This window comes from Oryx dammah, unplaced genomic scaffold (genome assembly GCF_014754425.2).
Source record: "Oryx dammah isolate SB20612 unplaced genomic scaffold, SCBI_Odam_1.1 HiC_scaffold_26, whole genome shotgun sequence".
In the NCBI taxonomy this organism is placed as follows: Eukaryota; Metazoa; Chordata; class Mammalia; order Artiodactyla; family Bovidae; genus Oryx; species Oryx dammah.
The window spans coordinates 71,707,377-71,851,555 of record NW_024070210.1 but is presented as its reverse complement, the minus strand read 5'-3'; positions in this window follow the sequence as shown (position 1 = coordinate 71,851,555).

Below are 144,179 nucleotides of genomic sequence, written 5' to 3'. Positions count from 1 at the left end.
TGCCCTGAAGATTAGACTTTTCCTGTCTCCTTTCCTCTCAAAAATCTAAACTCAACTTATTTAAAATCAGTGCCAATAAACAGGGATTTTTCATAATTGTTAATCTGGGGCTAGTGCCATACTGATAAACCAAGGGCTTTAGCAATTGCGTTGCTGGCCTAGTTAGAACCTGGCTAAAATTGTTAATATAAATAAAACAAAAGAACTGAAGAAAACTTTTCATAATATCATTTTTAGTGAATTTTGGTTTGTCCTTTTTCTTTTCTTGGTAAGAGCTTTGAATTTTAAGGATTCTCAGGCAAAGATTTGCATTGAGATCTAAGTATAGGGAAATAATGCTAACTTTATGGTTAATTACATCTTAATTGCCTTTCTTCTTTAGGTTATTCATTAAAATTATTATTCTGATTTTTTAACAATGTGTTTGTCTGCCATATAAGACACATATAAAGAATAAAGCCGGAATCATATAATCCCACCTTTGTATAAGGTTAACATTTGGTGAATTTCCTTTCAGCTTTTTGTGTGCATACCTACATTGCCATGTAACTCATCCTAGAGTTCATAGCATGGAGGGTCTATGTTTTACATGTTTTACACTCACAGCAAGTTTTGGTTTTTTGCTTTCCTCCTAATGTAAAACACACTGGCCTGTATTCAGGAAGACCAACAATTGGCATGACTCTCCATTAGAGGAGGTGGAAGGTGGACAGGTTGCCTAGAAGTTGGCTGATAGAAGACAACATGAGTGTTCTGGGGAGCCACCCCTTATTGTGTTCCACACACTGCCAGCTCCTCTAAAGAGCCCAGAACATGCTTCCTCAGAAACATGTGTTCCCTCATCCTGTCTGCTGGTTACAAATCCTTTTGGTTTGTCAAAATTCTGCTATTTCTCTTTGCTGCAATATAGGCCCAAACACTTAACAATCATTGTCTTTACTGGAACATACAGATGAAAATATCTTCAAGTTCTAAAGTAACCTTAACCAGCAAGTGAAGAACAATTTTATTTCTGCCCTCTGTAAAGGATGGCTGGAGATATGTCTGTCTATATATCCACCTGTCTATCAATGTACTTTTTTGAAGCACAAAATATTCTCCTAAATAGCTTTATTTTTTAAAATAAGGCATGGTTTAAAAAACAGCATAATGAAATATTTTAAATCCTCTTTACAGTAGTATTTGTGTAATATTTCATAGATGTGTACCCAAATTAAAAAAACAACAAAAAATCCCAACACACTTAAAGGGAAACACCAAAATATATAAAGGTTAGATGAATGTAATGGCGTATAGTCTTATGTGTGTGCATCTTTTTACCATTCTCTGCCCTTCTATATCTTTTTCCCCTTTTCTTCCCCACTCTTTTCCTCTCTTTCCTAGAATAATCATGTTGATTTGCCATATCCCAGAAGCACCAACTAATGGTTCTACTGAAAGTGGACTTGAAAGACTTTACAACGTTTGCCATCACAGTGTCTCTTGGCATTGCTTTGGTCTGCACACTAGTGGTATATTGAACCTCTAAATTGGCTAGGTTCCTTTGTTTAAAATGAATGTACACCATTGCTTTATCATCCAACATGTCACCAAGAAGTTAATCAGACTGTTCTGCTGCTGCTACTGCTGCTGCTAAGTCGCTTCAGTCGTGTCCGACTCTGTGTGACCTCATAGACTGCAGTCCACCAGGCTCCCCTGTCCCTGGGATTCTCCAGGCAAGAACACTGGAGTGGGTTGCCATTTCCTTCTCCAATGCATGAAAGTGAATAGTGAAAGTGAAGTCGCTCAGTCATATCCAACTCTTAGTGACCCCATGGACTGCAGCCTACCAGGCTCCTCCATCCATAGGATTTTCCAGGCAGAGTACTGGAGTGGGGTGCCATTGCCTTCTCCGACTGTTCTGCTGATCTAGCTTAATGTTAGTCTGTTCATAGATGTCTTGGGAGCTGTTGCTACTAACTCTAGAAAAATTAGGGTGGGGATGATGCTTTTGATTACTTTTTTCCTGAAGGAAACACTGCTTCATAGATATTATATTTTATATATAATGTTTTTGAATAAATTAAGCTTTAAAATTACATGGAGTTGAGTAGGGATGGTTATCAACTCAAGCAACTATTTAAATGGCAAGAATTTGGTCTAGGTACTTCCCTGGCAGTACAGTGATTAAGATTCTGCACTCCAATACAGGAGGCATGGGTTCCATACCTGGACAAGTAACTAAGATCCTGCATGCCGCAGGATGTGTCCAAAAAAAAAAAAAAAGAATTTGATCTAAATGTTTGACACATATTAATCTATTTCTTCCTCTAATAATTATATGAATGTGTACAGCAAAATCCTTGTTTAATAGATGAGGAAACTGAGGAGCAGGAATGTTTGGATAAGTCATGGATCTCTTATGGAGCTGAGCTGGCATTTCACACCCGGCCATATTAATCCCAGTGCCATATTATCCCATATTATCAGCAAATATTTGATCATATTTTTAAAATTTTATAGACTATTATACTATGCACAGGAATGTGGAAAAAGGTATTCGTTGTTGCTGTCCTTTGAGGTTTTCAATCTAGTTAGACAGGGCAAACAATATAAAACTATAAACAATACCAGGCAATAGAAGCTGTGATAAAGGAGTCATTCAGATGAGTTCTCTAGGAATTTGAAGATGGCCAGATCACCAAAGGCAGGAGAAATTTGTAAAGACTTCATATATCTGGACTTTTGAGAGGTTTGGACCAAAGACTGAGATACATTTTATGCTCTATAAAGAAAGTTATTCAAAATATGAATAGCTTAAAAATGCATCTAAAACTCACTAAGACAGATGGTTTGAAATAATTTGAATTATCTGTGAGTAGAGTAAATACTTGATTAAACCCCAGTAGGTGAGTGAGAATTACTATCATAAATAAAGGAATTTAAAACACTGTTATTGCACCATTAATATAGAATTAGAGTGATTAGATAATTCAGAAGATGCTTGTCTTGATGCTTTTAAAAGTGGGAACATGCAATGCCTTGGGCTGCAAACAATTAGTGCTGCATGTCACAGAAGCTTGGGAGTGACAAGACTGTTTGACAGCCCTGAACAAAGAACCAGTGCCCAGGAGAACAGCAATCTGGAATACTGACTTGATTTTATACTTCTTTTTGTTTAAAGCAACCAACATTTCAGTGATCTACAGTACTCTAGGGTTACATTTATCTACTGTTACTGTGATGCAATTGTTTCAGAAGAAATAATAGGTTTAAGTTAAATAACAAGACCAATGGCACTTCAGGATAAAGAAAAATACAGGAACATTTAAATTGTTAGAACTCTTCTATGTCTATTCCTGCCATCTCTTTTAAATTAATAGTAAGATTATTTTTCTTCCTTTTACCTCACACGCTATAAGACTGTACTATAGTTTGCCACCCCATTTTAGCTAATTATAAATTATTCTATATATTTCATATTTCAGTATATTTCATATTTCAGTATCAGTTTCTTAACATTAATGTCTTTTGTAGAACTCAATTTACATGTAGGTTAAATATATCTCATTTTATCCTAATAATATGGTATTATTATTTTCTCTCCAGTATTTCTACCGTCCATCCAGTTATTCAAAATTAGAAACTGGAAGTCATTCTTGATTCTTTCTTTTCCCTTCCCATGTCATTTCTAATCAACATGTAATCTTGATTATTTCTCTTAAATATCTTATAGTGTATACAATCATAAAAGCTAAGTATTTCTTTGAACCGAGAGGCCTATGTGATCCTGCTGAGTCTAGAACCTGGATTTTCCAATTTCTGGTTCAGTCCTCTCTCTAATCTGCTATGATGCTTTTAGAGAGGGACTTTGTTTTAATTCTAATCTGTCTCAATTTGTAACTATGTAATAAAATATTGTAAACACTAGCTCCTTACAACACTAGGAAAAAAGGCACAGAAATACCACCTAGTATTAGTGTATATAAAAGACAATTAATATTACCTATGATACCAAGCTCTGAAGTTATCACTCTTATGCTTTACTGAAGAAATTCTTACTGAATGTTCACCATGCTTCCGCTCTTTTCCTCCTCCCAGAAGAAACCTTGGCCTTCCTTCTGCTCAAGTTAATCTCTCTACCTGTGTACTGTGAATCTTAACTGCTTTGCCTCCTCAGAAGACTTGTTTTAGAAATAATACCTCATCTCTCCTGTATGTAACATCTCACCCAACCCACTTGCTTTTCCTTTTCAGCCTATAAATATCCTTAGGTGTCTTCCAACTTAAGAAATGGAGCAAAACAAACAAAACCAATAAAAACCCTCAATTAAGGAAATGGCCTTGCTGCCCTCCTCCTTTCTAATCATTAAGTCACTCATCTTTAGTTGAGCTGCTTCCAGAGCAGACCTTAGCATGGGCTCTCTCTACTGTCTGGGTACCACACACTCCTTAACCCACAGTAGCTTCTGTATTACCATTGTCATGATTCCCATCTCCTTTGTTTTGACAAAGCAAATGAATATTTTCCATGACTTTTATAGAATTTGACACAGTGGACTGTTTGTTTATTTAACAGTAATTCAATTCTTTCCATAGACCAGGCAATGTTCTAGGTGCAAAGGAGACACAATTTGGGGGGACAGTTTCCTGGTTTTCCTTCTTCATTGGTGGTCTTTTTTTAAAAAAAAACACCATTTCCTCTGTGGGCTTCTCTTTTGTTTACCCTTTTAGTGTTGCTGTAACACATAATAACTATTGGCTAAACATTACCCACTCCTCCATGTGAGTCACATTGGCCTCACATGACTAAATGTTTACATGTGCCCTGAACAGAAGGATACTTTACTCCAGTCTAGTTTCAGGAAGGACTGAAGACTCAGCTGTGCTGGGTGCAGTCAGCACACAGCTTCCAAATGACAGTTCTACAAAGTCAGCCTGAGCTGAACGACCTCACCCAAGGTCGTGCTTTTTTTGTAGGACTGGAGCCAATGGCTGAGCAAGGGGAAACGCGAAGATCTGGCTGCTGCGGCGTAAGAGGATATTTGCAGGAGATGAACCTGGAAATCTTGACACACAAGAAAGCAGGGAAACTATTTAAGACTCTGAAGTCAAGCTAAACAGACTTTCCCTTGCCAAAAATGGGATCATCTGAGTATCAATAAGAAAAAAAATGGCAACAGTTAAAACACATCAGTACCTTAAAACTTAATGAATTCATAGAAATACTGAAGGAGATCCACAAAACCTCATTCGTTATCTTTGGGGAATATTGGAAACAAACTCATTATTCTAAAAATTAGTAAATGGAGCATTTAACTAGCCTTTTCAGTATAAGCTAGACCTGGATATAACCAAGTGTGTGATGAAGGAAAATTTCTCCTTAGAGATGTAGCCCCTCTAAAAATGAATAGAATTAATGATTAATAAATGATGTAATTATAATATTGCTTGCTTATCCTGTAGGATCTAGGTAAATTTTATACAAAACAAAATCTACATAAATAAGCTCACTTATAAATACTACTGCAAAAATACAAAATATTAGCAAATAGAATCCAACAATTAATTACAGAATCATTTTTGTCTTTAGAGGATTTGTCAGACATGCAAGAATGGTTCTATATTAGGAAGTAGGTTAATATTATTCATCATATTATAACTCCAATGAGAAAATCATGATAATCTCCATAAGACACTCAAAAGGCATTTGACAAAATTAAACTGATATTTTTTTAAAAGCACCCAATACAAAAGGAATCAAGATACTTTATTAACTTAATAAAATGCACACATCTCAGCCCAAAGCCAGCATCTAACCTAATAAAAAAATGCTGGAGATATTTCCTAAAGTCAGATCAAGACAAGGTTATTTGCCAACATACTACCATTCAGTAATGACCTGGGATATTAGACAACATAATTGTATATGAGAAAGTGATTATGTAACATTATAATAATATTATTAATATGTTAAATTATTGACTTGTATAAGAGAAAGATATAACATTATATAGGAGACAGGTGTAAAAATTGTAAATGAGGATGCAGAGCTATACTATTTGCAGATGGTATGACTATATACCTGGAATACCCAAGAAACCTGGCTAAAAAAAGTATATACAATAAGATAGTTCAAGAAGATGCTTTATATTAATATACTTTAGAAAAGGCTTCATGACACAAATATCCATTGAGAGGATAAAGTTGGAAAAAAACATTACAATGGTATAAAAAAGTAAAATATTTAGAAATAAACACTACAAAAAATGTGAGCGACATATGAAGAAACAGTCCTTATTAATACAAAGTACACTTGAAACAAATGTGAAGACAAGTCATGTACTGAGGGAATCGCAACAACACATACAGGGTAGTTTGCAAATTTAACAACATCCTCATCCTCTAAAAAACACCACCAGGTTTTGTTGTTCTTCCCTCTCCACACTGGAGAAGGAAATGGCAACCCACTCCAGTGTTCTTGCCTGGAGAATCCCAGGGCCGGGGGAGCCTGGTGGGCTGCTATATGGGGTCCCACAGAGTCAGACATGACTGAAGCTTCTTAGCAGCAGCAGCAGCAGCCTCTCTGCCCAAACTTAACAAGCTAATTTGAGTCATTTGGGAATTTATGGCAAGTGTAGCCAGAGGAAAATCACTGATGGGGAGATTATATCTATGAGATACTGAAGCAAACTACAAACTTTGAGAATTGTGTCATTCTGGGAATTTGGTTACCTATGGGGATTTAGTATATGATCAAAGTGGCTTCCCAAATCAGTGGGGGAGAAATGGAAGACAATAAGTGATAGTGAGGTTATATAGCAGCAGTATAGAGAAATATAAAGTTGTATACTTTACCCTGTTCATCAGAATGAAAGACCAAATGGATCAAATATTTAAATGTAAAATAAAATCAAACATCCTAGGAAAAAAACAAGTAAATTCCTTCATAGATTTGAAATCTAAGGGGCCTTCTAAATACTACATTAATGATGTCAGAAGCTAATCTTAATATTTCCATAGCATGTACTATGTGCAAGAGTTTTACACTGTCCCAAGAGTTTTAGATATATTTACCTGTTTAGAAAGTGAAAATTGCTCAGTTGTGTCCCACTTTTTGTGACCCCATGGACTATACAGTCCATGGGATTCTCCAGGCCAGAATGCTGGAGTGGGGAGCCTTTCCCTTCTCCAGGGGATCTTCCCAACCCAGGGATCAGACCCAGGTCTCCCACATTGCAGGTGGATTCTTTACCAGCTGAGCCACAAGGGAAGCCCAAGAATACTGGAGTGGGTAGCCTATTCTTTCTCCAGGGGATCTTCCCAACCCAGGAATTGAACAGGAGTCTCCTGCATTTCAGGTGGATTCTTTACCAACTGAGCTATCAGAGAAGAGCTTTACCTATTTAATCCTTATAACAACCATTTGAAATAGGTACTCTTATCACTTCCACATGAACGTAAACATAGGACAAGGCAGAATACATTATATGTTCCTTGAGAGAGATACAACATATTTTAGAGATTCAAAAAAGGAAAAGCTATCAGGTTAGGGAAATAAACAGGATTTCATGGAAACAGCAGAATTTAAGTTCAGAAAGATTATGTAAGGTGATCAGTTAAACAGTGAAAATAGTGTACAAATCCTAATTGAATCAACATAGGGTATTCCAGTAATAACTGCCAGTTCAAGATGCAGGCATAGGAAGATCCCAAACTCACCTCCTCCAATGGACACAGTGAGTCTACAATTACATACATTAACAATTCCTCTTTAAAAAAAAAAACCTAAAGCCTGGCTGAGTGATGACTACACGTTGAGCCAATGAGAAGAAAAGCACACCAGTGTGTGGAAGATAGGCTGGGACACAAACTTGCTATAAACTCTACACCTAGTGTGGTGCCCCACAACTGGGAGGGAACTTGAAACTCAGAGCTTCTCCTTGAGGAGCACAGCATTCAAACCCCTCATCAGGCATCTTAACTTCTAGGACATACACTTGAAGAGCCCCCAAAATATCTAACTAACTCTGAGAGTCAGCAGGGCTTGTCTCCCAAGACTCATAAGACTGTAGTGATCTGAGAAATGCCTCTTAAAGCGCTCACATACTCGGGCTCATCCACCCATGGCTCAGCTCATAGGCAGCCAGCAGCATCCAGATTTATACTAGAGACTCTCCTGCTGATATTAAAGAATTAGCCTGAGGAGCAGCCATCTCCGGAGAAGGCAATGGCCCCCCACTCCAGTACTCTTGCCTGGAAAATCCCATGGACGGAGGAGCCGTGTAGGCTGCAGTCCATGGGGTCACTAAGAGTCGGACACAACTGAGCGACTTCACTTTCACTTTTCACTTTCATTCATTGGAGAAGAAAATGGCAACCCACTCCAGTGTTCTTGCCTGGAGAATCCCAGGGACGGCCGAGCCTGGTGGGCTGCCGTCTATGGGGTCACATAGAGTCGGACATGACTGAAGTGCTTCAGCAGCAGCAGCAGCAGCAGCAGCAGCAGCAGCAGCAGCAGCAGCAGCAGCAGCAGGCATCTCATTTAACACACACATCTCTGAGCCTGAGGGAACACCCTGGGAACAGAGACTGCTGGTGCCATTTTAGTGTACTCTCCCTTTGCCTTTCTCCAGAGTACCAGTATCTCCTGGAAGAGAAATTTTACACATAGCTGATGCCCCAATTTTTGTGGCTGCCACCTAGGGCACACTTCTTGATTACTTGACTGTGGAGGCCAGGGAATTGGTTGTATTGGTCCCATGGCACAGTGATAATCAGAGTCACCCAGAAAGGAATTCATATCCCTATTGATACCCTAATTTTATGACTGCTGCCAGGGAACCCATCTATGTCACCTGGGTCTGGTGGCCAGTGGGGCTTTTCATTGTGGGACCAATGGGACTGTAACCAAAGGAGAACATGTTCTTAAAAGGCTAATGCCTCCAGGGCACAGCAAGAGCCAACACACCTAAAAGCCTAGTCTTTCTGTGAAGGAGGCCTATTAACTAATCGTGACTGTGGCCTGAGGGGCAGGCTTCTCATTAAACTTGCATCTTGAGGCACACAGCAATCCTTTTCAGAGACCTCAGAGGACAGTTCCGTCTTAATGTTCATCCTCTGCCATGCCCTTGAGCACCAGTGTCTCTTGGAGGGGAGTTTTTCATTTGTCTGGTGCCTTGGCCTTTATGTCTGGGGCCCCAGTTTTTATAGCTACTGCCCAACGGACACCCTTTGATTGCCTGGCTTTGGTGACTGAAGAGGCTTTCCTTCCAGGGTTGCTTTGGACTATGGAAGTTTGACAGAAAATTTTTGGCTGGCTATCACCACCAGGGCCCTACATAGACAGCAGACTGAGGTATAGTCCTCAGTCTTTCTGTGAAGGCCCCTTTGCTTATCTTGGAGATTCATCCTGAGGGGGAGGCTTCAGATTTAGCACCTATGTAGTGACCTAAAGACCTGCTCGCAGGAATGAGGCTTGTGGACATCATCTTGTTGCTCCCAAGAGCAGTACCATCTTTGGTACTGCTCTCCCAGTACCAGGCTCTCCCTCTTTGTTTCTCCAGCTCACTGGTGTCATCCAGAAAAGGGCTTCTACATTTGTTTGAAGACCTGATTAATGTGACTGCTGACCAATGGACACCTCCAGATTGCTTGTCTCTGGTGACCAGTGGGACTTACAAAACTTGCAATCCTACAGATCTGTATATATTAGCAAACCATTAAAATGTGATGTCAGAGGGTCTGGCTTTGGTCAGCCTGAATATAGGTGCTGAGGTCCTCCTCTTTGGGGCACTGACAGGTACTGGCATCCTCAGTTACTGGGAGTTGCTGAACATGTAGTAGGCTGCTTGGACAAATACAAAGGTTTGAGAAACAATCAAGACAAGGCAGGGCTGAATGTCAAGCTTCATCTGCTATACAAGGTCATTCCTTCAAGACTGGGAGAGCTGGTTATTTCATTTACTATAGAGATATCAAAACAAAGAGTCAAGCAAAATTAAGGAGCAGAGGAATATGTTCCAAACAAAAGAACCACCAAAGAAAAAACTTTAATGAAGTGGAGATAATTAATTTACCTGATGAAAAATTCAAAGAAAAGGTCGTAAAGATGCTCACTGAACTGGGGAGAAGAATGGAAGGACACAGGGAGAACTTCAAAGAGATGAAAAAATCAGATTGGCCAAAAAGTTTATTTGGTTTTAAGTGAAGATAAAAAGCATTTATTCATTTTCACCAAGAACTTTATTGAACAACGTATTCACTAACTGGACAAACTTTTGGCCAACTCAGTATAAGAAAGTATCAAGTAGAAGTCACAGAGCTGAAGAATACAAACTAAAAAAATGCACTACATGGGTTCAACAGCAGATGAGATGAAGCAGAGGAACAATCAGTCAACTCAAAGACAAGCAATAGAACTCACCCAGTCAGAGCAGCAAAAAGAAAAAAGAAAGAAAAAAAAATGAAGATAGCTTGAGGGATTTATGGGACAACATCAAATGCTTTCAAATTCACATCATAGGGCTCCCAGGAGAAGACAGACAGAAAAGGGCAGAAATTTTATCCTGATTTGATAGAAGAAAGTAAGTAATGGCTGAAAACTCCCTGAGAAAGGAAACTGATATACAGATCCAGAAGTACAGAGGGTGCAAATAAGAGGAACCAAAAGAGACCCCTGCCAAGGTACATTATAATTAGAATGTCAAATTTTAAAGATTAGGTGACAATCTTAAAAGCAGCAAGAGACAAACAACTTGTTACATACAAGAGAACCCCTACATAAGTATATTAGCAGATTATTTTTCAATGGACACTTGCAGGCCAGAATGGAGTAGCATGATATATTCAAATTGCTTAAAGGATAACCTGGCAAAGTTATTATGAGAAATGAAGGAGAGAAAGTTTTCTAAACAGGCAAAAGTTACCTGTTTATACCCGCTAAACTAGCATTACAAGAAACGTTAAAGGGACTTCTTTAAGCTGAAAAGAAAGCACTAATTAGTAACAAGAACACAATAATAAACTTCACTGGAAAGGTAAGCATATAGTAAAGGTAGTGTATTAATCACTTATAAATGTATTATAAATGTTGAGACAAAAGTAGTAAAAATAGCTATGATTACAACAATTAGTTAAGGGACACAGAAGATAAAAAGATGTAAAATGTGACATTAAAAACATAGGAATAATGTTGAGCTTTACAATGGTGTCAAACTTCAGTTGTCATCAATTTAAAATAGACTCATATATAAACGTTGTTATATGTAAGCCTCATGGTAACCACTAAGCAAAGACTCATAGCAGATACACAAAAAATAGAGAGAAAGGAATATAGGTATACCACCAGAGAAAGTCAAACCAGAAAGAGCAAGCAAAAAAGAAATAGAGATGAACTATAAAAAACAGTCAGAAAACAGTAATATGGCAATAAGCAGTACCTATCAATGATTACTTTAAATGCAAATGGGATAAATTCTCCAATCAAAAGACAGAGTGCGTGAATGAATAAGACAAAAGACCCATCTATATGCTGCCTACAGCATATACAGATTCACTTTAGAAGTAAGGACACACACAGACAGAAAGTGAAGGGATGGAAAAAGATATTTCATGCAAAGAGAAACCAAAAAAGCTGATACTTATATCAAACAAAGTGGATTTTAAAACAAGGAATGTAATAAAAGACAAATAAGGGATTACATAATGATCATGGGCTTCCCTGGTGGCTCAGAGGGTAAAGAGTTCACCTGCAATTCAAGAGACCCTTGTTTGATCCATGCATCTGGAAGATTCCCTGGAGGAGGGACTGGCTACCCACTCCAGTATTCTTGCCTGGAGAATTTCATGGACAGAGGAGCCGGTGGGCCACAGACCATGGGATCACAGTTAGACATGACTGAGTGACTAACACTAACACTAAAGGGGTCAATCAAGTTTTATTTGTAAATATTTATGTACCCAACAGAGGTGCACCTAAATATAGAGAGCAAATTTTAACAGCCCTAAAGGGATAAATAGCAATACAGTAATAGTAGGGCACTTTAATAACCCACTTACATCAATGAATAGATCATCCAGTGACAGAAAGTTAATAAGGGAACATGGGCCTTAAGCTACACATTAGTCCAGATGGACTTAACAGATGTTTACTAAACATTCCATTCAAAAGCAACAGAATAGGCTTTCTTCTGAAGTGCATATGAAACATTTTCCAAAGTAGATCATATGTTAGGCCACAAAACAAATCTTAATAAATTTAAGAGCACTGAAATCATATTAAGCACCTTTTATGACCACAATATTATGAAAGACTCATAGCAGATAAAATTAAATTAAAGGCAAAAAAAACTCCTGGAAAATTTACATATATGTAGAGAGTAAATATCATACCTCTGAATACCAATGTGTCAAAGATAAAATCAAAAGAGAAATTTAAAAAACTTGAGACAAAAGTAGAAATGCAACATACCAAAATATATGGGATACAGCAAAAGTAATTCTTAAGAGGGAAGTTCTTAAGTGATGTATGCCTACCTCAAGAAACAAGAGACACCTCAAATAAACAGCCTAATTTTATACCTCAAGGCACTAGAAAAGAAGAAAATCAAAGCCCAAAGTTAGAAGTAAGTGAAATAAAGATTAGAGAAGAAATAAGTGAAATAGAGACTAAAAAGATAATATAAAAGATAAATGAATTAAGAGCCAGTTCTTTGAAAGAATAAACAAATTTACAACTTGTAGCTAGAATTCCAAGAGAGAGGACTCAAATAAATGAAATCAGAAATGAAAGAAGAGATGCTATATTACTGAAATATAAAAGGGACTACTATGAATACCTTAGAAAAATGCAATTCAAGACTGAATTGTGATGCAATAGAAAATCTGAACAAACAAATTATTAACAAGAAAATTGAATTAGGGAAAAAAAAACCTCTCATAAACAAGTCTAGAACCAGATGGCTTCACTGGTAAATTTTACCAAACGTTCAAACTTACTTTATAAAGCCAGAATCTCCCTGATTACCAAAAGCAGCCAAGGATGCCACACAGAAAAAAGTTACAAGCCAATACCCCTGATGAACACAGATACAAAAAACCTCAACAAAATATTAAGGAAACTGAAGTCAATAATAAGCATTAAAAAAGTACCATAAACCAAGATCAAGTGGGATTTACTCCAGAGATGCAAGGATGGTTCATCATACACAAATCAGTCAATGTGACAGACCACACTGACAAAATGAAAGATAAAAAACATACAGTCACCTCAATAGATGTATAAAAACCTTTTGACAAAATTCAATACCCATTTGTAATAAAAACACCAACATAGAAAAGTATAGAGGGAATGTATTTCAATCTAATAAAGGCCATCTATAACAAAGTCACAAGCTAACATCATACTTAATGGTGAAAAGGTAAAAGCTTTTCCTCTAAGATCAGAAACAAGAGAGAGGTGCATAGTCTCACCATTCTTTTCAACATAGCACTGGAAATCCTATCTAGAGCACCCAGGCAAGAAAAAGAAATAAAAGGCATCCAAATTGGGAAGAGGAAAAAAAAAACCTGTCAATCCTTGCTTATGACATATTATATATGTCCCTAAAGACCATCAAAAACTGTTAGAATAAATAAATTCAGTAAAGTTGCAGGATACAAAATATCAATACACGAAAATCTGTTGTGTTTGTATACACCAATAATGAACTATGAGAAAAACAAATTCAGGAAAAATCCCATTTACAATTGTACCAAAAAGAATAGGGATAAATTTAACCAAGAAGGTAAGATACCTGTACATTGAAAACTACATGAATAATGAAAGTTATTGAAGAACACACAAATAAATGAAAAGATATCCCTTGCTCATGGATTGGATTTATTCATATTGTTAAAATGGCCATTCCACCAAAATCAATCTAGATTCAATGCAATCCCTTTCAAATTTCCAATGGCATTTTTCAGATGAGCAAAATCCTAAAATTTGTATGGAACCATAAAATACCCCAAATACCCAAAGCAATATTGTTATAGAAGAATAAAGGAAAAGGCATCATATACCCTGATTTCAAACTGTATTTCAAAGCTATAGTAATTAAAACAGTATGGTATCAGCATAAAAACAGACACATAGCTCAATGGAACACAATAGAGATTACAGAAGTAAATCCACCAAAAAAAAAAAATGATCAATTTATCACAAAGGAGGCAAGAATATACAAGGGAAAGGACAGTCTCTTCAATTAATAATGCTGGGAAAATTGGACAGCCACATCCAGTGTGCACTTCATCCAACCCAGTATTTTGCATGATGTACTCTGCATATAAGTGAAATAAGCAAGGTGATAATATACAGCCTTGACATACTCCTTTCCCAATTTGGAACCAGTTCGTTGTTCCATGTCCAGTTCTAACTGTTGCTTCTTGATCTGCATACAGGTTTCTCAGGAGGCAGTTCAGGTGGTCTGGTATTCCCATCTCTTTCAGAATTTTCCAGTTTGTTGTGATCTGCACAGTGAAAGGCTTTGACATTGTCAATAAAGCAGAAGTAGATGTTTTTCTGGAACTCTGTTACTTTTTTGATGATCCAGTGGATGTTGGCAATTTGATCGCTGGTTCCTCTGCCTTTTCTAAATCCAGCTTGAACATCTGGAAGTTCATGGTTCACATACTGTTAAAGACTGGCTTGGAAAATTTTGAGCATTGCTTTGCTAGCATGTGAGATGAGTGCAATTGTGTGGGAGTCTGAACATTCTTTAGCATTGCCTTTCTTTGGGATTGGAATGAAAACTGACCTTTTCCAGTCAGCAACAAACAAGCCAATTAAAAGCATGGAGAATATCTGAATAGACATTTTTCCAAGGAAGACATACAGATGTCCAAGAAGCACATGAAAATATGCTGTATATCATTTATCATCAGGGAAATGCTAATCAAAACCACAATGAGATAGCATCTCACACTGACTAGAATGGTTATTATAAAAAAGACTAGCCATAAACAAGTGCTGGTAATGATATGGAGAAAGAGAACACTTGTGCATTGTTGGTGGAAATGTAAATTGACATAGGTTTTATCAAAAATAGAATGAAGATACCTCAAAATATAAAAAAATACAACCATTATATGATCTAGAATTTCCATGTCTGGGTATTTATTGGAAGAGAACAAGAGGATTAATTTGAAAAGATATGCACCCCCGTGTTCACTGCAGCATAATTTACAATAGCTAATATACTGAAAGAACCTAAGTTTGCATTGAGCTTCCCTGTTAGCTCAGATGGTAAAGAATCTGCCTGCAATGTGGGAAACCTGGGTTTGATCCCTGGGTTAGGAATATCCCCTGGAAAAGGGCATGGCAACCCACTGTAATATTCTTGCCTGGAGAATCCCCATGGACAGAGGAGCCTGCAGTCTACAGTCCGTGGAGTCACAAAGAGTCAGACATGAATGAGTGACTAAAGCACAACATTCCAATGATGGATGAGTGAATAAAGAAATTGTGATATAGATATATAGATATATATATATATATGTATATACTTATGTGTCAATGGAATATTACTCAACCATAAAAAGAATGAAATCTTGCCATTTGTGACAAATTGTATGGACCTCCATGGCATTATTCTAAGTGAAATAAGCCATTCAGAAAAAGACAGTGTTGTACTAGATCTCCCTTAGGTGTGGAATCTAAAAGATATATTTATATATATCAAGGTCATAGATACAGAGAACAGATTGGTGGTTGCTAGAGGCAGGGGATGGAGCATGAGAGAAATGGGTGAATTGTTTTTGTTTTAGTTTAATTGAATTAAAAAATCAATTTGGGTCACATGTTAGCTTTTTAAGAACTTGAGGTGTAATTCAGGCTTGTTACCTTTTACTTGAATTACTAGTTATTGACTATTTTGGAATAGTCAAATATGATCCAAAGATTTCAGCTTTATAGGCATCTTCAGCTGACACATTTGAGCAGATGAAGTTTATAATAATTGAAAGCCTTAAACATCAAGGAATGTACACAAGAACAAACCTTGCTTTAGTATCCTGCAGTAGACCACAGCTAGGGTCAACTGTTCACAGGCTATCATTGCACTAGAGTTATGCTGAATTATTGCTGGAGTTAGGGTCTTTTCAGTGCCACTACAGCATGGTGAGTACAGAGATATTTTTATTACTTATCTCCATCCATGTTAACTACACATGTGGTCCAGATGCTCGTTCTGCATCGCGGCCCACATAGCTCTTTAATGCAGAATATTCTCAATGGCTTTCTCTGAGAAGAATGAGGATCCAGTTCACTGGAAGTCTTATGACTTTCTAAACTTATATGCTGAACCATTTTACAAAAGGGACCAACAGATTGGAAACTGGAAAGAGTTTTGCAAATAAAGACAATGTGGATGTTATTTTCAATTGTGCTGCATGTCCACCTTTTAAAATCAGATTCCTCTGTCTGAGGTGTCAGAGAGAGAAAATGACAGATCTAGAGCTGTACCTGGAGGATAAAATCAGGAACATATTTCTTATCATATGGTACAATTCAATAACCAACAACAAAAGGGGGTTTGAGAATAGCAATAGAGAGGTTCTTTAGCTATTTGAACTAGTGGTACACAATGAAACTTTATATGAACCCATTTAAGAATCTCATTTGGTTTCCAAAGAGTATCTGCCAATGGAGAAGTACAGATCAACTTCACAGCTGTTATTCATAACAAGCAGTTACAAATATAAGAAAACTATTTGCCCATGGATCATGGGGATTTTGAACAGATATATGTCTGGAAGGCAGAGCTTGTGTTGTAAATTTTATATAAGGCCCTTAGAAATCCTCTTGCAGTAAACATCAGCCAGATTTAGCTGTTTCTCCTACCTACATACGCAGATTTGTGGTGAAGAACATGTGTTAGGACTTTTACCTGGAAAATCATTGTATTCACTAAAATAATAGAGATAATAAAGAGTCAGATGCTCCTGGAGAGAACTGTGGATATATTGAAAAATGATGATGATGATGATTGTTTTCTATTAAGAATCAGAAACAAAAAAAAGAGGTGTATTTCTAGCTCCCAGATGATTTTTGTTTAAATCTTTGAAAACATTCAGAGTATGGAGTCAGTTATTGTATCTTTAAGTTGTAGTTTCCAATTGTGCTCTCTCTCTCCTGCTCTGCCAACCACCCCCCCCAAATAAGAGAAATAAATAAAAGCAAACATCAGAATATGATGAGAAAGGAAGTAAAAAATGAAAGTAACAAGTTTGAGGTACTGAACTTTAACCCATAGAGATGAATTTTATATTCAGAGCAGCCAAACTTTGTAGTAGTTCATGTAACTTATTTTAGCTTCTTGATCTATGCTATTATTTTAGCTTAAAGTAATATTTACAAAACTATGGTCTATAGTAATGTTTAAAAATTTTAATGTGCATTCAAAACACCTAGGAGTTATAAGAAGATGATTCTGATTCAGAGGATTCTGATCTGGTGCGTAGCCTGAGAGTATTTTTTAACAAGTTCCCAGGTATACCTGGTGCTGCTGCCCCATGGGTTACATTTTGAGTAGAAGATACTTAGATCTGAGAATATTCATTCTTGAAATGTTTCAAGAAAGAGTTCTATAGCTAGAAGACAGGAATCACTGAACAATATATCATTCTCTTGAGTCATAGTTGACATTAGTTCCAAATGATATTGATATTAAAAGTTCTGAAAAACCCAAGGGTCTGTAATTAAGAAGAAAACAGGCGTAGCTTTACTCCTGTGAGCATTTACTTAAATGGTAAATACCATAGCATCTCCCCTGTTTCTGTTTTATAAATAAGTTCATTTGTATCATTTTTTAAAGATCCACTAAATTTAAATATGTTTCATTGCACTTTTGAGAGGAAGGGGTAAGAAATGACAGGCTTATTATATTTGGTGGGAAAAGTACCTCTTTTTTCTATTATGTATATTATCTTTTCTGAGATTTAGCTAGGGCAGGGCAGACAAAAAATGTAACAATACTTAGTATGTTTCTTTCACAACTATAAAAGATATCATGATATAGGGGTTGCAAGCTATAGCCTTCATGGCCATTTTTTGTATGAAGCTAAGAATGATTTGTAAATTTAAATATATTTTATATTAAAATTTTAATATTTCAATTGGTTCCAAAAAACCAAAAGAATATTTCAGTTCAGTTCAGTTCAGTCGCTCAGTCGTGTCTGACTCATTGCGACTCCATGAATCGCAGCACACCAGGCCTCCCTGTCCATCACCAACTCTCAGAGTTCACTCAAACTCATGTCCATTGAGTTGGTGATGCCATTCAGCCATCTCATCCTCTGTTGTCCCCTTCTCCTCCTGCCCCAAATCCCTCCCAGCATCAGAGTCTTTTCCAATGAGTCAACTCTTCCCATGAGGTGGCCAAAGTATTGGAGTTTCAGCTTCAGCATCAGTCCTTCCAATGAACACCCAGGACTGATCTCCTTTAGGATCGACTGGTTGGATCTCCTTGCAGTCCAAGGGACTCTCAAGACTCTTCTCCAACACCACAGTTCAAAAGCATCAATTCCTTGGTGCTCAACTTTCTTCACAGTCCAACTCTCACATCCATACATGACCATTGGAAAAACCATAACCCTGACTAGATGGACCTTTGTTGGCAAAGTAATGTCTCTGCTTTTTAATATGCTACCTAGGTTGGTCATAACTTTCCTTCCAAGGAGTAAGTGTCTTTTAATTTCATAGCTGCAATCACAATCTGCAGTCATTTTGGAGCCCCCAAAATAAAGTCTGACACTGTTTCCACTGTTTCCCATCTATTTCCCTTGAAGTGATGAGACCAGATGCCATGATCTATATTTTCTGAATGTTGAGCTTTAAGCCAAATTTTTCACCTCCTCTTTCACTTTCATTAAGAGGCTTTTTAGTTCCTCTTCACTTTCTGCCATAAGGGTAGTGTCATCTGCATATCTGAGGTTATTGATATTTCTCCCAGCAATCTTGATTCCAGCTTGTGCTTCATCCAGCCCAGCATTTCTCATGATGTACTCTGCATATAAGTTAAATAAGAAGGGTGACAATATACAGCTTTGACATACTCCTTTTCCTACTTGGAACCAGTCTGTTGTTCCATGTCCAGTTTGAACTGTTGCTTCCTGACCTGCATATAGGTTTCTCAAGAGGCAGGTCAAGTGGTCTGGTATTCCCATCTCTTTCAGAATTTTCCACAGTTTATTGTGATCCACACAGTCAAAGGCTTTGGCATAGTCAATAAAGCAGAAATAGATGTTTTTCTGGAACTCTCTTGCTTTTTCCATGATCCAGTGGATGTTGGCAATTTGATCTCTGGTTCCTCTGCCTTTTCTAAAACCAGCTTGAACATCTGGAATATTTAATGACATACAAAAATTATATGGCATTAAAATCTCAGTCCTCATAAGTAAAGTTTTATCAAAACACAGCTCTGTCCATTTGTTAATGTGTTTTCTAAGTTGTTGCAACCGTGATTATGGCCTGAAAGTAAAAAGATATTTACTATTTGTTCCTTTACAGAAAAAAGTGCCAATTACTGTCATAGTGGGCCTAAAGAACATATGTTTAAAAAGAGGAAAGAGTAGAGGGTATATGGGTTTTTGATATATCATTTTTCCCTTTCCTCTCAGTTGTTAAATTTAGAAAGGATTTATTATTTGAGAATCCATACAATTAGGCCCTGTCTTTTGTTTAGTGATGTTATTGAACTAAAAAAACAAATGTATAACTGGTATCTGTATGTAACTATTTCTCTTGGTTAACACTGAAAGGAATTTATTTCAGGAGTCCACATTGCTTATATAATTATAGCATCTTTCTTAAGAAAGATAGAGTTTGTGAAATGGAAAACCGCTAGTCCTGCAGAGTATCACAGTGGGTTTAGAATGTAAGTTTAACCCAGAAATTATGGAGAGTGAAAGAGCTCTCTGAAAGAAAGGAAAAAAAATTTGGACAGTCTTGGAGGAAAGGAAGGAGGAGGGAAGGTAGGAGGGAAAGAGAGAGAGAAATAAGTATGAATGAATGGAAGATTATAAATAACATGAACCCTTCAGAAAGGTCCTCAAAACCTTCCAAAAGTCAGCAAATGTCATGAATGCTTGGCAGGGGATTTTATTGTGAAAAGCTGGAAAGGATGGAGCTTCTTATCTGGGGTGATATAGTAGTTGGCAAACTATAGCCCTCATGGTGTTTTTTTTTTTTTTGTATGAAGCTAAGAATGACTTTATATTTAAGCTTTATATTTAAATGTAAATTGAAATAAATTTTATATTAAAATTTTAATATTTCAGGTATAGCTGGAACCCAAGAGATGGCAGGAATGTTTGGGAAGACACTGGGATTCGAAAGCTGCATAACTGAATTGTTCAAGACACTCTCACCTAGATCTCCAGAGGAAGGAAAGCACAGCTACTGTCTGACTTGTACAGTTAATCAGTATCTGTTGAATGATGGTCTTGCACAGGTTACTTATCTTTGTTGAGTCTCTTTCTTCTATTGGTAAATGGGGGCAAGAATACTCACTTGTGAGGCTTAAATGAGACCACTCATCTGAGGCTTATAGCCCTGTATCTGGCACTTAGTAGGGTCTCAACTAATGGTTAATATTGTTTCCATTACTCTTATGTCATCATTCTTATCATACTGTCATGCACATTATAGGTGTCCAAACAGTATTTGTTGCACATAAAATAAAAAACTTTTTCTCTCCATGACAAATGGTAACCCACTGTGAAACAACGTATACCTTTTAAAAAGTGCTGCGCTTTTACATTTTGATTATGACCGAAAGAAACACCAGTAAGACAAATTGCCTGAACTGTTATGAAATTAGGATTATTATAATGGTAAGTTCCTTTTACTTACACTAGCCTTAACATTGTCAAACCTATGAGGCCCCAGAGACAAATTGGCCCTCCACTGTTGTAAGATATCATGCAGAAATGTCACAGACCATTGATGACTATAATCAGACACACACAAATTTGATTGAGACAAAGAGGCAAAGAAGATATTGGGGAAAAAATCTATTCATTTAAGCAAAATGTGAATAAAGGACCCACATGAGGAAAATGTTCCTTTCTCCTCAGAGTATTTTAGAAAACTGAATATTCTACAACTGGCTATTTTTTCCTTTACATTTGAAGGTATAAAAAGATCAAAAAGGAAAATAGACTTTTAGCTCTGGCCTGTCTGTGACCTTCAGCAGAGGTTAATTGAGATGGAAAAGAAAAAGTCGCAGCTCTTCTCCTGCACGATTATAGCACATGTTCCCAACCCTTTTTGGGTCATTATAAAGTATTAGAGCTAACCATAAAAATGGACTGGATTTATGAAACTCCTCATAACTCAAATAAGAGCCAAAGAACTATAAAAGTTTGAATCCAGATTTTCCTTTACCTTGTGTGTGTGCAGTGTGGTTTCTGAAGTGTGTTCACTTACAGTATCTCATTTGATTCTTATAACAATTCTATGGGCCAAGCGGGCGTAACTGCCCCCCATTTGATAGAGAAGCAAATTGAAACTGAGAGATTAAGGGTGTCATCTATACTTACATAGTTAGAAAGTGCTGAGATGGGTTGGGGTCTTTCAACTCTTGGTCCACTGCCCTTTCTACTGCATTTCCTGGACTTGGTTCATGAAACCCCAGGGTAAAGGGCAAAGGGAGACTACACATCTCCAGGCGTGCATCGTGTTAGCCAAGGGCTTGGCCGTCCTTATGTGAGTCACATGCCAAGATGACATTTATCATGTTGGAATGTGCATGTAAAAGTGACACTCTGCTTGAGGGAGACTGGGTCACATTTATGAAAAAGGTAACCAGAGATGAAGTTCAGTCTTGTTTGAATCATGTGTTCTTCCATGAGAATGGCACTATTTTATGAGATGCTACTATTATTACTTTGAATCATATATTTGTTTCACTGACAATAAATTAGACCTGTGCCAATTTTTAAATGTTTATATTTCCTGGGCATAGTTTGAAATATTTTACATAAAATTTATCTTGAAAGCTATTAGATTACAGAATCATCTATCTTTGCTAAAGATACGGAGCAAATTTGGTGTTTGACCAAGGTTCCTTCCGCAGATGCTTAAATGGCTTTACCTTTTTTTACCTTTATTGAGATTCACAGTTGAGAAGTTAAGAGAATCTTGAATACTTAATAATTCTTGTATTCCCTCTTAGAGAATCCCAGCCCAGATTTAAAGAAAACATTATGTTTTTTTCCTTATATTAAATATGAGATACATGGACTATATCAAGTTTCTTTTCTTTTTTTTAACAATGAAAAAACACAAGTTGATTTGGGAATCATAAACTAGATTTCCTTTTTAAAACATCTGCAATGTTAACATTTAAATCCTCTTGTCTGAGGTAGTATGATATGTGAGAAAAGAGTTGCACCTTCTTTTTAAAGTTTAGACTGTCTTACTAAACTTTCTGCCTATGTGTGGGGAGGTCTATGGGGGAAGGGCCACATGAGGAAAGGGGCACTTTTATTTGAGGGAGATTAAAAGGTGGTATCACGGACGTGATGGACATGAGTTTGAGTAGGCTCTGGGAGTTGGTGATGGACAGGGAAGCCTGGTTGCTGCAATCCATGGGGTCACAAAGAGTCAACAGGGCTGAGCAACTGAATTCAACTGATGAAGACTAGGGAATGCAAATTTATTCAGGCTATTTGGGAAAGGCTGTTTACACCTTTGTTTTGACTTGGAGACGTGGATTATCTGCCTTCATCTGATTATTCTATTTTCCCTTTACTCTAAAAATCCTGTTACTAGTTGAAGTCTGATGCGCAGGAAAGCCCTATTGGGTCATGAAAAAGAGAAATACAGTTTGTAGGTGCTCTGTGTTGAAAATAAATGTTAACCTAAACATTTATGAGGGAGATGCCTATCTATCACAAAATTAGAACTTTCTTAGCCTCCAGCTTAGAAATCATATCCAGGTACATTCCATGGGAGAAAAGCCTTCTTTTAACCATATTTTGGAGATTTAGAAACATTGTCTTCTGTAGTACTTGACAACACAGTTATAATTTTGAGTTTGTCAACTGTGCAATAATTCTGGTTAATCAAGATCCAATCTAGTTCAGAAAAGCAGTTTCTATAGCATTAGATAGCACCAAAGCTGAGAAGGGCGAGTACAGATTGTTAGACCTTAAAAAATATCTGGGGAGGTTTCTGATTATATTCTTTTACATTCTATAAACTTTTCGGTTAGTTGTTGTTTTAACTTTTCTGCTTCAGCATATCTTTCAAATTAATGGAGAAAATAAAGGTGATTTCACACACACAAAAAATGTACCCAAGACATCATTACACCCCCGTTACAAATTCAAGATGTCACACCATAACTAACTTATTGACTGGTTGCATCTTTAAGATCATATGATACGGGTATCCCTACCTTGGGGTCAGGAATTTTGATGTTGTTTTCCGAGTTTTATATATATGTATACAAGTTTGCTGTGCATATGTGTGTGAACTATGGCATTTATTATATTCTCAAAGGAAGTTAGGAACCGCCAAGAATAAATAAGCAGACAACTGTACCCGAGAGTTGTTAACACAGAAGTTCTTAGACTGTTTAAATACTCCTTTCTCTTCTTTCCTGGCTCCTCTTTCAGTGCTCTCCACTATGCCCAGCGTTGAGGTTCACCCTTGGTCTCATGCAAGCAAAATCAAGTTAATAATGAGAGACATACAGAATGGCTGCTTCTATTGGATGCCCACTTTTAAATTCTGAATAAGGTATCCACCTGAATTGTAACTGTCATTCTTGCTTTTGATAAATTAGTTGGACAACTATGAAAGGAACTGAAGGTTTCTTCTTCACTTTCCTTTGTAAGATAAGAGGCTGAAGCAAGCAGTTTTCTGAGTTTTAGGCCTGGACATGAAGCTATAGCAATGCAAGTCAAAGGTACTTACTAACAGGAGCCAAAAATCTATCCAATAAGAAGTCTTTTTCAAGTATTCTAGATTTATAATCACTTTGCTTTTCCTATTTAAAAAACTTCACGTTAAGTCTTAGGATCCCTGGGTGCTAAGTTGCTTCAGTCATGTCTGACTTTTCGCGACCCTATGGACTATAGCCTGCCAGGCTCCTCTGTCCATGGAATTCTCCAGGCAAGAATACTGGAATAGGTTGCTATACCCTTCTCCAGGAGATCTTCCAGATCCAGGGATTGAAGCTGGGTCTCTTATGGCATACAGGTAATTTACCACTAGCACCATGTTCTAACCAGTCAGAAAGGGAAGGGAATATCTACCTTCCCTGAGCTCTAATTATGACAACTTCCTGTCTTTTGTATTTCTACAGTGTCCAATTCTTTATGTGTGACCACTTTGCATCCTGGCTCCTGTCTAGAGGGAATTGAAAAGAAGGAAATTAAAAAAAAAAAAAAAAAAGGTGAGACCTAAAGTCTATATTTCAAATGAATGAAGATCTCTGCTTTTATATCTTGGTTAGGCTATATAGCCATCTCTTCAAGTTGCCTGATCAGTTTGGAATGCTACCTTCATCATGGTGCTCAATAAAACTAAATTCACATATAGCTTTCATGGTATTATGGAGTTTCATGCATTCACTTAGTATACTCTGAATAATTTTTAAATAAACCTCCTTGTATGAATAGCATATTTTCCTGGACACTCTTATAACAAGTTGTTTTGAAACTCAAAAGTACCAATGTTAATAACATCCATAATTGTTTCTCTACAGCTTATGCTGTTATGTAAGAAAAACTGGTAAAAAAAAATTTTAATAGAGTCCTCAACTTGAATTAAATAAGTGAGAGATGATAGGAAAAATTATAGTACTTATGTTGGGAAGGCTGTTTTTCAGCTTTTGAGTTTTTTAGTTATGGCACGACTAAGAAAAAAGCTGAATGCCTACATATCAGAATACACAGTGAGTTTTGGTTAGGGAAATTAGTTTTAGCAAAAGGCAACTAGAAATAGCTTTAAAAATCCATTCTCTCTTCTATCTTACCCACCTAGCGAAATCTTAATTCTCTTAAAACCCAAATTTCCACCTACTCCTGCTTGCACCAAATAGTAAATGTGGTTAGGAAAAAACACAGGTGACCTTACATTAAATAGAGAAATTCTCTTCTCACCCTAGATTACATTTACTGGTTTTAAATGGGCCTTCAATAATTCTACTACATTTACCTAGTCAGCTTATTCTTCTACTTTCTAAGCTAACAGTTTCACACCCACACTCTATCCTTTTCCCTCCAATTTCTAACACTTGTCTCTCCTCCTCACTCTTAGCTAGTAATCTTACCACTTATTTCAATTCAAAATTGAGAAAATAAGAGAATTACTTCATCTTCCCACTATCAAATCTGACTCCAGGTAACCTGACTTTTCTTCCTTTACACTGGGGACCATGTATCTATGTAAGGCTGACCCCTCCATTTGTATAAGGATCACATTCCCTCTGGACCATTCTAGGACTTGACTCCTACAATTAACCTGCCTTTTTCTTGTATCTTAAGTTTCTGCTTTTCTACTCCATTATTTCCAATCAGCATAAATTCAGGCTATAGTAGTTCTCCTTTAAAAAAAAACTTCTCTCTAAACCTCATATCACCTCTAACTATTGTCCTATTTCTTTGCTTTCCCTTGAGTAAAACCTTCAGAAGTCTTCCGTGTCTACACTCTGCATATCCATCTCTTCATTTGCTTTTTTTCCTCAACCCATTTCATTCTGCTTGCTTTTTTTTTGTTTTTCTCCACAGACTCACAGAAACCATTCTTATCAGGATCCCCAGAATTCTAGCAAAATTCAATGGTCATTTCTTAGTTCTCAGCTTACTGGATTTACTAACGGAATTCGACACAGTTGAGCTGTCTCTCTTGAAGCTCATTCTTTCTTTGATTTCTAGATACCGTACATTGCTAGCATTCCTGATATCTCAGAGAGATTTGCCCTTCTCAGTTTCCTTTGCTGAATCCTACAACTCTTTCACCTCCAAAAGGAGCCCCAGTTCTTAGCATTTTCTCTTTGCTTTCAACTCCCTAGATGTTTCATCCCTTTTGTGGTTTAAAATCTAAATGCTTCCATGTCCTGGCTCTTATAAACAGTGCTGCGATGAACATTGGGGTACATGTGACTCTTTCAATTCTGGTTTCCTTGGTGTGTATGCCCAGCAGTGGGATTGCTGGGTTCGATGCATGATACTGGCTGCTTGGGGCTGGTGCACTGAGATGACCCAGAGCGGGTGGTACAGGGAAGGGGGAGGAGGGAGGGGGGTTCAGGATGGGGAACACGTGTATACCTGTGGCGGAAACCAATATTGTAAAGTAATTAACCTCCAATTAAAATAAATAAATTTATATTAAAAAAATAAACTGCTTTGTTTTAGTTATAGAAGCAAGTTTAATAATTCAAAATATATTTAGAACTTGTTGACTATTAACAGATACATTGGATTCTTGAAAGATGTTAAAATACTCAGTATCTTATTTTAAAATCTTTGCTAAATAAATATACTTCTGTTGTTATAAAAAAATAAAATAATGTACTCAGTATCTGAAAAAAAAAATCTAAATGCTGATGCCTTCTTTATTTATATTTCCAGCCTCATAGTCTCCTTGAGATTCATACTGATGTACTGCCTGGTCATTTCTGCTTAAATGGTTGATATATTTGCAGTAGAGAAAAGCACAAAAATGACCAAAACTGTATCTTCCCGTTAAGGACCAGATTTTCATGTCCTCCCCCCCCCAAATTAATATGTCAAACCCCTAAGCCCCAAGGTAATGCTATTTGCAGATAAGCTCTTTGGAGGAAAATAGGGTTAAATGAGGTCATAAGGCTGGGATCACAACTCTGATGGGATTAGTGCCCTTATTAAGAATAGATAGGAGAGAGCCTGGACTTTCTCTACTATGTAAGAGCACAATGAGAAGGCGGCCATCTACCAACAGGAAGAGAATTATTTCCAGACATCAGAGTGGCAGGCACCTTGATCTCAAACTTCACAGCCTCTAGAACCATGAGAGGTGATTTTCTGTTGTTTAAGCTCAATAGTATATAGTATCTTGTTATGGTAGTCTGTGCTGATTAATACAATTCCCTTTGCCTTCCAACCTGCTTCTCTCCAGTCTACCCCATTTTGATAAGAAGCACCAGTAGGAATCCACTTGTTTAGGCCAGACAGCCAGGAGGCATCCTTGCCTCTTTACCAGTGCCCCTCCTCCCTCCAACCACCACCACCACACACACACACCATTCCTCATCCAAATTCACCCACAAATCCTATCAGGTTTTCCTTCAAAATATTTCCTGAATCTTGACCATTTTTTACCACACCACCTCAACTGCTACTAACCTAACTCAAGATACTTACATCTTTAGCATAAGCTATTGCAGAGTCTCCTAATGGGTCCTCTGCTTCCACTCTTTCATATCTCCACCCCCTAAACCAACCTAATATTCTCCACACAGCAGGCAGAGATATTGTTTAGAAAGGTTAAATCAGAAAATGTTACTTCTGCCTGAAAACTACTATGGTATCTTAGGATGTTCAGAATGAAATCCAACCTACCTGTTGGATTTAAAAATCATTCCTGTGTGGACCTTGAAGGTCCTCTGTGATCTTACCATTGTTTGTATCCCTATCCTTACTTCCTTCTAATTTTTTGTTTTCTTAACTCTTACTACATTTGCTTCTTCTAAATCCGCCAATCTAGTTTTTGCTCTGGGATCCTTGTGGGAGCTCTTTATTCCCTCTGACATGCTATTCTTCCAGGGTTTTGCAACACTTCCATCCTCACTTTTTTTAGGTCTCTGTTCAAATGGCACAGTTTACAAAGGTTTCACTTGAGCACCGAATCTAAAATAGCTACTACCCTGTCTTCCCTTCTCCCTTGATCTGCTCTACTTACCTCCATTGCACTTATAATAATTTATTTATCACCTTTCTCTTCCACCAGAATATAAGCTCGATGAGAGCAAGATCTTTTAGTTGTTCTGAGATCAGTTTAGCCCAGTGCTAAACTGTGAATCCCCAGTGCTCAGAAGAGATCCCACTAAAGAATAAACATTCAATAGATGTGCTGAATGAAGTTTCCAAATGTGTTTCCAAAGATACTGACATTGCTAATTACAAATATTAAAGTTTGAAATCTATTTTCATAAATCTGTTCTTTGAATGAAAAGAAAAAGATCCAAATGGCACAATAGCCAGGACTAGTTTTTTGAAAGACAAGAAGATTCAGAGTGGCAAGTTAGAGTATAAGCAAAGCTCAACAACCATACTCATAAAAATAATGTGAGAAACTAGGTGTTTAAAACAAAATTACATGTTTTTTTGGATTCTTGAGTGACAGCAGAGTGAGAGACTGGTTTTACTGCTCACCCACAATCTTCACAGCCCCACATCTTTTGAACTAGAGTGAACACACCTCATTGGAGCTTTGCTGAAGATGGTACTGAGGTTGCTGATGACTCCAGTAGAGAAGACCAGTGTGCTTTCTTCCCTCCTTTCAGCTCCCCAAGGAGCTCCAGCTCTCCTGACATTTATTTTCCTCCATCCTAAATTCCAAAACTGACATCAGCTCCCAAGAAGATCATGCACCATCTCCAAAATGTAATAAATTTCTCACCAGGCTTTTATATTCTAAAATGAATGCATTATCATCCATGAAATATAAGAGTATGTTTAAAATATTAACTTGAAACAACCAGGACTTTTCACTCAGGTGTGAAAATGTGCTAATGCAAATAGAGTAAACTAAAGCACAAATGACACAAATGACTTAATACGCAGTGGACCTAATGTAATGCTAAGTTATTTATCTATAATCAGTGGATCTAAATGTTATGCAAAGTAGTTTATCCAATCACAGTCTTCAACACATCTCTGGGCACTGGCTGGATATAATTGAGAATAAGAATAAAGAGCAAGGACCAAAATATTAAATCTAAATTAGTCAGCTGTTCAAATGAACACACTCTCTGTGGACTGTATTGACCATGAAACTGCACATCACTACCTTCCAATGACATCCAAGGACAAGTGCTCAGAGCAACTAATTCTTTCCATGGTTGCTAGGTTGGCCTTGAGCAGCAAAAGGCAACTGGATTTATTTTATCCTGGCAGCAGCTCAGTGGGAACATAAACTAGCAATGCTAGGGAACAGCAGGTCTATACAGAAAAGGAAGCTCCACTCATACATAAACTCTTAAATGCCAACTAGGCTTAAACCAGAAGCAATGGAAGTGGTAAACACTAACATTTTCAAAGAACTGTCTAATATTCATGGCAGAATCTATAAAAGGTGACTTTGAATAATCCCTTCCCAGCAAACCTGTAAAAGTTTTATAAAATATGCTGCAAAAATGACTCACAGTAGATGTAATTACTGTGCAACCTTGGAAACTGATGTAAAAAATTCAGCTGCCAGCATGTTAACAGCCACCTAATATATGGGTTGTTTGATTGGACTCTTTGGGCAAAACTGCAAAATTCCTAACCCATTGCTGCTATATATTTTATCAGGGCCAAATTTAGCTACTTTCATTTTTTAAAATGCCACTTTAGACATCACAGTGAATCAAGTCCGTGTTGCTTAATTGCTTGCATACATTACACTCTAATCCATTTCCCCAAACACTAATTTAACTAGTTATTATTTATTTTTATTTTTTGGAACAGCAGCAGAGTTCTGATGCCTGAACTATGAAACTTGCCAAGATCATTGCTTTCTTAATAAAAAACTAAGAATCAGCTGTGAAATTTCCTCCTCGATGCAGTCAGCAATGGTTTCCCAGTTTTAAAATATTAAATGCAATCATCTTAACAATCTAGTATTAAAAAGAGGTTCATTGCCTATACTCTGTTTTCAGTCATAATGTAGTGGGGGTTTTTTGTGTGGGTAGGTGGGGAGAAAAGTCAGGTTTTAGAAGGGTCATATTCAATATTCTCACTCCATGCCTTATAGCTATCCTCTGGCTTTGGCTGAGGCAATAAGGTATATTGTCAGTTTAAGAGTTAAAAATACCAACCATATATGTTAACTTTTGAAAGGTATCCTCTTAATACAAAATGTTCACCCTATAACCATCACCACCCTAGGCTTTGGTCTTATGGGCTATCACCTGTGGAAAATTGAATTAAGTGGAATTTTTGCAAAATTGGTTCTATACTATTATTACTATAAGTATTTGCTACTTAAATAATCTTACAATAAATTTTCTAGAAAAGAGCTTGACCCTCCCCCACTTAATAATGGAATAAATTTACCTATTCTCTCCCTCCAAACTTACCAGTTTGCTAAGTTTATATACATAACATTTTCTCCTAAGTGAGGCCCATCCCAGTTGTGAGGGTCGATGAAGCCAGTCTGAGGATTATAATCCAGGAGACAATCTTTAGAGAGCTCTGAGAACTTTTCTGAAGAGGTAAGTGGGGAAGGCAATGTATATGAGATTCTGGTGAAAGAGTACGTGCAACTAAGCACACATCTTGGTAGAAGTGTACTGCTATTTATGAAGGATGGTATTTTAGTTAACGGTTAGTGCTTTCCTGTGTATAGGAAGATACAAGAAACTGGGTTCATAAAATTTTCTCCTGAAAATATCTAACTACCTAAGGGCCAGTTTTGCCATTTCCCCAGAAGACAGATGCCTCATACTGATCTTCACACTGAATTTCTTTGAGGGTGTACTGTAAGTCAGCAACTGCTGTGGCCAATGATAAGTCTTGTGGAACTGGATGGTGAGTAACACTATGTTACAATTCCCTCCTCTTTTGGACTTAATTTTGGCCAAGATTTGCAAGGCATTTCATGATAACCAACTGGTCCCATAGTATTAGGAATGCTCACTCCCAATTCAGGGGACAGTTTCATTGACAAGCTACTCAATGAGCTATTACAGGGCTAGGTTCTGTTAACAGTAGTCCAAAGCTTCTGGACCACCTGTCTCACTAGTCTATTATGGTCCAGGAAATAGTTCTCTCCTGTTGCTTCTTCCCGTATCTAGAGTTACACTCCTATCATCATTGATCTTATAGAACTATATATTTGGGCAGTCATTTGAAGTTGCTAGTCTCCATTTTTATTTGAGTCACACATTTGGTAATGCAAGAAACAATAAAATGGGCAAAATACAATACAGCTCGTAATATTAATAAGGTCATAAGTAAGTGTTTAAGCTAAGAACCTCCATTAGCTGCAGCTCAGTATTTCTCCAGGCTGTCTGACCCAGTCTCTTCCACAACAATTAGTATCTTTACAGGAAATGACATATTGGCATTGTACATAAATTTCTGCACATACAAAAGTGAGTGGTAGGTCATCTTGACCCTTTGCAAGATTGACAAAGGAATGCTACCTTCTGTAAAGTTATATTGCTACTGTTGCTGCTGCTAAGTCACTTCAGTTGTGTCCAACTCTGTGCAACCCCATAGACGGCAGCCCACCAGGCTCCCCCATCCCTGGGATTCTCCAGACAAGAACACTGGAGTGAGTTGCCATTTCCTTCTCCAATGCATGAAAGTGAAAAGTGAAAGTGAAGTCGCTCAGTCATGTCCGATGCCAGAAAAAAAAAAAAAAAAATCTTTACAGCTGAGCAGGTATTTCTGCCATTGTGAGGCCTGGTTAATGCATAATCAGATGAACAACTGTTGGTCTGTCCACTGCAGGTCTGGGAGCCTTGCAGTTGCCCAGACTCAAATCCAAATAAGAGCCCAGAGACAGTGATGGAAACATTGACAGTTTATTTTAAGATTTCCTATCCATGTCAGAGGCAAAAATCCTAGAGAGACATCTAGGAGGCTTCCATTTATAGGGGAAATTGACCTCAGGTAGTCTCATGAGTTACCAGGCAAGCAGTGGCTGGGGCAGAGGGCAAGCACATAGGCAGTTACTAATTAAGCCCTATGATTAATAGGTTTGGATAGTCATGTGAGTGACTCAGGGCCTGGTCAAGCAGGGGATGCACAGAGAGCAAGAGAATAGCCAGCTGGAATGGCCTGACCACACTCTACCCCTACTTGCCCTCCCTGACTCTTACAATCTTGGTCCACCCTCTTCCACCATAGTCGGGTATGTGGAGGTGCACAGAAACCAAATACCACAAACGCACTGCAGATACCAACAGCTAAGGAGTATCAAGTCACTTATTCACAGAAGTCCAGAGCAGGATGACAACGGCATCTCGCTGTCAGCCTAGCAATCAGATGCATTCTTCAGTGAAGCCACTGTTGTCGCCCAGGCCATGGACAGATTCCCTTTGCTCAGGCTATGGACTACAGGCAGGATGTTTAAGCGGGACAGTACGGGAAGACCATGACTGTTAAGCAAAATACAAGTAGTAACAGCACTCCGAGATAATACCAGCCCTGCGTGGGGCTTTTGCCCTGGCCTGCAGCACCATCCTGCCTGTCCACCCTCCTTCCCCACAGCCAGGGCCAAATACAGGGCCGAGGCAGTGTAACGACAGACCGCAAGATTAATATAATGGTGCCTTTCTCCAGTGGCGGGGGGGGCTCAATTAATCGCCTTAGTAGTCTTAGGTAGGGCTGGGTAAAAGACAGCTGAGGTCCCTTAACAATCCTAACCTCATGGGGAGGCAAACCGGAACCACTGGGGACTTACCTGCCAGTCACAGGGCTATGTTATAGTGAGCTCCTCTGCGTGTCAGGGCAAAAGTGAGTTTCTGTCCTGTCCGAGAGTTGGCAACAGTCTTTTGGTGGTCAGCAGCTGAACTTGGATGGTGTTGCCTCTGGGTGAACGTGGTGTAGGCCCTGGGATGTTCAGTTATGGCTCACAGGACCTGAGTTAGCCTCCTGGTCTGCAGCTGAGAGGGCAGGTTTCCATCTCAATTGTTGTTAAGTAGTCCATTTATCCTTTCCATTAGCCTGGCAGCAGTGGAGTGGTAAGGCAGGAGGAAATGCCAGCATTTGTCATTTTTATCGGCCCATTCCAAACTTCCTAGCCAGTAAATTCAGTTCCATGGTTGCTACTCATATCCACGGGGTTCCCATATGTTGCAGACTTTTTTTGCCTTGCTTCATGACTCAGGTGGGCCTTCTATAAGGTCCTCCATCTGTCGTAACTCATCATGTGTATAGCTGTTGTTCCATCACAATGTATTGTTGCTCTGCCTGCTTCCCTAATTGGGACCAGAAGCCCAAGGGTACTCTTATTATTTTGATGTTGTCACAGGACCCAGCCAATCCCTTCTGGGTTGCAGGTCACATCCAATTCATAAGCCTGTGCCTGAGTTAAAATCCCTAAAGCCTGTGTCTATAATTGCTTACAGACACAGATTAACTCCCAAAACTTTGTTTCCCATCCTTATTTCCTGACAACTTGGCACTCACAGAGTTCCCTTGGCCTCATAGCTGGCTTGCCAGTTGTTGGGCTGCCCCCCACAGGGCTGCAAGCCCTGGAGTTGTTCAGACTCAAGACTGTTGAGGGGCCTTAAAACGTCAGAGGCTGAGGGCCTGGAACAATATCCCATGGCATTCAGCTGGTAACAAACAGGGCATGGCAGCATCTTCACTCCCCTGGGAGAGGGAAGCTACCTTTTATAGGGGAGTGGGCCTCAGCTTGGCTTATTAGTCACCACGGAAACCAGCAACCGGAAGCGGGGAACAGCACATAGGCAGTTACTAATTAAGCCCCATAATTAAGAGGGTTGGATAGTCCTGTGAGTGAAGCAGGGCCCGGTCAAGCAAGGAATGTACAGAGAGCAAGAGAACAGCCAACTTGAGTGTCTGACCATACAGCAGTGCACACTAGAGAAGAAGGAGACCCAAATGGGTAAAGAAAAACAATTTATGTTAAAATATTTCTTGTCTGGTCTTAAAATATGAATTTTATTTCATGATGAGTGAAAGGGTGTGTGATAAAGAAATGCTTTATAAGATGTCTTCCAGATTAGCATGTAGGACTACCATGATTGCCCCCATACAGTCATCACACAAACTGAGCCCCCAGTCTAACACCTTCACTACATATCCCTGCTTTATTCTAAGACTTAAATTGCAAATAGGCAGGGGTTATTAATCTCTGTACCCTCACTAAAATACTTTGAGTTCTGAGTTTTGTGCAGTTGAAACAATACCTCACCTTATATAGTTCACCCTGGCAGAAAACACACTTTGATTTACTTATAGGAAATGAAAATTAATTTTGAAGAGAAGAATTTTTTTAGAAACCATGTAAAATTTGTCAAGGAGGGTAGCATCGGTGGGGAACCCTTCAGGTATATCATTAACAATAAATGCTCTCTGTTTCTTACAGCTTCAGGTTTCATAACTACAGATACTGAAACTCAAATTATTTTACAAATTTCAGTTCTTTATAAATATACTTGTAGATTCTGAATTAAATTGAATTTGCCAGCATCAATTTAACCTCTTCTGAGGATTATTTTACCATGTTCTTGGTAAGGTAAAATAAAACAAATGCTGAGCTCAGAAGTTATTTTAACTGCAAACATAGCTTAAACTTTTAATTAGCTTACACATGTTTAGTTAAGTCATTGTAATTATTAATTTGAAGATCTAAGTCTTCCTAGCCAGCTAATCTTAGTCTAAAATTTTGAACAACCTAAATTGCAACTTTACTTCCAGAACTGTGTAGAGTGTACAAGATTTAGAAAGTTCTAAATTGTTCAAAAACTCCCAGAGTTCAGTAAAATTCTGTAAGTCAATAAAGTCTAGCTATTATATAACTCATTTCAAATAACTGTGGGTCTTATAGTAACAAAAATAGTCCAATTACTGTCAAAGCATCATTAAAAGGACTTCCATACTGGATTCTGAACATACACATCAAAACTGATGCCAATATAAAACATTATTTTACTTTGAAACCAATAATTAAGAATAATTTTTCCAGCCCCAAATCATTCATCACAGAAGTACAACATCTCACTTAGGCCTCTATAGCATTTTATAGGGAGAAGGCAATGGCACCCCACTCCAGTACTCTTGCCTGGAGAATCCCATGGACGGAGGAGCCTGGTGGGCTGCAGTCCACGGGGTCACTAAGAGTGGCACACAACTGAGCGACTTCACTTTCACTTTTCACTTTCATTCATTGGAGAAGGAAATGGCAACCCACTCCAGTGTTTTGCCTGGAGAATCCCAGGGACGGGGGAGCCTGGTAGGCTGCCATCTATGGGGTCACACAAGCTTAGACACAACTGAAGCAACTTAGCAGCAGCAGCAGCAGCAGAAGGACTATGGAGTTAAAAGAATTAGGAGTGTGAATGAACGTGAATTCCCTTTGAGGACTTCTATTTCAGTATATGTCTGGACTAGGAAATTTTATTTATAAAGATCAACAATAAAACTAAATGTATCTTTAAACTATGCTTTCAAATATAGGGGCAAACAGAAGCCTATGTATTAAAGAATGTGCTACAGGGTCAAACTCCAGTTGTATCCTTTTTAAAGCCACTAGGAATCTCAGAAGGATAGCAGCAAACACAACAGCAACAGTTTGCACTGGTACAATACTTAACAGTGAACAAGAACGCTTTTACATACGTTGCCTCAGTTGATCACTGTCAGCACCCTGTGTGTGGACAAGCTTAGTTGGCATTTCCATTTTATGGAAAAGGACACTGAGGCATTGAAGAAATTCCCAGTTGCTTTCAAAAAGATACTTGTCACTCTGATTAAAAAATGTTTGACCAAATAAAAAAAGAACCACATTCATGCAGATGGAAAAATCTGTCAATGGTAGTACACTAAAAGTTACATTTTACATTCTAGGGTACTTCTTTTGTTTCATAATAGGGCTTTATGTCTGTTGTTTTTGTTTTTATAACGCTTAGGGAGTTTAACAGACTGGACCATTTATAGCAGAGAATAATCTCTCATGGTCTTGCTCAAAATTCAAAACCCTCTGCACTACCAACAAGGTTTCCACAAAGGAATGCAGTCATCTCCTCTGGTCTGCTCTTTCCATGATAACTTTCTAAACTCCATCAACTGCCGACATGGTGACAGAACCATGGGTAAGGGAAGGTGGTTGGGATGGACAAGCATAGCAGTCCTCTGCTTTGATCATGCATGAGTTCTCAGTTGCTCAGTCGTGTCTGACTCTTTGAGACCCCATGGACTCTAGCTGGCCAGGCTCCTCTGTCCATGAGGTTTTCCAGGCAAGAATACTGGAGCGGGCTGCCATTTCCTCCTCCAGGGGATCTTCCCAACCTAGGGATCAAACCCAGGTCTCCTGCATTGGTGGGCGTGTCCTTTACCATTGAGCCCCCTTGGGTAGCCCTTCTGGATTGATCACAAGGTACTAACTTTCCCTGTTTTTAGATGACACACTCAGTTCATCACCAGATGAGCAGATGAGTGGAATTTGACGCTTTGAATCTAGTGCTGGAGATTAGCCAGAGGAGTAAAGCCTCTATTATGTTTGCTGACTGATGATGGAATATTTAAAATTCCTCTGAGATAGAAAGGACTTAACAAGGTTTAGTTCCAAACACTTCTTACTTTTTCAAATACCTGCAAGGAACTAAAGTTTTGATACTGATAATCCTTAAACTTTTCTTTCTAATTAAGAGTCTTTTTATGACATACTTTGGACTTACAGTGTTTGACATTGGAGCATAGGAACTGGCCTGTAGTTTATTTTCTCCTGGGCTAAATGACACTGTCTTATAAAGGAGAAGAGAACACCTTAACCTCAGACTTTATAAAGATGAGTGCCTGACCGGTGCTGTATGAACTTTCAGTATACTTTCAGGGTCCTGGAACAAGCGTGTAGTACTAATTCAAGTCCTCTCTACTGATAATTTAATGCTGCCTCTAAATTTAATGCCTATTGCCTTTTCACCAGAAAGCAGTTTTTACTGATGATAATGATGATGGTCATTAGGGCCTTGGAGACTTTTAAAAGGATCTAAGGAAGAATGAATAAATAAAAACCGTGATGACTCATTCTACACCCTGTGCCATTAGTATAACGCATAGCTCAGCACAGTTCCTCTCCCCCACAGAACTGTACTCTTTAAATATATGTTAAATTTCTTGTTCAAACAAAATGAGTATAATTTATTTAAAAAAATATCATGATGTTGTGGATTGTCCAATCAAGTAGGCATGCTGCAGAAAGGAAATACATTTAACCAGGTGATTTTTTTTTTTTCCTCTAAAACTAATCCTTATAGAATGAGCCATCATATTCTGTTTGGCTCTATGTTTGATCTTTCCTTCCTGATGAGAGGAGCTTGTTCTTTGCTGTGTTTTCATTGCTTTCTTTGTCTTATGTTTTAAATATATTAAAGAATGTCAAGTTGAATTTCCTTTTAATATCTCTTCAGTTTACATAGGGGAAAATAGGATACTGGGACTTTAGAGTACCATCTTTTACATTATTAAATTAATCCAGATTAATGTTTCATATCATATTCATAAAATGTGCATGTATAGACCCTGCCCTTAAATGCTAACATACAGGTACAAAGAGATATGCCCAGAAGTATTTTTATGAAGGCATATGTAGTAAGTATTTCTCCAAAACTAGAGTTGTCCCAAGGTGGCTTGTGATGGCCATTATGGTGCATTTTATTTCACAAAGGATTAAACTATGGAAATCTCAAGGCTGCAAAAAAGATTTAGTTATGCTCATTAGGCACTGAATTTATTAGTATAGTCTCTGTTTTTCCCTTTATGAGCCAATTTCAAAGCTATTGTAGGCTTTCTAATGACATGTGGAAGCAGCCACTTCTTTAATTTTCCATACACCTATTTCCCCTTCTTGTAGCATACCCTGGAGTAGTGAAAAGGAAATGGACTCAGAATGCAGATAACGAGGATTCCATAGCTTACCATCCTCTAAGGAACCAAATGACCACTCTTGGCATGGTGATCAGAACCACCTGTGACTTGCTCTCTTCCCCATATTATAGAGAAATATTTACCACAAGATTGTTGAGATGTAATTTCTTTTACTCTGTTTAGTCTGCAAAAAAAAAAAAAAATCAACAACAAACTGAAGAAAAGATGTTAGTTAGAAATTAGAAACTTTCTTGATTTAGACAGATTCTATACATTAAAATCTGTGCTTAAACAAAAGATAAATGAGCAGGGAATTAGTCACCTACTTAAGAAATATCTGATATAAGAAATAATGTATTTTAAAAGCTAACTTCCATAATATGTTCAAAACACAATTTTATTTGCAAATAATGAATTCAAATTCACCTACCCCAAGGCCTGAGGTCCAACTGCATTTGAAAACCCACTGAGGTGCTTTGCAAACAATTTAAGCTAATACAATAAAGGAATAGTATATCAAATTTGGATTGACCACTCTGAATCAAATTCAGTCAGTCTTATTTGAGGCTGGTCCAAAGAAAACCAAAACTTCCATGAGTCTGGAAGAGGGAGCACTTCCACGGACCTAGGAAGAGTGAGAACTTCCCATTGCAATCCAAATTGGAAGTTAACCAGTTAGTCAGATACTAGTTCTGACTTTTGACCATGACTCAATGAGAATAAAGTGCCCGTTGGTTCAGACCTCCTCTTTGAGGCAGCCAGCCACATGGTGAAATATGCCAAGTGCACATTGGTAGTTTCTGTCTGTTGGATAAATCAAAGCCATATTAGTAAAATACCTTTGGAACACAAATAGTGGGGCTCCCTTTGGAGTAGACTTGGTTTTGGGAATGAGACTTTGGCTTGCATGTTGTGTGTATCACAGAGTCAAATTCATATTCAGTTCAGTTCAGTTCAATCGCTCAGTCGTGTCCGACTCTTTGCGACCCCATGAATCATAGCATGCCAGGCCTCCCTGTCCATCATCAACTCCCGGAGTTCACTCAAACTCACGTCCATCGAGTGAGTGATGCCATCCAGCCATCTCATCCTCTGTCGTCCCCTTCTCCTCGTGCCCCCAATCCCTCCCAGCATCAGGGTCTTTTCCCTGAGTCAGCTCTTCCCATGAGGTGGCCAAAGTATTGGAGTTTCTGCTTTAGCATCAGTCCTTCCAATGAACACCCAGGACTGATCTCCTTTAGGATGGACTGGTTGGATCTCCTTGCAGTCCAAGGGACTCTCAAGAGTCTTCTCCAACACCACAGTTCAAAAGCATCAATTCTTTGGCACTCAGCTTTCTTCACAGTCCAACTCAACATCCATATAAGACCACTGGAAAAACCATAGCCTTGACTAGATGGACCTTTGTTGGCAAAGTAATATCTCTGCTTTTCAATATACTATCTAGGTTGGTCATAATTTTCCTTCCAAGGAGTAAGCATCTTTTAATTTTATGGCTGCAATCACCATCTGCAGTGATTTTGGAGCCCCCCAAAATAAAGTCTGACACTGTTTCCACTGTTTCTCCATCTCTTTCCCATGAAGTGATGGGACCAGATGCCATGATCTTAGTTTTCTGAATGTTGAGCTTTAAGCCAACTTTTTCACTCTTCTCTTTCACTTTCATCAAGAGGCTTTTTAGTTCCTCTTCACTTTCTGCCATAAGGGTGGTGTCATCTGCATATCTGAGGTTATTGATATTTCTCCCAGCAATCTTGATTCCAGCTTGTGCTTCATCCAGCCCAATGTTTCTCATGATGTACTCTGCATATGAGTTAAATAAGCAGGGTGACAATATACAGCCTTGACATACTCCTTTTCCTATTTGGAACCAGTCTGTTGTTCCATGTCTAGTTTGAACTGTTGCTTCCTGACCTGCGTATAGGTTTCTCAAGAGGCAGGTCAGGTGGTCTGGTATTCCTATCCCTTTTAGAATTTTCCACAGTTTATTGTGATCCACACAGTCAAAGGCTTTGGCATAGTCAATAAAGCAGAAACAGATGTTTTTCTGGAACTCTCTTGCTTTTTCCATGATCCAGTGGATGTTAGCAATTTGATCTCTGGTTCCTCTGCCTTTTCTAAGACCAGCTTGAACATCTGTAAGTTCACGGTTCACGTATTGCTGAAGCCTGGCTTGGAGAATTTTGAGCATTACTTTACTAGCGTGTGAGATGAGTACAACTGTGTGGTAGTTTGAACATTCTTTCACATTGCCTTTCTTAGGGATTGGAATGAAAACTGACCTTTTCCGGTCCTGTGGCCATTGCTGAGTTTTCCAAATTTGCTGGCATATTGAATGCAGCACTTTCACAGCATCCTCTTTCAGGATTTGAAATAGCTCAACTGGAATTCCATCACCTCCACTAGCTTTGTTCATAGTGATGCTTTCTAAGGCCCACTTGACTTCACATTCCAGGATGTCTGGCTCTAGATGAGTGATCACACCATCGTGATTATCTGGGTCGTGAAGCTCTTTTTTGTACAGTTCTTCTGTGTATTCTTGCGACTTCTTCTTAATATCTTCTGCTTCTGTTTGGGTTAGTCTAAATCCCATGCATGCGTGTATGCTAAGTTGCTTCAGTTGCGTCCGATTCTGTGTGACCCAATGGACTGTAGCCCATCAGACTCCTCTGTCTGTGGGATTATCCAGGCAAGAATATTGGAGTGGGTTGCCATGCCTTCCTCAAGGGATCTTCCCAACTCAGGCATCAGACCTGTGTCTCTTACATCTCCTGCATCTGTCAAGTGCCACATGGGAAGCCCCTAAATCCCATAGGTCATCCCTAAAGCATAGTATTTATGGCATTGTGTACACAAACCTAGTCACTAATATGTACGTATAAATGTTTAAAGCATATCGTTTGGAATATAACAAAGAGGGTTATATAGAAGAAAAATATCTTTAAACATTACAACCATTTATAGGACAGTGAGAGGTTAACACAAAAGGCATAAGAGAGCTGAGATCAATAGAGGAAAGAGTGGATTCACGTTTCCAGTCTTACATTCACCGTCACTCACTAGACTGGCAGTCCAGTAGTCTCCCATGCTACTTATGCTCCTCATGTTACTTATCTCTCTTTCTCTCTCAAATTATCTTTCTGACAAGCATACATGATGTGATTCCAGAGTCTGTACTTTCATCTTTCTAACCGTTCTTTTACCTACCTGCAGTAAATGGGCATGGACACTGTCTCTTTTTGCCATTAATGCTGTCTTATTCTAAAACACAGTGGTGCAGGTTGGTCGTCTTCAGATCTTCAGAGAATCTTCTCCTTGCTTGTACAAACACAGCCATCAGATCTTCTAGAGTTCTGTTTAAATCAGGTGAGGAAATTGGGGGTGGCATCCACCTTAAAGCAATGAAGAAAGATGAACTAGAAGCAGAATTGGAAATCGTAGCTTTACTTTCAGTTTCAAGACCACCAGATATTTTCTTCAAAGCAAAATGCTTCCCTCTAGATGGCTCATCTGCCACCACAATGACGTGCCACTCGGCAGCAGCGTCCCTGGGAAGATGGGGAACTACCACTACCACCAGGGCACTACCTGTGTCCCTGGCATTGCCATGACACTCGTGTTCTTCCTAGAAATTTAAAAAAAAAAAAAAAGCAGGAGGTTGACATCAGAATAGATCTGCTATAATTTGGAAACCATATTAGGTTTACACACACACTTCAGCAAGAATTTAGTAAATTAAATAGTTATGTAATAAATGGAAACAGGTTGAAGTACAGGTGACATATAAATTACTTTTGTTTACTAGCTCTTAATTAATTAATTAATGATTTTTGCCCATGATTATAATACAAACTAGGAGACCTATTATATATGTTTGCATTTTGAATCTTTATTTTAATGTCTTTGGTGGAATCAAGAGAGAGAAAAGATTAAAAATCATATTATAGTCAAACACATATGTGGACCTATATACATTCAGCTCAACTTATAATGTTAGTCCCTGCACGTCATACAACTATAAACACAAAACTATTGAAGCATATTTACCTGTACAGATAACACTCAGCATTAACTCCTTCAGGGAACAGTGCACCATTTGCGGCGCCTTTGTTTATGGTGTCATGCTTTTCATTTATTTATTAGTCACCATTCAGGATAGTTACAATTAAGTCTTAGAAACAGTTTACTCTTTGCATTCCTTTGTGTTTGAAAAAGACATTTTTGAGGAAAAAGAATATTTTTACATTGAAAAATACAAATTGTGTTGTTGTGAGAAAAGTAGGCTCATGACTACTACGATAGGTCCTTAGGTTTGTTTTGCTCATTTGCAATGGATTTGTGCAAATCTAGATTGGGAGTATAGGAAAAAGAAAATCGGTACAGAAACCAAATTACAACAACTTGATGCTTTAAACATCTCAGCACATCCAAAAGTAAATGTGCCACCCTCTCGACCAAATACATTTTCCTCATCTTGGGAGATGGCATCTATCCATTCTGTGGCCCAGAGCTGGAGAGCAGAGTCCCGTCCTTGTTTTTTCTGTCTTCTGAGCTTCTCCCTGCTTCATTCGAAGCAGTCACAAGCCTTGTCATTTTTAACTCCTTAAATCACTGAAAATATGCCTATTTATTTCTGTGCCCTTACTTTGATTTTAATTTAGACCACTGTCATTTACACGTTGCTTAGATTTCTGAGACCTAACTGGTCTCACCAATTCCAATCTTCTTCAATCCATCTGTTATACTTCAGCCAGAGTAATCTTTTTCTAAGATACATCGGTTTTTTAAAAGCCCTTTTATGCTTAATATCATTCAGTGGCTTTTGACCTAACGTCAAACTCCGTAGCATGGTTTCTGAGGACTTTCAGGTCTGGCCCCTATGTACTTGAAACAACTGTCTGCCCTACCGGACTCGCAGCTTGAGCCACTTAGAATTAACAGCAGGTGGTCTTCTTTCTGCTAACTTCAGTTTTGGAATTCTCTGCTCTACTGATACATAAGGCTCTGTTCCAACATTCTCTAGTTTAATCATGTCAGTATTCCTGAATGTTAGACCTATGTTTCACTGGGAAAAGTCTTCCCTGACCTACTCACAGCCTCTTAAACACACTGTGCAAGCCCCAATCATGTCTATTCAGCATTCAACAAATATCAGTCAGGTGTCTGCTGTGGACCAGGTACTGGTTTAGGTGGTTGGTATATGTTGCTGAACAGAAGTGGATAAAAACCTTTGCCTCCATGGAGCTTGAGGTTATTGTATTATCATGCTTGTCACAATGTCCAACTAGTAAACATCTGTTAAAAGAAACAAATAGACTGAGGAAACACAAAGCAAAGAAATGCCAATATATTTATCTTAGGTTATTATAATTATTTTGAAGCAGGAAAAACTTTTTTAGAAGTAAAAGAATGCAAACCTTTGATATTTTGGGGAAAATCTGCTGAATAGGCATATGAATATGTCTTCAAAATTATATTGTAATCCTTTCTCCTCCTAAATTTGGTTTCAATCATTGAATCCTTCTATAACCTCTTTTAATTTCTGGACCAATCTGCTCATTTTCTGACCAATAGAGTCTGCAATGCAAAAATCGGTATTAAAGACAAAAACACTAGATGGTTTTCTGAAATGGAAAAGATAAGGTGTTTGAACAATAGTATTAAATATATACTTTCCATGGGCCTGAGATTACTTGGAGAAAAGATGTTTCCTTGCAAACCCAAAAGAGCCACACTATTCTTAAACTGTCAGAATTAGAAATAAAAATTTAGAAAACAAGGAAAGGGTTTTTGGTGTACTGAAGTCTCATTGATTTTTTTTCCTAGGTGAAAAGGAAAACCACAGCAATATTTTTCTTTTCTTTTTTTTTTAAATTTTTTATTTTACTTTACATTTCTGTATTGGTTTTGCCATACATTGACATGAATCCACCACGGGTGTACATGCATTCCCAAACATGAACCCCTCTCCCACCCACCTCCCCACAACATCTCTCTGGGTCATCCCCGTGTACCAGCCCCAAGCGTGCCGTATCATGCATCGGACATAGACTGGCAATTCAATTCTTACATGATATTATACATGTTTCAATGCCATTCTCCCAAATCATCTCACCCTCTCCCTCTCCCTCTGAGTCCAAAAGTCTACTATACACATTCGTGTCTTTTTTGCTGTCCTGCATACAGGGTCATCATTGCCACCTTTCTAAATTCCATATATATGTGTTAGTATACTGTATTGGTGTTTTTCTTTCTGGCTTACTTCACTCTGTATAATCAGCTCCAGTTTCATCCATCTCATCAGAACTGATTCAAATGTATTCTTTTTAACGGCTGAGTAATACTCCATTGTGTATATGTACCACAGGTTTCTTATCCATTCATCTGCTGATGGACATCTAGGTTGTTCCCATGTCCTGGCTATTATAAACAGTGCTGCGATGAACACTGGGGTACATGTGTCTCTTTCAATTCTGGTTTCCTCAGTGTGTATGCCCAGCAGTGGGATTTTCTTTTGATAAGAATATATCAGATATACTTCAAAAACTCAACAGCCTATTACTTTTGAGATGATCTAAGGGGATTCTAGTGGCTCAGTGGATAGGAATCTGTCTGCCAATTCAGGAAACATGGGTTCGATCCCCGATCTGGGAAGATCCCACATGCTGTGGAGCAACTAAGCCTGTGGACCACAGCTACTGAGCCCCTGAGCCCTATAGCTTGGGAGCTGCAACTACTGAGCCATTTGCCCTAGAACCTGTGCTTCTGCAGCAATAAAAGCCTCTGCAATGAGAATCCTGCGTACCACAACTAGAGAGGAGACCCTGGTTGCCACAACTAGAGAAAAGTCCTGCAGTCATGAAGATCCAGCACAGCCAAAAATAAATAAGTAAATGATTTTTTTTAAAGAAATTATTTTAGGCAGAAAAAAATTTAAGGTGACATATAGTTGAGGTGCTAACACTCAGTATTTAGATCCCATAATTCCTTTGAAAAACAACTAAGATTAATATGTGACTTTAAAAATGGTCACTACTTTCTAAACATATGCATCTTTATTTAAACAGGTTTATATTTTCTGTCTCCAAAGTGCGTTATACTTAAAATACTGTGCCGTTCTCTTTCAAAGCACAGTTGGTTGTTTCGTTTTTGTAGAGATCACAAGCCCACTTGATATTAGTGACTTATACTTTCCTTTGCTTTGTGAGTGTGGGTAATAGCCTTTTTGTATACCAATTTGCTTACACTGCAGTCTATGCTGGTAATATTGTACATTGCCTGACCTCTGAATGGAAAAATAATAACAAGTTAAAACAGTCATTTTACCTGAAGTCGATAAGGCCATAACACTCACCCTGCTTTCAATTCACATGCTCAATTTTCATCCACTCACTCTCGACTTTGAGAGGAAGGAATAATGACAGGTTACAGGCACTTTATTTCAAAATTCACTCACAAAGTTATTGACAAGCATTTTTCACAGAAACAGCTCTTCTCTCTGACCCTCATGAGCTGTTTACATGAAAAATGCTCTTCCTTGTAGATTAATGAAAGTGGAACCTAATTCCATACCAAACATGTAGCAATTGCTTTAGCATCGCTGTTTTTGATATGGGAACAAAAATAGGGATAATTTGCCTCAAATTGCAGTCACTTCAGTCATAATAAAATCTCAGAGAGTACTGTTTGCTTTCAACTTTCATTAGGTAAGCTGGGGCTATTATTAAGGTACCAACACATAAATGTTATATTAGCACTTAACAGAAGCATAGCATTCTCCTCTAGGAGATAAATTCTACCCTTGTCAATATAATTCCTCACTGAGTGCAGCAAAAGAGTTTGAAAAGATGAAATAGTGAAGCTTTGCACTAGAGGAAAAGAAATACCTTGTTCACTCAAGCTTAAAGGCCATTTTGCTGGCCCACGGTGCTAGGGTACTGTTTAGAAAATAAGTCTCAGAAAAACTCTCCTAGGTCAAGCCAAACATTGAGACAAACTTTCAGACGTGCTCTCTTTGTCCAAGGTTGTTAAATCAGTTCTTTAAATTTCTGAATGCCTTCAACTGGCATTTCAACTCTGTGAAGAAATATAAGAATTTAAGACCAAGATGGATTTGATTTCCAGAGAGCAAATGATAATCATTTTGTGTAAGCCAATGTACACACAAAACCCACATATTTCTTTTCCTTTTGAGTATAGTAAGTTCTTTTAAAATGTAAGGTATTGTGTATGTCATAGTGGTGGAGTGGTTGAAATTAAATCTGCCTTTATCCTTACTCTTCAGTTCAGTTCAGTCACTCAGTCATGTCCGACTCTTTGCGACTCCATGGACTGCAACATGCCAGGCCTCTCTGTCCAACACCAACTCCCGGACTTTACCCAAACTCATGTCCATTGAGTCAGTGATGCCATTCAGCCATCTTATCCTCTGTCGTCCCCTTCTCCTCCTGCCCTCAATCTTTCTCTGCATCAGGGTCTTTTCAAATAAGTCAGCTCTTTGCATGAGGTGGCCAAAGTATTGGAGTTTCAGCTTCAGTATCAGTCCTTTCAATGAACACCCAGGACTGATCTCCTTTAAGATGGACTGGTTGGATCTCCAAGGGACTCTCAAGAGTCTTCTCCAACACCACAGTTCAAAAGCATCAATTCTTTGGTGCTCTGCTTTCTTTACAGTCTAACTCTCACATCCATACATGACTACTGGAAAAACCATAGCCTTGACTAGACGGACCTTAGTCGGCAAAGTAATGTCTCTGCTCTTTAACATGCTGTCTAGGTTGGTCATAACTTTCCTTCAAGGAGCAAACATCTTTTAATTTCATGGCTGTAGTCACCATCTGCAGTGATTTTGGAGCCCCCAAAAATAAAGTCTGTTCTATTGTTTCCCCATCTATTTGCCATGAAGCGATGGGACCAGATGCCATGATCTTCATTTTCTGAATGTTGAGTTTTAGGCCAGCTTTTTCACCTCCTCTTTCACTTTCATCAAGAGGCTCTTTAGTTCTTCTTCGCTTTCTGCCATAAGGCTGGTGTCATCAGTGTATCTGAGGTTATTGATATTTCTTCTGGAAGACTTGATTTCAGCTTGTGCTTCATCCAGCCCAGCATTTCTCATGATGTATTCTGCATAGAAGTTAAATAAGAAAGGTGACAATATACAGCTTTGACATACTCCTTTTCCTACTTGGAACCAGTCTGTTGTTCCATGTCTAGTTCTAACTGTTGCTTCCTGACCTGCATACAGATTTCTCAAGAGGCAGGTCAGGTGGTCTGGTATTCCCATCTCTTTCAGAATTTTCCACAATTTATTGTGAGCCACACAGTCAAGTGAATTTTTAAATCCTCTTAAAATAACTATCTACAATTCAGGCCTAAGAAAAGTGCTGTCACATTTAGAAAAATAAGGACCATTTAGTCACCTAAAATGAGAAACAAAGGAAGGAGAAGGGCATCTAAAAGCTTGGCTGTTGGTAGGCCCACCTTTGCTATCCATCAATTACGCATTGTAAAATCTTTAAAGGATTCTATAGTCATTTAGATTGTTTAACAGCCTTATTTGCACAAAAAGTCTCTTTTAACTATCAAATTCAGACCGTAAATGTGAATACTGTCCCTTTGCATTTGTAAGAGATAATTACAGACAGTACATAACATATGATTCTGCCTAAACATGTTGGCGATAAGGACTGACTTAAAATTCTATTCATAGAGTTGAATATAATTGTACAATATTTGCCAGTTTATATTACCCTTCTACTAATCTGGGAAATCACTGTTATTCAGCCTTTCCCAGAGGTTAATGCATTTCTGTCCACCCCTTCTCATGTCCCTTGCATTCTGGTACTCTTGAAAATGGCCTGTAAATGTTTACTGCGTCTAGACACAAGGAGAAAACAAATGTGAAGTACATTTCAGCTGACTCTTCAAAGTCCATGAGTTTAATCAATGTCCATTCATTTGTAACCAAGTTTTAAAATGCTAGTTTTTATATATAATATATACATATGAACAAAACAATGATTTCCTCTTCAAGATCAAATGAAAAAATTTTTAATCCATAAATAAAAAGCAATACATTTTTAAAAATCATAATTTGGGGGCTAAAGCAAAAGCTATTTTATATTCCCATAGCTTTAGATGCTGGCAAACATTGTATATGAAAGTTTATTTGACCTTAAGACTAGGGTGGTGTGTATATATATATATATATATATATATATATATATATATATAATATACACACATAATTTTTTTTTTAAATTTAGGATCAAAGCCAGCAACTTCTCAACCATTTCATTGAGTGGAAATTCAAAAAACTTTTCAGAGACAGTAGCAGGAGCCACCATCTAATTAAAGCAAATACTCAGCTATAAACTCTTTAATAATAGGGAATACATTTTACATATTTTTGAATCCTCAGTAGGTAGCATGGTGCCTTTTATTTAATGTCTTCAATGAATGTTTCATGCTAACACTTTTCTGGAGGGCAATTTATAATCAATTTCCCAATGGTCATTCAATCTGACTCAAATTCCAAGTTTAAAGAGTTAATTTAATAAAACAGAGATGAGCACAAAGAAAAGAGGTATATGGGATGTTTATTGTAGTGTTATATGTAATAGCAAAAATTGTTAACAAGCAAAATATCCAACAGTGAAGTAGGGGTCAAAGACATTATAAGATATCAGATAATGAAGTCTTTTGATAGATGACCTATTGAAAACCATGCTTATAAAGAACATTTAATTGTAAAGGAAAATAAAATATATTGTGTGGGAGAAAAATCAAAGAATAGCAGGTACAGTTTCTTAAAATGCATAGATAATATGTGTGTGCATATATATCTGAGACAAGAAAATAGTTATCCATGATAAGTAACAACAACAACAACAAAAATCAATAAATGCATCTTGCAAACCCATGCTGGCATATAAAGATGCAGGCATGCTAAGTCGCTTCAGTTGTGTCTGACTCTGTGCAACCCCATGGACTGTAGCCTGCCAGGATCCTCTGTCCATGGGATTCTCCAGGCAAGAATACTGGAGTGGACTGCCATGCCCTCCTCCAGGAGATCTTCCCAACCAGGGATGGAACCCACGTCTCTTGCATCTGCATTGGCAGGAGGGTTCTTTACCACTAGTGCTACCTGGAGGGTGTTAAGATGAGTCCTTACTTACTGAGTGGAGAGATCTGTGAGAGGATGCACAGAGAACAGGGGCTGAAGCCCAGGACAGGCCGGGCTGTGTGTGGTGGGACTAAAGATGAGCAGTTGGCAGTTAATACATCTAGGGATATGGCAGAGAACCCGAATATCTAATGGAGATTCTCTATTGAGTTTTCCTGTGCAAGCTATACTGTTCTTCTCCTCTGCCTCCTCCTGAAAATTTCAGCAAAATGTTTATTTTATCTTGTACTTTGTAAAGGTAGATTCTTTGAGGGGTGACAATCGGGTGCTGAGTCCTGCTGAGAGGCAAACAGCAAGGCTGCCTAAGGGGACCACCCACATCAGGGTATCTTTATGAAGGAACATGCACCAGGTACAAAATAGTCATTAGCTCTGGGTACGGAAGGGAGAAGGGCATTTTCATTCCCTTCTTTGTACTTTAATGGATTTTTCAAATTTCTGTAATGAATATGCATTACTATTATAATCAGAAAAATATTTTCTTTAAATGTCAAATGGATGAATAAGCAAACAAGTCCATGAATGAATGACTTTAAAAAATGGTAGCTTTGAGAAAGACTTTGAAGTATATTCTCAAATGGAAATTGCTATATTTACAATCAATATAAGAAGTCCCCCCCAAAAAAAAAACAAACAAACAAAAAAAAAAGAAGTCCCAGTGACTCTTTTCAGTTAGGGTTGCCTTTTGAAATAAGATACTTGGTTTTATAATAGAATATACACACATACACACATTTTTGTCCAGTGAGTTCTATACAGCCTGATTAGTCAAGCAATAAATTTGCTTACTCTATTTTCTTGAAAAAAAGAAAAAGTTGGGTCTTATTTTAGTAAAAAGAAAATACATTAGTTGTGCCCACAATTAAGTAGGCATTAACAGTAATTTAAAAAATTCTATTTCTGTATATTTTTCATTAAAAAGGGGCACATAGAAAAATAAGCCTGTGCATTTAAGCAACTAATGAATGCAGTTGTGCTTATGTTACTGTCCTTCCAACTGTTACCACCAGTGACTAAGAACATTGATACTTGCCAGACAACTAAGGCCTGAATTCTGGCTCTGCTACTTACTGGTTGTGTGATCTTAGAATAGTCATTTAACTTTTCAGTGTCCTCACTTGTGAAATAGGGATAGCATCAATTCCCATCTCAGCATCATTATGGGAATAAAATAAGCATATTTAGACTTGTCTAGATTATCACCTTTTATTTGGATACTTCTACATATATTTATGACCTGTTGATTGCAGTGAACATTTAAAGTGCTAATGGTTAAAGTGGTCATTTGCCTCTAACATATACAAACATTGGAGAAAGAAATCCCTACCCACTCCAGTATTCTTGCATAGAAAATTCCATGGACAGAGGAGCCTGGCAGAGTTCATGGGGTCACAAAGAGTTGAACACACTGAGTGACTGAGTACATATATAAACATGGGCACTGAATGTTGCAGTCATTCACTATTATTGCTCTCGATCTTTTGTCAGTTATAAGAACAAGACTGCTTTGTAGTAAAAATTCACCCTTAAAAATATTTTAATAGAATAAAACTTCAGACTCCTGACATTTAATAAACGTAACATTGAGGTCATGATTTGACATCAGGAAATTATATTGCAGTACAGTAATGTACTACTGAGTCTTACATTAAGGAAGAGATTGTAGGTGGACTTAATGCATAAATGATGCCCTCATGACAGGTAGAGGCCAAGAAGGTTCTACAATGGTACACACAGAGAGGAACAGTGGGAGAGATGAGTCCTTATCTGGCACACTGTGGTATAGCTGTTTTTGGTGACTAGTCACCAAGTTGTATCTGACTCTTTGTGATCCCTAGACTGCAGTACACCAGGCATCCCTGTCCCTCACCACCTTCTGGAATTTACAGCAGTATAGCTATACCAGCCAGAAAAGAAGTCAAACATAGGAGTCAGCAACTGTTTGGTCAGGAGATATATTTTCAGTCTTATATTTTAAATATTAATGTGTAGTAGTTCATTAGCAGTGAGTAGAAATAAATATAGAATAGGATATCTTTGTTTCTGAAATTTCTTTATTAATCTGTGTGAGGATTATTAAAATAATTGTCTTTCTCAATAAAGATGTATATATTTGTGAAAGTTATATAATTTTAAAATTAATTGAAGTCTGTGTCAATAAAGTGATGCTTTAATCATAGTTGTACTGGTTTTGTAGGTTTATTTTTATTTACCCTGTAAGTTTGCTTTGATTGTATAGTTGATAAAAAGCTATAGGTAAAGGAGGAAAACAATAGAATGGGAAAGACTAGAGATCTCTTCAAGAAGATTAGAGATACCAAGGGAACATTTCATGCAAAGATGGGCTCGATAAAGGACAGAAATGGTAAGGACCTAACAGAAGCAGAAGATATTAAGAAGAGGTGGCAAGAATACACAGGAGAACTGTACAAAAAAGAGCTTCACAACCCAGATAATCATGATGGTGTGATCACTCATCTAGAGCCAGACATCCTGGAATGTGAAGTCAAGTGGGCCTTAGAAAGCATCACTATGAACAAAGCTAGTGGAGGTGACGGAATTCCAGTTGAGCTATTTCAAATCCTAAAAGATGATGCTGCAAAAGTGCTGCACTCAATATGCCAGCAAATTTGGAAAACTCAGCAGTGGCCACAGGACTCGAAAAGGTCAGTTTTCATTCCAATCCCTAAGAAAGGCAATGCCAAAGAATGCTCAAACAACCACACAATTGCACTCATCTCACACGCTAGTAAAGTAATGCTCAAAATTCTCCCAACCAGGCTTCAGCAATACGTGAACCGTGAACTTCCAGATGTTCAAGCTGGTCTTAGAAAAGGCAGAGGAACCAGAGATCAAATTGCCAACATCCACTGGATCATGGAAAAAGCAAGAGAGTTCCAGAAAAACATCTGTTTCTGCTTTATTGACTATGCCAAAGCCTTTGACTGTGTGGATCACAATAAACTGTGGAAAATTCTGAAAGAGATGGGAATACCAGACCACCTGACCTGCCTCTTGAGAAACCTATATGCAGGTCAGGAAGCAACAGTTCAAACTAGACATGGAACAACAGACTGGTTCCAAATAGGAAAAGGAGTACGTCAAGGCTATATATTGTCACCCTGCTTATTTAACTTATATGCAGAGTACATCATGAGAAACATTGGGCTGGAGGAAGCACAAGCTAGAATCAAGATTGCCGGGAGAAATATCAACAACTTCAGATATGCAGATGACACCACCCTTATGGCAGAAAGTGAAGAAGAACTAAAGAGCCTCTTGATGAAAGTGAAAGGGGAGAGTGAAAATGTTGGCTTAAAGTTCAACATTAAGAAAACTGAGATCATGGCATCTGGTCCCATCAGTTCATGGCAAATAGATGGGGAAACAGTGGAAACAGAGTCAGACTTTATTTTTGGGCTCCAAAATCACTGCAGATGGTGACTGCAGCCATGAAATTAAAAGATGCTTACTCCTTGGAAAGAAAGTTATGACCAACCTAGAGAGCATATTCAAAAGCAGAGACATTACTTTGCCAACAAAGGTCCGTCTAGTCAAGGCTATGGTTTTTCCAGTGGTCATGTATGGATGTGAGAGTTGGACTGTGAAGAAAGCTGAGTGCCAAAGAATTGATGATTTTGAACTGTGGTGTTGGAGAAGACTCTTGAGAGTCCCTTGGACTGCAAGGAGATCCAACCAGTCCATCCTAAAGGAGATCAGTCCTGGGTGTTCATTGGAAGGACTGATGCTGAAGCTGAAACTCCAATACTTTGGCCACCTCATGGGAAGAGCTGATTCATTGGAAAAGACCCTGCTGCTGGGAGGGATTGGGGGCAGGAGGAGAAGGGGACGACAGAGGATGAGATGCCTGGATGGCATCACCAATTCAATGTACATGAGTTTGGGTAAACTCCGGGAGTTGGTGATGGACAGAGAGGCCTGCCGTGCTGTGATTCATGCGGTTGCACAGAGTCAGACATGATTGAGCAACTGAACTGAACTGAGAGGAGCTCATAGCTAGTTTTATCATGTTACATGTACAAGTAACACTATAATAAAAAGAATGCAGTCAACAACTGGACATCTGCGTGAATTTTTTCTTCAGTTCAGTTCAGCTCATTCACTCAGTCATGTCAGACTCTTTGTGACCCCATGGACTGCAGCACACCAGGCCTCCCTGTCCATCACCAACTCCCAGAGCTTGCTCAAACTCATGTCCATTGAGTCGGTGATGCCATCCAACCATCTCATCTTCAGTTGTCCCCTTATTCTCCCATCTTCAATCTTTCCCAACATCAGGGCCTTTTCCAATAAGTCAGTTTTTTGCAACAGGTGGCCAAAGTATTGGACCTTCTGTGTCAGCATCAGTTCTTCCAATGAATATTCAGGACTGATTTCCCTTAGTATTGACTGGTTTGATCTCCTTGTAGTCCACGGAAGTCTCAAGTGTCTTCTCTAACACCATAGTTCAAAAGCATAAATTCTTCGGCACTCAGAATTCTTTATGGTCCAGCTCTCACATCCATTCATGAATACTGGGAAAACCATAATACTGGAAAAACAATTGAAACTGTGACAGACTATTTTCTTGGGCTCCAAAACCACTGCAGATGGTGAGTCTGGTTTGACTAGATGGATATTTGTCAGCAAAGTAATGTCTCTGCTTTTTAATATGCTGTCTAGGTTGGTCATAACTTTCCTTCCAAGGAGCAGGCATCTTTTAATTTCATGGCTGTAATCACCATCTGCAGTGATTTTGGAGCCCCGCAAAATAAAGTCTGACATTGCTTCCACTGTTTCCCCATCTATTTGCCATGAAGTGATGGGACCATTTGCCATGTTGTTAGTTTTCTGAATGTTGAGCTTTAAGCCAACTTTTTCACTCTCCTTTCACTTTCATCAAGAGGCTCTTCATTTCCTCTTCACTTTCTGCCATAAGGGTGGTGTCATCTGTGTATCTGAGGTTATTGATATTTCTCCTGGCAACTTGATTCCAGCTTGTGCTTCATCCAGCCTGGCACTTTCCGTGATGTACTCTGCATGTAAGTTAAATAAGCAGGGTGACAATATACAGCCTTGAGAAACTCCTTTCCCAATTTGGAACCAGTCTGTTGTTCCATGTCTGGTTCTAACTGTTGCTTCTTGACCCGCATACAGATTTCTCAAGAGGCAGGTCAGGTGGTCTGGTATCCCTAACTCTTGAAGAATTTTCCACAGTTTATTGTGATCCACACAGTCAAAGGCTTTGGAATAGACAATAAAGCATTTTTTCTTACCTTGTAGCATTTTAAAGAAAAAGTTTGAGAAATGCTGTAGTAGAGTAACTTGCTTTTCTTTGCAGAATGTTTCAAACCATGTCATCACCAAAAATAATGTGCAATTTTGGCTGAAAAGCTAATCCATTTGGCTTCTATTCAAGAAGCAGGATAGCTTTGTGGATGATTATTGACAAAGACAATGAGCATGGTGAGGCTGGTTCCACAGATCTAGATTACCATCCTGTTCCCCATTGACTGGAGGTGCACTGATTTATATGGACCCATTGCAAATTTTCACCCAGGTAAGATAAATAACGTGCTTTCAAGTTTCCAGTTCTACATCTATAAAATGAACAATACCCATAGGGTTGCCTTAGAAAGTTAAAGTGAGGAACAAAGGGATATGTAAAAGCTGTTTAAATAGCAAGTGTCTATGGCTATAAAAATGATATTATTATTATTATTTATTGAGAATAATCTCAGGGCCTGCCTATTTATTTTCTTGTTGCTTTTGCTTGGGTGATCAGGGATAGGTTATAATAGTTGGGCATAGGTATTCATTAGTTGTTGATTATAATAAAGTACTGTTGTTGAAACACAACTGTTTTCAGAGGCTACACATTACTAAAACTTTGGCTCTTTTTAGAGGATCAAGGTGGCTTTCAAATAAAAAAATACATTTCTTCGATAAATGTAAAGCATATTGGTGTAGATGCACAATGCAAAACAAAACCTGTGCTTCCTAAAGCTGTAGCCCACATTACAAAACTGAGAAGCAATTCCAGCCTCACCACCTGAGCTTCTGCCCTTGAATTGATATTAAGTAACCACATCACTCTTTATAGCCTCTAATCTCCCTCGTTGATACCTTTTAATTTTTAAACAGTCCTACTTTACAAATCATATCCTCTTTCATGTGTTCTCTCAGCTAAAGAATTAATTTTGCAAGCAAAATATCTAAACAGTAAGCATAATAAGAACGAAACAGGTTAAAGCTCATTAGCAGCAGGGAGCAGATGTAGGAAAACTCTGCCAGTTCCCCTACATTTCCTTCTCAGCAGGGACTGGGCACCAAGCTGTGAGTTAGTTCTATAGCACAATGCTTGGCTGCTGTTTCAGCAATTGTACCTTATTGCTTCAAGTATAATACTAAGAATTCACTTTGATTTTTGATTTTTCTTTGCAATAATAATGTCTAAAAGGACCCCGCAGAGCTAACATGTAAAGTTAAGCATCAAGTGCCAGCTAATCAGGAGATTATAAAATTGTAACTGATAAGAAAATAATGATAGATTATAAAGTCATTTTATCTTAAAAAAAAATTAACTTCTTGACAAACAGAGGCCCCAGAATCTGGATGAAATCAGTAATTGCTCACGTTAAATTTCCTTGAAATATCATGTGATAGCTAATATTCCGTGTATTACCAGTATATAACATTTAGTATATATACCAGTCTTACACAGTTGATAAAACATAACCATGTAAGAGCCAAAGCAATACACTGATTATGATATAAACTAAAAGCAAATGACTTTTGCTAGATAAAGCACAACCTCAAATTATTAAACTAGGATTTCTTCTTTCATGTGCAATGTTCAAATAGAATCATCTTTTAAGAAACAGCAATATCAACCAAACTGAGGTGCCTACAGAGGTGAATATTAGCAAGGTTTTATTTTAAAAATTTCCCTAGAGATTAGGATCCTTTCCTCGGGCTAAAAGTAATATTTAGATGTGCCAAAGCACTGTTGATGCTGATGAACCATCAGCATAAATTCACCTGTTAGATTCTAGATGTCCAGGATAGATGGGAAAGTTTGGGACACAATTTGTTTAGTAAAATAAACACAGGGTGTAGAATCCAACTCATGTAATTTCCAACAAATCAAACTGTGACAGATGTAAATATAACAATCATTAAATTATCTGCATATTCTTACAATTCTGTAAATTATTTTCAAAGCTGATGTTTATGTTTGTTTGCTGTGTTGTGTAGGTTTAGTTTCTGCAATGGATTCATTCTGCCATCTGATAGACAAGATGCTTTTAGAAGAATGACAATGGTGTTCTAGGAAAGCTACTCTATATCTTTCAAGGAAAGAAAAAGAAAACTAAGAAGTGCAATAACTGGGATAGTGGAACTCATATTCTGAGTCTTCTAGGCTACAAAAATAAATTAATAATCCTTCTTCTACAAAGTAATAGGATTGACATCAAAGCCTGAAGCAGATCTAAACCTCCAACAAGGTTAATTAAACTTGCTCCATTTCATGGAAACTCAAGTGGCAAGGTCATGAGGATCATTATAGTATGAAAAGTTGATTTAAAAATAGTTACCTATGCACGAAGGTTGATTGACTGCTCTGAATCGCTTGAGCCATTTCCCAATAGAAATGGAGGGAAACTGGGTTTCCAGACAATCTTCTTTAATGAAAATATTTTTGTGTATCTTTGGATGCAGCTGAGTCCCATGAGTTTCAATCAGTTAGATCATGCTTTTGGAAACCTGAATTATTCTTCAAACTCAATAGGTTGTAGGTAACATTTGAAGTCAAGGTAACAAATGCCCAGGAATTGTGTGTCCTTAAAGGATACTCAGACAGTAGGTCACTCTATGGTATTAGCATTCTGTGTGCAGTTTCAATAGCTCTAAACATAACTGAGCTCCTTCAGTGATTCCTAGCATAGATTGTGTGGGTAGTTTATAAAGTTTTCTATTGGAAGTATGGAACTGCAAATTTATAGGGATTTCTGTTTAATGTTTCATTTGGTTCAGTTCAGTTCAGTCGCTCAGTCATGTCCAACTCTTTATGACCCCATGGACTGCGGCAAGCCAAGCTTCCCTGTCCATCACCAACTCCCAGAGTTTACCCAAACCCATGTCCATTGAGTCAGTGATGCCATCCAACTGTCTCATCCTCTGTCGTCCCCTTCTCCTCCTGCCCTCAATCTTTCCCAGATTCAGGATCTTTTCAAATGAGTCAGCTCTTCGCATCAGATGGCCAAAGTATTGGAGTTTCAGCTTCAACATCAAACCTTCCTATGAATACCCAGGACTGATCTCCTTTAGGATGGACTGGTTGGATCTCCTTGCAGTCCAAGGGACTCTCAAGAGTTTCCTCCAACATCACAGTTCAAAAACATCAATTCTTCAGCACTCAGCTTTCTTCATAGTTCAACTATCACATCCATATATGACTACTGGAAAAACCATGGTCTTGACTAGATGGACCTTTGTTGACATGCTGTCTAGGTTGGTCATAACTTTCCTTCAAGGAGCAAGTGTCTTTTAATTTCATGGCTGCAGACACCATCTGCAGTGATTTTTGAGCCCCTCAAAATAAAGTCAGCCACTGTTTCCACTGTTTCCCTATCTATTTGTCATGAAGTGATGGGACCAGATGCCATGATCTTAGTTTTCTGAATGTTGAGCTTTATGCCAACTTTTTCACTCTCCTCTTTGACTTTGATCAAGAGGCTCTTTAGTTCTTCTTCACTTTCTGCCATAGGGTGGTGTCATCTGCATGTCTGAGGTTATTGATATTTGTCCCAGTAATCTGGATTCCAGCTTGTGCTTAATCCAGCCCAGCTTTTCTCATGATGCACTCTGTAAGGTTTTAGTATATCTTAACCAAGAGTAATAGAATTGAATTGAAAGAAGAAATACATATGTAGAAAAATTGACAGAAAATATAGCTCTACTGTGGCAGAAAACCCAAACCACAGAAAATCATAAAAAAAAAAAGAAAAACACCAACCTAGTGTCTAATATTCAACAGGGTTATAAACATGAACAACTGCTGAAAGAAACCTTTTGAAATAATTTCATCCCACCTGAAAATCAAATGACAAGAAAACAGTAATAACTACAAAGTTCTTAAAAGCAGCCTGATGACCAGGACTGAAGGGATGCTCATCAAAACATAGTTCTGCTGACTGGCCTTGTATGAGGAAGAGACAACTGCATGATACTCAACAAATTGGAGTATAGCACTCTCACGTGTGATATTTCCAAACAGAGAGGGCAGAGAAATGCTCTAAATTACTACTGAAGCAGAAACTAGAGCAATCAATCTGGATTCCACTGTAGGTGACTATGACATTAGGTGACAGAGCAACCTGGTATGTGTTAGTAATAGTAGTAGTCGTAGGGGTAGTAATAGCTACAGGGCATGGAGTTATTGACCTTCAGTAAAAACATTCAGTCTGATTACCAGGAAGGCAGAGTTGTAAGTAGTAATAAACCTTTCAGGTCGTAGCTACTACCAAGTACGTGACAATTTTTACATGAAGATTTCTGAGTACAGAAAGTATTAAAAAAAGAATAGAATTATTAAACTGTAGGACTAGACAAAGACATAGTGATCATCACTTTAATCTTCTCATTTTGTAAAAGGGAAACAGAACTGCAGAAGAATCTGCCTTGCTTACCAGTCAGAAGCCACATTTCTCTTTGCCTGGCCTAGCCATAAGCTCTACTCACAGTGCATTTTAGATGCACCAGTTTTAAAAACAGAGGTGGACACTCTTAAACTAGAAGAAAGCCAATATATTTCCTTTATATTGTCAAGGAAAAGCTGAGGAGGGGTCAGTGTGCAAGGTATGAAATCTGTATACTCAATTAAAATCTTCCAGGACTTACGGAATGTATGGCCCCGATGACAGCTTTGAAATCAGAATCCAGTTCTATCATTTTTAGTCTACTACAGAGGCTTATGTTGATCTTGAAGGACCCTCAGAGGTCATCTTTTTCAACCCTTTCATTTCAAGGAGTAGGCTCTCTCTTAACTCACCTCCACAAGAGTAATCCTTTCTCCTCTTTTTTTTTTAAAGACTTCACTGATACTCCATGGAAGGATGCATTTTTTTAGGCTGCAAGTTCTTCTCTAGATTTCTACCACTGTCCCTACCAGTTGAGCTGTGCATTTTCACATGATCAGCTGTTTTTATTCCAGACTTAAATATGTTAATTGTAACTGTTACTGAGTTTTTGCATTTTCTTGTGTGTTACATATTCCTATGGAATATGAGTGTGAAACAAAGTAGAGCTGTTTCTACAAAAATTAAGCTGAATATTTTGGATAGGCTTTACAAAAATGAGCTATTATTAATAACACTGTAAGTGCTGCTGAGGCTATGGAACTCATTTTCACTGTGGGTGGGAAAGTAAAATGCTGAAGCTGCTGTGGAGAACTATGTGAAGGTTCCACAAAAAGTTAAAAAGAGAAATACCATTGATCCAGAAATCCTACTTTTAAGTATTAATCTGAAAGAACTGAAATTAAAATTTCAAAGACAAATTGTATTTTCATTGTCATTGCACCATTTTCACAGAGGCCAAGAGGTAAGAAAAAGAAGGCCGAGTGCCAAACAATTGATGCCTTCAAATTGTGGTGCTGAAGGAGACTCTTGAGAGTCCCCTGGACAGCAAGGAGATCAAACCAGTCAACCTTAAAGGAAATCAACCCTGAATATTCACTGGAAGGACTGACGCTGAAGCTGAAGTTTCAATACTTTGGCCACCTGATGTGAAGAGCAAACTCATTAGAAAAGACCCTGATGCTGGGAAAGACTGAAGGCAAAAGGAAAGGAGAGCAGGAGAGGATGAGATAATTAGATAGCATCATCAACTCAATGGACATGAATCTGAACCAGTTTTGGGAGATAGTGAAGGACAGGGAAGCTTGGCATGCTGCAGTCCATGGGGTTGCAAAGAGTGGGACACGACTTAGCGATTGAACAACAATAAGCGGCAAGAACAATCTTAGTATCCATCAAGGGATTAATGGATAAAGAAAACATGGTACATACATACAATAGAATATTATTAAGTTACAGGAAAGAAAAGTCTGTCATATGCTACAATATGGAAGAATCTTGGGGACATCAGTTCAGTTCAGTTCAGTTCAGTCGCTCAGTCAAGTCTGACTCTTTACAACCCCATGAACCGCAGCACACCAGGCCTCCCTGTCCATCACCAACTCCGGAAGTCCACCCAAACCCATGTCCATTGAGTCGGTGATGCCATCCAACCAGCTTATCCTCTGTCATCCCCTTCTCCTCCTGCCCTCAATCTTTCCCAGCATCAGAGTCTTTTTAAATGAGTCAGCTCTTCGCATCAGGTGGCCAAAGTATTGGAGTTTCAGCTTCAGCATCAGTCCTTCCAATGAACACCCAGGACTGATTTCCTTTAGGGTGGACTGGTTTGATGTCCTTGCAGTCTAAGGGACTCTTAAGAGTCTATCATGAGAAGGAAATAAGCCATTCACAGGACAAAAACGGCATGATTTCACTTATATGAGGTATCTAAAGTAGTCAAACCAAAAAAAGCAGAGAGTAGAATGGTGGCTGCCAGAGGCTGGAGAAGTTGCCATTCAATGGGTATAAAGTTTTAGTCATGCAAACTGAAAAAGATGCTAGACATCTAATACAGTGTTGTATTACATATGACAAGCATCTTATAATGAGTTGTGGAAGGCACAAGAAATCTGAACTAAGATTTGGGTTCAAAGTCTCACTCTGTAATATTTGCCTCATTAAGTTGCCTAGAAGACTAAATAGTAGGATACCTGACTCATAGGAGGTGCTCAATAAATATCAGTTTCATCAAATATATCACTGCATTGATTTACCATGACAACTGACAATTAGGTACCAGTGTCCTTATTTTATAATTACACAGCTAATAATTTAGAAAGCCTGCATACGAACCCAGGTCGGTCTAAAAGCTTGAGCCTTTCCACTACAAGACACTGTTTAATCATGGTGTAATTTTTAGTGGGATTCCAGTCTGAATGATTTAGCCATGTTAAGATGTAAATGCACTGCCAATAGCTGAATGCATTGATATTAACTGCTGAAAATGAACTGGACAGAATTGCCTAGTGGTGTCTATTTATAAGTTTGGGAATAGCTGTCAGATGCAATGATTTAAATTTTATTAGTGTTAAGTGTTTGTGCTGCTGTTTTTGGGGGAGATAGTCAATAATTACTTATGTTCTATTGCTCCTTGGGTCTGCTTTATTATTATTATTGATTTGTTACATTTAATGATTTAAAAAGTAGTCATGCAAAGTAATTTAATTAGAAATTTAAAAGAAAGGAGTGTCAAGGGCACAATTCTACTTTTCATCAGTTAGAATTCATGATTTCTGTCCACTCTGATTTTAGAACATTGCTCTGGGATTTGAAAAAGCATTAAAAGCATCATGTCAATAACAAAGTACTATTGTTATTAGTGTTGTTATTGCTTTGCTTTTCCAACTTGAAGATCATCATGGCTGGAGATGATGGAAACAGAATAGAAAGTGAATGATGATAACCTTTGCTTTCAACTTTTAACTTTGTAGTATGTTTCCCAAGCAGTGAGATGATCACTTCTTTGTTTTTTCACTATAAAAGTTGCATTAAATGATGTGTCATGATTAAATTTTTAGCATTGTCATCAGCTTCAGGTCACTATATTTTAGCTTTTCTGTCTACTCTTATGTTTGCACCACAGAGGTAACTGTCTTGGTGTCCTTTTATTTTTCTCATATTCCTTTAGCTTTTCAGAGTCCATGCCAATGACTTAAGACTCAGAAAACCCAATCTAGAGTTATCTTCTAAACTTGGAATCTTCTTTCCTTGTTTTGACTTCTCCATCGCATTTATTTGGCATTGATTATAATTTACAGTATATTATGTTTGCAAATTTCTTGAAGGTAACTTTGCAATATTTTTTTCTCAAAAATAGCTTTTTCAACATTTTTGATGAGTTTCAAGATGGATTATCAATCACTTCTGAATGAAGCAAATGACAAGCAAAAACATAAGTTCAATAGAATAGGCCATACTTCACTGTGTGTCAAAGGCATTTTACATCAAGCTGATCCATACTGTGAGATATATCCCTTCATCATAAAACCAGCTAAGCCCTCCCTGGAGACAATCCTTTTCTTTTTCTGTGCTTCTCTAATGGCAAGCCTTGCTTTAAGTAGCATCCCCTGAAAGGAGAATAAATTACTATTTTACTTAACTAGTGATTCAAACAGCCACCAGTTTTGAAGGCCTCTGCTGAAGGGATTGTACTTATCATTTGGAAATTCTGTGAACATCTTCATTTCATGAATGATATAATTAAAGATTAGCATGGTTAACTAACTTGCTCAGGAAAGAGGCAGAACAAGGGTATAGATCAGAGTCCATTTCAAGTCAAAATCTGTACTTGTCCTCTATTTGAAGGCCTTCCTTAACACTCACTCTTCCCACTGCTAAGATGGATATAGCCTCTAATAATGCTGGTGGGAATAATTTGTATAATTGATTTGCACCCTGCCTAACTCAACAAAGGATATAAAATGGGAGTGAAACACAATCGTGTATTCTGCTATGGCGAAAAGAAAATGTTTTAGATTTTACAGACCTAGTTTAAACTCCAAGACTCCTACTTGGTAGCTTGGAGAAGGAGAAATCTATCAATATTTCCTAGTTAATAAATGGGAATAATACTACATAACTCATAGTGCTGTGAGAACTATAGGAAGTAACATGTAAAGCTCTTGGCTTACTGGCTGGTACAACGTAGACCATATGTATCAGTTTCCTCTTCACTCTACTGTCCTTTGACCATGACTAGCCTTTTCATGCATTGGAGAAGGAAATGACAACCCACTCCAGTGTTCTTGCCTGGAGAATCCCAGGGATGGGGGAGCCTGGTGGGCTGCCGTCTCTGGAGTCGCACAGAGTCAGACACGACTGAAGCGACTTAGCAGCAGCAGCAGCAGCCTTTCCCTAAGGGGGTGATCCCATTTGAAAGCAGTCTAGCTCTATTTTTCCCTACTGACAATTACTGTCAAGTTTAGCCATTATTTCCTGACACATATGAACAGTTGTAAGTTTTGCTTTAAGTTTTAGGAAAGGTCTTTAGTGACCACATCCCTCTTGCTATGTAGGATTGAGTCATATAACCTGCTTTGGATTACGCTTGAGTATTGGTCTTTATATGGTTCTTTGGCTGCTCAGTAGTGTCTGACTATTAGAGACCCCATGGACTGCAGCACGCCAGGCCTCCCTGTCCATCACCAACTCCCGGAGCTTGCTCAAACTCATGTCCATCAAATCGGTGATGCCATCCAACCATCTCATCCTCTGTCGTCCCCTTCTCCTCCTGCCTTCAATCTTTCCCAGCATCAGGGTCTTTTCCAATGAGTCAATTCTTTGCATCAGGTGATCAAAGTATTGGAGCCTCAGCTTCAGCATCAGTCCTTCCAATGAATACTCAGGATTGATTTCCTTTAGGATGGACTGGTGGGATCTCCCTGCAATCCAAGGGACTCTCAAGAGTCTTCTCCAACACCACAGTTCAAAAGCATCAATTCTTCGGCACTCAGTTTTCTTTATAGTCCAATTCTCTCATCCACATGTGACTACCAGAAAAACCATAGCTTTGACTAGATGTACCTTTGTGGGCAAAGTAATGTCTCTCCTTTTAATATGCTGTCTAAGTTGGCCATAACTTTTCTTCCAAGGAGCAAGTGTCTTTTAATTTTGTGACTGCAGTCACCATCTGCAGCGATTTTGGATCCCCTCAAAATAAAGTCAGCCACTGTTTCCACTGTTTCTCCATCTACTTGCCATGAAATGATGTATATTAGGATACAGATAACTAATTGAAAGTTTTGTAAAACTATTGAATTTAAACATTTATAGCAACTCTACACAATTTTATGCCTCTATAACATTAATATCATTCATTTATTTGATGACAGCATTTATCAAGCCCCTGCTATTTGCCAGGCACCATGACAAGAACCTATATGATGACAAGGAATGAAAATAAGGCAGGCAAGGCTTTGTTATCCGGAAACCACCAATCTTGAGGGGGAGGATGAAACAGAGATATAAGTTAATACTGTAGCTCAAAATGATATGTGCTATATTGAATTTATGAAAAATTCTAATAGATCAAAGGGAGTGTTTCACACATTTATTACACTGGATACTTATTTTCCACCTCTATGCCAAGTAACAAGGGCAAATATAATGTATGTATTAAGAAAGTCAATATTTATGATTAATTTCCAAATAGTTAAATATTTACATAAATTAGTATTATTAAAACAAAAACGGGGGGTTTTCAGACCTCTCCTCTTTCTTAGAACAATGCAAAGACAGAAAAGTTGGGATATTCACAAATCTGACTTGGCTAAATGATATCAACTTTACCAAAAAAAGACAGGAATTTTTCATTTAATGAAGAGAATCATATCAACAGACATGTAAACCTAAAGGTAAATCAACAATATTTGGATACTATTTAACTTCTGCAATTATGGTTTAATAATTTCTCATATATAAGTCTGGGTTCCCTGGTGGCTCAGATGGTAAAGAAACTGCCTGCAATGCAGGAGACAGGTTCGATCCCTGGGTCAGGAAGATCCCCTGGAGAAGAAAATGGCAACCCACTCCAGTATTCTTGGCTGGAGAATTCTACAGGCAGAGGAGCCTGATGGGCTATAGTTCATGGGGTCACAAAGAGAGGGACATGACTGAGAGACTTTACATTTTTTTTCTTTTATTTTTGGCTTTCATTTATTAATCAAGATGGCCATGGCAGCTATTCTTTGGCAATAACGAAGATTGCTGCATGGAAAGAACAGGAGGAAAGTGGTTTAAATAAGACTGCTTCAAAGAAGGACCATCATAATACACATTTTTTTCAGACTAAGAAATTTTAGAGTTAGAATAATGCAGAAAACTTTGGTTTACAAATCACTAGAGAATTAGCTGGGAGATTTTGAAATGCATTTGAGGAATTTTTCCACCTCATGGATGATGAAGAAAACATCAAGAAAAGTTAATTAGTCAATGCTAATAAATCAATGTGACTCCCACTTGTGAACAAGACTTCCAAGAAGGGAAGTCAGAAAACAAAAACCGCATTTTGTGAATATGATAAAACACCAAGAGGGAAGAAGAAGCAAACTGACATGATTCAGAGAAACTCTCAGAAAATGATGTGCCACAGTGTTTCCTTCCACCTCTTATTTTGATGTTTAGTCTTCATCAGGTCTCTAGAATATAATTGACTTTTGCTCAGAGCACCTAGTATGACATGGTTCAAATAAAGACGATGCCAATCTAGGAGGATGACAAGAAAACCCTGTTAAAAAGACTCATTTACTTGGTAACAGAGTTTGCTATACCCTTTTTTATGCTGCCCTCTAGGACTCATTTTTATTTATCTCCTCCTAAGTTTCTATATCTTTTATGACAATCTTCTTATTCATGTTGCCCGGAAACAAAAGAGCCTGGGGTTTCCTGACATTGGTGCTTTTAAGATATGCTCTTTTCCCTAGTTTTGAGCAAAAGTCAAAGGAAAAGATAATATATGAGTACAAGAAGACCTGAAGCTTGACAGAGGATCTCCCTCTTTCTAGAGAGAGAGAAGAGCTCTTCCTCATTAGGGATAAAAGCCCAGAAGCCACAAGTTGACATCAGTCCTTGCAACCCTAGGCTTCTTCATGTCATCAGAGTATACAATAGCCCTATGATGTCTGAAAGAATGAAAACCTCTCATACCCAATAACAGCCTATTTATCTGTTCATCTTTTTGTTTTAGCACAATGCACAGCATGTGTTCATGTAGCCAAATATTCCATTTCTCTTTGTACCTGCATATATGATTACAAAATTCATTAACTGAAGATCCTATGAAGAGTGGGTAATAGGTAGCACTAACTGTATTCCAGGTATTATACTAAGAATTTCCCTTGCATTGTCTCATTTAAACCTTACAGTAACAGTACGTTGAAATACTTTGAATATAACTATTTTACAAAAAAAGGAAACTGAGGCTTAGAATAAAAAAGTCAAACAGAATTTGACTTTGATAAAAGTCAAACAGATATTTGACTTTGATAAAAGTCAAACAGATATTGGGTAAACAGATATTGAAAATCTTATAGGCATTGAACCCACATTCAAAGCAGAAGTTCTGATTCAAGTATGGAAGACAAGGAAACATTTAGATAGCCAGCTAAAATGCTTGTTTATCCTCAAACTGTCTAAATCTGTAGGTTCAGTTGCTTATGATGGGTTGTGAGCAGGTCTGATACTTGGCCAATATTTACAAGAAAGTCTCCACAGATAATACTGGTCAACAAAAGAGTCCGAAATGCAGTACTTGGATGCAATCTCAAAAACGACAGAATGATCTCTGTTCATCTCCAAGGCAAACCATTCAATATCACAGTAATCCAAGTCTATGCCCCAACCAGTAACGCTGAAGAAACTGAAGTTGAACGGTTTTATGAAGACCTCCAAGACCTTTTAGAACTAACACCCAAAAAAGATGTCCTTTTCATTAGAGGGGACTGGAATGCAAAAGTAGGAAGTCACGAAACACCTGGAGTAACAGGCAAATTTGGCCTTGGAATGCGGAATGAAGCAGGGCAAAGATTAATAGAGTTTTGCCAAGAAAATGCATTGGTCATAACAAACACCCTCTTCCAACCACACAAGAGAAGACTCTACACATGGACATCACCAGATGGTCAACACCAAAATCAGAGTGATTATATTCTTTGCAGCCAAAGATAGAGAAGCTCTATACAGTCTTCAACAAGAACAAGACCAGGAGCTGACTGTGGCTCAGATCATGAACTCCTTATTACCAAATTTAGACTCAAATTGAAGAAAGTAGGGAAAACCGCTAGACCATTCAGGTATGACCTAAATCAAATCCCTTATGATTATACAGTGGAAGTGAGAAATAGATTTAAGGGCCTAGATCTGATAGATAGAGTGCCTGATGAACTATGGAATGAGGTTCGTGACATTGTACAGGAGACAGGGATCAAGACAATCCCCATGGAAAAGAAATGCAAAAAAGCAAAATGGCTGTCTGGAGAGGCCTTACAAATAGCTGTGAAAAGAAGAGAGGTGAAAAGCAAAGAAGAAAAGGAAATATATAAGCATCTAATGCAGAGGTCCAAAGAATAGCAAGAAGAGATAAGAAAGCCTTCTTCAGTGATCAATGCAAATAAATAGAGGAAAAGAACAGAATGGGAAAGACTAGAGATCTCTTCAAGAAAATGAGAGATACCAAGGGAACATTTCATGAAAAGATGGGCTCGATAAGGGACAGAATGGTATGGACCTAACAGAAGCAGAAGGTATTAAGAAGAGGTGGCAAGAATACACAGAAGAACTGTACAAAAAGCTTCATGACCCAGATAATCATGATGGTGTGATCACTCATCTAGAGCCAGACATCCTGGAATGTGAAGTCAAGTGGGCCTTAGAAAGCATCACTATGAACAAAGCTAGTGGAGGTGACGGAATTCCAGTTGAGCTATTTCAAATCCTAAAAGATGATGCTGCAAAAGTGCTGCACTCAATATGCCAGCAAATTTGGAAAACTCAGCAGTGGCCACAGGACTCGAAAAGATCAGTTTTCATTCCAATTCCAAAGAAAGGCAATAGAAAAGAATGCTCAAACTACTGCACAATTGTACTCATCTCACATGCTAGTAAAGCAATGTTCAAAATTCTCCCAGCCAGGCTTCAGCAATACGTGAACCATGAACTCCCTGATGTTCAAGCTGGTCTTATAAAAGACAGAGGAACCAGAGATCAAATTGCCAACATCCACTGGATCATGGAAAAAGCAAGAGAGTTCCAGAAAAACATCTATTTCTGCTTTATTGACTATGCCAAAGCCTTTGACTGTGTGGATCACAATAAACTGTGGAAAATTCTGAAAGAGATGGGAATACCAGACCACCTGACCTGCCTCTTGAGAAATATGTATGCAGGTCAGGAAGCAACAGTTAGAACTGGACATGGAACAACTACTCCTTTTCCAAAAAGGAGTACGTCAAGGCTGTATATTGTCACCCTGCTTGTTTAACTTCTATGCAGAATACATCACCAGAAGCGCTGGGCTGGAAGAAACACAAGCTGGAATCAAAATTGCCGGGAGAAATATCAATAACCTCAGATATGCAGATGACACCACCCTTATGGCAGAAAGTGAAGAGGAACTAAAAAGCATCTTGACGAAAGTGAAAGAGGACAGTGCAAAAGTTGGCTTAAAGCTCAACATTCAGAAAACGAAGATCATGGCATCTGGTCCCATCACTTCATGGGAAATAGATGGGGAAACAGTGGAAACAGTGTCAGACTTTATTTTTTTGGGCTCCAGAATCACTGCAGATGGTGACTGCAGCCATGAAATTAAAAGATGCTTACTCTTTGGAAGAGAAGTTATGACCAACCTAGAGAGCATATTCAAAAGCAGAGACATTACTTTGCCGACTAAGGTCCGTCTAGTCAAGGCTATGGTTTTTCCTGTGGTCATGTATGGATGTGAGAGTTGGACTGTGAAGAAAGCTGAGTGCCTAAGAATTGATGTTTTTGAACTGTGGTGTTGGAGAAGACTCTTGAGAGTCCCTTGGACTGCAAGGAGATCCAACCAGCCCATTCTGAAGGAGATCAACCCTGGGATTTCTTTGGAAAGAATGATGCTAAAGCTGAAACTCTAGTACTTTGGCCACCTCATGTGAAGAGTTGACTCATTGGAAAAGACTTTGATGCTGGGAGGGATTGGGGGCAGGAGGAGAAGGGGATGACAGAGGATGAGATGGCTGGATGGCATCACTGACTCGATGGACGTGAGTCTGAGTGAACTCCGGGAGTTGGTGATGGACAGGGAGGCCTGGTGTGCTGTGATTCATGGGGTGGCAAAGAGTCGGACAGGACTGAGCAACTGAACTGAACTGAACTGAACTGAACAGGTTGGTAAGAGCTTCCCAGGTGGCGCTAGTGGTGAAGAACCTGCCTGCCAGTACAAGAGACCTGAGAGATGCAGGTCTGATCCCTGGCTCAAGAAGATCCCCTGGAGAAGGAAATGGCACCCCACTCCAGCATTCTGGCCTGGAGAATTCTATGGACTGTATAGTCCATGGGATGGCAGAGATTGGATTCGACTGAGTGACTTTCACTTGCGTGTATATCCAGAAAAACCACAAACACTAGTTGGAAAAGATACATGCCTTCCAGTGTTCATAGCAGCATTATTTACAATTTCTAAGAAAGGGAGCAACATAAGTGTCCAGCAAAAGATGAATGGATAAGGAAAATGTGGTGTGTGTACGTGTATATATATATGTATATATGCATAGTAGAATACTGGGCTCATTGTGCTCAGTTATGTATGACTCTTTGCGATTTCATGGACTGTAGCCCAGCCACTAGGCACCTCTGTCCATGGGATTTTCCAGGCAAGAACACTGGAGTGGGTTGTTATTTTGTCCTCTAGGGGATCTTCCCCATCCAGGAATTGAATGCATTTCTCCTGCATTAGGAAGCTCAGACATAAAAAAGAATGAAATTTTGCCATTTGCGGCAACATGGAAGAACTAGAGGGCATTATGCTAAGTGAAATAAGTCAGACAGATAAACACAAATTCTTTATGATATCACTTATATGTGGAATGTAAAAAATATAACAAACTAGTAAATATAAAAGAAAAGAAGCAGACTCACAGATACAAAGAACAAACTGGTGGTTTCCAGTGGGGAGAGAGGAGGGAGAAGGGTTAGATAGGAGAAAGGGATTAAGAGGTACAAACTATTAGATATAAAATAAGGCATAAGAATGTATTATACAACATGGGGAATATAGCCAATATTTCATAATAACTATAAACAGAGTTTACCATTACAAGGTGTGAATCACTATATTGTAATGTATAATATATATCAACTCTATTTCAATTAAAAAAATAAATTTAATGGGAGACAGGGAGGGAGGCTCAGGAGGGAAGGGATATATATATATATATATATAAAATTATGATTGATTTCTGTTGATGTATGGAAGATTGTAAAGCAATTTTCCACTAATTAAAAAATAAACATTAAATAAAACAATTTAAAGTAAGACCATATAAACAATTCTCAAAAGATTAACAAGAGTAAAGTGCTATGCTAAATAGAACATAAAACAAAATTATCACAAGTGAAAACTCTTGTTCAGAAACTCTGCCACTTGTAGGGAAGACACAAAAATCCCTAAAGCTTTTTCAATTTGTCATTTTTTTGAATCAACATTAATATTTACTTAAGTGATAGGGGAGTCCTTGGTAGAGATTCTAAGGTTAATAAAAAGGGTAAAGTTCTGAAATCCAGCCAAGTTCTAATGATCACATCAGCTGAAATATTAGCTGGAACAAGTTTTCACCTGGCCCATCGTTTTAGAGGAGTAAGTGGGCAGTAAGGCTCATGTAGGCCAGGAGAAAAAGAAATGACAAGGATGGTTGAGAGTAAGTTATTAGCAGAAACCTCCCAAAATCTGGGTAGTTGATCTCTAGCATAATCTTGCAACAATTTATGCATTCTTTGACTCTGAAATTTGGTGATGGCTTTCTGCCATGTTTGCGCTTGCTTATAAGGGACTTGACAACGTGTTGAAAAGAGGTTTGCTGAGTTATTTGTGTCCTTGCCTTTTTCCCTACATCACCAGCAAGCTAGGGTAGAGATAACACTAGCAGTGAAGTATCCATTCAGGATGGTCCTGAATTTATAGCATGTATCTAAGAAAATTGCGTTTTGAGCTAAGCCAATTAAGTTATAATCAAAGTCCTAAGAATCTATATTTATGTGAATCGGTTATTACTTGAAAGTTTTACCATTTTCAACTGGGTACCTCCTGTAAGCCAAACATTTCATTGGAATTCTTGAATCAATTATCGATTGTTTTTGTACTTTTAAATTTTTTTGTAATTGTACAATACATTCATAACCTAGTTACTACTAAAGATTAAATTGCATTGGACTTTTCAAAGGCCAAAAGAAAAAAATTCCTGGACCCAGGTGTAATAATTCTTGTAAGCACAGTCCTCTAAAGTATAGGGGGTGTTAATACTGTAATTCACAGTACAGCTCTGCAATCTTTAATGTAATAAAATGCAACCAAAAACTCATATGACTAGAAGAATATTGCTGTCTAGTGTTGAAATGGATCATTTAAAAAATTGGAACTAAGTGCTGAACAGGGAAATCCACAATAAAAATGGCAGCAGTAAAGGGAAAAAGCAGCTTTCATAAAGAATGTCAACATTTCCTTTCATACGGATACTTCTGCTGAAAATATGTTAATCTGATCATTTTGATTTACTGGTTTTGCTTAATAGTTACAAAAGGCTAATCATGTAGAACTTTACATCTTGTAGTAGACATTCCATGGAGTTTTAGTATAATCTCCACCACCCCCAAAAAAGGAAAAAAAAACTGATTAAGGGTTGTGGCCTGGGATATGAATGCTTTAAATATGAGAGAAGATGGTAACACACTCCTTTTGTAAAGCACAACTAGAGGTTCAAAAGGTGACAATGAATCTTGTTTTACACTTGGAAAATATACGCATGCCCAAAGTACATGCAATCCATCTACCTCTGCTTCAGTATTTCTAGGTATTTTCAAACATTGTTTGAATTAAGGCATGTTATCAGGCTATGACTGTGTTTCACCTCCATAATAGTAGTTTTCCTGAACAACTCAGGCTTTGGTCTGAAAAACAGACACATGAAGTTCTCTGCCATTTGCTGGGAAGATGGTGCCCTCCTAAAAATGCAAATTGGAGAACTTTTTCTCAGATTTCAGCATCATTCATTTATTCTGGAAATATTAAATCTCTAGAAACAGCTAGGTTTCTCCTGAGCAGCCAGTTTGTTTTTATCTCATTGACATCACAGATTCCTTCACTGATTGCATTTCCCTTTTTGCCTAGACTGCTAGAAAGCTCAGAGCCAAATCTGAGAGGGACATGAGACCTCATGGCACATATTCTATTAAAAAACCCCCACAATCCTAATCTCACCTCTTGCTGATTTCATTTCATTGTGAGTTAACAGACATGTAAAGAGCATGCAACATGAGTCAGGTACTTGGTTTTCTCTTTCCAATTTCTATGTTTAATAAAGATAAAACTTTTATATTTATGTGCCTTTCTAAGCAATTGAATATAGAATTCTAGGTTACTGATTTTTAAGGGTACAGATTGCAGTCATAAGACCACACTTCTCCAAACTGGAGAATTAACTCGCCTCAATTCCTGGCAAGAAAGATGGTTTTCTATAAATTCCAGTCACATCATATGGTTTGGTGCAAAATGAACTATCTATATGCATGAAGCTAATTGCTTAATAGCCCCACTAACATATGCTTTCTGAAAAAAATGTACACACATACACACATACAACAAATGTAATTGGTGGAATCTTTTGCTTAAAGGTCTCTGGAGTCTTAGCAGAAAGTTGTAAGCAAACCAAGAAACTTGCATACAGAATTATTCATTTATTCTACCCTTTGAGTCAAGTGAAAATCAGGAAGCACTATTCATCTTGGAAAGCTGTCTGGGTATTTTCTTTGTAGTGTCCTTAGGTGAACAAAGATATTGTTTTTCTTGAGGGATACCAAAGGTGTACCTTCCTATATTTTGAAAATAATAGCAAGCATAACAGGATCAGAAGTTTTTATCTGAAAAGTTGTAATAGAAGAAAGTTGCCTGCTCTATAATTTTTAAAAGTTGAATACAAGTAGTACACTACTGGAAATATAACCAAGAAGTGGTTATAAAAATATAAGTGTATTTTTATAAAATAACATTCTAAATACCTTTAAGCACAGAAATTACTTAAAAATAATGTATTGTCCTCTTGATAGAATGATATCACAAAATTTAATGTTTTCAAAAATCCTTGCCTAGGAAGCTCAATTAGAAATCAGGATTCAACATCTCAGTTATAGAATAATCATCTCTCTCACAGCTTCATAAAGAAAGCAATGCAACTGTATCACAAGGGTAAGAATTATCTCAATTGTTTCTGTGTCTCAAATAAATACCTGGTATAATGTTAAGGAATTAGTAAGAAGTCAATAAATGGCATTGGTTGAATAAATAAATCAGTGAAATGTTCAACTGTTAGAGATAGAAGGCAATATTAAGATTTTTTTTTAAAGAAAGTTGATAGCACAGTTGATTTAACTGCCATTTATTTTATCCTGTGGCTCAGGGAAATGCAGTAAGGAAAAGACCTTCCTCTGTCCATGGGCTCCTCTTGTCCAGGCAAGAACACTAGAGTGGGTTGCCATTTCCTTCTCCAGGGGATCTTCCCAGCCCAGGGACTGAACCCGTGTTTCCTGTATTGACAGGCAGATTCTTTATAGCTGAGCTGCCAGCAAAGCCCTTACAACATGATAGCTTAATATAATTCAGCAAAATAGCTGAATATAATGGCTCTGGGGGAAGAAAAGCCTCTTGGAACAGAACAAGATAATGCTTGGTAGAAGGCAAAGAGAGAGTGGGTATATAATAGTAGAGAGAAAAAAAAAATTGTCTCAAGATGAGGGCAACAGAACTGGGAGAATTATAAGGGTCTAATATTGTAATGTCATTATAATGTACATTCCAAGGAGTTGTTTTAAGGTAAAATGGTTCTCTAGGAATTAAAAATTGAGTTCTTTAAAGAAGAGGTATAGAGTAGTTTCTCTTTTCCCTCAAGAGAAGTCTTGGCCTACCCAAAAGAAATAAGTAAGATTCCTAGGAAGACTATCAAAGTCTAGGACCAACATGTCAAAATGTAAGGTGGTGAACTGGACATCGTTCCAAATAGGAAAAGAAGTCGTCAAGGCTGTATATTGTCACCCTGCTTATTTAACTTATATGCAGAGTACATCATGAGAAATGCTGGGCTGGAAGAAGCACAAGCTGGAATCAAGATTGCCGGGAGAAATATCAATAACCTCAGATATGCAGATGACACCACCCTTATGGCAGAAAGTGAAGAGGAACTAAAAAGCCTCTTGATGAAAGTGAAAGAGGAGAGTGAAAAAGTTGGCTTAAAGCTCAACATTCAGGTAACTAAGATCATGGCATCTGGTCCCATCACTTCATGGCAAATAGATGGGGAAACAGTGGAAACAGTGTCAGACTATTTTTTTGGTCTCCAAAATCACTGCAGATGGTGACTGAAGCCATGAAATTAAAAGACGCTTACTCCTTGGAAGGAAAGTTATGACCAACCTAGACAGCATATTAAAAAGCAGAGACATTACTTTGCCAACAAAGGTCCATCTAGTCAAGGCTATGGTTTTTCCAGTGGTCATGTATGGATGTGAGAGTTGGACTGTGAAGAAAGCTGAGTGCTGAAGAATTGATGCTTTTGAACTGTGGTGTTGGAGAAGACTCTTGAGAGTCCCTTGGACTGCAAGAAGATCCAACCAGTTCATTTTAAAGGAGATCAGTCCTGGGTGTTCTTTGGAAGAAATGATGCTAAAGCTGAAACTCCAGTACTTTGGCCACCTCATGCGAAGAGTTGACTCATTGGAAAAGACTCTGATGCTGGGAGGGATTGGGGGCACGAGGAGAAGGGGACGACAGAGGATGAGATGGCTGGATGGCATCACCGACTTGATGGACACGAGTTTGAGTGAACTCCGGGAGTTGGTGATTGACAGGGAGGCCTGGCCTGCTGCAATTCATGGCATTGCAGAGTCGGACACGACTGAGCGACTGAAATGAACTGAACCGAACCGAAGTAATCTAGAGGTGATTAATGGTTAATCCCCACCAGGGCTTGATTCTTGGACTTTCTGCAGGTAACAAAACCACAGATGCTCAAGTCCCTCATATAAAATGATGCAGTGCAATGAGTACAGCAGTTCTCCATATCCATGGGTTCAAATCTACAGATTCAACCAAATGTGGATGGAAATTTTGATCTGCAGTTAGTTGAATCTGCAGATGCAGAGAAATGACCGCATATTTATTGAAAAAAATTGACATAAAAGTGGACCCATGTAATTCAAACCCATGTTGTTCAAGGGTCAATTGTATATGGGTGGATGTGCATAGATTATATGCAAATTCTATAAGATTTTATATAAAAGACTGAAGCATCTTAAGATTTTTGTCATCTGCAAAATGTCCTGAAACCAAAGCCCCAAGGATACCAAGGGATAATTCTACTTGCATAACATGAAGATGGCTTTAAAAACCAAAAGTGAAAACTTTGATCTTTATGATTATGTAATATACTATAATTGAAGAAATAAGATGGAAATTACAAAAATGTATAAAGAAGAAAACATATCACCTTCAGTCTATCAACATCCCCTCACCTTTTTTTCCATGTATATGTTAATTTTACCAGACTAAGTTCATATTGTACAAATATTTTTGTATTTTTTCTATTTATGAACATTTCTGTGTAACTAAAATTCTTCAAAATGTATGTATGTATGTGGTGTCTTAATTTCATTGTATCACTCTTTTTTTCTCCCCCAATTCAGCCAAATCTCTCATTATCCTTCACTGAATAACATGTCCTATGTACATTATTAGGAGCTTCTGTCATATTCACAAATGCTGAGTTAATTTTATGCTTATCTGTTCCATTTTATAGTGCTTCCCAGGTGGCACAGTGGTAAAGAACTCATCTGCCAATGCAGGAGATTGTAAGTGTAGATTCTAGCTGCAGTTTTATCATGCCATTTAAAATACAGTGACAGATAAGATGTTCATATTTAATATATGATATTAATATATTTAATATATGATATCTCACATTTGCTATTCTGAATCCTAACCATTTTAGAATGATTTCTTCATGTTCTTAAAATAATCCCACCAGGATTTTGACTGAGTTGCTAATATTACACCTGTACATTAATTGCCATCTTTATAATATTCCCATTCAGAAGCATAATTTTTACATTTATTTATCTTTTTGTATGTTGCTCAGGAAAGCTCTGTAATTCATCCCAGATATGGGTCTTGTGCAATTTGTATTAAGGATATTACCAGATATTTTATAATTGTGATTGTTACCATGAATTTATTTTCCCTCTTCCTCACCTCAAAATCAAGATATTGTTGATGGATAGATATTTTTAAAGTATGCTATTTATTTTGTATCTTACCATCTTAATTAATTCCTCTTTTAATTCAAGTAGTTTTCCAGTTGCTTCACTTGGGTTTCCTCTATATTATAGTGTGCTCAACATAAATATACATTTACTTAAGGTAGGAGTCTGAAAATGTATTAGAAAAGTCATGTTATATCAGCCCATTCCCATTATCCCAATTTATTACATTCTTCTGAAACAGGATGAATAAGCCCTGGGCAATTTTAGATATTTTTGATGTAAATTATATTGTATGTGATTATAAATTTCATGAGAACAAAAATTTTCTCTCCTTTTTTCTAATAAATATGATATCAATTCATGACATTACTGAATTGTCTAGAACTTCCAGAATAATTTTAAATTATAGTGCTATTGCTAGGCATCTTTGCCTTGTTCCAGATTTTAATGAGGACTGTCACTACTATGTACGATATATTGTTGTTTAGTCACTAAGTTGTGTCCAATTCTTTTGTAGTCTGCCAGGCTCCTCTGTCCGTGGGATTCTCCAGGCAAGAATACTGGAGTGGGTTTCCATTTCCTGCTCCAATGGATCTTCCCAACCCAGGGATCAAACCCACGTCTCCTGCATTGCAGGTGAATTCTTTACTGCTGGGCCAAATAGTGACTGTTTTCTAGGCACATTTGAAAGTCCTTCATCAAGCATAAACAATGAATAGTAACTGTATTAATATATTTATTTCCAATGCAATTGGGAAGACCAAGAATGGTGGTCATATAGCAGAACTTCCATGTTAATATAGGGAGTTTACCAAATGAAACACTTTCCTTTCTTTAATAATTCCTGAGTAAGTCATACTTCTTTGTTTCCCAAAGTAATGACTGGATTTATCAGGACATTCAAACAAGCTTCCATCCTAGACTGTGCTTAACATAAATACATTTCCTCTTAGGGCAAAAGCCTGTAACTCTCTAAGAAAATGTTATATTATTTTAGGCTGTTACATTGACCTAACATCTTTTTCTTTGGAGTCAGTGTAATCTAGCCCTAAGCAATTTCTGGGGATGATTTAGTACTAAAACAGTTTCTGCATATCCTGTAGAGCTTAATGAATTTTATTGACATTTGCACTGTTTTGTAAAGAAACTTTCTTTAAGATCTGTGATACTATCCAATCTAATATAATTTTTATGTGGTTTTCCGTAGCTGATTATTCAGTGACAGGACGGTTTTGCTTACAGGCTGATCCAGTTTAGCACTCACAAACAAGAAGCACAAAGAAATAATTTATTTCCTCTTGGTTTTAACAAAGTCAGTGTCCTGAGAGGGAGAGTGGTGCTAATATACCTGAGCACTTCAGTGAGAAAGATGGAAAATCACTTATGGTGCTGCAATAAAAAGATTGCTTCAGGGGAAAAAGGAGTCTGGAAATATCTGTGTGGATACATAGCTCTGCTGGGTAATTCTTTCCCATGTCTGTGGGCAAATAAAATACAATTTCCCCCCACTTTCCATTATGGGAATAAAAAGGCAACATTAAGAGTTTAAAAATATACATACATATCTCTGACTTTCTGTAGGTATAAAGACTGTTAACAGTATCTGATGTATTTCAAATGTATAATTATTTGATTCAGATGCCTTATTTTCTAAAATTCATTTGAGCAATTTGTGCTCTTTTCTTCCAAAGATTTCATTAGATTCACAAATAGAACAATATAATGTCGTTAAACAAGGCGTGGTAATCTTTCTCAATCCCACTGTGGGACAATGTATAAAAAGAGCAAATAATTTCTAAGCACTTCCAGGGTGCCACTATTCTCCATTTGACCCATGTTAAATATTCTCATTACAATTATACTTCAAATGAATACAAAATCTCAATTTAATCCCAACCCCAGGGAAATGAAACATACTGCTTTGAGATGAAAGGCCTAATGTTACCTAGTTATTTGAATGCACTGCATGTTCTTAACATGGATCATAAGCGAACTGTATTTTAATAACTCAAATCATTGCACATTCAAAACAATGTCTAGCTACCAAATAAATGTCATAAACCTGATAACACAGAAGAAATAAACAGAAACCTACAGATTTTAACTATTGAATTTATGATATAGTCCCACATGGTTCATGCTGATATTTTCCAAACTCCTAGCCTTCTTTTAAAATATAACCGATTAATTAATCAGTAGGAGATCACTGAAGATGAAATCTAGGGCAAAGGTTTTTGATAATTTAAGAGCACAATTTTTGTTAATGTCAGCCATAACTTTGTACCTTTAAAAATGTTACTTTTGCTTTAATTGTTAGACTCCAGTAGATTTTTGGTGGAAATTTTACATTATGTTTTTCGTAAAAGGAGGTCTGATTTCAATTATCATTTTCTTGACAAGGTATAACAATATTGTACATCTAAATTTTTATTTATTTTCCTTTTCATTGTTGGCAGTCTCTTAAACTTGAAAACATTTTTCTTCTCTCTGATTTGACATTTGGCAAACATCAATCTTTCCTGTACTTAAATATACCGGAGCTGACAGGCTGCTTTTGTTCAAGAACTTCAGCTTATATATTGCCTTAGTATGAAACTATTTATTTCTTTATTCAGTTACTACCATCCTGTCTTTAGAAATTAAGTCAATTGCCTTGGAAATTTTTTCCTATAAATTTTATTAAATCAAAGTTCAAATCTCCAGGACTAAATTTAAAAATTTATTATTGAGCACCTTTATTTCCTCTGTAAGAGCATTACATCTTTAAAGATTAGTTGGATAAATATTCTAGTACTCTTAAAACGTTATTCTAAAAAATTGCTTCCACCCAGGCCTTGTTTATTTAAGACATAATTGTAATATATTTTATTTGTCTCTAAATAACTTGGAGAAATTGTTGGGATACAAATTAAAATCTGAGCTTTATTCTTCATGTCTTAGTTTTAGGAATGTTAAAAGAAGGGGTTTTGGGGAAGATGGGTTGTACCCAAATTAAATAAAAAATTTTCATGAGAAAAATCTCTAGCAAATACAGTAGTGAAGAGAGTCCTTCATTCACTTTAAATGTAATTAGACTGCTCAATTCTAGATTTATTTCTTCTTTACATCAATGGAAAAACACTTATCGAAATATATAAAATTTAAAATTAGGAGAATGAAATCTTCTTAAAATAGCAATAATCACATAACAATATAACTACATTGCAGTGTTGCCTGAGAGGAAGTTTTCCTGTTTGGTGATTCAAAGTAACAGCTTATTTGTCTGTCTGCTTTTAATTCTTTCTCTCAATGCCAGAAAGAGTATTAAGAAAGATAGGGAGAGAGATAAACACTTATAATGAGAAAAGTAAGAAAAGACCAGTATAGGTTAAAGGCTGCAAATGTGATACAAAGTTCAAATTAAAAGTTATTCCTTTCCTATGATCATAAAAATACAAAAAAAGATATTCCCCAAATTTACTGGAAAGCACTCATATTTTTTATTCCATATACAAAGGAAACAAGTCTTTAGGGACAACAAAAGACTCATGCCTTTTATTTTACTTAGACTTTGGCTTTTTTAAAAAGGAAAAGTAAATATATGTAGAATATTTAAAATTCCATATCACTTCAATTAGTCCCAGTCTTTTTTTTTTTTTGGTTTATCATTGGTCCTGCTATTTCTATCAGAATACTATCTATGCCATTTTAATCAACGCTTCTGAAATTGTCCTAGTGTGCCTGGCGCTGCTTGCTAAGTTGCTTCAGTCATGTCTGACTCTTTGCGACCCTATGGACTGCAGCCTGCCAGGCTCCTCTGTCCATGGGATTCTCCAGGCACGAATACAGGAGTGGGATGCCATGCCTTCCTCCAGGGGATCTTCCTGACCCAGGGATCAAACTTGCGACCCTTACATGTCCTTCATTGGGCAGCAGGCTCTTTACCACCAGCTCTACTTGGGAAGCCCAAATTGTCCTAGAGTGTTAGAGAAATCTGGGATCATCAGGATTTATTTGGTCCATTTGTACTTGTCAGGGCAGTAAGAATGGAAATAGTTTTGCCCTAAATCATACATAGAGAGTCTGTTTGAATGGGATGTCTCTGGATAGGTCTAAGTTTTCTTGTCCTCTTGGCTCACTGAACAATATTACATATTTTTGACTAAATAAAGCTTTGTCAACTTAATCTTCCAATATAATTACATTATCTATTTCTGTAAGAACTTTTTAAAATGATTGATCTTATCAAAATTGAGTATAATGTTGCTATTTCCTTAGTGGGATCACATTAATCATTTTGAAAGCATATAATTAAACTCTATTTCCAATCACCTTAGTGGATATACACTATCCTACTTTGTTTATAAGTATCATAATCAACAAACATTGAATTTGACATGTGCAACACAGTGAGCTAGATCTCAGAATTTAGTGGTGTCAGATCAGTAAAGGAGGTAATGATTAATTTATAACAAATGTAAAAAATCTTTAATTTTTAATAACTTGTAATTTTTTCACAGTAACAAATTCACAAATTGAAAAAAAAAACACTGTTGGACAATGTGTTCTAATTTTTAGTTTGGAAAAAATGTCACTACTCAGGGAATTTATATTAATTTCCTAAGTAAAATAGTAAGCAGCAGGAAACTCCCAGCAGTGCTTAAATACATAGTAGACCTTCAATAATAGGAGTTGACAATATTTTAAAAATAAAACAGTAACAATGGAAGTTTTAGACTGACTCAAACTATCACTTTTAACTTTGCAATTGCAAAGTAAGGCATGACTATATACATTCAGTATGCATTTAAGGAAAACAAAAATATAAAATACAAAAGTGAAGACCTCTTTTTCATTGAATTTCATTTATTCTAGTAGTGCAAATGTGATTCTGCAATGGTGTCAAACATTTGGGAGGATGGTGTTTTAATGGTAACGATGGTTCCCAGCCATAACTCTTGTTGAAATAACTCAATTCCAAGTTGAGAAAATAAAATAGAAGTAGAACCTGATTATGTCCTTATGTCCACAGTTATATTAAATACAATTTTAAGAAATGTACTGAGGGTGATAATTTATGCAAGAGGAAAATGTAAAGATTCTTTTAGAGTACCTTTTCCCTCTGACCTCCCACAGGACAAAGATGATACTGGAAGAGATCCATTATTGAATCTTCACTTTGTTCACTTCTGGCATCCCATCTTTACATACTGTCTGCTCTAAACATTGTTTTAGGTTTAAAATCCTCAAGACCAAACTGATAGTTGGTCAGAAATCAGATAAGTAAACACAAAGGCTTAGAAAAAGAAATGCCCATCATATAAAATACAGTATTAACTGAAAGGTAATTAATGCTACAATTTACACATTGATATGATTAAATGGATACATGGCAATTGTATAAATTATTTAATTTGCCAGTTACTGTTTGCCAGTTACTGTAGAAATGAAATTTTAAAAATTCAGAAGTCAGAGTCCTTGTGATATCATTATGCAATAAATATTTGGAATATTTCCATCTATCAATAATGCCATCTGTCCTATCCAATACAAATGGACTAAAACCCATATGGCTCCTTTCCCCATTGATTACTCTGATGAATGAGATAGCAAAACCACTCATAAAACCATCATATTATATGACACTGTCATTAAAAAGATACGGAGAAAGGAAAAACACAAGATGATACTTAATTTGAAACTGTCATGTCGATTTAGTAAAGTTTTAACAACCAACATTATGATCCTAAGAAGTATCAGCGTGTTGAATAATATCATGTCATTCTGTACTCTCCTAGCACCTTCAAAGAAAACCAAAGAATCAAAAAATTTCTGGAAAGAGTATAATAGCTTATTATGCTATGTTCAAATTGCTAATTATTCCAATAAGAATATACTCAAATATCCTTTCAGGCATGGGTAATTAAATTAAAGATACCTTTCTTTCACTTTATAGAAAATTACAAAATGATCATTTAACTTCTGATAGCAAGTCATTTTTAAGGCAAAGCTAGATACATTCCTTATACCTTACAGCCCCAGCCATAAATTTCAACTTGGCAAAATGTCTTTCTCAAACTCATTTTCTTCTTAGCTAAAAATGTAATCTCTTCCAACAGCAAAATAATGATATACAGTGATTCTGTAGCAAATTACTATAAGCAGTAATTAAACTGACATTAACTAAGCAGAAAACTAAAGACATCTAACTGGAAGGCTCAAATTTTCTGTTTGATATGGTAATTTGCATTACATTTAGTTGTAAGGTGGGTATGGTTAGCTTGCCTAGAAATTATCTTATCTTACAAAATCTATAAAGATGACCGGTGTTTATTTTGCCCCTTAGCCTCACTTAAAATAATCTACAAACTTTACTTAGTGAAACTCTTTCCAAATTGAAACCCATATTTGTGGATAAGTGAGAAGAAATATGTTATTAAATAAATGTTTACTCTATATTAAAACTTAAGATTAGCTTAAATAATGTAAAAGTTTATACTGTCTTATTTTTAGCTTGCATTGAATACCAGATGAAGCCACTAGGGGAGGAGCAGGGAGGGAATCTGTGAAAGAGCTCAAATTAAAAAATGTCAGCCACAGCAAAAATTAAGTAAAGCACACATCCAGGACATATTGTCCCTATCAGCTGAAGAAAGCAACTTTCGTAAGAATTCTACAGATGCCATGAGTCGTGGGGAGAGGAAAGGCTCTCTGATTTGCAAGCCATATACCCCACTGAATTCAGAGAAACTCCACGATTCATAATCAGAGTAAGAGGCAGTTCGGGGGACTGCTAGCAAACTCCACCTTGTTAGTAGGTGCAGTTAGGAGTAGGCTCATTCATATAAGACAAGGCTTCACCAAAGCAAACTTTCCCAAGTCAGCAACAGGCAACATGGCTTCTGTGTTCTGATTGGATCTAAAGACACAGTCACACCTTTACAAATGTTAAAGGACATAGTTTTAAGAGAAATTTCAAGTTGGAGTCATTGATTATAATGTTACTGTACCATGTTACATGATTTTAATTGGATCTTTACATTATATTTTAATATCTGGCAGTGTAAGTCTTTCTAATTCTTCCTCTATATTCCTCTTTTGCCTCCAATTTCTTCTTTTGGTAATAATTTCCAGGCTATTTTTTGCCTGCTTTATGTCTCTATATCTATTTCAGAATCATTGTGTTAAATACATTCCCTATGAGATTGATTTTAATGAAATAAAATTTACTTTTAAAATAAAAATATAAAAAATAGGTATCTTCAGATCATTTCCACTCAGAAATATGGTGTATCTTTCCAATTTTTAAAAGCTTCATCTTGCCATAAAGATTCACGGTTTTCCTTACAGAGGTTCTGAGTTTCTTAAAGGTTTTGATGCTATTGCACATATTATCTTTTTTCTCCTATTATCTTTTTAAATTGGTAATTTCTGACATTTGGAAAGTAAATGATTTAAACAGTTTTATTCATACCTAGCAATCTTACTAAACCCTGAATCTTACTAAGCTCTAAACTCACTGAAACTCTTAGTTTTACTGGTTCACATGTCTCATGCCTTTGCTAGGTAGGTAATATCTGCAAATAATGATTATATTGCCAATATAACTTCCAACAGTAAGAAAGAACAGATTCTTTCTTATTTCTTCCTAGAATAAATTCCAATCATTAGCTTAATCTATTTTTCATAAACAGCTCATTAATTTCTGATGACACAGTCATATAAATAATGTTATGATCTAAATTCAATATATTTCAGAAATGACTTTTGATGTCTGTGGGATAGCTAGAAGTTACAAACCCAAACCAGGGTACAGATCTCATGCTGAAAAACAGAATTTCTGCTAAATATTTTAGAAGAATGGATAGATAAATCCCTTTAGAAATATCCTTGGAGACAGAGGATAAAACTTACCCTAAGTGAACAAAATATCAGAAAAATAAATGCCCATCACAAGAAAGTACAGTGTGACATATGGGTAGAAATGTTTCTAAATAGAGTGTTTTTCAGCATTTTCTAACAGCCTTAAGCTGCTCTTATAGCACTCTTAGCTTATTGCTTTGGAGAATTAAGATAAAGTTAGTGATGACTGTAACTTTCTATTAAGCAATTTTCTTTCTCAATTGCGCACAGCCACTTACGAGGCAGAACATAACAGCTCAATCAAACCTTATTATGCCAGATTTAGCTCAAACCCTTATGAAATGCACTGAGAAAGACTTGATACTACCTGGAGAAAACCTCTTCATAAATTGCTCTTTCGTAGACTAGAAATAAAATAGATACTGTAGGTACCTCTTTACGTGTCGTTAAGTTCCTCTGCCAGGTATCCAGAGCAGTCGCAATGAACTTGCTGCTCCTTAGCTAACAGTGAGCCATGAGAATGTGGTGAAGTCCAGCGCCTCTGTGCATAGCTTCCAGAATGTTCAGGGTGTGGCTCAAGGACATGGAAGCTTCGGTCTGTATTCCACCACTCACAAGTTTCATTGTGTAAGGTACTAGTGCAATTTACTCAGCAAGTTACATGACTACCCCAATCTAAAATAGGAAAAAGAAATTCAAGTGCAAAATAAGAAAATACACCTCTCTCCTCATTCAAACTGTTTCTGAGTTCTGACTCAACTGGGAAGAAAGGGGTAATAATAACATTTACTTTGGTGTGTTATTCTGAGGATTAGGAGTGTATATGTAAAATACCTATTTTATAGAGTTTAGGCTCAGAGTGGCAATCAATATATGGTAGGCATCATTAATATTTCTGAATTAGAACTGAAGCAAATAAAGGTGCAGCTCTGAATAACTAACCATTATACTTGTTTTACAGGGTGAAATTAATATAAGTGTATGTGATTAACACTTTTCTAACATTATATCTTCATTCACTAGATGCAGATATCACTAGGACACTGTTTATTCTTAAAAAATATTTGAATTAAGGAGAAAGACTTTGTTGTAAGGCTGTTTGTCCCTCAAGGGTGGCACTGTGGTTCAATGGGATGAAGGGCTGTGGTATTTGTGTCCTGAAAAAGGGTTTTCAATATGTGTATATAAAGTAATTCATACCTTACCATTTTAGGGACTAGAGACATACGATTTTTGGCTCCTAACAGTTGAAAGATCACATTTTCCTACAAATCATCCTCTACAATTGGACACAAGTTATATGAGACCTTCTTACAAAACATCTGCTTTCTTTTCTGTCGCAACATTACTAGTTCTTGCTCTAAAAGAGCAAGGAGGATAATAAAGGCTCTTAACTCTCTGATTTTCATAAAGATTCTATGAATTTTTTCACTACTATAAAAAGTAACCATATGAACTATTAAGTATATACAGATGCCAAACACAGAGTGGTGGCGAGTAAAAAATTTTCCTTTCTCATTCTTGAAGTGTGTAAATAATTTAATAGAGACTTTGCTGAACTTTCATCATAACTAAAAATTCCTAAGTATTAAAGCTCAGTGAAAAGAAATCTCAGTGCCTGGAAGACAAGGCAATCAAACCATGTGACAGTCCCATATGCAACTCCAAATCTGTCCTCATAACTGTCTGTAGAGCTCACAAAAGAGTCACACATGTAGCTATTGGAAGAATATCTTACACAATTTGGCACACAACTTCTAAGATTAGCAGCTGAAGAGGGGGAGGAGGAAGAGATGAACATAATAGATTAACTGACACCCATCCACTATCTTTCTAAATTGTTTGGAATGTTAAAAATATTGTTATGATCAATCTATATATATACACCCTCAAATTTGAAAGAAAAATGCAAAGCATGTTGTGGTTGAAAGAACAAATGGGTCTTTTGGAAAAAAAAAAAAACCACACTATGAAATATATGTCACTGAACAAGGGAGTCCAGCCAGCTCCCAAGTGGCATGTTAACATGATGAAAAGCAAATCCAGGATGCTGTGAATCAAAGAGGCATGGGTCTATTTTTAAAGAGGCCTGTGTCTCCCCACCCTGTTTGCCAAGTATAGTTTCTCTGGAGAAGTCCAGCCTCTGAAATAGGTAAACTTCTAAATGTTTCAAGAGTTACCTGCTCAACACTTGACCGCCTCCTCCCTTAAAAGGTCCTGGGCTCTACATACATCATCCATGTTAAATACTAGACAAACAGAAGAGCTGTTCAACTAGTTCACTTCCCCTATTTGTGAACAGATTGTTTGAGACATAATATGAATACTAATTAATGATAAAATATCTGTGAGTGTTTTGAAATATGGGCTAGGATAGCACTTTTAGAAAGGCATCCAGATAGATCTTATGCAACAAGCCCCACTGGTCATATGAAGGGTCAGGATACACTTGGAGATATGAGAGCAAAATTGGCAGGGTTTTTGGCTCCAAGTCAGTGGGAAACTGTGGATGACTTTTTTTCTAAACGGGGTCTGGGGATGGAGAGTGACTTTCTTTTTAACCTTTTCTCTCTGTTAAATTAGAAGGGTTTAACATGAAAATTCTCTTCACAGGCAAAAGGAGAGAAAAACAGAATTCTGTTAGAGATCATCTTGAGTAGATGGAGGAGTAAGATTTCTAAGTGTTTGATCTGGATCGTGGGTTTGCACTCTGTCCAGAAAAAGAAATAGAAGCAGGTAGGGTCTGACCCAGTGCTGAGTCTAGACTGACTCTTACACTCTGATGAAAGAGCTGAGAAAAGTCATTTAAAAGAATATGATTTCTTCATCAATTCCTGTCTTCCAAACAGTTTGCTTAATCTCAGAGAAGTGCCCACATAGAGATATGGGAAATATTATTTTATGTTAAAGGACAAAGCACATTATTATAGTCAATTACAAAGACTATTAAAACAATATCCTTTGTAGTAAAAGCCTAAGTTACTGCCAAAATAAGTTATCTCCCCTCCTTTCCTTCTAAAATTGAGTATTGTATTTTCTCCATAAAACTTTTTTAATCTTGCTCCATCTGGTCTCAGAAAGTTTATTCTCTAATGCTAGTCTCTGTATTCTCCTTTAATCTTTTGAACTTGAATGAACTTGATATTGAACTTGAATGCTTAAATACTGTGTTATAATCTTTGGGCTTCAGTAATTGCAATTTGTTTTAATGCCAAAGAAAAGAGAAGAGGATTATCCAGAATTAAACATAAAATGATTTCTATTTGACTGTAGACTTGTTTTTTAATTGAATTTTAATAAAGGATTATATAGCATTAGAAAAATTCATTTGTCTCAGTCAAAGATATGAAAATGTTTCTTGAAAATCTGATCGGAGAAAACTAAAGTTAGCAACAGTTTGTATTTCATGTTTAGCTAGTCCTTATCTGTCTCAGGATTAGACCTGGGATTCCTACACTTTTCTGGAATTATATGATTCTTTCCAAAACTGATTCAAGTTTTGCTGTCCCAAATCTTCTTGGGGACCTGAGAAATGACTTATTTGCATTTCAAAGGTTTTCTTTGCATTCAACTAAATTGAGAAAAAAGATACCAACAAATTTAAAATTATCAAATGAGGTGCTATTAATAGTAGTTGCCCAAAGAACATAAAATGAAAAAAAGGAAGAAGCGTAATAAAGATAATTCATTGTAGATATGAATTTTGCAATACCACACATTTTATGCTTATTGATATCTGTTCTTATTTCTCTTTATACATATTCATCTTTTCCCAACTCCCCAGTACACTTGTTAGTGTTTGAAGGCTATAGCAAGGCTTTCCCTAAATATTTAGAAAAAAAGAGATAGGAGGCCTTCTGAGGTAACTGGACAAATACCACAGTTTTCTGGGGCAGGTCTCATCTTGCTGACTGGTTTCTACCTCTTGACTTGGGATGTAATATTTATAATGGCTCTCACATCCCTAAAACCATATCACCTGGAACTTCTCACGCTTTAAATCACACAGAGACCAATGGAAAGCACCCAACATCCAGGCCCTGTGCCTAGGATCCCAACCCAGTCAGAGACTTGGAAACCCATTTACCTAGATGATAAGACAGACAATAAACTTACAGGAGACAGTGGCCATGTCCTCTAATAATTCTGTGCATTCCAAGTAGCCTCATGTTGACATTATGTTGTCCAGTAAGTACCAGAGGTAGTGGTGTCCTCAGCAGTGACTGCTGGTGTACTAATTTACACAGAGCTGCTCCATGTCCACCAAGAGCATTCAAAGTGCTGTTAGAACTTTTCAGTTGATTGAGCTCCTACTTTTGAAATATCAAACGGTAAAACAGAAGTTAAAAAAGTTTTATAAATAAAAGTGATATATAGAATCATTAGGAACAGAGAGTGTAGGATTTTTACCAGCTGTATGTTCTTTTCTGTTTCTCAGGCCCCAAACCTTGGAATTTCCCTTGAATCCGCTATTTTAAATTTTCTTTCTTTTTTTTTTTTTAATCCTCACTTTCTATCTGTCAGTTGTACTTTCAAAATATATTCAGAATCCAGCCACTTCTCACTAAAAGTTCAATATTACTTTCTTAAACCAAGTCACTTTCATTTTTCACCTGGATTATTGAAATAACTTCTTTTTTTTTTCCATTTTTATTTTATTTTTTAAATTTATTTTTAATTTTTACTTTACAATTCTGTATTGGTTTTGGCATAGATTGACATGAAGAACGCATGTACACCTGTGGTGAAATAACTTCTTAATTGGTCCATTGGCTCTACCCTTGGTAGGACCTAGGCTCAAGCCAGTGCCCAAGTGACACTGTTAACATATACATCACATCAGGTCAGGTCTTCCACTCACCTTCTGGGCTCCCCACTGTACTCAGGGTAAAACACAAATACCTACCCCCACTTCCGCACCCCCATAAGGCTCAGTAAAGTTCCATGGCCCTCTCCTCTTACCTCTGTGATCATGTTAGCATTCTCTTATAAGTTCATTTTGCTTTAGCCACCTTAGTCTCTTTATTATCTCTCAAAAAAACCTTAAACCTTGAGCGCTTTTGCTTTACCACATTTCAAATGGCTGTTTCTTCTGCCTAGACTGCCATATACCAGTAATATGCCTGGCTAAATCCTTTACTTCCTTGCTGTCTCCGCTCAAATAACAGAGCAGAGCATGTCATTTCTCAATGAGCCCATCCATGACTAGCCTATCTATTTAATAATTGTAACTTCCTTCTCCTCCTGACATCATTATCTCCATTCTCAATCTCCTTTATTCTGTTTAGTTTTTGTCTGCTTTCTCCTCTCATGCAAGTTCCATAACAGCAACAGCAAAGAACCTGGTTTTGAATAAATATTTGCTGAAAGAATCCATTTCAAAAGCAACAAAATGATAAGGGAGGAATTTAGCCAAGAACAAATAGTGAAACTCATGGGAAACACTGTAAAAACAGAAAAAAAGTATAAGGACTATCCTTCTATTTTCCACTTAATGTATACAGTATCTTTGTTTAAAATAAACCAAAAGATTAAGAAAAAAAGGCAATCCTTACTGTCATGCTTTATTTTAGGTAAGCTAACAGAAAAAATAGCTAACTACTAGGCAAGCAACCAGAGTTTTTATTATAGAATAAGAAGTGGTTGATGAAAAAAAAAAAAGGTTAGAATAAGAATAATCATCTAATAGAACACAGTAAACGTTTGAGCTGGGCATGCTAAAAATTGTAAAAATCTAAAAATTTCATTCTTTTAGGATTACTTGCCAAATATTAAATATGAACTGTGATCATTGCAAAGATATCTGAACAAGAAATTAACTTGATACTAATGACTGAATTTTATTTAAAATTTCTAAATTTTCTCTTAAGAGTATAAATGAGTGTTGCATTTCTACTTAAATCTGAGTGAAAATGAATTCTGTAGAATCAGGAATATTACCCTCAACATCTAACACAGATTCTAAGTTATGAACAGAATCTAATACAGATTCTAAGTTATGAACACATAGCAGGCATTCCATAAATGCTTATTAATTAGGAGACAATACGCAAGTCAATGAGGCTTCCTTGGTGGCTCAGTAGTAAAGAATCTACCTGCAATGAAGGAGACTCTGGTTCAGTCCTTAGGTCAGCAAGTCCCCCTGGAGGAGGGCATGGCAACCCACTCCGTTATTGTTGCAGGAAAATCCCATGGACTGAGGAGCCTGGTGGGCTGCAGTCCACGGGGTGACAAAGAGTCAGACACGACTGAAGCGACTGAGCACGTGGGCACATGCATGCGTGTGCACACACACACACACACACACACACTTTCAGTATGGTGAATATACATTCAGTATGGTGAATTCACCTTGATTATTCTTTGCCTAACTATAGAGTCACCAATAACATTAAATGAGGAAAAAGCAATAAAACATCTGCTTTATTTGCCTGTCATATATAAATAAAAAAATAAAACAGAACTCTTTTTAGTAAAAACTGTGTTAAGAATTTTATCTGCATAATATCATTTGATCTTCACAAATTAATTGGCAGTTTCTATTCTTATATTAGGCAAAATGGCTGTTTGAGGAGGCCTTACAAATATCAGAAACAGAAATGAAAGGCAAAGGAGAAAAGGAAAGATATACCCATCTGAATACAGAGTTCCAAAGAATACCAAGGAGAGATAAGAAAGCCTTCCTAAGTGACCACTGCAAAGAAATAGAGGAAAACAAGAGAATGGGAAAGACTAGAGATGTCTTCAAGAAAATTAGAGATACCAAGGGAATATTTCACGCAAAGATGGGCACAATAAAGGACAGAGACGGTATGGCCCTAACACAGCAGAAGATATTAAAAAGAGGTGGCAAGGATACACAGAAGAACTGTACAAAAAAAGATCTTCAAGACTCAGTAACGAGGGTGTGATCACTCATCTAGAGCCAGACATCCTGGAGTGTGGAGTCAAGTGGGCCTTAGGAAGCATCATTATGAACAAAGCCAGTGGAGATGATAGAATTCCAGTTGAGCTATTTCAGATCCTAAGAGATGATGCTGTTAAAGTGCTGAACTCAACATGTCAGCAAATTTGGAAAACTCAGCAGTGGCCACAGGACTGGAAAAGGCCAGTTTTCATTCCAATCCCTAAGAAAGGCAGCGCCAAAGAATGTTCAAACTACCACACAATTGTATTCAGTTCACACACTAGCAAAGTAATGCTCAAAATTATTCAAGCTAGGCTTCAACAGAACGTGAACTGAGAACTTCCAGATGTATAAGCTGGATTTTGAAAAGGCAGAGGAACCAGAGATCAAACTGCCAACATCTGTTGGATCATAAAAAAAGCAAGAGAATTTCAGAAAAACATCTTCATTAACTATGCTAAAGCCTTTGACTGTATGGGTCACAACAAACTGGAAAATTCTTCAAGAGATGGGAATACCAGACCACCTGACCTGCCTTTTGAGAAGTCTGTATGTAGGTCAGGAAGCAGCAGTTAGAACTGGTCATGGAACAACAGACTGGTTCCAAATAGGAAAAAGAGTACGTCGAGGCTGTATATTGTCACCCTGCTTATTTAACTTCTATGCAGAGTACATCATGAGAAATGCTGGGCTGGATGAAGCACAAGCTGGAATCAAGATTGCTGGGATATGCAGATGACACCACCCTTATGGCAGAAAGTGAAGAGGAACTAAAGAACCTCTTGATGAAAGTGAAAGAGGAGAGTGGAAAAGGCCAGCTTAAAACTCAACATTCAAAAAACGAAGATCATGGCATCCGGTCCGGTCACTTCATGGTAAATAGAGAAACAGTGGAAACAGTGACAGACTTTATTTTCTTGGGTTCCAAAATCACTACAGATGGTGACTGCAGCCATAAAATTAAAAGATGCATGCTCCTTGGAAGAAAAGCTATCGCAAACCTAGACAGCATATTAAAAAGCAGAGACATTACTTTGCTGACAAATGTCCATATAGTCAAAGCTACGGTTTTTCCAGTAGTCATGTATGGATATGAGAGTTGGACCATAAAGAAAGCTGAGTGCCAAAGAATGCCTTTGAACTGTGGTGTTGGAGAAGACTCTTGATGGTCCCTTGGACTGCAAGGAGATCAAATGAGTCAATCCTAAGGGAAATCAATCCTGAACATTCACTGGAAGGACTGATGCTGAAACTGAAGCTCCAATACTTTGGCCACCTGAAGTGAAGAGCTGACTCATTAGAAAAGACCCTGATGCTGGGAAAGATTGAAGGCAGGAGAAGAAGGGGACGACAGAGGATGAGATGGCTGGATGGCATCACCAAGTCAATGGACATGAGTTTGAGCAAGCTCTGGGAGATGGTGAAGGACAGGGAAGCCTAGCATGCTGCCATCATTGGGGTAGCAAAAACTGACTGACTAAACAACAGCCAACAAAAATTATTATATTTACTTTAGAGATTAGTGCACTGAAATTTAGAGGTCAAGCCACACACAGAAGATCACACAGATCGTACAAGGAAGACCTGGAACTCAAGTATAGGGCTGTATGATGTCGGAGCCCATGCATGCAGTCTTAACTACTAAGTCTTATTACCATTAATTTCCACTGTCATTTTTCCCACCTTTGACTCTACTGATTATCTTTCCCACACTTCCCAATCCAACCCAGCAGTAGATATGAAACATTTCTATGCAACATTTAGTAAAGTTTCTGAATAATGTAAAATATTGGGTTGGCCACAAAGTTCATTCTGATTTTTGCAGGTGTTACAGAAAAACTTGAATGAGCTTCTTGGCCAACCCAACAGGTTGTCCAAAGTTCTAAAGAAGGATGCAAATTTTACTGTGGTAGATAGAACTTGGGCTTTGGAGCAAGCAAGATCTGGGTTATGCATTTGTGTTTGGGTAAGTTATCCTATGAAACTAATTTTCTTATTTGAAAAAGGACAAATGTGATATCTACATTACATTGTTCTTGAGAGGCAAATAGCTAATATATCAAAGTCCACAGTGTATAAATGGTACCTGTTATTTAATCATATGATACCACTGACAAAGCACGTGTTTTGATAGTATGTGGACTTGTTTTTTACCTGTACTTGGTAGCTTAATTATTCAAGAAGTATGGTAGTAACTTTTCCTTTGGCTTGGGCTCTCTCTGTCTTCATAGTCATTGCTGTTGGTTTAGCCATATGAATGAATTATAACTTACTGCTTCTATTACAGTTGGAAAAATATCAATAATTTAATACTAGTGAAAAATTTGATTTAATGAGTTTGTAAATCATAAAAATTATTATTCTATCAAGGCTTACATTACATGTAGCATAAAGCTAATTGTGGTCATTTATTTATTTACTCAGTTAATTTTTACTGAAAGTCTGTATGTGCCAAACACTGTTGGGAATACAGTAAAAATATATCACCCTATTCTGAAGGAGTCCCAATCTAGCAGGAAGATATTCATGCCAACAGAAGGCCATTGAATCACTGAGAAGATACAGAAAAATGTATCATAGCAATTTAATCAAGAGCCAACAAGTTGCTAAGAGGCAGTGACAATGGGTTGAAGTGGAAGGTACTTATATTAATATCTATTGATGATATTCAGTAACTAGAACTGACAAAATGTGATCCTTGATGAGATGAATATTTGGAGAGAGGAAGGAATTTAGGCTAACTCATGGGTTTCTAGTTTGATCTATAGCTGTAAAAATGATATGTGGAACAAAAATACTTACTCCTTAAAGTATTAACTCAGGATCATCAGTGATATTTCAATAAATAACTGAAAAATGTAAGGGAGAATAATGTTAAATTTAAGTAGAAGAATGTAAATAGAAAAAAATACTAACAAATGCAACTAGTTTCACCACTAAATAAATTAGGTGTAATCTATTTAGTGGTGACTTATGATGATAAAAAATCACTGGGATTATAGGAAGAAATTTTAGATTACTGGTTCATGAATAACCTTGAGTTTTCATTTCTCTTTTGGTCTGTAGAAAATATCCTATATCCATGGCAGCACCAGTATATTCAAAAACATACCAATGTCCTCATTAAGTTGAGACTCAAATGTGCTTCTGATCTTCAACTTTGAGAATAGTGCCCCAGAGGCATTTCAGCACCTGTGTCCAACTTGTTCCAACTCACTGCAGTCACTTAGCAGGAGAAAAGTCTATATTGCAAAGGATTATAGTCATTGGATTGGTTTGCTCTTTAAAAAGCTATTTAGAGTTTCAAGAGCAAGCTGCTTGCTGAACAAAAATCTTCAGATACAATCAACCACAGGATTTCAACTGGACCTCAAGTATTTCACAAAGAAATGATATATCAGTTGTCCAAAGAGAATGAAACACCTGTTTCTAAGAGTGATTTAAGTCAATAAGTAATAAACTAAATCTTTGTTATGAATGCTTTCTGGTGTCTAAATGACTGTTGCCCTTTTGAAGGGCAAAGTGTACAAAAGATTTGGTGACCTTCTGACTTGACAGTCAAATAACTACTATTATGTTCGGTCAATGTAAATAAGCACAGTTGACAATTTGCTAATTGGCCGTCTCTAGGCAGCCAAGTGTACTTTTGACCTTAGGTGAGAACCTAATCAATTAATACTTAAGGCAATAAAGACCTCTAACTGATTAAATTGTACTGAAATCATCTTTTTTTTAAAAATGGATTAGAGCTGCAAAGTGACAAACTTTTAATTTAATATATGATAATCCTTTCTTTTAATACCCTTTTATTTAGCTAACATGGTAAAATTGAACTATGAAATATATCTTTGATTCAACTATTTATATTTAAAAGCCTTTAAAAATAAAACTATAGTTCAAATACTAAAATGAGAACACCTCATGTGCATCTGAATTATATATTAATCAACTTAATATGGTCAGAGTTGAAAATACACATGTTTTCTTAAAATTGAAAGTGTCCATATTACAATTATAGAGAAAATAAGGAAAATTGCTAGAACCTTTTTTCAATTGGATCTCTTTTTCTGGGAACTACAAGATGATAGTAGCTAGCATTCCAGGGGCATAATTTCATTTTTAACTAAAAAGAAAAATGCTACTATTAGCTTTTATGAAGATATGAGAATGCAATTAAAAGAAAAATTCTTCACAACAGAATTTGTCACTTTTTAGTCACAAAGCAGAGACTTCTGTTACTTGATCGATATAAAGCAGCATCTCTTATGTGCTCTGTAGATGAGGTAAACAGTCTCCATGTTGAAACAAGGCCATAGTTTGTAGAAGCATCCAGAATTACTTTCTGTTTACAATGTATGATATTTGACTTGGCAAAGGAACAAGTTTATCATTTTAGGTTAAAAATTTATCATTTGGACACAATGACTAAAAATTTACAATTCCTCTCCTTTAACATTCTTCTCCTCTGAGAATAAGTTTTCCAGTTAAAAGCTTTGAAACTCCCTTGGCTCAAATGATGTATTTGAGAATGTATGTAATTTACATAGAAGAGGAGATATGGTTACTTTAAAAAATACTTAAAAAGCAACAGCTGTGTATCTGCAATAACTGTTTCACGGGGCTTTTAATACAGATAAATATGCAAATATGTCATACTATTTTTAACACACCAGTTTTGCACAGTGTAGTGACTGAGAACAGAGCAAACATTCTGTGTATTTAGATTCATAATGAGAAATATGCACCATTCAAAACTGTTGTTATTGTCATATTGTAGTGAGTAATGAAAATATATGTTTTGGATAGTAAATAAAACAGTGCTAAATCGTAACAAGAACACTGACAAAGTCCAGTACAGTCGTTGTGTAGATTACCACATCATCAGTATTGTTTTAAAAACTACAAAGCCCTGCTCATTTTCCTTTCCTGATGAGATGACATGCAGTTAATATCTAGTTGCATTTCTCAAACAATAAGTCAATTCAATCTAGGCTCTGGTGTTTGAAGGCAGAACCAACTGGGTTTTAAAATTTAGATTAGTAATTCAGTTCACTAAAATAAGTTATATATTTTGTACAGAATCATATGAGAAAACCCTGATGGAGTTAAATTCCACAGGCTTCTTTTGACCTTACTGTGCTAAGTTTTCTCATAATATTACCCACAATGACTTTCCCCCATATTTATTATGAAAAAATGTCAAACAGTACAAAGTAGAAAGAGTTATATAGGGAACATCCATATACACCACCACTATTAGCATTTTACTATACCTGCTGTATCATATATCTTTTCATCCACAGCCAATTTTATTTTCTTTTAGATTTTGACTGATTGTATTTTTTAAAAATAGACTTTATTTTGGGGAGGTAGTTGTAGGTTTTCAGAATTGTGCAGGAAGTGCATAGTTCCCATACCCCTTCTCAAGCCCTCCTCTTTGATTCCACCATGATCATTTTGGATTAGTGTGTTACGCATGTTACAATTGATGAATCAATATTGATATATTATTATCAACTAATGTCTATAGCTTCCATTAGTGTTCACTCTTGGTGTTTTACGTTATATGGTTCATTGGCAAATGTACACTGACATGTACCCACCATTACAGTATCTTACAGAGTAGTTTCATTGCCCTAAAGTTTTCTGTGCTCCACGTATTCATCCCTACCTCCCTAGGAACTCCTGAAAACCACTTATCATTTTATTGTCTTTGAGGTTTTGCCTTTTTCAGAATGTCATATAGTTGGAATCATATAGCATGCAGCCTTTTCAGATTTGATTTTTTTCAGTTAGTAATATGCATTTAAAGTTGATCAATGTCTTTCTATGGCTGGTTACCTCATTTCTTTTTAGTGCTGAAAAATATTCACCTATGGACAACTCTAATGGCAGAAAGCAAAGAGGAAATAAAGAGCCTCTTGATGAGGGTGAAAGAGGAGAGTGAAAAAGCTGGCTTAAAACTCAACCTTTAGAAAACGAAGATCATGGCATTTGGTTCCATCACTTTATGGCAAATATGTGAGGAAAAAGTGGCAACAGTGACAGATTTTATTTTCTTGGGCTCCAAAATGACTGTGGATGGTGACTGCAGCCACGAAATTAAAAGATGCTTGCTCCTTGGAAGGAAAGCTATGACAAATCTAGACAACTTATTGAAAAGCAGAGACATAATTACCTTTGCTGACAAAGGTTCGTATAGTCAAAGTTGTAGTTTTTCCGTATGAGATATGAAGTTGGACCATAAAGATGGCTGTGGCCCAAAGAATTGAAGCTTTTGAATTGTGGTGTTGGAGAAGACTCTTGAGAGTCCCTTGGACAGCAAGGAGATCCAATCAGTCTATCCTAAAGGAAATCAACCTTAAATATCCATTGGTAGGACTGTTGCTGAAGCTGAAGCTCTAATAATTTGGCCACCTGATGGGAAGACTTGATTCACTGGAGAAGACCCTGATGCTGGGAAAGATTGAGGGCACAAGAATAAAGGGGTAACAGAGGATGAGATGGTTGGAAGGCATTATCTACACAATCACAAGTTTGAGCAAACTCCAGGAGACAGTGAAGGACAGGGAAGCCTAGCTACAGTCCATGGAGATGAAGAGTTGGACACGATTTAGCGAATGAACAATGAGGAAGTTTTGTGGGCTTCTAATTTTAAGCCATGCAAAATTGATTATAAACATCCAAAATAAACATCCTTCTTATTTAACTTATATGCATAATACATCATAAGAAATACCGGGCTAGATGAAGCACAAGCTGAAATCAAGATTGCCGGGAGAAATATCAATAACCTCAGATATGGAGATGACACCACCCTTATGGAAGAAAGTGAAGAGGAACTAAAGAGCCTCTTGATGAAGGTGAATGAGGAGAGTGAGAAAGCAGGCTTAAAATTCAACATTCAAAAATCAAAGATCATGGCCTCTTGTCCCATCATTTCACGGCAAATAGATGGGGAAACAATAGAAACAGTCACAGACTTTATTTTCTTGGGTTTCAGAATCACTACAGATGGTGATTGCAACCATGAAATTAAAAGACAGATCTCCTTGGAAGAAAAGCTATGACAAACACAGACAGCATATTAAAAAGCAGAGACATTACTTTGCCAACAAAGATCCAGGTCAGTTCAGTTCAGTTCAGTCACTCAGTCATGTCTGACTCTTTGCTACCTCATTGATTGCAGCATGCCAGGCCCCCGTGTCCATCACCAACTCCTGAAGTCTACCCAAACTCATGTCCATTGAGTTGGTGATGCCATCCAACCATCTCATCTTCTGTCATCCCCATCTCCTCCTGTCCTCAATCTTTCCCAGCATCAGGGTCTTTTCAAATGAGTCAGTTCTTTGCATTAGGTAGCCAAAGTATTGGAATTTCAGCTTCAACATCAGTCCTTTCAGTGAACACCTAGGACTGATTTCCTTTAGGATGGACTGGTTGGATCTCCTTGTTGTCCAAGGGACTCTCCAAAGTCTTCTCCAACACCACAGTTTAAAAGCATCAATTCTTTGGCACTCAGCTTTCTTTACAGTCCGACTCTTACATCCATACAGGACTACTGGAAAAACCATAGCCTTGACTAGATGGACCTTTGTTGGCAAAGTAATGTCTGTGCTTTTTAATATGCTGTCTAGGTTGGTCATAACTTTCCTTCCAAGGAGTAAGCGTCTTTTAATTTCATGGCTGCAGACACCATCTGCAGTGATTTTGGAGCCCCCCAAAATAAAGTCAGCCACTGTATCCACTGTTTCTCCTTCTATGTGCCATGAATTGATGGGACCGGATGCCATTATCTTAGTTTTCTGAATGTTGAGCTTTAAGCCAACTTTTTCACTCTCCTCTTTCACTTTCAAGAGGTTCTTTAGTTCTTCACTTTCTGCCATAAGGGTGCTGTAATCTGTATATCTGAGGTTATTGATATTTCTCCTGGCAATCTTGATTCCAGCTTGTGCTTTATCCAGCCCAGCATTTCTCATGATGTACTCTGCATATAAGTTAAATAAGAGGGTGACAATATACAATATACAGCCTTTTCCTATTTGGAACCAGTCTGTTTTTCCATGACCAGTTCTAACTGCTGCTTCCTGACCTGCATACAGACTTCTCAAGAGGCAGGTCAGGTGGTCTGGTCTTCCCATCTCTTGAGAATTTTCCACAGTTTATTGTGATTAACACAGTCAAAGGCTTTGGCATTGTCAATAAAGCAGAAGTTTTTCTGGAACTCTCTTGCTTTTTCGATGATCCAGCAGATGTTGGCAGTTTGTTGGCATTCCTAAATCCAGCTTGAACATCTGGAAGTTCACGGTTCACATACTGTGAAGCCTGGCTTGGAGAATTTTGAGCATTACTTTGCTAGCATGTGAGAGGAGTGCAATTGTGCGGTAGTTTGAGCATTCTTTGGCATTGACTTTCTTAGGGATTAGAATGAAAACTGACCTTTTCTAGTCCCATGGCCACTGCTGAGTTTTCCAAATTTGCTGGCATTTGAGTGCAGCACTTTCATCTTTTAGGATTTGAAATAGCTCAACTGGCATTTCATCACCTCCACTAGCTTTGTTCGTAGTGATGCTACCTAAGGCCCACTTGACTCCACATTCCAGAATGTGTGGCTTTAGGTGAGTGATCACACCATCATGATTATCTGGGTGGTGAAGATCTTTTTTGTACAGTTCTTCTGTGTATTCTTGCCACCTCTTCTTAATATCTTCTGCTTCTGTTAGGTCCATACTGTTTCTGTCCTTTATTGAGCCCATCTTTGCATGAAATGTTCCCTTGGTGTCTCTAATTTTTTTGAAGAGATCTCTAGTCTTTCCCATTGTATTGTTTTCCTCTATTTCTTTGCACTGATCACTGAGGAAGGCTTTCTTAGCTCCTTGCTATTCTTTGGAACTCTGCATTCAAATGGACATATCTTCCCTTTTCTCCTTTACCTTTAGATTCTCTTCTTTTCACAGCTACTTGTAAGGCCTCCTCAGACAACCATTTTTCCTTTTGCATTTCTCTTTCTTGGGGATGGTCTTAATCCCTGCCTCCTGTACAGTGTCATGAACCTCCCTCCATAGTTCTTCAGGCACTCTGTCTATCAGACCTAATTCCTTGAATCTATTTCTCACTTCCACTGTATAATTGTAAGGGATTTGATTTTGGTCATACCTGAATGGTCTAGTGGTTTTCCCTACTTTCTTCAATTTAAGTCTGAATTTGAAAATAAGGATTTCATGATCTGAGCCACAGTCAGCTCCTTGCCTTGTTTCTGCTGACTGTATAGAGCATCTCCATCTTTGGCTGCAAAGAATATAATCAATCTGATTTCTGTATTGACCATCTGGTGATGTCCATGGGTAGAGTCTTCTCTTGTGTTGTTGGAAGAAGGTATTTGCTATGACCAGTGTGTTCTCTTGGCAAAACTCTATCAGCCTTTGCCCTGTTTCATTCTGTACTCCAAAGCCAAATTTGCCTATTACTCCAGGTATTTCTTGATTTCCTACTTTTGCATTCCAGTCCCCTATAATGAAAAGAACATCGTTTTGGTTTTAGTTCTAAAAGGTCTTTTAGATCTTCATAGAACTGTTCAACTTCAGCTTCTTCAGCATTACTGGTCAGAGCATGGACTTGGATTACTGTGATATTGAATGGTTTGCCTGAGAAACCAACAGAGATCATTCTGTTGTTTTTGAGACTGCATCCAAGTACTGCAATCGGACTCTTGTTTACTATGATGGCTACTCCATTTCTTCTAAGAGATTTCTGCCAACAGTAGTAGATATAATGGTCATATGACTTAAATTCACCTATTCCAGTCCATCTTAGTTTGCTAATTCCCAGAATGTCGATGTTCACGTTTGCCATCTCCTGTTTGACCACTTCCAATTTGCCTTGATTCATGGACCTGACATTCTAGGTTCCTATGCAATATTGCTCTTTACAGCATCAGACCTTGCTTCTATCACCAGTCACATCCACAACTGGATATTGTTTTTCTTTTTGCTCCATCCCTTCATTCTTTCTGAAGTTGTTTCTCCACTGATCTCCAGTAGCATATTGGGCACCTACCGACCTGGGGAGTTCATCTTTCAGTGTCCTATCTTTCTGCCTTTTCATACTGTTCATGGGGTTCTCAAGGCAAGAATACTGAAGTGGTTTGCCATTCCCTTCTCCAGTGGACCACAAGGCTAATTTTTTTCCAGTAGTCATGTACGGATGCGAGAGTTGGACCATAAAGAAAGCTGAACCCTGAAGCACTGATGCTTTTGAACTGTGGTGTTGGAAAGGACAATTGAGAGCCCCTTAGACTTCAAGGATATCAAACCAGTCAGTCCTAAAAGAATCAACCCTGAATATTCATTGGAAGGACTGATGCTGAAGCTGAAGCTCCAGTACTTTGGCCACCTGATGGGAAGAGCTGAATGTTTAGAAAAAGACCCTGATGCCGGGAAAGGTTGAGGGCAGGAGGAGAAGGGGACGACAGAGGATGAGATGGCTGGGTGGCATCACCGACTCGATGGACATGAGTTTGAGCAAGCTCTGGGAGATGGTGAAGGACAGGGAACCCTGGCATGCTGCAGTCCATGGGGTCGCAGAGTCAGACATGACTGAGTGACTGAACAATAACAATAAGCATCCATATGCAGGTTTTTTGTGTGGATGTAAATATTCAGCTCATTTGGGTAAATACTAAGGAGCATGATTGCTGATTATATGGTGAGAGCATGTTTAATTTTTAAAGAAACTACCAAACTATCTTCAAGTAGTGGCTGTACTATTTTGCATTTCCACCAATAATAAATGAGTGTTCCTGTTATTTGACATCCACAACAGCATTTGGTGTTGTTAGTGTTTTGGATTTGGTTATTCTGATAGGCAGGAAGTGGATTTAATTTATTTTTAAAGTAGTTTTTTATTTTAGAATAATTTTAGATTTAGAGAAAACTTGCAAAGCTAATACAGAGACTTCCTGTATGTACCTCACCCGGTCTTCCTCATTGTTAACACCTTAAATTATCAGGTACATTCCTCAAAATAAAGATCTCAACATCGATACATTAATAGTAGGTAAACTCTAGGCTTTATTCTGATTTTACCAATCTTTCCATTAACGTCACACTTTTGTTCCAAGATCCCATACAGGATACCACATTGCATTCAGTTCATCCTGTTTGCTTAATCTCCTTTAATCTTTGACGTTTTCTCAGTCTTTTCTAGTTTTCTATAACCTTGGCAGCTTTGAGGACACTGGTCAGACATTTTGTATTATACAATCCCTCAAATCTGGGTTTAGTTGATGTTTACTTGGGATTAGACTGAGGTTATGAGTTTAAGGGAAGAATATCACACAGCCAAAGTATAGTTCTCATGATAATCGTACAATGGGGTCCATGCAATGAACACAACCTGTCAGTAGTGATATTCCTTTATTTTGGATTAAGGTAATGTTTGCAAGATTTCTTCACTGTAACTCTACTATTCCTCCATTTTCATACTTTGGAAGAGAGTTATTAAGACCAACGGGCTCTTGAAGGTTGGGAATTATTTGTATCAGAATGACTCATATATATTTATTTTATACTTTGGACTTTGTTGCTAAATTTTTTCCAGCTTTGACCTCTGGAGGCTTGTTCGGGGGGGCTTCCCTGTCTACTTGATCTGTCTCTATCTTCTTGTTTTTTGAGCATTTCCTCACTTTCTGTCACTGTAAGCTCTCTGGACTCATTTTGCATTCTCCCTGTTTCAGCTATAGAGCCAGACCATTTCTTCAAGGAGTCCTGGTTCTTTTTATTTTGGAGTGGTATTTAGAAAGCAAGATCCAGGTTCCAGTGCGCTCACTGCCACAATGACTTTTTTAAACCTAATAATCACTAAGAATAATCACTAACGATGTAACATGAAGAAGCACTCTGAAAATCCAACTTTTCTTAAACACTTGAGAAAAGAAAGAAAACTACCCTGAATTGTTCTGTTTTATCTAGTGTCTTAGAAAAAAACCATACTACATTCCTTAATATTTTTATTTGAAATTTTACTCAGCTCTATTTTGTTCTTTATAAAAATAATTTGTTAAAGAAATGACAGAAACATCAGGAATAGTTGTAAATGCTCATATATCCATTCAGTTTTATTAGTGTAGTGTAGTAGTCATTTTTTAAAGCTGAAATACTATGGTCTTTTGGTATAATTATCTGTACTTCTCTTCTTAAACTTCTGAAAACATTTCCTTAGTCTTTACCTACATAAGGTAACTAAACTAAAATGAAGTCATTCATTAATTACCTTACTTTTGGAAGTAGTCAATAAAGCAAAAGTAGATGTTTTTCTAGAACTCTCTTGTTTTTTCATTGATCCAGCAGATGTTGGCAATTTGATCTCTGGTTCCTCTGTCTTTTCTACATCTAGCCTGAACATGTGGAAGTTCATGGTTCACGTACTGTTGAAGCCTAGCTTGAATAATTTTGAGCATTACTTTGCTAGTGTGTGAACTGAATACAATTGTGTGGTAGTTTGAACATTCTTTGGCATTGCCTTTCTTTGGGATTGGAATGAAAAGTGACCTTTCTCAGTCCTATGGACACTGCTGAGTTTTCCAAATTTGCGGGCATATTAGGTGCAGCACTTTTACAGCATCATCTTTGGGATTTGAAATAGCTCAGCTGGAATTCCATCACCTCCACTAGCTTTGTTCATAGTGATGCTTTCTAAGGCTCACTTGACTTCACATTCCAGGATGTCTGGCTCTAGGTGAGTGATCACACCAATGTAGTTATCTGGGTCATGAAGATCTTTTTTGTACAGTTCTTCTGTGTATTCTTGCCACCTCTTCTTAATATCTTCCGATTCTGTTAGGTCCATACCATTTCTGTCCTTTTTTGTGCTCATCTTTGCATGAAATGTTCCATTGGTATTTCTCACTTTCTTGAAGAGAGCTCTAGTCTTTCCCATTCTGTTGTTTTCCTCTATATCTTTGCACTAATCACTGAGCAAGGCTTCTTATCTCTCCTTGCTATTCTTTGGAACTCTGCATTCAAATGGGTATATCTTTCCTTTTCTCCTTTGCCTTTCGATTCTCTTCTTTTCTCATCCATTTGTAAGGCCTACTCAGACAACCATTTTCCCTTTTTGCATTTCTTTCTCTTGAGGATGTTCTTGATCACTGCCTCCTGTACAACGTCACGAACCTCCATCCATAGTTCTTCAGGCACTCTATCAGATCTAATCCCTTGAATCTATTTGTCACTTCCACTGTATAACCGTAAGGGATTTGATTTAGGTCATATCTGAATGGTCAAGTGGTTTTCCATACTTTCTTCAGTTTAAGTCTGAATTTGGCAATAAGGAGTTCATGATCTGAGCCACAGTCAGCTCCCAGTCTTGCTTTTGCTGAATGTATAGAGCTTTTGAACTGTGGTGTTGGAGAAGACTCTTGATAGTCCCTTGGACTGCAAGGAGATCCAACTAGTCAATCTTAAAGGAAATCAGTCCTGACTATTCATTGGAAGGACTGATGCGAAACTCCAGTACTCTGGCCATCTGATATGAAGAACTGACTCATTGAAAAAGACCCTGACGCTGGGAAAGATTGAAGGCAGGAGGAGAAGGGGACAACAGAGGATAATATGGTTTGATGGCATCACTGATGCGATGGACATGAGTTTGAGTAGGTTCCAGGAGTTGCTGATGGACAGGGAGGCCTGCCGGGATGCAGTCCTTGGGGTTGCAAAGAGTCGGGCACAACTGAGTGGCTGAAGTTACTTGGGAGTGGTAATGAAGATAATTCCTATATACATTAAAAAACATACAGAAAAGAGTAGCATAATTATAGTTGTATGGACAGCCCTATTGAAACCAATAAAATGGTCTTGTGTTTTGAGGAATGAAAACTTACTGGGAATTAGGAAATGTTTTTCCTATGTAGATAAATGTGTGTTTAACATGCTTAAGAAAGAAATGAAATACTGAAGAAATATATATGAAGAAGTCAAATTTCCTGAAATCATGTTACTCAGAGATAACCACTTTCAATATTTTAGTCCATTCTAATGTCCATTTAGACTTTTTTTATTTATATACAACCACATTGGGCAGTACACTTAGGCTTGCTTCTGTGTATGCTCAGTCACGTCTAATTCTTTGTAATCCCACAGATTGTAGCCTGCCAAGTTCCTGTGTCCCTGGGATTTTTCTGACAAGAATTCTGGAGTTGGGTTGCTCTTTCCTCCTTCAGCAGATCTTCCTGACCCAGGGATCAAACCCAAGTCTCCTGGATCTCCTGCACTGGCAGGTAGATTCTTTACCACTGAGCCACCTGGGAAGCCCAAGAGGCTGCTGCTGCTGCTAAGTCTCTTCAGTCGTGTCTGACTCTGTGTGACCCCATAAACAGCAGCCCACCAGGCTCCCCCGTCCCTGGGATTCTCCAGGCAAGAACGCTGGAGTGGGTTGCCATTTCCTTCTCCAATGCGTGAAAGTGAAAAGTGAAGTTAAAGTCTTTCAGTCATATCCAAGTCTTCTCACCCCTTGCACTGCAGCCTACCAGGCTCCTCGGTCCACGGGATTTTCCAGGCAAGAGTACTGGAGTGGGGTGCCATCGCCTTCTCCGCCCAATACACTAAGACAGCTTAAAAATAAACGTAAAGAACTAAGCGACTTCACTTTCACTTTATATTTATATTTAAGCTGTCCCAATACACTAAGACAGCTTAAATATAAATGTAAAGTGAAAGTGAAGTTGCTCAGTCATGTCAGACTCTTTGCAACCCCATGGACTGTAGTCTACCACGTTCCACCATCCATGGGATTCTCCAGGCAAGAATACTGGAGTGGGTTGCCAGTTCCTTCTCCAGGAGATCTTCATGACCCAAGGATCGAAACCAGGTCTCCCACATTTCAGGCAGGCGCTTTAACTTCTGAGCCACCAGAGAGGCCCAATATGCAAGTATATGTAACGTTACATGAGTGGGACCACATGATGTTTGCTGTTCTATCTGCGATCTACTTTATTTATTGATAAGAATGGAGATCTGTCCTTATCAATAAATGTGAATATACATATATACCAGTCATTCTAACTCTGTATAATATCCCAAGGAAATTATTAAGATATAATTTGTCTATTAGATTTATTATTGCTGGATACTTAAATTGCACCCAAAATATTGTTATTATAAAATATGCAGAGATCAACATCCTAGTTGTCAGTGTATAACCTTAGGGTAAACTCCTAAGGGTAGGATCACAAGGTAAAAGACATGAACATTTTAACCATGAATAAATATTGGTAAACTATCCTTTGGAAAGGCTGATAAATGTGCACTCTCATCTCGAGAATATTCTCGTAAAACCTTATCTTTTTTCCTGAGTTTAAAAACACCACATGGTTTAGTGAGGATTCCTTACTTGTCTTGCATGAGTAATTATTCCTCAATTCAGAGATAACCACTTTGAAATCTCCTCACTCATGATTTGAATATTAGTTTTACCCTGTTTCTCCTATTCTCTTCTTTAAGAGCATAATTGGACATGTTAGACCCCTCTTTCTACCTTTCTATCTCATGTTATCCATGACTTTGTCTTGCTTTGCTGCATTCAGGATAACTGCTTCAGCTCTACATTTGATTTACTCTCTCAGCTCTTCCTAACCTAATCTGCTTAATTCATTCCCAGCACTTTAAATTTTAATGGTTATAGTTTTTATTTCTAAATGTTCAAATATTTTCTTTCAAGCATTTACCCGCTTTTAGTAGTACCTTTTCCAAATGCATCATGTTATGTATCCAATAATTCTAATATAGAAGGTTCCTGCTGTTGCTGCTAAGTTGCTTCAGTAGTGTCCGACCCTGTGTGGCCCCATAGACGGCAGCCCACCAGGCTCCCCCGTCCCTGGGATTCTCCAGGCAAGAACACTGGAGTGGGTTGCCATATCCCTCTCCAATGCATAAAAGTGAAAAGTGAAAGCGAAGTCTCTCAGTCGTGTCCAATTCTTCACGACCCCATGGACTGCAGCCTACCAGGCTCCTCCGGGTTCTAATTCTGTTGTTCTGTTTTTTGTGTTTTTTTTTTTTTTAATTTATTTTTTGTTTGTTCTTTTATTGTCCCGATGACTCTGATGACTCTTCTCTGCAGTAGTTTGTTCCTTGGTTGCCTTCTGTTGTTTTGGATGGTGAACTAATGTTTGGCATTGCTTTATCTGTGTAATTCCTTGGGTTCAGTGTACATTTCTTCAAAGGAATTTGTGTCTGATTCTGCCAGTTGCTCTACACTATCAGTTTACTAACTTGGGACTACTTGAAATTAATTTATCTGCTTGGGGTCTTCAGAACCTCACTGATCATGCAGTTTCAAGTCTAATTTTTTTCCAAGGAGAACTTGGTGTTTGAATTCCCAGGGCAATATATTTTGTTTTCTACTCAGAGTCCAAGCCGTGCCACACAAGTTTCTTGTCTCCTTTTGCAGATAAGCATATTTTTCTTAGACCATTATTTCAGAGATTATAACCCTCCAAGAGTGCCAGTGTATAGAGAGGCCTCAGGTCCTACTCTTCATTTGCACAGCTCCAAAACACTGTTTTCTGGCCTAAATGGCCATTCAAACCCAAGAATTTTGGTCACCATGTTTAGTAAATAATTCCTGTCATTTCAGGTTCAAGTTACCAATTTCTTTTCCATTTTCTCCCTTAGAGATTTCTTATGTTATGAATCCAATCATAAAATTTAAAGGATATTTTTGTTGTTGTTTTAAATCTCCACTATTTTTAGTTGTATGTTTTGGAATATTTTTCAGATTACCTAGTGTTGCAAGAAACGCGGGATGAACGAAGTGTGGATTTCAGATATACTTTAGTGTAAGTATATCCTAAATAATCCATGGTCCATACTTAGACTAAGAATACTCTTTGTTTATCTGAAATTTAAATTTGACTTGGCATTCTGTATTTTTGTTTGCTATATCTGGCAGCTCTAGAACTTAATCCATCATATTGTTGAAAATGGAATTCTGGGTTATGTTTTAAGTACAATTTTGAGAAGTCAGACATGGGTGACATGTTCACTGAATCATTATACATTTGAGAATATAAGTTTTTCTCAAATATATCCATTTGTCTCATGGTCACAGTTTTAACCTGGAAAATCTATAGACAATGTTTGAGGGTTTTCACGTTTATAATTTGAAAAAATCTGAGTCCCTAAGTCTCCCTCCCCCTTTTAAGTGATCTTTCTAAATGCATTCTTTATCCTTGTAGTTTAATAACTTAAAATAGGCCTGTGGTTCAGCCACATGCTCTGTTTTCTTAGAAGAACCACTTACCAGACAAGTTCCATAAGGACGTCTAATTGCACTAAGGGTTCTAACTGGGAAAATTCCCAAAGAGAAGCTCCAATGACAACTGAACATCCAAAACTTAATGGTCAAGGTGCACGACCATTGAATCCCTTTTTGCAAGTCTCCCAATTGTGACTTCTGTAGGTTTTGCTTTTAAAAATCCCTCAAAACCTCTAACTCGCTCCACCCGGTCCCATCCCCTCCCCTGGAACATAATTTTGGTTAACAGTTTGCAAACCTTGTGAACAGTAAAGCTGTCCTTTTGCTTTAAGAAAATAATTATCTTGATATTGGCCATTCTTTATAAGATTTTCTAAAGCAAACTGAGTCTTTTTGATCTGTAGTTTCAGAGTTTTTTTTTTTTTTTTTTTTTTTTTACTCATGGGGACATTATATTTTTAAGGGCTTTATTTATTCTGTCCCCTTAGCATATAAAAACACATGTTAGCTTTCCATTTTTCTTCACATCTATTTCACTATTTTTAAGTGCTTGACACATTATGAATTCTTATTTTTGTGCAACTGTTCACAGTCCTGTCCTCAACACTGTCTGGGTTTTTTACATTGAGTCTCTTCTTTGATTTCTTAAGATATATTAATTTTTTTCTTGTCTTGTTGTTTTCTTCACGTTTTTTCTCCAATCTACTTCCTTTTACCTTATCCCTTATCTCATATTTTATCTATTACTTCATAAAGCCCAAGTTCTCAATTTTTGTGAGTGTGCAAAGCATTTGCAAGATTTTTGTACTATTTTTGCACTTCATTTTCTCCCAAACTATTATCTATATATGAATTTTATTTGTTGTAATTCTTTGTTTCCTTTTTTTTCTTTTTGGTGGGAGCAAAATTTATTTGATAGCTCTCATTTCTGAGTGGGTCATTTTATCCAACCCGCTCTCATTCTACTATGGCACTCAGTAAATTCTTTGTTAGCATATATGGAGTAGCCATAAACCAGTGTTCAGTATTATTTGCTTTGTGTCTCAGATGTCAAAAGAGATGGGAGGAAGAGTAAGGGAATTTTGTTTTTGACACACTTCCTTCTTTCTCCCCAAACATTAATAGAGTTTGGAGATGGGTAAATACCCTAGGCTTCACTTTGTTTTCATGAATACCTTAGATATTTTCCTGTGTGGTCTATCTGCTTGAACAACACATTTTCTCCCCTGCCTCCCTAACTTCGTTGGCTACTGTTTGTTCATTCAACATCACTAGTTATTAGAGAAATGCACATCAAAACCACAATGAGATCACCTCACACTGGTCAGAATGACCATCATCAAATGTCTATAAATAATAAATGATGAATAGGGTATGGAGAAAAGAGAACCCTCATACTCTCTTGGTGGGAATTTAAATTGGTGCAGCCACTGTGGAGAACCATATGGAGTTTCCTTAAAACACTAAAAACAGAGCTAGCATATGATCCAGCAGTCCCACTAATGTGTATGTATCTGGGAAAAATGAAAACTTTCACTTGAAAAGGTATGTGCACCTCAATGTTCCTAGCAGCATTATTTCCAATAGTCAAGACATGGAAGCAACCTATGTGCCCATCAACAGATGATTGGCTTAAGATGGGGTTTACATAGACACAATGGAATATCGCTCAGCTATAGTAAAGAATGAAATATTGCCATTGCAGCAAAATGGATGTTATGCCTAGTGAGGTAAATCAGTCAGGGAAGGACAAAACTGTACAATATCAATGTGGAATCTAAAATCTAACACAAATGAATCCATATATAAAACAGAAACTCAAAGACACAGACAACAAAATTGTGGTTACCAAAGGCAAGAGGGATGGGGGAGAGACAAATTAGGAGTCTGGACCTAACAGATATAAACTATTATACATAAAAGAGATAAGCAACAGGTATTTACTGTATAGTATAGGGGATCATACTATATGACTCAATGGACTCAATGGACATGAGTTTGAGTAAACTCTGGGAGTTGGTGATGGACAGGGAGGCCTGGTGTGCTGCAGTCCATGGGGTCACAAAGAGTTGGACATGACTGAGCAACTGAATTGACTGATAGGGAATCATACCCAATATCTTGTAATAACCTATAATGGAATATAATATGAAAAAAAAAAACCCCATGAACCACTATGCTATAACCTGAAACTAATGCAATATTGTAAATCAACAATACTTTAATAAAAAATAAAAATAAATAAAATAAGAACATACAAACATTTCCTTCTATCAGATTTGAAAAGACAAAATGTACTAACAGTGTTGGCCAAGTGTGGGAGAAGTATGGTACTATATTTTTATAGGCAGTCTGGCAACATTTACCTTGATTCTTATGTTCTCACTCAGCAGTTTCAATAAGGGAATTTATCCTGTTTAAATAGTTTCTAGAGTGTAAGGACATTTGTTCAAGAGAGTTCAGTTGCAGAAGTGTTTACAGTAGTAAAGAACTGTTAATAGCCTAGGTGTCCATCAATAGACAACTGGTGAAATAAATTATCATACACTCATCAATGAAATACCATGCAATCATGTAAAGGAATGAAGGAGTGGTGTATGTACAGATATGAAACAATGTCCATCAGTTCAGTTCAGTTCAGTCACTCAGTTGTGTCTGACTCTTTGCAACCCCATGAATCGCAGCACTCCAGGCTTCCCTGTCCATCACCAACTCCCGGAGTTCACTCAGACTCACTTCATTAAGTGTGGAAGTAGGGTAAGTATAAAATGGTATGCACAAGAAAAGTTCTTTGTTGTTAAAAAGCCATTTAAAAATTCTTGAATTTTATAAGCTTGTATAGCTCCCAAAATTAAAAGGTAAAGATATTCTAGTACAGAATCAAAAAATATAAAGATATTAGACTTTATTATGGTTTTCTGGAAAACTCAAGTGATTTGAGAGCAGAATTAAAGAATGAAGAGAAAGAAAACCATTGGAATTTGGTCTCCATCTTCAGCTGAACACCAACTGCCCTTCGGAACAGACACAGAGGACTTATGCACAGGTCTGACCATAGGTCCACTCTGACAGCACTCCCTTCTCCCCACATCCCTCACCAAGTTCCAGCCACTGTTTTTTCCCCTCCTGTTTTCTAATATGCCAAATTTATTCCTAACTCTTACCTTTGTGCTATTTTTCCTGCCTTTAATGCTCTTACAGATCTTTGCATGGTTGGCTTCTTATCCATCAAGTCTCAGCTAAAATATCACCTTTTCAGATAAAAGTTCCTTACCGGACCTCAGATTCATTCACTTTTATTTTCTTCATATCATTCTCTGAAGATATCTTATTTGTCTGCTTATTTGTAATTGTCTGTAACCCCCTGCCGATGGTAGGTACCTACTATGTTTTTTTTACCACTATACTTTTATGATTCCCCCATAGCTCAGCTGGTAAAGAATCTGCCTGCAATGCAGGAGATCCTGGTTCAGTTCCAGGGTTGGGAAGATCCCCTGGCGAAGGGAACAGTTACCCACTCCAGTATTCTGATGTGACACTTTTATGATTCAGAATAGTACTCAGTGTACATGTGAATGCTAAGTTACATCAGTTGGGTCCAACTCTTTGTGACCCTAAGGACTATAGCTCACCAGGCTCCTCTGTCCATGGAATTTTCCAGGCAAGAATACTGGAGTGGCTTGTCATACCCTTCTCCAGGGGATCTTCCCAAGCCAAGGACTGAACCCACATCTTGTACATCTCCTGCACTGGCAGGCAGGTTCTTTACTTCTAGAACCACCTAGTATTCAGAATAGTACTTGGTGTACAGGTGTACAGTAGGTGCCTAATATTTTTTGAGTGAATAAATGAAAGGAGGGTTAACAAATAATCATACATCTAAGTGATTAGTCTCATTCTTCTATCTTGTCCCAGATTGGGCCTTTAGGAAATTCAGGGATGTCCACTTCCAAAGCTGCATATAATAGCAAACCTCTGTTCCCACTGAGTGAATATGGCAGGAAAGCTTTTCTGGTTTTTTGTTTGCGGGGGTAAGGCGATGAGGTGATAGTGGTGGTAGTGACAACAGAGGTAGTCTATCCCATTCAGCACATACCCCAGCCTAACTTCTGGGAATTCTCTGTCTCTCCTTCCACTTACCCCAAGTCTGCAAATTCCAACTGGGCTCACAACTTGGGTAAAACACTGTTATGTCTATGGCTTAAAATTATATAGGTTCAGAACACAGCCAATCCAGTTAACAGTAAGAATAAGAGACCAGTGGCTATTTGTTAATTTCTTTCCTAGCATGTACTTCTTCTTCCTTTCTAATATTATTCTGAATGTCCAAACTATGACATTTGAATGATACTGACTCAGCTTATAGACTGAAGCTCAATTTAGGAATGGGCATGTAACACTGGCTTAAGTAGATGAATCCATTACATTTTTATGGCCTTATCAATTGGAACAGAATTGAACATGTGATCTAAACTGGATCAATGAAAGTAATTCAGTATTTTTGATGTGAAAATTAAGCTATGGATTCCTTCATTTCTACCTGTGCTTTTAGTATGGAGATACAAAGTCTATAACTGCAATGGCAATGAGAAGAGAGATAGGAGCTGCTAAAAGACCATATCAGGATGTAGCAAACCCAGGGGAAATGGAGTAAGAGATGGAACCCAAATATATTGTGTGGATATAGGATCAAGCTGTATCTGAAGTGAGATCTATTCAATTTCTATACCCTGAAGTCAAATACTCTTAATGAACATCAAGACATAGATCCTAAGTTGGGCACTATTTCCATCTCTGGTATCTGGGGTATAACCTGTTGCAGACAATGTCAGTGCTCTGCCCAGAAACCCTTTTCCTCTATCTGTGTACTCACCCTTTGGTATAATAGCCACATTCTCTTGGGCTACTAGAGTCAATTAGCCCACAAGTAGCAGAGACTTTGTAGTCCAGAGATAGGGAAGTCCATTTCCTTGCCTCAACTGAGACAGCTCTATGTTGTACTCAGAGCACAATGTGTACTCCAGAGTTCTCCTGAGGCTGTGCTCTGCTAGCCTTTCTTCCATTTCCTATTTGTGCTTCATTTCCATGAACCCCTTGCATACAAATTTTCATCTCCGGGTCTGATTCTAAGACATCTCAGTGTGTGTGCAAGGATTATTCATTGGCAGAAAGAGTCTAAAAAGACCTTTTGTTTTGTTGTTCAGTAGCTAAGTAGCTACTTCTTGTTGCTGTTCAGTAGCTAAGTCGTTGCTGTTCAGTAGCTAAGTAGTTGTTGTTGTTCAGTAGCTAAGTCATATCCAAGTCTTTGTGACCCCATGGACTGCAGCGTGACTGGCTCCCCTGTCCTTCACTATCTTCCAGAGTTTGCTCAAACTCATGTCCATTGTGTCGGTGATGCCAGTCAGCCATCTCATCCTCTGTTGCCCCTTCATTCTCTTGTCCTCAATCTTTCCCAGCATCAGGGTCTTCTCCAGCGAATTGGCTCCTCCCATCAGGTGGCCAAAGTATTAGAACTTCAGCTTCAGCATCAGTCCTTCCAATGAATATTCAGGGTTGATTTCCTTTGGGATTAACTGGTTGGATCTCCTTGCTGTCCAAGGGACTCTCAAGAGTCTTCTTCTTCACCACAGTAAAAAAGCATCAATTCTTTGGTGCTCAGCCTTCTTTATGGTCCAACTCTTATATGTGCATGACTACTGGAAAAACCATAGTTTTGACTAGATGGACATTTGCTGGAAAAAGTATATGATGTCTCTGTTTTTTAATATGCTGTCTAGGTTGTCATAGCTTTCCTTCCAAGGAGCAAGCATCTTTTAATTTCATGGCTGCAGTCACTGTCTACATGATTTTGGAGCCCAAGAAGAGAAAATCTGTCACTGTTTCTACTTTTCCTTCAACTATTTGCCATGAAGTGATGGAATCAGATGCCATGATCCTAGTTTTCTGAATGTTGAGTTTTTAAGCCATTTTTTTCACTATCCTCTTTCACCCTCATCAAGAAGCTCTTTAGTTCCTCTTTCAGTTCAGTTCAGTTGTTCAGTCGTGTCTGACTCTTTGCAACCCCACGGACTGAAACATTCCAGGCCTCCGTGTCCATCACCAACTCCCGGAGTTTACCCAAACTCAAGTCCATTGAGTCGGTGATGCCATCCAACCATCTCATCCTCTGTCATCCCTTTCTCCTCCTAGCTTCAATCTTTCCCAGCATCAGGGTCTTTTCAAATGAGTCAGCTCTTAGCATCAGGTGGCCAAAGTATTGGAGTTTCAGCTTCAACATCAGTTCCTCTTTACTTTCTGCCATTAGAGTGGTGTCATCTGAATATCTGAGGTTATTGATAATTTCTCCTGGCAATCTTGATTCCAGCTTGTGATTCATCCAGCTCAGCATTTCACATGATGTATGGGCTACCCACTCCAGTGAATACTGGGTGTCCCTGGTGGCTCAGATGGTAAAGAACCCACTTGCAATGTGGGAAACCTGGGTTCCATCCTTGGGTTAGAAAGGTCCCCTGGAGAAGGGAACAGCTACCCACTCTAGTATTCTGGCCTGGAGAATTCCATGGACTGTATGTATAGTCCAAGGGGTCACAAAGAGTTGGACATGACTGAGCGACTTTCACTCACTCACTCTGCATATAAGTTAAATAAGCAGGGTGACAATATGCAGATTTGACACTCTTCTTTCTCAGTTTTGAACCAGTCCTTGTTTCAGGTCTGGTTCATGATAAGAGAAGTTTTTCTTTTGCTAATATGAATTGGGTCCAGAGAGAGTCTGACTATAAGACAATCTTACAGACTCCTCAAAAATTCAGTGTTGAGTGTGTTTATTTCCCAGAGTGTACAATGTTTTAAAACTTCAAATTGGTAAAAACATAGTTTTCCAGATTTTAGCTTTTTTAAATAAAGAATTATTTTGTAAATACTTGAATTCTTACACACCAAAGTCACTGCTTATACCATTATTCTTTCCCACAGTGGGAGATTTGCTGTCTGAGTTGCAGGAAAATATACTGCCATTGCTGGATATTCAACTTAGAAATTATTGATTGTGCCTTCAAAGTTTTAACTTGTGGTATGGAATAATTTCTTAGTTAAAAAAGAAGCAACCAAAAGAACCATGTGACTAATAGTTTACTGAAATAACACCACCACATACGCTGATTTTAATGTGTGATTAGATGGAATTTAAAAAACTGCTTTCTAATCTAATATTTTTATAGAACCACAAAGACCTTTGGTTTAAGTGTTATATTCTTAGGCTCATTATATGTATAAACATTAGATACCACAAATCTGACATATTAAGCCACATTACACTATCCATGGAAAACTAATCATTTCATTTTATAAAGTTTACTTTTATGTGGTCAAAACTAAGAAATTTCAGGCTAGATTTTGGTGAAAATTTTCAAATAGGAATAATTTTGCATGGTTAAAAAATGATAATTATGGGCCATTCAATCTCTTAAAGGAATTTGCCATATTGTAATCACATGTTAAAAAAGCTTGTGTTGCTCATATTTAAGTATTTACTATTTATATGTATTACATATGTATTAAAATGGTAATTTACTCAGAATTTTGATGTTCTATAGACCATCACTACTTATAAGCTAATATAATTAGATCGGTTTAGATAAATAATCAGTAACAGGAATAGTTTCTTTAATTAAATAATACATTGGAAGTCATTTAGTTATTCAGTATTTCAGGACCTGGATTCTTACATACTGCTTCCTGGGACACACTTTATATATTCTGTTAATAAACACTATTTGAAGTTCAGAGTGGAAAAAAATGGATGGGAAAATAATAAGTGGTTCACCCAAATTATATCATCTGGTGAGCTGAGAGCACTGGACCTGAGAATTCACAGGTGAATAGTAAAGTGGTTAAGAAAGTCTTAGGGACATTTGAATAAAATGCTACTTGTAAGTGGTATAAAAATTATACTCATCTGTGAATTTCACTAGTGAATATCATGCTTTTGATAAAATATAATTAGGAAAGTTTTCAATCTAAGATTCATAATGTTGCAAATATAATACCAATGTAAGAAAAAACATTGCCTTTAGGGTTAGACTTGAGCTAAAATCCATTTTTTTTCCTATTGTCAGTTTGTGTGATCTTGGACCACCTGGTTAACAACCTGTCTTATTTTGATGATATTAAAAAAAATATCCTCTGTGGAGGGTGATTGTGAAGATTGTGTGAGCTAATGTATGGAAAACACCAAATTTGTAATTGGCTCCCAATAAATGATGGCTATTATAAGTAACACTCAAAATCCTCCAAGGCAGGCTTCAACAGCATGTGAACCGTGAACTTTTAGATGTTCAAAATGGTTTTAGAAAAGGCAGAGGAACCAGAGATCAAATTGCCAACATCCACTGAATCATTGAAAAGGCAAGAGAGTTCCAGAAAAACATCTACTTCTGCTTTATTGACAATGCCAAAGCCTTTGATTGTGTGGATCAAAACAAACTATGGAAAATTTTTAAAGAGATAAGAATATCAGACCACATGACCTGCCTCCTGAGAAATCTGTATGCAGGTTAGGAAGCAACAGTTAGAACTGGACATGGGACAACAGACTGGTTCCAAACTGGGAAAGAAGTTCATCAAGGCTATTTATTGTCACCCTGCTTGTTTAACTTATTTGCAGAGTACATCATGCAAATGCCAGGCTGGATGAAGCACAAGGTGAAATCAAGATTGCTGGGAGAAATGTCAATAACCTCAGATATGCAGATGACACCACCCTTATGGCAGAAAGTGAAGAAGAACTAAAGAGCCTCTTGATGAAAGTGAAAAAGGAGAGTGAAGAAGTTGGCTTAAAACTCAACATTCAAAAAACTAAGATTCTGGAATCCGGTCCCATCACTTCATGGCAAATAGATGGGGAAATAATGGAAACAGTGAGACTACTTTTGGGGCTCCAAAATCACTGTACATGATGACTGCAGCCAAGAAATTAAAAGATGCTGTTCCTTGGAAGAAAAGTTATGACCGACCTAGACAGCATATTAAAAAGCAGAGACATTACTTGTCCAACAAAGTTCCATATAGTCAAAGATATGGTTTTTTCAGTAGTCATGTATGGATGTGAGAGTTGGACTATAAAGAAAGCCAAGGACCAAAGAATTGATGCTTTTGAACTGTGGTGTTGTAGAAGACTCTTGAGAGTCTCTTGGACTGCAAGGAGATCCAACCAGTCCATCCTAAAGGAAATCAGTCCTGAATATTCATTGGGAGGACTGATGCTGAAGCGAAAACTCCAATACTTTGGCCACCTGATGTGAAGAACTGACTCCTTGAAAAAGACCCTGTTGCTGGGAAAGACTGAAAGTGGGAAGGAGAAGGGGATGACAGAGGATGAGATGGCAAGATAGCATCACCAACTCAATGGACATGAGTTTGAGTAAGCTCCGGGTGTTGGTGCTGGACAGGGAAGTCTGGCATGCTGCAGTCCATGGGGCTGCAAAGAACTGAACACGACTGAGCCACTGAACTGAACTGATTGTTGTTTTTATTACTGATAGAAAATTCTTTAGATTAGAAAACTACTTAGGGGTTGAATGTTTCTCTTGATCCATAGTGATACTAGTCAAACTGGTTGATAAGGATTTACAGATTGTTCACATGACTTTAGATGCAGTTGGCTTCTTTGTCAACATCCATAAAATTCAAATCAGTAGTTATTTTTCAGTGCCTTGTATGTGCATGGTATATTTAGGTACTAATAGAATTCAAGAGAGCTTTACCTCCTAATAGTTTACAAGGAAGCAGGCAATAGATGAGCCTAAAGCAACCTATCATATAAGACAAAGCAAGATAAGTACTCATGTTTTTAAAGAAACGGTTATTCTCTGTTTTAGGAGTCATAAAGTGGGAATATGAAAGAAAGGAGCATTTGCTACCATCTTTTATTGTGAGGTTAATACAGATGAGACAGGGAAATCTTTGGCTATGCAGCTAACAAATGGCTCAGTGGTAAAGAATCTGCCTGTCAGTGCAGGAGATATGGGTTCAATCACTGGTTGGGAAAGATCCTACTTGCCACAAGGCAACTAAGCCCGTGTGCCACAACTGTTCAGCCTGGGTTCTAGAGCCTGTGCTATGCAACAAGAGAAGCCACTGCAATCAGAAGCCCGTTTAACCACAACTAAAGAGTAGCCCCCATTTGCCACAACTAGAGAAAAGCCTGTGGAGCAATAAAGACCCAGCACAGCCAAAAACAACTTTCTTAAAATGAAAAGAAAATGAATGGAAGAGACGGAATTAAAACCCTGTCTGTCCAATCCCCAAGTTGATGCTTTCAAATTCTATACTAAACACTACACACTGTTTCAAATGCTATAGTTTTCATATTGTATTTATGATTAATATTGGTTTCCTTGGTTTTGAATGGATACACTTTATTATTGTTTGCTTGGGTTTTCCTCAGTAATTATGCTTTGATGATAATCCTTATATTGAATACCTACCAGTTTCTAACTTGAAAAGCCAGCACAGAAGGAGTGATTGCAAGCAGTAAATGAAGCCATGCTGTCAGGATTGTGTGGCAAGAATTACTTGCTGTTCACAAAATCACTTTATTGATAGTAGCTGCCTTTCTTTACTAATGGGTAGCATTTTATTAAGACATTTCAATATGTTTCCTGCTTTAATTAGTTATGCAAATGGTACATCACCTTTAGGAGCAAGTATAATACTACTGAGGACTGAGCTCCTTGGGAAGGAAATTCCCAGATCTGCAATTCAATAATAGATTATCCTGAAGAAACTTTTTATATTTTGGGTGGCTCTCTTCATCTTCTTGGAAATTTGAGAATTAGACAATGTTGCTTAAACAATCATGTCATGTAATTGCTTCTATTTTGCATCATAATTATTCACATACTACTTTTATTTGCCTTACCAATGTAAGCTACTTCAAGGCAGTAGCTAAAGTAGTATCTTACACCTAACCAACAATTATTGAACAAATGACCCGTAAAACTGAAATATTTCCAGTGAATGTTTGTATGTTTAATGTTCAAGAGAAACAATGGTATTGGGTTATAACTCAGTACAGTGATGAAAGTTTTGCGGAGAAAACAATTTCCAGCTTTTAAACTCCTCGAAGGTAGAAGCTATATACATATGTCAATATTTTTATGCTCACATCAGAGTGGAATATACCAAATGATGTTTAATTAATGCTTTTGAGTCAGTATAAAATGAGAATGATTCATAATACAATTAACATTTTTTAAGGTTCCAGGGGCTTCCCTGTGGCTCAGTGGTAAAGAATCTGCCTGCCAACGAAGGAGACACATGTTCAATTCCTGGTCCAGGCAGATCCCACAAGCCTAGGAACAGCTAATCCTGGGTGCCGTGACTAAGGAGCCTGTGCTCTAGAGCCTGGGAACCTCAACTATTGAGCCCATGTGTCCCAGTTACTGAAGCCCACACACTCTAGAGCCTGTGCTCCACGAGAGAAGCCACCAGAAGGAGAAGCCTGAGCACTGCATCTAGAGAGTAGCCCCGGCTCGCCACAACTGGAGAAAAGCCTGCATAGCAACGAAAACCCAGCACAGCCAAAAATAAAAATAAATAAATAAAAAATTTAAAAAGCCAAACTATAGGCTTTCTATGGCATTCTGCTCCCTGCCCTCTTTTTCTTCCTCTCTGGGAACCTGAAGAGTCCATAGAATGACTTCTTTAGATGCTAAGCTTTCTCTATAGCACTGTACTGTGAAATCTTTTTCTCTTACTGAAAGCTGGAGGGAGCTTCCTGATGATTGATTGGCGAGGTGTCCCCTGGACACACTGGTGCAAACACCATGCAACCACTGATTGATGTGCTCGCTCTTTCACGAACACATTCATTTTCTCTTCTCTAACTCACACAATTTATTCACCCCGTGATGCATTTATGCATCCATTATCAATGTCTTTCAATTTTTAAGCAGGTGAAAAGATAAAAAGCTAATGCTTATAAGGTTATAAGGCTTATAAGGCAGGCCTATCTGAAGTAAAAGAACTGATCTCAACATACATCCTGAAGAATAGCTCCTTTAGGGTTTCTTTTATTCTGATTAATCACAAATTTAAAACAACTTTGGAATTATGAAAGAAGATAGCATGTGATGAGGGAGTAAAGCTAAACTTCTACTATACACTTGGGTTGAGTCAGCTATATACACCAGGGCTACAATGGGGATCAGGAGACCAAAATTCTAGTTAGGGTCTTATCATTGCCTATGAACTTGGGAAGGCAAATCAAGCTTCTTGGAGATCAGCTTGCTTATGCGTAAAATGTGAGGACTGAACTAAATGGCTCTGAAAGTTCCATCTAGCTACAATATTCTATGATTTCTTAACTGCCACTGACAGGTAGTAACATCATGAAGAAATTTGATACTCATAAGAAATTTAGAGCAAAGTCAGTACACTTTTGGGGAGAGCTGAATAATGGTACACATCTTTAATGTGGTTTAAATATGAACATACCCCCTCAGGAAAAACATTGGCAATTTATAAAATAATCCATCATATAACTCAAGAGTCTATTAAACCAGAAACATGTCTCCAACTCACATATAATTTAGGGGCAAACAATAGTCTTACGAATATTTCTGGGTCATTGTTTATATTGGGGTAAGGAAGAGAGATTATGAGGGAAAGTAGAAATTCAGTTTAAAAACTGGTTAGCTTCTGGGTTTACAAACCAGAGAAAGCCTAATCTGATACAAGGGAGGGTTGCTTTTATTTTCCAAGAAGACTTATTTCCATGTGGCTTATCACTTCAATGAATTTCAGAACAACTCTTTCAAATCAACTAAATCAACACATTTTAACTTTTCATGCAATTAAGCATTTTTGAAATGTTTTACTTCAAGAGCCTCCAACAATAAAATAACTTACAGTGTTATCTATAAGAAATTAAAATTAGTTAAGAAGGCTTAAGGAATGAGACTTAGGACATTCAGATGCAAATGCAAAAAGAGACTGAGAGATAAGTTTCATTAACAGTTTAAAATATACTGGTGAACATTAATTCTTCAACCACTAATTCAGATAATATTTGTTGAGCACTTAGTTGTCAGATACAATCCATTGTTGATTTTGTGCATTCATATATCCTTACTAGAGATGGCACAGATTCAGACAATAATTTGTATATTACGATATCAGTTCCCATGCTCCACCAGTTTCCCTGTCAGAATCTCCCTTTTGAATAGTATTTTTCTTCAAAGCCCTGCCTGTCTTTTACTGAGCAATGGGATTAGTGCCAGACTTCGGTAAGCAATTTGTTCATCCTTGGAGAGCACATTTGCACTACCCCATGATACAGGCATTTAAACGATTTTATTCCTTCACCTGTGTTGAACATTAAGGGGGTAAATTTTCAGTCCAGGGATTTGGTTTTAAAACTCCAATTGATGTTAATGAGAATTGGTAATGAGCCCCTTCTTCTTAATTAGCGGCACCATACCTGTGACTGTAGGAGGCATGGTTCAGACGTGGGGAGCTTAACGAGGTGATAACAAGGAGAAAATGTTTAAGCCTGGCTTTTGGCCTGGTCCATACTTCACTATGCAAACATTCTTTAGGAGCTGATGCTTTAAACTAAATTTATTACCTGGCTTTTATGGCCCTGTAGACCTTCCCTAAGAACAATCTGTCTTTTCTATAAAAATATTCTTGTTCCATAGAAAAAGAGTGACATGGAAGAAGCTCAATCAAAGGAGTGAGAATAGGATCAGATTTTCTATCCTTGTTCATGCAAAGCAAATCTCATATTGAAACAGACTATTTCTTGCTGTTCTGTTTGCTTCAATTAGAGAATACTACAGTTTATAAACCTCAATCCACACTGAGGGGCAAAATTACTTTCTTTAGGTAAATTGAAACTTTCTTTAGGTAAATTGAACCTAAATATCATTCAAGATATTACAGGGATGACTTAAGGAAAAAAGAGTCTGACTTTTATAACATCTTTCCTTGAATATTATATGATCATTCTGGTATGAGGGTAAAAACACAAGTTTTGATCTTGCATATTCTATCTACTTGAGATGCTTCTTAACTGCTTCAGCACATGACCTAATCCAGGAAGAATAGAATGATCACAGAATAATAAAATTTTCACTGCAGCTAGAAAAGGACATAAAAGTTGGATTATTGATTTTGTTTGAATGATGTGCTATAATTTCATACGCCAACAGAGTGGAGCACAAATCCTGGCCTGCCAGCTTTCATTACTGGAACTCACTTTCTTGCCACCAAGTAACTTCTATCAAGTCACAAAATAAATCTGGATTTCTTAACTTACCGAAAGTGAATCTCTTTAGTCCCAAGTATTTAATAGGAATTTCAGGACTATAGTAGATCTGCTTCAGTGGGGATAGGAAGTGCATGAGTGCTTGCTCAGTTGCTTCAGTCGTGTTCAATTCTGTGCAACCCTGTGGACTCTAGCCGGACAGGCTCCTCTGTCCATGGGATTCTCCAGGTACGAATGCCAGAGTGGATTGCCATGTGAGGCCTCCTCCAGGGGATTTTCCCAACCCAGAGATCGAACCCATCATTGAAGGTGGATTCTTAATCGCTGAGCGAATGAGGAAGCCCCTCGAATAGGAAGGAAAATACTCAAATGCAGATCTGTCGCTATTTCTCTAGTTTTCAGTCATTTTCATGCCAAAAAGAAAATAACATGCATGAGATTTCTCAATCTTTATCTCTTTGGCCCCTTGACATATTTGTTTCCAGTTTTTTGAACTGGTTTCACTGTGCTAGTTTAAAAAGTACTAATAATAAAAGTAAAAAAAAAAGCAAAACCTGTGCATTAAAACAATAAATAAAAAATAGGTAAAGCTCAAAGTGGTGAGGATTGATTACTGCATCTTCTGTTTTGCTTAGCAGTCATGCATTCACAGACCTAAATCTGAAATCTGGATTAACTAACAGTTAAATTTTACTGAATTTTAAGGGGAAAATGTGGATGACAGTATAAAATCAATGGTAAACAGTACAAAAGGCATAAAACATCAGTTTGTCCATGACATAATTAAGGACATACATTAAAAAATACATTAGAAATACACATGTAACTAAAGGAATATGCTATGCAAATGACAAACTCTCTGACTTATTTAAATGACCAGACTTTTGTGACACAAGTAATATATACCAATGAAATTAGAATTTTATCCATTCAAGAGGAGCTGTTTATATAATTCCCAATAACGATCATATATTTAAAGGGCAAATAATTCTCAAAGTTTTATGCATTACAATTTTTCTTCCTTCTTCTAGTAATACCTCTAATGAAAACATATCTAAAGTATCAAAATTAACAATGAATAAAGATGATGAGCATGGAGGACTACAGGAAGTGGTAGAATTAATACCACAAAATGCCAGATCTTCGGAGTATTTTATAATCATTTGAAGAAATAGTCCATATCATAAAAAGGTCAATATAGTGGCTGAACAAATGAGAATTGTGCTTCTTTTACTGAAAAACAGGATGGCCTACATATTTGCAGGGACTACAGTCTCTAACTTCATGCCTTGAGAAAGCAGCCTCTTATGAACTATATTTATTAATGGATGAAATTACTCTACTACCTGGAGAAAACCTGGCATACTATAGGGAGTTAGAAAAGACCTGTGATTAGAGAAAAAATATCTAGATTGAAAAAGTTGAGTATTAAGGTTAAAAGAGGTTTGGGAATGAGAGAAATTTTCAAGGTCACGTCTCCTTTTTTATATAAAAAATTCTTTTCCAAAAAAAAAAAAAAAAGAAATCTTAAAAATACTTGAGATACATGGTATAAATCTATATGCCTGGGGGTGACAAAGGCATGGATAAATTATTTTATGTAAAATTCTTTATGGTATAATTCTTTATGGGCTTCCCTGGTGGCTCAGCTGGTAAAGAATCTGTCTGCAGTGCGGGAGACCTCGGTTCGATCACTGAGTCAGGAAGATTCCCTGGAGAGGGATAGGCTACCCACTCCAGTATTCTGTCCTGGAGAATTCCATGGACTGTATAGTCCATAGGGTTGCAAAGAGTCAGACATGACTGAGCAACTTTCACTTTTCACTTTTAAGGTGTAATGAATAATTATTAAAACTTTTAAGAACTTCCACAGTCTTTATATTGGTTATTTTTTACCTCTTGTCTCTCTGCAGGACAGATTTATAATCTTGGTACTGCTTAAATAGAGTGGACAGTAAAAAGTAGTATGCTGCTCCAATTTGGGAGTTAAGAACAGCTTTGAAAATAGCTTAGGGACTTCTCTGGTGGTCCAGTGATTGAGACTTTGCCTTCCAGTGTAGCGGGCATGGGTTCAATCCCCAGTCACTTGGCTTGTGGTCAAAAACAGAACATGAAACTGAGCAATACTGAATAACTTCAATAAAGACTTTTAAACTGGTCCACATAAAAAAAAATCTTTAAAAAGATAGCTTATTAATTCTGAGTATGGAGCTGATGTTGTTTCTGCTATCATTTAAGTTTGTGTAATGTGTCAGGGAACGGGGAAAACTGGAATGATATAATATTAGATGAAAATATTGATAAACACAGGATGAGATAATAGGAAGGACAGTTAACTATCTTCTGGTAAAATTGTAGAAGATATAACCTAATGGCTTAATATCTCCAGAAGACAAGAGCTTCTCGGATCTTCAAACAGAAGGCCATTTCCACAAGGAGTCCCACAATAGGGAAGATAGGCTTATTGCTAAAATAGCTGACTTAAAATGTCAGTTTCTTTGGTATTTAATAAACATCAAACTAAGAGTTTGGGGTTATTGTTCCACTAATGTTCATTTAACATGGCAGCTCAAATTTATGCTACATGCCAATATAGTCTCATGATTTTGAAGGCACAAGAAACACATTATGCAAAAATTCTTATATAATATTTTATAATTGATATTGCTGAATATATTTTTACATCGCTTTTTAGAATGAAATGATAATAATGGTGTTTTAAGTATTAGGTATCTAAATCTCATTAAATATTGACTATCTGTTATTTGTGAAAGAATCTGGAAATAGCAAGATTCAGCATCTGAGAAACTCAGAATGAGAAAGGAGGAGGAGAGTAGAGAAAAGCATTGAAATAATAAATTAATAAAAATACTAGAAGTGCTTTCGCTGAGCCATTTTGTAAAACTTGTGGTCATGAAGATAGAAAACAACTTTTCACTATGATTTTTAATTTTGCATATGGCATTTTATGCTTAATTTTTAAACGTGTATTTCCATATATTTCCAGTAAGTCACTTGGTGAGTTATTCACTTTTAATCTTCATGACTTATATCAAGCAATCCATGCATATATTCAATTAATTCCTCTGGAGAAGAAGGTCATGGTTGTAAAACTGATGGTGGGCTGTGGACACCTGGAAGTTTCTTTTAATAAAAGAATTTTGAAAAATAGTGTGTTTCTAAAACTAAATTAAATCACCATTTACACAACCTCCCAAACTATACATGCTAGGCTTATCCCTGATTTCCCCATTTTTAAGTTCCTCTTCCCCTAATCAGTTGGTCATGGCTTCTCATCAGTTCTTCCTCAGACTTGTCTCCAATCTGGCAGCGTCCTCTCTGTTCCCACTGCCACTGCCTCAGTCCAGACTCCCGCCATGTTTTCCTGCCTCCTTTTGCTCATGTCTTCCCAGCCCCAGCTGTCAAATTTCCTTTCTAAAAAAAAAGGCCGATCATGTCACATTCATACATAAAAATCCTCTGCGTGTTTTGCTGTCTGAAGGGTAAAACTCAGCCTTCTGAGTGTGGATACAAAGACCTCCACCTTGGGCTCCAGCCCAGCCTGCCAGTCGTGCCACATGCCCTTGCCATCCAAGACCCTATGTCCTGGATACACCAGTCTGTTTCACAGAAAACAGAATTGTCCTGTCTCTTTGGAGCTTCCCTGTTTCTTCCTCTGGAAGTTTTTGAGACATCCAATAGCTTGTCAGCTACTAAGTATAATCTTTAGAGTCTTTTTGAGTTGGCAATAGACTTGTGTCGTCAGCATTCCCATACTGCTTTGCAGCTTGTATTTATAGCTGCCTTTACCATTTTGCTCAGTAATGTATCAGCTTTACTTATCTGTTTCCACTTATTTCTGCCTTATCTTACTGACTTACAATTCTAGGTCCAACTGGGCCTCATGCACAGTTTAATACACATATACATTCATCAAAACAAAGTAAGTGAAACTATGGCATTGGTCTCAATAGTAACACTGAGAATATTGCTATTAATAAATAATACCAATAGAAAATACTTACATAACAATGTGACAGACACTGTTCTACGTATATTAGCTCACTTAATCCCCATGCCAATAGGTGCTATTATTACCTCCATTTATAGAAGAGGAAACTGAAACATAGAGAAATTATTTGCCAAAGGACATTCAAGTACTCCCAAATTTCTGTAAATAATGCTCATTGGTTTTAAAAGAAATAAGTATATAAACAAACAAGCCAAGAGCCTGTGTTCAAATTTTTTTTTTTTTGAAATCCTGGGTTAAATAAACAAGTTTTTTTCTTGCAGACTTTACAGTCTTTATTCTGCCAACAAGCATTGTGATAATGTGAAACTACATTAAGGGCATATATATGTGCCCAGATTCAGATTCTTTACACACAATCTTTTGGTCACCAAACATCTTGCGGAACTAGTGATCCATGAAACACACTTTGAAAAACACTACTGGAGAGCTATTTAAGGTGACAAAATAAAATCTGTTATCAATTAATATTTGTATGCCTCTTTCTTTTCCTCTTCTCCCCCAATCCTGAGCAAGGTCACAAGTTCTGTGGTTTTGCCCAAGGGCAGATGTAAACAAACTGTCAAAGACAGTAGTTAATTTCCTTTCTTACTTCTTTCACTTCAATTTACAGAAACTTTAATCACATACTAAGAAATACATATTCTTCATGATTTTTTGTACTAATATCAAGTATAGTTCTTAAATTATAGTATAAAGGTTTTCATGTTATAGCTAGAAAACTTCAGCAACTTTCCATGTCCAGTTGAGAAATGTACCTTACAACTGCATCAATCTTCAATTGAGCTTCTGTGTATTTCTAAAGGCAGCAAGTGGGACGTGTATAGGGTTAGGAATAAAGAGACATGGGTATGCACAAACTAGCTGTGAGGTCCTACTATATGCCTCAGTTTCTTCATCTATATATTAAACATTTTGAATAGCAATCTCTCAATCTACCATCTAATTCTAAAATTCAAATACATGCAAAGTGCTCCTCCAAATTTACTGAAACATAGAACAGAAAAATATTAACTAAATATCTAAACTACATTGGTGAGAGTTTTTTCTCCACATTATAAAGAAACTTCTACCGAAGAAATTAAATATAAATAGTAGGTCATGGAAAGCATCATCAAGAGAAGGGAAGAACAGGAGGTAAAAGGAATAAAATTTTTACTGCTTCCTTGGTAAAGACAATTTTTTTTTAGGCTAGAGAAATGGCAGATTCTTATATTCTGGTGTACAGGAACTATATGAATAAAACATGGCTGTGCAAATGAACTCGCAACCTTATTCCAAAGCACCATTCGGGAATAATACGTTTAATGTCTCATCAACTTCCCCAGAAAAGTGAGAGTAAACCTGTGCACACAGACAAAACAACCATAACAAAAACCAAGGTAGAAATAAATCTGCTATGGGGAACAGATTTGATCGACATTTGAAGGTTTTCAAAACTCTAAGTAATATGCTAGTCACTTAAAAATATTCCCACATTTCTGCTTTCTCCCATCATTCTATGCCTTAAGATTCATCTGTCAACTTTGATGCAGCGTTTTAAGTACCCCTCCAAGCCTAAAAATCCAGACCACAGAAGAGCCCTCTTTGCTTTGAAACTATCTGATCAATTCATAGATCATTTACCTGCAAGGATTATTTGGTGAAGCTAAAGCGGCACATCAACCAGCAGCATCTGAGGGCTGAGGCGGCAGAACGTCAACAACAAATTGTCATTGGCATTCCATTTATGAACCTTCAAACGGCATCAGATCTTTTCCATGGGAAACCAGATCAGGTCAGACTAGAGCTGAATATTTCTTAACAAGCTAACCATCAAAAGAATTTACGTTTTGAATAAAAAGGCTATCATTTGTTGATTTGAATATCAAAGGGATCCACTGCAAACTCCCAGTCTAGAAAAACCTCCCTAAGCTACACTAGACAGGTGTTTAATAATCTATTATTAAGGCACTATTTTAGGTTACTCAGAATTATAAAAAATAGCTAACTGTGAAGCTGCAAATGGGACTGCACAAAGAAATGAATGCTATTAACATACTATTAACAATTCAAAAGAATGAGTTGACATACCAATCAAACTTGTTAATTGACTGTCAATGGCCTGTCCCTGAATATACAACATGACTGCATTATAGATTTCAAATGCTGACAGGAAGACAGTTCCATTTGCATTAACTTCATAAACTGATCAACAACCAAACTGCCACATACATTTATAATGGGAAGCTGAATCATTTCAATATTCATGGAGCTCTGTAATTGTAAATTAGGTACTGGCAAACAATACAATACTGTACATATTCTAAAATATCCTAAATTTCATTGACCTACTTTCATTCTGATTTTAAAAGACAGAAAAAAAGTTTCATCGTGAAGTGATCATTACTTTAATTTGTGGTTTGTGCCTCAAGCAAAATTTGTTTGCAACCCAATTTGCAACTGTGGTTTACAGTTGCAGTCTAGAGAAGTATAAGTGGTCTAGAAAATAAGAGGTATAAAAGGTGATGCAAAAATGTTTCTGCCTTACTTGGGGTCTTTCAAAACAGAAATATGAAGCAAGACTGTATCATATTTCCTTAGGTGACAGTCAAATGATCCATTATGACAAGACATCTGGTGAATAAACATTAACATAATGAAAAGGAGGTGGTCTATTAGTCCTGCACCGGGGCTTCCTCAAATCTACTTAAATAGACCTGCTGCTCTGAAACCATACTTCAAAATCTTCAATCATCCATCAGTTTAAGAATCAATAGAGTATAAGCGAAGATAAATGAAGGCTAAAGATTATGCCGAACAGAAGGCTTCATGAGAAATGATCCGAAATTCAATAGTTATCAGCATGGAAATATTCCTTTCAAATGCTTCTCTGACCTCTTCAAGAATTAATACTGATCTTTTCTTAAAAAAAAAAAAAAGGCTGTTTCTCCAAGAAATAACTGTTACTTTTGTCTCATATTTTTCTCTGATCATTATCTATACATCACTTCTCCAGCCACTAGAATTCACTCAAACTTTGTTGAGTAATCTTGGAGAATTAGATTGCATCCTCATGATTTTGGATGCACCAATTTACTTTCATTGGCTTCAGTAAAATCTTTTTCAAAATTTTTTGGTAACTTTTAAAATCATTGCCTGTTACTAAATAGTCCAATGAGTTTGTTGAGTGAGTGAAAGTTGCTCAGTCGTGTCAAGCCTCTGCCACACGATGGATTGTAGCCTGCCAGGATCCTCTGTCCATGGACTGTGTAGCCTGCCCGGTTCCTCTGCCTATGGAATTCTCCAGGCAATTCTCCAGGAGTGGGTAGCCATTTCCTTCTCCAGGGGATCTTCCCAAACCAGGGTTCAAACCCAGATCTCCCACATTGCAGGCACATTCTTTACCACCTGACCCACCAGAGAAACTCAAGCATAGTGGAGTGGGTAGCCGATCCCTTCTCCAGTGGATCTTGCTGACCCAGGAATTGAACTGTGATCTCCTGCATTTCAGGCAGATTCTTTACCAATTGAGCTACCAGGGAAGCCCTAGTTAAGTGAGGGTACCACTAAATAATTTGAATGTTATCCTTAGATTATTATTAATCCTATCAACTAGGGTAAATTTTGTCCAGTTAAACAATAATTATAATCCATAAAAGTAAATGATATACATGTACATATATATTATTTACGTTTCCATATAAATGCTTAATGTAAATAAATACATGTGTATGTGGATATATATACATTATGTATATATATAAACATATAATAAATTCTTAATTGTAGAATAATTTTAGAGTTCCAGAAAAGTTGCAAAGATAGTACAGAGAGTTCTTTAAAAAAACGCATCCAGTTCCCCTTATTGTCAACATCTTCCATTATCATGATACATTTGTCACAATTAGTGGACCAATACTGATACATTATTAAGTAAAGTTCATATTTTGGGGAGGGTTCTTAGTTTTCATCTAATGTTCTTTTTATGCTACAAGATTCCATCCAGGATACCACTTTTAGTCATAGTATCTCCTTAGGCTCCTTTGACTGACAATTTCTCAGACTTGCCTTGTTTTTGATGACCTTGACAATTTTGAGTAGTACTTGTTTGGCACTTTATAAATTGTTCTTCAATTTGTGCTTGCCTGATATTTTTCTCATGGTTAGACCACAGTTATGGAGTTTTGCAAGGAAGATCACGGAAGTGAACTGCCATTCGCATAAGTAATATATTTTTAATTTTGAAAGTTCTCAGGCTACTCAATGTACTTAAAATATATTTTTATTTAGAAATAAAAGGCAAATTATTTAAATCATCAGTAATAATCTACAAAAGGGACTGTGTGGATATAACAGAAAGTCCCCATTACTAATTAGTAATTAGTAGACTCCAAGATCTGTATTCACTGTAGGCTTGGGCCGTGTCTGGACATGTCCACAGGACTCACAGTTTGGGTCCACTAGGGATCCATTTGCAAAAGAGAGAGTCAAGAGGTTACAGATGGGAGTGGAAGAACATATATCTGACCTAAGGGGAAACAGGAAAGTTTTCACATTTGGTCCAAAGTCAATGGGCAAGCTTGTCTATATGTGTGAGTGTATGCACAAGTTTGTGTGGTGGGGGTAGAATAGTGGTGGTGGTGATTTCAACCATATCACTTCTAAAGTTCAGGGCAAGAAATACGTAAAAAGAGCATAAGGAAAAATTAAATAGAGCCTGCTGATAGACATTAGAGGCAGTGGTGCCAGGCTACTTCAGCACTGATAGAATGCTAGCAGTTTGGTAGTGATTCTGAAGAGTGCTAGTAACTTGGGAAAATACGGGCACCATCAGTATGAAGTTTTGTGCCCCCATTTTGTGTTAGTAACTACATGAGCAGGTATCACCCTTTAAAGACAACATCTGAATAGCAAACCAGGAAAGGAAGAGGAAAAAAATGTTAGAAGTGTCATAAATAGCCAAGAATATTAGCTTTTCGTGTTTATGTAAGCTATTTCTTAGAAACATGTAACATCTTTGGGGAAAAAAATTACAGGGTGGGATTTTTCTTAGAGTAAAGGATCTAACCAGAGATATACCAGATTAGAGAGTTGCTTATCTCTAGGCCTAGAAAATATAGGCTAGAGCCAAAAAGCCCTGGAAGATCACTTAAACATTCTCTAAGTATCCATAACCATGAGGATCTGATATACCTCAAGAGGTTGCTGTGAGACTGTGTAGATGTGGGAATGATTTGAAAAGTATACCAACTCCCTAAGTAAGTTCTTTGGGTTCTATTCAACTCAGGTGTAAGAAATGGGGATTCATTAATATATAGGGATACAAGGGGCCTTATAGGAAAAGAACTTCAGAAAAATGCTTCATGAATACTGGAACTAAAGTCTTATTTTGGATTGAAGACTGTTATAAGAACCTCTGTAGCAGTTGTTGAGGAATTTGTTATTCATTCAAACAAAAATATAGTTATTTTCTTGGTCTCAGATTTTTTGAGTGCATATTTTCTCACTTTTCCTATAATTATAATATTTGTATGGGTTGACTGGTGGTACTCTCAAATAATTTAAATGTGCTTATCCTTAGAACATAAGTGCAAGCAATAAAGGGCACTTCTTCAAATGGCCATTTAATCCTCATTTCATAGAGCTTCTCTACCTATTAGGTGCTGGTTTCTCATGAATTACAATGTTAGCTCTCCTACGCCACATTACGTTTCCCCCTATTTGATGACATCTTTTTATGCATTCTACTTTAGCAGCCTGATCTTCGCTCAAGCCATATCTTTTGGGGACAAAATTTTATAACTGTTGCTTTAAGGTGTGTGCCAAGCCAGTCGATGAGGCTTCCCCAGGGGCTCAGTCGTAATGAATCCACATGCAGTACAGGAGATGCAGGAGACGTGGGTTCAGTCCCTTGGTTGGGAAAATCCCCTGGAGGAGGGCATGGTAAACCTCTTCAGTATTCTTGTCTGGGAATCCCATGGAGAGAGGAGTCTGGCAGGCTGCAGTCCATGGAGTCGCAAAGAGTCAGACGACTGAAGTGACCGGGCAAGCCATTTGATAAGATGACTGACAGAATGACTGTTCTGGAACCATTTGATAAGATTACTGGATGACTCATGGAATGACTGTCTTGGAACCATGGGCAAAAAGTCACTAAGGGTGTGAGAGGTGGGGTTGGCAGTGATGGAGTGCACAAGTGGCCTAGAGTTCCTCTTAGAAGGGAACCGTGGACATGGCAACTTCCAGAATCACAAAAGACTAGTAATAGTATGATACAAGAAAAAAAAGACATTCTGATAGTGATATTAGTTTCCTATGCAAATTCTAAGCCAATACCCTATAAAATCTTCTCCTCAGAAAATCATAGAAATTTAAAGTTGGAAAGGATATTAGAAATTATCTGGTCTAAACTTTTCATTTCATAATTTTTCATCATATAAATGTATAATGCAGCATATAAATATAAAATACATAATTTTTCATTATGTAAACTTTTCATTTGACTTTTAGTGAGAAAACTAAACTCTGGTTAAATGTTTGTTAAGTGTTAAAAGCCAGAAGTTTCTTTAGAATTGACTTAGACTTAGAGCTTAATGTCCTTTCTTACTTGTTTTTTTAAATAATGTCCCTTTTTCTATCCTGACCTGTCTCAGGAAGCTTAGAGATGCTAACATAGCAATAAACCTTTATCAAGATAGAAATTCAGTTTTCTATGAAATATTCTCACTCTTTTTTTTTTTTTTTTTGCCAGTACTTGGACATTTATCTTTTCCATGGTTTCATAAACTCTGTTTTCACTAGTTGATGATATACATACCTTTCTTTACCTCCCAAGTCCTTTCACCTTCCCTTACATATTTACTGCCCCTAGTACTCCACATGGGCTTCCCTGGTCGGTCAGATGGTAAAGAATCTGCCTGCAATGCAGGAAGCCTGGGTTCAATCCTTGGATTGGGAAGATTCCCTGGAGAAGGAAATGGCAACCCACTCCAGTATTCTTGCCTGAATAATCCCTTGGACAGAGAAGCCTGGTTGGCTATAGTCCATTGAGTTGCAAAAGAATCAAACACAACTTAAAGACTAAACAAGAATGACAACTTGCTTTATGTATACTATACCTCCCACAAGGAGATGCTGTCTTTGACTCATAACTTATCATATAAAGAAAAGATACATTCTTATAATTAATGATAGTATTTATTCACAAGCAATACAACATAGATAATAAAATTTCAATTATGAACCACAGCTTCACAGAATCTACTTCTAGATATGCCATACTACTGGCTTTTATGTTTGCAAGAGTGAATACATTGATAATTTCTAACAAGTTAGTTGAAATACAGAAACAAGTAATGTTATGAGGTTCACTAAGCAGAATGCAGTCAAGAACATTGAATCAAGGACCTTTCCTCCTTCCTCTCCAAAATAAAGCCACTGAGAAGCCCATCTCAGTCCTAAAACGGCCACATGCTAAGTTTATACAATCTTAGTGCAGTTTCTCAGATGGCTTCCTCAAAACTCACTCTACTTTAGTACTTCCTCTACTCACTCTCACCACACTTCCTGCCTGTTTCTTAGGTTAGCAATAAGTTAGAAGCAACAAATTGGAAAAAAGCACTGAGGAAGTTACTAGACTCAAGCTCATAGATCATACCAGGAAATGACAGCAGGTCAACTGGGAGCCAGGGAGGAGAAATGACGACTACATAAAGCAAGTACAAATACTAAGAAATCCAAGCAGGGATAAACAGTTCTACTAACCTCAACCGCCTTTGGGAGAATTACTGTTTTAGAGTAAAATAATTAATATTCAAGTGACCACAAATCTTTAAGAACAAATAACATCTTCAGTATATTCTTTTTATCATGCAGGGTGAAGTAAAATATAATTTTAAAAGATTTTTTATTCAAAATATTTTAATCTCATAAGTAATCTAAGTAAATTCATTTACATAGAATATTTTTTCTCTGAATTTAGGATAAATGAAGTAGTTTTGTACAATGGTTCCTCAACTCACTTTTGATTTGGTGATACAAACTTTCATTTATTTTACCTAATTCCGTTTTTCTCTTTCCTTACCTCAAGAGGAAACTTCCTTTGTTATCTTCTGGTTCTTATTGTTTAGACTCTGACTTCAGGCCATTTTTTTTTTTTTCTTGATGAACTGGGCCTAAGGACATCATATGATGTGTAGAGGACTGTGTCAAAATTCATTATTTTTTTCTGGAAGAACTCTAAAGTTTTGTTTTCACTTTGTATATTTTCTATATAACATTTTGTTATTCACAGCTTAACAGTTGATTTGTGAAAAGAAATTCAGAAATCAAAGCCCAAATTCTAATTAAATCACTTCCTCTAGGAATTCATTTCTGTATACATTCTTGTCCCATTTCCTACTCAGATGACTTAGCTTTCTTTTTTTCTTTAGCTGCTGCTAAGTCATGTCAGTCGTGTCTGACTCTGTGCAACCCCATAGATGGCAGCCCGCCAGGCTCCCGTCCCTGGGACTCTCCAGGCAAGAACACTGGAGTGGGTTGCCATTTCCCTCTCCAGTGCATGAAAGTGAAAAGTGAAAGTGAAGTTGCTCAGTCGTGTCCGACTCTTCGTGACCCCATGGACTGTAGCCTACCAGGCTCCTCCGTCCATGGGACTTCCCAGGCAAGAGACTGGAGTGGGTTGCCATTGCCTTCTCTATTTTCTTTAGCGGGATGTCCCAAATACATTCCTTATACAGTTTCACTAGACTTTTATAGAGAAATTTTATCCTCCCTGATGCAGCTCAGCGATAAAGCATGCCTCCAAGCATGGTGCCCACAACCACACCACTTTCTTTGCTATCATGCAGAACTAGAAACATTCAGCTAATCTGAAATCCGGTATTACCTTGAAAGTCTTTGTTGGCTTTAAGCACTTTCTCCCTCCTCCTCTCAAATCTTTTTTATGCCCTGTCTTTTAGTTTAGGTTGAACTTAATTCTCTTCATGATGTTTCTCATGTTAACTATCTTTTGCCGAGACCACTATATAATTTCTCTGTATTTAGTAGTTCCACCTTGATTATTAATATAGTCACAGATATAGGTTTAATTACTCCACCTTGATCATTAATATAGTGACAGATATAGATTCAATTACTCCAAATTATTGGGATTCCCAGGCGATGACTGGTAAAGAATTTGCCTGTCAATGGAGGAGACCCAGACATGCAGGTTCAGCCCCTAGGTTGGGAAGATCTTCTGGAGTAGGAAATGGCAACCCCATTCCAGTATTCTTACCTGGAAAGTTTCCATGTACAGATGAGTCTGGTGGGCTAAGTCCATGGGGTCACAAAGAGTCAGACACGACTGAGCCCACACACACAGATATACTCCAAGTTATTAGACATAAACTTTACATATATAATGGAAGGGCTTAGATAAATTGGTATCACAGGATGAAGTAGGAGTGTAAGTCTAGAAAGTGAGAGGAAAAAGAAAATTTCTCCTATGAATGACAGAAAAGACAAATATTTTAAGTTAAAGTGACCCACAACAAGGATTGAAAAAGTTTCCACTGAATTTATTTAGTGAAAGACAAGGGAATACCATGTATATAAGAAAGGTGATATGGAGTGGAGTCATATATGAAAGGGACCTCTTGAGAACTTCTGGGTATGGCCCTAAGCACTTTTCTGGGTTCACAATCCTGGAAGTTTTATGTAATACAACTAATAAACATGTTAGAAAAACTACTTATAACTCAAGATTTTATAACAGTCAATACATTTATATACATTTGTGACTTTTTTTTTTTCATTAAATACTTAGACTTATTACTAGGGCCCTTGTTAACTAAAGAATGTCACTTGCCATCAGTTCCACAAGAATGAGGTCACTAGCCACTGCAGATACTGACTCCAACACATCCTGAAAGTAATTCAGAATGGCAATCAAGAGTGAGGCACTCTGTGCTCTGGGAAAAACTGGCTCACGGGGCCTTCAGGTAGATAATTTCAGGAGGGGATTTTATGAACCCACTGTTTTGCATCTTCTTATACCTAGAAAAGCATTAAAATCATTAACAGAGACATCTGCTCCTTGGGACTACCAGAAAATTCTACTAATATGTGAGCTTGATGTACATACCCTCTTCGTGAAACCATATATATATTGAACCTACTTCCTATCTCTCTGTACCAGTTCCTCAGAGTTATTTGAGAGGTTGTTTCCAGACTATAGTCCTCAATAAGTCACGAAATAAAACTGAACTCATAGCTCTCAGGTTGCGAATTTTTGTCGGTTGACACCCTTAAAACTTCTAATTTTAATAGTAACTCAGAATATAATTAACTTTTTTATTTTATAATGTTATTATAAAATAAATATAATTTATTTTATGTTAATACAATTAACATTAACTTTTTCTAGTAATTTCATGAAAAAATTAACCAATATTCCCATAAATTGTCCTAATTCTTTAAAAAGTTTTCTAAGTGATTTTTAAGAAATCTTGATGAATAGCCCATTATGCAAGACTTTCTTTACTTCCTAAAAAATATCTTTATTTTCTTGACAACCTCTGTAGAGAGATCTTTACCAAGATAATTTCCAGGTGTCTCCCACTAGGTTACTTTCATGCTTACATATCTTAAAGTAGAAAACTAAAATGGGAGAACCATGCAAACATTTCCATTACAAATAATTAGAAAATTTTACTCTCAGATAAGGAAAACCCCTTTAAAATATCTGAGTCTTGGGGAATTTCAGCTTAGTGTGGATAATTAAGTGCTAAAGGTAAGATCTCGATTTAACATGATAAGGAAAAAAGACATGAACACTTTCTATTGAAGAGAGACAGCTCAATGGATTTGAATTCATTCCTCTTGTAACTGGAGAAGGCAATGGCATCCCACTCCAGTACTCTTGCCTGGAAAATCCCATGGACAGAGGAGCCTGGTAGGCTGCAGTCCATGGGGTCGCTAAGAGTCGGACACGAGTGAGTGACTTCACTCTCACTTTTCACTTTCATGCATTGGAGAAGTGGCAACCCACTCCAGTATTCTTGCCTAGAGAATCCCAGGGATCGGGGAGCCTGGTGGGCTGCTGTCTATGGGGTCACACAGAGTCGAATACGACTGAAGTGACTTAGCAGCAGCAGCTCTTTTAACTAAGGAAGATATTTTATTCACTAGTTTATCACACCAACTAATAATACTACTCTATCTACATATCACATCTCATCCAGAGATCTCAGACTTTTTATAAACATTTCATTAATTTTCACAAACTCCCACTGAGAATATGGTACCTGGGAATATTACAGGTATAAATTAATTCTAGGAAGATTCTTTCATACTTTCTCTAAATTCTTGAGGATAATACCAAGAAAATATTTTAAATGAAACATTACAGTTCATAATTTTTTAATGATACTTTTTCTAGTCCACTCTAACTTCACTCATATGGATTAAGCCTTATTTTGAGGCCAGAGGTAGATGGACCCTCTGAGAGTGAGTAATTTGACTTCATTCTCTGCGGAAAGAAACTCCAAAATATCAGTAGCAAGACTATCAAGAGAGGAGGCTGGGCCCCACCCTGATAAAAGATAAGAGACCACATATTTCTCATTCTCAAAGTCAAGGAGATCTTTCAGACAAAAAGCTCCTTGGAGGTCAAAAGGGGAGTAATGTAAAGTCTACCCATAGGCCTCTTGGAATCTATTTTGGCTGAGAGATGTGTACACACACATGGGAGAATCCTGAGATATATCAACTACAGACCCAGAACCAAGCGAATCAAAATGACTGGCCAAAGGAAACCCATACGAAATGCCACATACAAGTGATTCAAACTAGTGCGAGGGTGTGACTCTCTCTCTGAGTCTGCCCATGTGTCCCCCCACACATACCATTTTCTAATAACCAGTTTACTTGTTTCACTACTTTCTGTATTTGTGGGGATGTGTTTTTGCAAAGTCAAAGGGCCAAGGCCTTGTCATTGAACACTGGTCTAATGGCTAGGATTCAGCACTCTCACTACTGTGGTCCAACCTCAATATCTGGGAACCAGATGGCTGAGGCCATCTGAGATCAATTTTACAATTCAAGATAAAAGGAAGGATACAGATAAGTATTTCTCGTAGTTTTCTTTTTTTCCTCTACAGCAAGGAGAAAAGTCTTTCAAGAACATATATGGTGTGTTTACCAATGTTATATAAAAATAAAGAATAAAGCTTTGTTTGTTTTCTTCAGTGCTATCTGCTCATTAGAAATTGGATTTCATTTGACATTTATTCCATGTAAAGTTTATTTTTTATACTACAAACAGTGCCACTCTTCCCTTTTAATATTTTCAAAGCTTTGCTAAAAATAGCATTGAAGTTTCTACTCTGACTTAACCCAATACTTTAATATCTTTTTTTATGTTACCCTGTGGCCATGCTGGAGAAGGCAATGGCACCCCACTCCAGTGCTCTTGTCTGGAAAATCCCACGGGCAGAGGAGCCTGGTGGGCTGCAGTCCACGGGGTCGCGAAGAGTCGGACATGACTGAGCGACTTCACTTTCACTTTTCACTTTCATGCATTGGAGAAGGAAATGGCAACCCACTCCAGTGTTCTTGCCTGGAGAATCCCAGGGACGGAGAGCCTTGTAGGCTGCCGTCTATGAGGTCGCACAGAGTCAGACACGACTGAAGCGACTTAGCAGCAGCAGCAGCAGCAGTGGCCATGCTTAAACCATAATGGACTCTCTTTTATTCTCGGGAAATACAGGTATACAAGCGTTTTTTGAAAAATAAAAAGGTTTACTATTTTTAATTTTAATTCAAGATAATAAAGAAATTCTTTAAGTAGCTTCTGCATTGCCCCATCATATTGCTGAACTTACCCTCAGACTCAGTGAGGGTAAGCAATATTGTTCAGTTTCCCACTGAGCAACAGTCATGTGGATTGGCCTTTAAATGAGGTATCAGTTTAACAAAACAAAGCACAACACACATATTCATTTGTGCATGCATCCATTTAAAAAACATTTACTGAGCTAGGTATTGAGAGCATAGAAACACAAATAACAGTCAGGACCACAATGGAGCCACAATACAATGTCAATACTGTGTGCAAGTGTTCTGAGAGCAGAAACACAGAGTGTCTAATTCAGGTGAGGGTCAAGGGAAACTTCTTTGATGAGACACTTGGCCTCTATCATCTGATTATGAGCATAATAAGAAACGAAGAGTTTGGAGAATCCTCCTGAACATTCAGAAATGATTGAATGAAAGGATACATCAATGTCCATAATTATTATTGAGATGTATAATTATTCCCTTCTATACTGGGCCATGCTGTTTGTGGTCCACACAGTGAAAAATAATCCATCATGGTTACTAGAAAAATGATCCAACATAAGCTACAGGCTCTAGTGATCACAAAATGCAAAATAACAGTACTATTTTTTGAGATAAATATGATAACTTTAAATGTAGACTATAATGTGAGTCAAATAAGATACTTAATTCTAAGTGCTTTAAAAAAAGAAAAAAGCACAATACAAATGTAAGAAACCATTATTATGAAAAAAGAGTAAACTTTCAGTCTAGTCATAAAAAGCCAAAAAACTTCCTTTTGGTAATTCTTAAATTAAATTACATTTTTCAGAATGTGTCTTTTTCTTGAAGGCATCCACAATCTTCCACATGATGCCTAAGTGTAGCCAGACTGAAGTGACATTCTTTAGGCATTTCTTCAAAGAAAGGAATAAGATCTGACAGATTCCTTTACACAAGGGGAAAAGGCATAGAAGGACAAGGTCTGGTGGGAATCTTAACATTACTCTCTCCATCTGCAAGATAGTCCTTCTCTGCTACACTGTGATAATAGCTTCTGAAGGTGTTAGCACCCAGAAAGACATCTCTCTGTCTTAAAAAATTGCATAGCTTTTACTTTTGGATTGGGACTGATCTATTGTCTTTAAAAACATACACACGTATACCCATACTATGTTAGAGTTCAGTTTAGAAATACTAACTTTTACCACTTGACAGGTAAAATATGGAACTAATGCAAAAACCAAACAAACAAACAAAAAAAAAAGTAAATTGACAAAGTAAAAAACAAACCAACCCAGCATAGTCTCTCTTTTATGCTGCTGTCTAATGACAGTTGTGGCATTATCACTATTTTGAAATAATGTAACAGAACACCTAAATGACTTTGTTAATGTTGAGTACCTCAGTAGTCGAACAATTTTGTTTATAGCTTCATCTGGCTGAGTCTGAATACAAGTACTTTAGGGCACATGTAAGGAATATATTTTTGTAAAAGTATGTGTAATATAAAAACATCTAGGACCAAAGTAATTTTTACATAAAAAGTAATCCAAAACTTTATTCAGCCCTTAAAAAGAATGAAATAATGTTATTTGCAGTAACATGGATGGACAGAGAGACTGCCATACTGAGGGAGGCAAGTCAGACTGAGAAGGAGAAATATAGCATGACATCCCTTTTATCTGGAATCTAAAAGGGAATGAAACAAATGAACTTACTTAGAAACAGAAACAGACTCACAGACTTTGAGAATGAACTTATGGTTGCCAGGGCGATCAATAAGGGGAAGGGATAGTTTAGCATGGAGATGTGCACACTGCTGTATTTAAAATGGAGAACCAACAAAGACCTACTGTAAAGGGGGAAAAAAAAAGAAAAATTTTGCCAGTTAGTGGTTGTACTATAGTATATATATATATATACTATATAGTATATATATATATACAGGAGAACTATGGTAGCAGGAGGGAGAAAAGAAAGCATGGTCAGATTAAGTATTACATTAGCTTGATTAGCATACATTGGTTTATAGGTAGATCTAGTAAAAAATCAGTTAAGATAGGCCAGGTATGGCTACAGACCATTTGCTAATCTGTGGCAGAGCAGGCATTAAACTTTATTTTAGTTATGAACTAGCTAGCTGGATTTTGTACTTTCAATCGATTAATATAAATTTGATTCTGTAATATACTGGTCAAAATCCACTCTGATCAATCTGTGCATTTTCAATAATGATTGATATATTTTGAATATTATTCTTTATTGGTGTTCAATATCTAAAAGAGATAAACCAGATGACATACTTTCATTATAATTGTATTTAACAGTACTGTATATACATGATTTAAGTATCTGTTTATAAGGGCAGTCAGTATAAACAAACCTTGTTACTTTAGAAATTCACTACCCTAAACCCAAATCTTCGTCTTACTAGTTCTTCACAAATGTATTGTTTGTCTAAAATCTGTCTGCTTTGTTCATTTCTCTAAGCCTTATTTCTATGAGACCTCTGTACGTATGAATTAATTTTTTTTCTCCTCTGAATCTCTCTGTGTCTATTTATTATTTGGCCAGCCAAGAAAAACTCAAGAAAGGTAGTAGGGGAATGTCTCCTCCTCAGGCAAGTTCATGCACTCAAGGAGTTTACTAAGATAGATAAAATGGTTCGAGAAAAGTTAAATGCTGCACTGTGTCGAAATCATGAAAATCATAGATATTCAGAGGATTTGCAATCGCAGTAGGGAGAGGGAATAGAAGACTTTAATTAAGAGGCCAGTCACAAACTGGTCTTGAAAATGTAAGGGTCTGGATAAATAAACAATTTAAATTTAACAATCCAGTAAGTGGAAACATGCATGGACAGGATAAAGCTCAGTGAAAACAAAACTGAAAGCACTGAAAAGTAGGCTGCCAGGGGCTTAATTCAAAGAGGTTTGTAAGTTGTGTTGAGTGGACAGGGAGGAGATGCTGATCCAGTTGGGTGAGATGCCCTGATCTGGTCTGGGCCCATTTTACTTAGGTGTATCAAAAGGTCACTCAAGGATGGAAGCTCTTTGCTGCCTTTCTCCTACCCTTGAAATTTCTTCTGTAATAACAGAATTAAGGCCCTCCTCTTGGGTCAACTAGCACTCTCTCTGCTGCTCTGCTCTTTTCTCACCCATCAGGCTGAAGGGTAAGCTGTTCTCAAGACAGGTACTTATTCCCACGTATCTGTCTATCTGGCTCAGTCTTCCCCGATCTTACCAGCACTTAGCTTCCCCTAGGAGTTCTTATTATCTCAGACTTTATTCTGTGATTTAGTGGGAAGCTGTGTTTAAGCCTAAACCTCCAATGGCTCATCAGTTTTCTAGAATAATCTAAACCTTTTGATACCTTGCCAGTATGACATATAATTCATATTCTCATTTGCTTTGCTCTTTGTGTGTTTATCTCCCTTGAGAACATCACAAGGGCAACACAGGACAGGATGTGAGAACTCTTGAGTTTCTTAGGCCAATGTGCTAACAGTTTCCTAATGCTACCAATATGATCTAACAGAAGCCAGGCAAAATAATTTGAACTTGATGTAGTATATTAAAGGAAACAGAAGGGATTTTGAACACTAGAATATCAATAATAAAATAATTTTGTAGTCATATATCCACAAATAATTAGGAGGAAGGGAGATGGAACTAGGTGGACCAGATAGAAGACAACTGCAGCAATGTAGACATAAGGTGATAAGGATGCCAATGGAGGGAAGGATAATGAAATATAGATCTAAGAGGCATGATTAAAGAAAAAAGTGGCAGAACTTGCTGACAAATATGGTGCAGATGTGATGACGAAATATAAAATGACTTGAGGACTCCTGTTTTGGAAGCCTGGCAGATTAGTGATTTTATAGCTTTAAAGAGAACACTGGGGAAGAGGAGTCTTCTTGTTTCTCTCTTTGTTTCCTTTTTCTAAAAGGGAGAAGTAGAAAAAAAAAAAAACTTAGAGAAGATGAAGTGACCACAGGATATCTTATAATACCATATTTTTCTGAAACGTAAGACTAGAAGGCACAAAGCCCTACATGAAGTCAAGCTTCACGAACCATAAGGATAGATAGGCTAGTCAGTAAAAGCAGAAAAAATGTTAACAGGAGGTCTGGGACACAGCAAATGGCCAGGAATTGGACTTTGCGGCAGTAACCACAGGTAGGTCACATGAGGAGGAAGAGAGAAAAAGTGAGGTTAGTAAGGTAGAAGAAGAGCCAAGGAAGGCCATTAGTTAGGCAAAGGAAAATGATGCACAATTAAAGAATATTAAGGAGGCTACATGCAAAACAATGTCAAGGTGGATGTTATCAGCTACCTTTTTGATTATGTAAATCCCTTAGCAAATAATTATATTGATGGATCATTTAAGATGACTTCTCCATGTCAATCCCCCAAGTCCTTGCTGCTATTCAGACTCATCTGCTATAGCCTGAGAAAGTAGAAAGCACATTGCAAGGACCACCTAAATGAAATCCTTTCCTATGTTTGAAGAATATGAGTTGTTCTTAAAGTTGTTCCTTTCTGAATTAAATGATTTCAATTCCACAAGATCCATACTCTTTTCTTCACTGCTGTCCTATGAACTCTCCCAAATTTTAGCTTCTTATTGTTCCTAGGATTAAATATCTGATTATGGGATCTGTCTAAATCTAGAAGTAGTGAGAGTTTATGCAGTCCCTGAAATCTTTCAGTACAATAAGATGTTTAGACTTATTATTCAGTAAGAATAAACTTATTTCAGTGAGTTTCAGGACCTCGTTTTCTGTATTTTCTCACATTATCAAGGCTATGTTTTAAAACTTTTTTAGATGTTAACTGAAATATAAAACGTAATAATCTATAGAGCTGTTAGCAATCAAAAGAATGGTATTCATTGGCACCAACAAGACAAAGAATAAATATGAAATAAAAAGAAATAATGGAAAT